This window comes from Lepisosteus platostomus, chromosome 7 (genome assembly GCF_059453375.1).
Source record: "Lepisosteus platostomus isolate fLepPlt1 chromosome 7, fLepPlt1.hap1, whole genome shotgun sequence".
Classification (NCBI taxonomy): Eukaryota; Metazoa; Chordata; class Actinopteri; order Semionotiformes; family Lepisosteidae; genus Lepisosteus; species Lepisosteus platostomus.
Genome location: NC_142617.1, coordinates 50,951,982 through 51,090,863, shown reverse-complemented (window position 1 = coordinate 51,090,863; position 138,882 = coordinate 50,951,982). Strand labels below are relative to the sequence as shown.

The window sequence follows — 138,882 nt, the reverse complement described above, 5'->3', positions numbered from 1 at the left end:
AATTTCCCATTGGCCCTTACCAATCATGGCCTCCTAATAATCCCCATCCTACATTACTCTGCTCTCCTCCCCACTGATAGCTGATGTGTGGTGAGCGCTATGGCTGCCGTCGCATCATCCAGGTAGATGCTGCACATTGGTGGTGGAGGAGAGTCCCCATTACCTGTAAAGCACTTTTGAGTGGAGTGTCCAGAAAAAGCACTATATAAGTGTAAGCAATTATTATTAATATGATTACTGTTTGCTGGGTTTTTACCAGAGCATCTCACGGTAAAGCTCCATAAGACAAAACCCAGGCAGGTCTGAGGCATTTGTCTCGCAGGGTCTCTCCGGAACGTTTCTAGGGCACACCTGATCTACACTTAAATGTTTTCTCCAACATCAAACTGCACCCTATCCAGCAGGCACCCCCAGGCTGTCAGCGTCCTCAACAGCAGGTTCAACTGTGCTGTGTAAGCAGTGCACTCCACCATCAGCTCCTTGCTGATCACAGAGAGTGCCCCGATGATTCACAGAGAAGATGTAGACACAGATGAGTGGCACAGCCGCCCCAGGGCAGAGCTGGGCAGGGGACGCTGGCTGTCTTTCCACTGACTCTCAAACAGAGCTTGCTGCTCTGGTGTTGATGCTCTTCTCCCGGTGCCACAGAGGCTGCCCTCATTGCACAAGGGCTTGACATTGTTCCTCCTGCCAGGGAGCTCCTCTGGAAACTGCCCACACTACACTTCATGCTCTGCTGCATACCAGGACTGCTGATTAAAGTTATCGCACACCCCCAGCCTGCAGACTCCATGCTGTCATGATGGTTGATGGGCTGATAGCACAGCCAGGGCTCTGCAACGATGCACTCATTCCCATTGTTCAAACACTGTATTTGAAACTCACACGCTCCCAAGCAAATGCATTCCCTTATCTCTTTGGTTCTCCCATGCTCTCGGCAATGTTGCGTCACTTTCGGTAAGGCTTGGCCCACAGCAAGATACGACTTCTCAACATTTAAATTCGGTTCCTCAGGTGTGGTGTGGCAGTTGCTGCGAGCAAAGCGAAAAAAAAAATCTCACAGTCAAAGAGGATGTGAACAGTGTGCACAGGAGTGTCTAAATTCCGGGAACGTGCTTTACATCACGGATAATTGCTTGCGATTCTACACAAACTTCAAAGCTGAGTGTTTGCAGTTTGGAGGTTAAAGGCTAGACACTGCCCACATGTCCTGCTGTTTCCTGTTTCTGTCTGGCTCGCCGCAGAGGGAGCAGAGTCTCTAGGGCAAAGGCTCAGTGCTGCACAAGGCTGACGATACAGACACACAGCTCACTCCCTCCTTCGGCTAGGCCCTGCCAGCTATCTCCGAGTCCCAGACAGAGCAATCATTATCACACTGTACGAGGCGTTTCAGGAAGGGTGACCAGGTGCTTTTGTTTGTGCCTAATTTCCGCGGAGCAGCTCCGAACCCGGAGTAAGAAGGGGAAAGGGTGATAGGATTGAAATACAGTCAAGACCAACCTGAAAGCAGCTACATACTGAGAGCGTCCACGCCAAGGTTAAGGGAAAATCTTAGCATGCTTTTACTTTAAAATGAATTTCCAATATGTTCTCACAGCAACGCGACATGGAAAGAAGTACATTTTGCAAGCTGAAAAAGTGTCTGACAAGATGACCTCAGTCTCACAAAACTGGCGAGTGTGCACACCAAAACTGATATTTCACCTGCCAATCCCCCTCATAACTGAAAACTGCAGGGGAGGAGAAACTTTTACAAATATGGAAGGTTTGCAAAGTGACAATAATAGCAGCACCCATGAAAAACACCTTGTGGTGAAAAGGGGGAAGGTGCACAAACGTTTTCCGCACAGGGAAGGGTCATGGTTTGGCAGAGAGAAAGGGGGACATTGCCCTTCTGCTTGGAGACCTGTTAGGGGAGACTTCCAGGGAACAACCTGAGTCTGTTTCACACCCTGACGTCTCCACTTACAGGTCTTGACAGCTCAGCTCAAATCTGCACTGCAACGCGTTGTTTCGCCCTCCCCTTTCATGAAGCACCTCCTCGCTCGCTCTGCAAGCAAAGTCCTCCTCCTGCTCAGCCACCCCTCTGTGTCGGACCCAGGTGGGGATGATTGCATTACGGGTTAAGGCAATGCTCTCGATGAAGCTCTGTGTCGCCAGGGTGTTCTTGCTCGAGACTGCTGACTGCCTGATGAACCACAGAGACTGGGCTGATTTCCTCTGGAGACAGCCGTGAAGGAGTCGGATCCATACCGAGGCAGAGGCTGTTGCTAACCCAATCTGCTGGGCCTTTTTTCGCTCTTGGCAGATGCCTGCGTCTATGCAAAGCATTTTAGGGTGCAGCAATTCCCAGTGATTTATTGTAAATTAAAAAGCTCGGAGCTCAGTTGCACTCTTTAATGCTCTATCTGTCTGGCGTTTTTCCACAGCGTCTGACCAAGATTCCATTTCCCCTTCTTGTCTGTGTTGCTGTGACCAGACAAATTATTTACACGGCACGCAAATACCCAGAGAGTCATCATTCTTTAGCGGGTACCGGCTGATCTTCTTTATTTACGGGGTGATTAAGGTACAACATTGGAAACATATGAAGCTGCAGGTAAAATCACTGTTCCATTTTTTATGCTTGAAATGTAATTCTTCACAAGGGAAACTTCCCTGGAGATGAAGGAATTTACAGTATTACTGCATCTCTCTGAAGCCTTATAAGCTTTGTCACACATCTGAGGGGGGGGCAAAATATTCACCGCTTCTAGCCCCTAGCCAGCTCCACACTGTTCTGTCCCATTATGACTAACCCCTTCCCACATATAAAAAGTGCTTCCCGTGATGTGTCTTCCATCATTGCTCCACGTTTCTACAGCCCAATCGGGGCAAATCAACATTCAGTCAAGAAAAAGGGACATCAGGTGTGAAAGCCAACCAAAATGTAGTCAGTGCCAGGGACTGATTTTTTCCTCTCCAGCAGTAGTTTAGTGTGTAAAAGCTCCATCTCATAACAATGAATAGCTATATTAATAATAGCACACAGGGGAAATGGAGGCATAAAACAATCAGATGAGGTTAGGTTGAGCCCAACAACCTCTTTCCTAAGCAGCCTTTGCTATCATTTCCAGTAAAAGCTGTGCAAGCAATGGGTCATTTGTTCACTCATGATGCACCGAGGAGACCACATCCCAGAAGAAACAACATGCACATTGCTGTGGTTCATGTGCCAGGCATGACTTGAAACACAGCAGAAAGCAGCTGAAAGTGTCTGTGAAGGAGTGTGAGCTAACTCGGAAAAAAAACAGCACTGTAAATGCTGGTTGGCAGACTTCAATAGGGGCAGCTCAGCCGTGAGCTTCCTCATCATCTCCCTGCACATTCCTGCCCTATCTGTGCAATAAACTGAATCTCCTTCTTTCTCTTATCAGCTTTCTGGCATTTTCAGAGGAAGGACTTCTTTTTCTCATGTTTTTTTTTTGGGTCTCCCTTTCAGTTGCTCTACTGTTGATACAGACCAGAATCCAACATGAAACAGTTAATGGTTATTAAGATAAGGAAGCTTGGAGACATCAAACGCCCTGGGGGACTCTGCTATAACCCAAACAGTCAGAGACTCCGTGTCAGCTACAGGGAGGTGCACATGCTGTCCCCATGCCTCCTGGGACCACACCACAGCCACCCCCTTGCAGAACTGCCCCCCCCCCCAGTCAGACACACAGCTCTACCGGCACAGGGCTTGACAGCCCAGCGTGACCCCCTGCACTGTCATTCCTGGCAGGACACGACCCCAGCGGGACCGACTGGACAGCGCAAGAGATTCCAGTTACAAACTGACGTAGACAACCACAGTCTGGTCATTAAATAACGTGGAGAACCGGGCTGTTTGTCTTAACTCAGTAATGACGTAATCCTTGCTTTTGGCATGGAGAGAACCATAGTTTGAAATAGTTACTGCCTCAGTGATTTTGTTGACTTTCTTGATTGTGCAAAGCACACTAGTTCCACTTCACTACATAACGATTTCTTCTTGTTTCCTTATTTCCACTACCTGCTACCTAAAATAATTGAAAAGCCCTTTCGGTTGTGCATTTTTTCAGATAATGTATGAGCTAACTCAAATAGCCATTGTGGCGCTCGGTCACTTCACTTGTGACGTCTGTGGCTGACAGCCCCCAGCATGCCTCCCGGTTACCCAATGGCATTGTGGGAGAGGAGCGATACCTGCAGCCCTCTACTCCCAGCTCTGGGCAGCCCTGTCCGCTGCCTGTGTGGGGCTGTTCTGTTTTGATTTGGGGCTGGAGGGGTGCTATCGTGGAATTCCTGTGGCTTCACACACTCCCTTAGCTCTGGGCCCTTCCCATAAAAATCACCGCAGTCTTTGGAGATTTTCCTGTATTTCCTGTTGGAGTTTTTTGAAAACCAGGCACAGCACTCCTTGACCACAGCCTTTTTCTGTTCAGCTAAAGTCTGAATTCATTTCCCAAAACTTGCATTCCTGGCTCAAGAATGTTCGATATGGGAGTACAATACCGTGTCCAGGAGTTTATTAATAAGAAAATAACAACAAGAAAAAATAAGGAATCAATCCATGTAAATGTCAAAACAGCTATTGTAAACCTGTTTTATTTTCTTCAGGAGTACTTACTAAATACCACCTAGCCTATTGAATTAGGGCACTTACAGACTTCCCAGATGCGTCAGGACAGCACTGTATGCCTGATGAGATCCACACCAGACCCTGGGGGGTACCACAAGCTGGATTTTACTCTGAAGAGTGTAAAAAGGCACCAACCCTGAATAAAATAAAATTTACTCTGTTTCTGCAGCTGGATGGTTGTCAAAGTATACTTAAAGAAGGAAACCTGGCTAATTTTTCATTCAAAAAGTAACCACATTGTAACCTTACACTACACAGCATTCGCAAAGTTGAATGTTGTATTTTTAGTAGAGCATTGATCTAAACCGCAGTTCTCTTCAGCAGCACATCTGCTCCTTTAAACGTGTAATTAACAAGACTGGACAAGCCTGTTCTCTGTGCATTAAGACAATCACAGAAATGCTATATTGGCGTGTTATAAACAGGGTTCTATAGTCTGACTTCCTCCCACAGAGAGGACAGAAACCAAAGAGATAAAATTGTGAGAAAAGTCAATTTACACTGTAGAACCTGAGGAAAAATAACATTAATTGCATGATGTTCTTATTCTTAGGGGATCTGTAACCCTCAGGATCTTCCCACAGTGACAGGTACCAGGACATGTCAGAAACTCTGTGGGACTCGGAAGGATTCACAGCACATATAAGCAAGGCCCTGCTGAGTAATGAAGGACACACAAATGAAGGACACTGGGGAAAGGAAAAGAAAGTGGCAATCATTGATTTTTTTGACAGTTTGATAAGATGTCTAGATTTATAACCCATAAGCAAAGGTTCCTTCCTGGACTCTACTAACTACAGTGGGGAGCACACACTGCTTTTCAGTAGCAGAGCCTCTACTTTCAGGTGCAGAACTGTGATGCGTGAGAAGATGCATTGATCGCATGGACTCCTACAGTCGTTTGACAACACTTGACGACTGCCCTGCACTACAACATTTTCCACTCTTCCTGGTGCTTTGCAGACACACAGCCATATGACAAGCAGAGATCTTTTCTGGTTGGAGACACCCGGTGGACTCCTTCTCAACTCATTCTTGAGTCCACTACCACAATGCAAACAGTCAGCAAGGAATGTAACCGAGAAGACACAAAGACAAGATTGCTGATTTGGATTCTCAGACAGCAACACGCTTGGGTTGGAAATGAAGAAAAAGGCCAGGAAATTTCACTTGGCAAGTTGATGTTTTTTACCTGCAATGTTTTTTTTTTATTGGATGTTTGTCTTGGGAGTGTAAAAAGGGTTTTAAGGGAAAGGAAAACGGAGTGTGCATCTATTTCCACACCTCCAGTCTCCTTCAGTCAGACCAGATTAAAGGCACCTGTGTCAATGTGACACTGGAATGGGAAGACTGGGGATCATGCAGGATTTGATCACTTGGCCTCTATAATTGATATGGACTGTGTCTCGGGAGTCTCCACCTATTAAGACATTTTTCTCCTGCCTCTGAGATTTATTATGCCTGCTTAATGCAAAAATATTACTCTCAACCACAAATACCTGTCCAGAAGACAGCCTCATTTCCTTGGGAAAAGAATGCATAGATCAGGCTATTAAGAATGTTTCCAAAATTAAAGGTACATTGGACTAAGTACCTAATTAATTACATTTACACACTGAAACTGCAGAACTGTGCTCCCTCTTGGGTAAAGAGGCATTGCTTTTAATCTACCAACAATGTTAGACTGCACAAATGTGTTGAACAGCTCAAAAAAAATATTTTCCATCTCTAAATGGAATCAGCAGAAATGACCTCCAAACCATGACTGTTTCATACTGTAGGTCTTGTACTAATTTGCGCCTTTCAACACTTCCAATAAGAATCGCAAAGAGAGCCGAAGGAAAGTGTTTAAAATGTCACAAACTCATCCCGGGTTCCAACAGTACCGATGAAAAATCTGTATCCTCTAAAGAAAATCAGGAGTAACCAGGTGAATGTGATGTGGTGGATTTGCTCTGTTGCTTCCAGGGGTACTTGTGGATCGCAGGGATGGTCGGGGAGGCAATGACAGAGCCCTGGGACAGAACAACACGAAACAGAGTTCCTGGTCAAAAACAGCTGCCCGGATCGCCGGCAGCATCTGGCTGCAGAACAGCTCGAATTGAACCCACTTCTTTTACAGCTCTGTTTATGTAGTTGCCACTATCGGAGAAAGGAAGAGGGAGACAAGTTTATTGCGAGACACTTTTTTCAAATTAAAAACCAAATTGTCCTTCCTGCCTTTAGCTTTCTCCGCCGAGCGACTTCGAAAGAAAAACGTCTTTGTTAATAACTGAGCTTACCTCATTTTTTTAGACCATGAGCCCAGCTGAATAATAAAAATGACTGCCAATATTCTAGCATGTAGATGGCAATGGGAGTTGGATTTGTTAGATCAGAGTTCAAGTTCAGAACCTCAGAGCTGCGGGTCCCTCTTTTTTTATTCTTACTGTAAAAGAGGGAAGCGGAGGCATGCGCAGAGAGTGCATTGTTTGGGCCTTAGTAATATCCGCGAGCAAGTCTGTAATTACACAGGGAGCAGTCAGAGCTCTGCACAAGCGCCTGCAGGACCAGCCTCAGCCACTCACTGACGCCGCAGAATTCCTGCAACTTCAAGACACAAACGCACATCTAGAGCACCTGCCACCCCCTGCAGCGTCCCCTGTCTGTCACTCAGGACGTTTTAGAAAACCCTCAATTTTAAGCGTGCACAGAGAGAATGCATCTTGCAAGAATCTGGTCATAGCACATAACCAGCTATGCCCAGAAAAAGATCATGTTTTAGACCTCTTAAAATGAACCAGTTTTCCCTTTGCTGGTGAATCAATCAAGGACAGACATTACTGTCATGCACGACTCTTGTATATTATCAGATGAGTTCATTTCCCAAAACATCCTGTTGTGTACGTTTTAGGGCATTCATGAATGTTGCAGAATGTTTCAGTTAAATACTCATGCTTTTATTAACATCTACAGTATACATGGGAAGAGAGTATGCATCTGTATTTCTAGGTGTGCCACATTACATAAAATCACATAAACGCTCTGCACATGACTGTAAAAGCCTATTTGTCTGTACAGTGAATGAGGATAAGCCAGTACCTGGCGGCAGTCTGCTCTACAGGGCTGTCTGCGAAAGCAAGCCACTTTGTCTATCGGTCTCCAGATTAAAAAGAATAACAAGGCACGCTAACGATCTAAGGCAGATAAAGCCAGCCTTCTCAAACAAGTCTCTTCCCTTTTCCTAATGCATTTCCAGCACACACGCAGGGGCTCCAGCCCACAGACAAAGCGCACAAGACAAAACACAAATGCACGCAAAGGAGATGCAAAGCACACACGCAAACACACGTCCTGCCTCTGGCCGTCTCATACACACACACTCACAGGCACACAGGCCCTGCAGAACGAGACTGGTTATCTTGCAATCAGTGTGGAGGCTGGCAGGCAGGACTCTTTGAAATGTGATCCAGAGCCCGCTGAAGAGCAGCCCTTTAACCCTAATTGGATGATTATATCCAGAACAACATTATTTTAACTCCGAGAAAGAAAAAAAATACTTTATTGCTCGGTCAACTCTTCTGGAGTTGCTATTTGTAACCGTGCCTCAGAATTACAGCCTTCAGGCTGCCTAATTTACACCAGATTGTGTGACTTCAGGTTATTAAGAAAAATAATACTAATACATTTTTAGATTTTCAAACAAGGTAACAGCAGCGCTAATTAGTTTAGACCAGGACTGGTCAGGGGCCATGTGCAGCACAACACTGCAGACTTCTGCTTTATCTCATCTTGAAACGGGCTTCCCCTGTGTGCATGTGCACTCCTGAAACCGAGCTGTGTTTCAGCGTTGCTCCTCCTGCGGTATTTTGTATGCAATGCAACATGTTGTTTCCAAAACAAAGTCATACTTCCCCATTTTTTAGGCACTTTTAGGCCGTTTTTTAGAGCATAGGAGACAGTAGGGGGGAGAGGGAGGCACGCACTGGCCAGGAAATCACAGAACCAGTTAAACTCGGAGCCGTCCAGACTGGGACACTCAACACTGGGCAGAACGGCCCCCACAGGGCAGCAAAGATTCTAGCTGCCCAAAGCAAGCAACAGTGCCTTTCTTTAACCCTTACAGGCCCGCGACGCCGCATACCGATCACCGATCAAGCGATTGTCAATTTACCGGCGGCTCCACTGATGGAGACAGCTCACGTTACAGCTCCAGATCCCCGCTGCTCCCCCTGTCATCATGGAGAGAGAGACTCACGGCCTCTCTGCACTTCGCTTCCTGACATCCTATCCTTAGAACAGCTAGTTCCAAGAGCGCAGCAGAGAGGCAGAGAAGAAGAAAAAAAAAACTGACTTCTGACCCTGACAGAAACTGTCCAGGAAAGCCCCCCTGAATGAAGAAAACTCGGAAAAAAAACGTTCTTCTCCTTAATCACGGAAGTCCTGCCTACCTAGTGACCCCCCCTTCCCAGTTCCTCTATGGTGCCCTCTGTCCGCTTTCTCAGATGTGCTCCAAAAAGGACTGAATGCTGGTGGCGCCTTTGTTTAAAAAAAAAAATACCAAGAGTGTGATGCCCACACAAAGCAAATAACTTAAAAAATCCACACTAGGTACAATTCCTACTTCTTCCAAATAACGGCAACACTTGAAGGAGTGCCAACGAGAAAACAACAAGGCAACCGGAATCAGAAAAGACTTCTGTCAAAGTCATTGGTGTGGACAGTGCAAACAGTGTGAGACGGAGGGCACTGTTTTGCAATGCGATATTCATAGCTTTGCTGAAACCGCTGAAATGTTATGTTATTTAGGTTAAATGTGCTTTGTCTTTGTAACATAAAAAGCCTTGTTAGCGGTCAGCGAGGACGTCACACTGTATCTTCTCTTGGCAGAAGCAACTGCAAATTGGTGGTTTAGCTCCAAACTCAGAACAAAAAGAGGGAGCAGCCCAGGCCTGGAACGTGGAGCGAGAAAATTCAAGTGGTCATCTGGGATTCTGGGTAAAAAAATAATAAAAGAAAAAATATAAAATCCGAAAAACTCAAAATATTTGTTTTGAACTCTCCATGCCCCATAATCATGTTCACTATACAGCGACTCCCGTAACTATTTCAGTACCACATCCAGTGGCCTGGGTGTGCCTAATCGGATGAAGGGCTTTGTAGGACATGCAGAGTTTAGGAGAAAAGCATCTCTTCGAATTGACATTTACAATAACACGAAATCTTTCATTCCTTACTAAGCAGTTCCTACCTACTGTAACTGTTATTTCATAGTCTTGGATTTACAAATTATGTTACAAGAGATTTGTTAAAGCTACTATGTAAGTTACTTAAGATATAAACAACTGTTTTTGTAACACGGTGTTCTCGTTCTTCCTGCTAATTTGGCTTTAAAGTAGGAATCCCCTTGATTTAATCTTTAACCTCCTTTAGAGATATGTTTATTATTTCAAAGTCACATCCATGAATGTCTAGTAAAGATGTCTTTGAAAAAACGGCTGGATCTGAGGAGATGATTGTGGCCAGTACTCCTACTCACCTGTAGAAAAGGTTGAAGTGTGTGGATGCTTCTGCTTTGCTCCCTTTAAAACTTTCATACTCTGCACTGCTTTTGTTGATTATAATCACATTAAGCGCGGGAATTCGGCAACAAAATTTCTATCAGAGTTGCTGGCGAACATGCTCTTTTGCAAGTGGAGAAGTGTGGAATGTTACAAAGCACGCAGAGGTGAGATTACAGTGATACAATACAGAGAGGTTATAGTTTTAACCCCCTCTAAAACGACCATTTTTGGCTGCTGTCGGAGGATTAAGAGATTCAGACCGGTCGGGAGGAGTTAAAACTGCTCCAATCCCAGAGGAGAGGGGGCGGAGGTGTGTGTGTGTGTGGGGGGGGGTGTTTGGGAAGCTGTTATAAACTGCCACCAGACTCCCTTGTGCAGTAAGCAGTGCTGTTGGCCTTTGTATATTTTCCTTGGGCTTGCAGCGAAACAGCAGGAAATTAAGACCTTGATTGCTGTCTCTGAGAAATAGCATAACCCTACAACCACCACCAGAGCGTCAGCTACAGTCCGTTAGGAGAAGCAGGGGAAACAGACCCGCTTTCAAGAACAAACACTTTCTGTGGGCAAAATGTTTTGGTGAGATGCCTAGCAGGGCTCTCCATAGTGTTTGTGTTCCTATAAATCAGCACCTACCGATCTTGTAATTAGTGTACAAACTGCTGGCGGCTCGGAGCGCATTCGTATGAAAGCTCTGCGATTTCATCTTAAAGGGCTGGTAATGAAAGACAGCTGATACTCCGACCGCTGGGGTTCTGCGCAGCCCAACTCCACAGCATCACGGCTGCAGACCTTTTGTGTGTTAATTAGTCCAAACGATAATGAAATGAAGCAGCAGTGCCATCCAAAAAAAAAAACCTTCAAAGCAGCTCTTGTGAAATACAGGCACACTCTTGGAGCACAGATGGGACTGTGGAGCTTCCCCACCACCCCCCCGCATCTATTTCCAAAGCTGGGTCATGGAAAGTGTGTGCTCTGTAAGGGAGAATATTGGTGCTGTATGTTTGCTTTCTGACAGCAGCCCTGACTTCTTCAAAGGGACAAATCTCCACATCATTTCTCAAAAAGCAACAGGAGGACCTGTAAAAACCCTTTCCAAATTCACCCCAGTTCTATTCCTGCCACACAAGCGCAGACTTTCACGAATTCGCTTAAGTAAATACACGCAACTACTCATATGACAAGCACAATTGCAATTTAAGCTCCCTCAAACGGCACAAATGGAGTGGAAAGCTTTCAGTTGCCAACTACAGAGTATATGGAATTTGTGAACATCTTCATATACCGAAAACCACTTCGTGCTTTTGTTAAAATATGTTCTTGGCCCATCGCTGCCTCGTACTGTGAGTCAGAATAAATTAAGAGTAACACATAGAGACCAGAATTACAAAACCGCGGCTATGAACCTTTCTCCACTCACACATGTACTGCATGTATCGGACCCCATCAGGGGTACTGTAATGAGCAATGCTGAGAAAAAGTATTATGTTACTTTATTTGTTAAGAAAACGGCCTCCCCTTTCGCACAGGCAGCAATCACACGTAAGTTCCAATGAGCTTTGTTTAAAAAATGGCTGGAAAAGTCCAGAAGAGACAGAATTGAAATCTCCATGATCCTCCGCCTGTAACTCATTCAGTTCAAATTCTGTCAACACTGGGCCTTGGAATCCAAAGCAGCTTGTTGTGCTGTACGTAAACATAATTTTGTGGGCTTTATGAAGCTTTATTTATTTTGGTTTACGTTGAATCCTGCACTGTACAATCCGCTGTGCTGCGTAAAGTGTTCCATTCCTGAGACTTGGCATTGCTGTGTGTTAATCAATCAGTCCTGCGACCCGCCAGTCGGACAAGAACACATGGGCAGGGGCGACCCCACCCCCGCCGCTGCAGCAGGCCACATGAAGTATTGCAGTGTACAGCTTTTCTCGAGCCCCCTGGTCAGCCTGGGTACATGAGGCAGCAAAACAAATGAGGCGGAATAATGACAATAATGGCAGCACTTGGGAGTTTCGGCCTCCACTGTGCCGGTGTGGATGTTGTCACGGTCGTGGGGCTCAGCAGGTGAACAAGCACACCGGGCCCCAGCTCCAGGTGAAAGTGACACACATCCCGGGAACGCGGTCTGCCACGGGGAGGCGGGGAGCGGGCACGACGCCCCTCCCGAGCCGAGAGGCTCAGGGTGGAAAAAATGAGAAGCCTTTTGGTAAGCTGTTCTTTCCTTCCCCGCGCGACTTTTCCATGAGACGTCTTTCGCATTGCTGGAATATTTAAATAGGCGCATGCGGAAGGCGGGCGGAGCGCTTTCATGTCTTGTTCAAAGCTCGGGAACAGCTTGAAACAAATAATAAAGGGAGAACGAATTCATGAAATTCCTCCTTGTTGACATTTTCAGACCTCTGGCCTGGTTACATGACAAGGGCGCCCTCCTCTCACCCCAACGTCCCAGCAAGGGCGGATGAGCTCAACCCTCCCAGACCTTCAAACCACTTTTATATGAACCTGAGCCTCCTGCTTGAACACGTGAGCGAGGACTGCAAGATGCGCAGGTACAACTGGCTTGACATTAGGCTTGTGATCTTCTGTCCTTGACACAGAGGCTGTTCATTTTAACTGGACTGGGCCCTGCTCCTTTTGGACCAGTGTGGGCTCAGATTGTAGTCCTGCAGGGACTCCATGTGGGGGCAGCGCTGTGTAGTGAGTTAAGTCTCTGGACTCGTGGCTGATGGGCTGTGGGTTCGAATCCCTGCTGCATACACTGCTGTTGCTCCCTGGGTGAGGGACTCTACCCCAGCTGCTCCAGTCCAGCCAGCTGTATGAATGGGGACCTGCATTCAGTGGGGGGCAGGTTCTGCTAAAGTTTTGGTGTTTGCTTAATGCTGTGAAAACCAAGACAAGCTCTGGCCTGATAAACTGTTGTGCCTTGAATACAGGAATTAGCTACCGACCCTACAGGATCTGTGAGGCTTCATTTTCCCCAGAGTGGAAAATGAAACTCAATTTTTCAGAAGGAGGTCAGTGGGAGGGGACACATAGGGGTGTTAGCAGCACCAGCGTAAATGGACACATCTGGTGTGCTGTATTACAACTCTGCTGATGTGTTAATATTCACTGAGGTTTGGACCTGAATGACAAGCCTTTGGAAAATCCATTCTATTGGCTGCCGAGTGGCATCAGGCCTCCAAGTAGCTGACTTTTTGTCTTTTCTGCAACACTGTGCCACCGGTGCCCCCATTACCATCTTGCAAGAGTCTGGCACTGCTACACAGTCATGCGCATGATCACGCCAACCTGGCCTGCTGTGGTCTCACTCACAGCAGTATGGCACCAATGTCTTCAGCACCTTGGAAAAACACTGAGCAAAGGATCCAGTGCCAAGCTTCTTTTTGCATTTCCGTATTGGTTAGGGCTCACTAAGCGGCATGTGAGGACATACCTGTCTCACATCGGCACCAAAATCAACAGCATGGTTTGCTGTTCCTGACGTATGCATAAGTCACCAGTGTTGTGTGAGCAGATATCACTGATGCATACTGCATGATTAAAGTCAGGCACAGCCTCTGCAGTGTACGGACATAAGAAAGGTTGCAGAAAGGAGGCCATTCGTCCCATTTAGCTCATAGATTTGGCTAATAGATCCAAGGGTCTCATCCGGCTGTTTCTTGAAAGAAGCCAGAGTATCAGTTTCAACTATATGGCTGGGTATCTTGTTCCTTACTCCCACAATCCTTTGGGTAAAGAAGTGCCATCTGTTCTTGAGATTACTAGTTTCACACTTTCCTCTTGTGTCCTCAGACTCTTATGTCACTGCTCGAGGAGAGAACAAGCAGAAAATCTCAAATGAATTAGAAGACAACTGAATTTAGAAAAGTGAGAGCAGACCTGTTACTAATTACCTAAAATCACTGCGCTGTCAATGAGATACATGAATCGGTCGCAACAAATTTAATTCCAGGAGAAATTGCCTTGGCTCGCTGAAAGCGATGGCTCACAAACTCAGAAATTGCTCAGAAGCTACTTGATTGAGTGAGTGAAAGGACTGGAAATAAACAAACAATTAAATATGATATACTGCACTTCAACAAAAACCCCCCTCAAGGAATAACCTCCACCTCCTGATGAGAGTTGTGTTCAAACAGGCACTGTTTTCAGCTTCCACTCCTCTTCCAAGCGCTGCCTGTCAATCACTGCTCACAGCAGGGCAGGTACTTGCGGGCTCCTTAGCTCAGCCTGTCACCCACAATGCACCTGGCCAGGTGCCAGGGCTGCTGTTAATTCCGAGTCCTTATTAACTTAAACGTTGCGCAAGTGGCTGTGCAGGAGCTAATGAGGAGTGGGAATCAGGCGGACACGGCTGGAATGCAATCAAGCTTCAGAGCTCCTGTCCCAGCGATTATAAAAATTACAGTGTGGAAAATGAGTTTGATGCCACGGACCGTTTAATTAAAATATCAAGGGTCGGCCTTTGATCGGAGAGCCTCCTGGCCATCAGAGAGTGGTGCTGCTCCACTAATGGTTTGCACAGCATTCCTCTGTGCTCACAAGCTGGCACTCTGCTTGAGGTTCGCTTCCCTTAACAGCATCTCCTGTTGCACTCCAGTATCACTGCACACAAAACGTCCATGGCATCCCCTACAGCTCAAAGACTACAGTGGATCACACCGCTGACTTTTAAAGGGTTACAGGAGTCCCAGTGGTGCTCTTTAACGGACTGCTCTTGTGTTTGTGTGGATTGCCCCATGCATGCAAGTTATCACAAAGCTCTCAGTGTGGCCTGTACAGAAACTACACAAAACCCATACAAATACAATGAAGGCCAAAGGTATCAAAAACTATGAATTTGTCTTTCATAATATGAAAAGCAATGTAGCTCCCAGTGTGGTGAAACTTCTGAAGCTTCTGAATTCACTCCAAGGAATTCCTTCCATGTTACTGTACTTCCCCTGTTTTCTGAAGGAAACAGAGGCAAAATAAACTGCAAACCTAATTGGTTTCTGCACTAATGCAGTGAAAAAGTTCTGAGGTCTGTCCATGAAATGCCTTCGTGTGAGCCCCCATTGCCCTGTGCGCTGTGTGTTTGTGTGAGATGCTATCAGTGTCGCTTTGGGTGGCTCGTGTCTCTGCAGGAAGGCTGAATTGGGAAGATACACTCCATATAGGAAAGGAGAGCTCGGATTCACCTAAGCCCACAAGCAAACATGCTGTTCCACAGTGCCTGTAGTGGTTAGGAGTGTAATACTGCTGAGGGAGCTTAATTTCTTTCCTAGAAATAGCATGATTACAACATGAAGAGACAGAGGGTAACCTTGTAGTATAAGGGAGCTTCATCTTTTCAACTGCTCTCAGACTGTAGCCTGAGATCTCTTTTGTTCAGCTGAGATCCCAAGCTACAATCTGCCCGTGTCACTGCATAGCTGAGGTCCCAGGCTTGAGTTTGCCTATTTCACTGCATAGCTGAGATCTGAGGCTACAATCTGCGCCACTGAGATCCCAGACTACAACTTGCCCATGTCACTGCACAGCTCAGATCTCTGGCTTCTGTGTGCACAGCTGAGATCCCAGACAGGGCATCTCAAGAAACAGGACTTAGTTTATCACACAGTTTTACATGGGCAACTGATGAACATAGAGTAGATGAAATCATCAGGATCCAGCAACTGGAAGACGAGGGGAGGTGGATGAAAGAGTCAGCTTACCTTCTCTTTCAGGTTCATGGGCTGTAATTGAGTCCATTTCCCAAGCATTTCCACTGCTACTGCATGGCAGCGGTGAGCTGCTTCCTGTCACAGCATTGTTTTCCACAGTGCCTGTGTGACTTGAAGCACTTAGCTAGTGTTTACAGCCACACAGGTTCAAAGAGGGGCCAGTGGTTTAATACACAGCCCAGCAACCCTGGAGCAGAGATGGGACAGCGATCGCTCCGTGGGAAATACCGGTGAAGGAGTGAACAAAAGAACAGAAAAATCAGAACAAAGCCAAGTGTAATGAGGATGTAGGAAATATGCGCCACGCTTGCTTCTATAAAAACATTTTGACAACAGTCAGCTGAAGGTTGTTAACAAAAAGCACTTGACAGGATAATGGATCTATTAGGAAAAAGAAACTTCAAGTTATTTTCGACACGCTTTTCACAACAATGACTTCACTGTTTCTTATTCCTCAGTCCATTTCATTCTTGTTTTTGGAGCAGAGCCCTCTGTTTCATTCAGATACTGTTCTCACATGCTTGAAAGCAGGCCTGAAGCCCAGATATTGTGTCCAGGCATCTGCAGAACTGAAAACAGCAGAGCAGTTCTACAGTGAGATACAGCCACTTCCCACAGTGCTGAGAGTGGACGGGGAGAAGCAGTGGCCTGCTACACGTCTGAAACACCACAGTGTCATATCCTCCCCGCACTGCTGGAGAAGCAGTGACCTGCTACATGTCTGAAACACCACAGTGCCATAACCTCCCCGCACTGCTGGAGAAGCAGTGACCTGCTGCACATCTCAAACACCACAGTGCCATAACCTCCCCGCACTGCTGGAGAAGTAGTGACCTGCTGCACCTCTGAGACACCACAGTGCCATAACCTCCCCGCACTGTTGGAGAAGCAGTGACCTGCTGCACAACCTGCTGCACATCTGGCCAGCAGCCATATCACCCTGCAACTCACAACTGGCAACCCACTGAAGCTAAGCAGGTGTGAGCCTGGTCAGTACCTGGATGGGAGACCTCCTGGGAAAAAGGTTGCTGCTGGAAGAGGTGTTAGTGGGGCCAGCAGGGGGCGCTCACCCTGCGGTCCATGTGGGTCCTAATGCCCCAGTATAGTGACGGGGACACTATACTGTAAACAGGCGCCGTCCTTCGGATGAGACGTAAAACCGAGGTCCTGACTCTCTGTGGTCATTAAAAATCCCAGGGCGCTTCTCGAAAAGAGTAGGGGTGTAACCCCGGTGTCCTGGCCAAATTTCCAATTGGCCCTTACTAATCATGGCCTCCTAATAATCCCCCTCTATGAATTGGCTACATTACTCTGCTCTCCTCCCCACTGATAGCTGATGTGTGGTGAGCGTTCTGGCGCACTATGGCTGCCGTCGCATCATCCAGGTGGATGCTGCACATTGGTGGAGGGGAGTCCCCATTACCTGTAAAGCGCTTTGAGTGGAGTGTCCAGATAAGTGTAAGCAATTATTAATTATTATTATTATCTGAAACACCACAGTGCCATAACCTCCCCACACTGCTGGAGAAGCAGTGACCTGCTGCACGTCTGAGACACCACAATGCCATAACCTCCCCGCACTGCTGGAGAAGCAGTGACCTGCTGCACCTCTGAGACACCACAGTGCCATAACCTCCCCACACTGCTGGCGAAGCAGTGACCTGCTGCACGTCTGAGACACCACAGTGCCATAACCTCCCCACACTGCTGGCGAAGCAGTGACCTGCTGCACGTCTGAGACACCACAGTGCCATAACCTCCCCGCACTGCTGGAGAAGCAGTGACCTGCTGCACGTCTGAGACACCACAGTGCCATAACCTCCCCGCACTGCTGGAGAAGCAGTGACCTGCTGCACGTCTGAGACACCACAGTGCCATAACCTCCCCGCACTGCTGGAGAAGCAGTGACCTGCTGCACGTCTGAGACACCAAAGTGCCATCTCCTCTCTTCACTTCTTAGCCCAGTGCAACACTAACAATGTTAATGTTCAAAAGCCAGTTATGTCTAGTTCAGGCCAGGCCCAGGCAGCTCAAGAAACTCCTAGAAGGAGACGTGCGAAGGTCCTTTCAACCTCTTTATGAAAGAGAATGCAACAAGAAGGACACAGTCTCTCGAGGTGGCATGCAAAATATTAAAAATAAAGGCGTAATTTTCTTTAAAATCTCAGGCTTTTCCTGAATCGTACTACAGACACGACAGCATATTTCACTGGCTCAAATTCAATTGCCCGGAACCTTCAGGTGCTTTTCCTCCAAAAGTGGGTTACCTCTCTTTCTGCGGGGGGTGTGATATCTCATGTGAGCCATGCCATCAATGTCAGCATATGACATTAAGATACAGGCATTATCGCCTCATAACTGATTTCTAAATAACTCTTAATAATTATTCTAATTTTATGCAGACATGTCACTACGTCATACCCTGGCAAGGGACACCCAGGGACGACCTGTCTCTGCCTCTTTTACAAAAGAGCCAGTGTGGTCTGTGTGAGCCTGTCTCTGCTTAAAGCTGATTCAGAGCAGCTCCTCCTTTGTGACCTATGACTACAGCACTATACTGTATGTACACCTGACTCCTCGCCTGTAACCTTGCTGTGCTGTACAAAACACAGTAGCTGTCACACCACCCCTGCTGCCTTTTCTTTCATTTATTACCTACTTTGCAGATGCCATTATCCTGAGTGACTGACAGTACAATGTGTTGGCTGAGGTCTTTAGGTTCTGCATCCCCTCGCTTCATCTCCCCTGGTCCCCAGCTGACCCTCACCTTGTCACCATCACAAAGCACGCACAACAATGGGAAAGACTGTATATAAACCAGACTCTATAAATAGCATTTCATTGAGCGCGGGGATGCTTGAATGGAAGGCATTGTGGTCAGAGGCTGTGGGAGAGCAAGGCAAGGAGGAAGTGCTCTCCATAATTACTGGATTGGGGCTGCAGTCATTCTGCGCTGTGTGGAACCTGGGGTTAGGGTGAGGTTGAAGGCAAGTGTTAGGTTTAGAGTTGGATTTGAGGTTTAGGTTAGTGCAGGATGCTGGACTTGATCTAGGGCTGGGTTAGGCCTACAGGTACACTGAAGGCTAGGGTGAAGAATAAGGTCCGATTTTGGACCTATAGTGAAGTGAAGACTGAGATAAGGGTGGAGTTAAAAGTTAAGGTTTAAGGCTATTAAGGATGTAGGCTTGAGGGTTACTGATGCCAGACAGGCATCAGACGGTTGTATATTGCATGTGCACATACTCAAGAGAGCATGAGCTCTCCTTTAGAGCACACGAGTTGCATGAAATCCTTCAGAAGACCTGTGGCTGAAACTGCTCCACGTCTATGTGCACTAATTCAGTAACATGCAAAGCATGACCTTCTTCTTCCTTCGCAACTTCTCAGTGCTTCTCAGTTCCCTCTGAGAGAGGCGCACTTCCTCCACAACAGCCTCTTTCCTCACAACCTCCAAACTCTTTCACACACATGAGACATGATGTTTGTGGGGGGGGGGAGTGAGTGCATTTGCCATGAACCTTTTCCAAGAGAAATCTGTATATCTTCAGGTATCTACACATGTCTACATCCCCATCCCTATATCCAAACCCAAGGCTAGCCCTAATAATAACCCAGGTGTAATACGGCACCTCCAGATCTTAGGCTTATTCTGAGAATTCTGGGGAAGTTTTATACTGCCTGCTGAAAGGCTATGCAGTCCCCTGAAGGGACAGTAGACTGCTTGATTTCAGAGTATATAAAATGCTGACTCCTGCTGGATGTTGCATTCATTGTATTTGAATGAATCTGGATGGACAGAGGTGGTGATAGCGTTTTTGTTCATCTCCTTGACCAGCATGGTTTTTGAAGAGATCTCAAATGAATCAGGCTTCTCCCTAGCCAGAGATAAGGGAAGTACAAGCATGATCAGGTCCTTTCTTCAAAGAGAAACTTCAGATGTATTGGCAAATTGTCACTGGGCATAACGTACCTTCCTGGGACATCCCAAGGTTTTCTTTTTCCTTCTTATGGGGTGGCTTGTACTGCCATGGACAAGATCTTTTACCACCAAAAGCAATTAGAGGGCATGCCAGTTCACCGCTAACAACTGGGTTACCTGATCATAACGCCATGACCAATTACAGAACTAGAGAAGTTGTTTTATTTGTCCTCCTAAAGGTGCTAAACTTAGCCGATTCCCTCATACTCATGCTGAAATGTCATCCAACAAATAAATAAAATCGCCCCACTGAGAGAGAAAGAGCAATATTGAGGCCTGAGTGAAAGACCGTCTCTCTTTGCCCTGCAGGAACCCCTGGGGGACCCTACGTCATCGGGGGGATCCTGCCAGCTTTGCTCTCTCCCTCTCTCCATCTCCACGGCCCCGCGCTTCAGAGGAGAAACTGCAGCACATTCCTTCGGGCTGAAATAACCTCTTTTTTTATACGTTCATAAAATGATCAAGGTGGTTCTGTGCGCGTGTGCGGCGTTCATTTTTTTTGTGTGAAATGTCACAAAGGATGATGAACGGCACCTCTGGAACATGATCTCAGACAGTCGGGGTGTTAACGGCCCAATCTCAGCCTTAGGGCAGACAGGACGGCGGGAGGTAGGCGGTAAAGGGAGGTGGGGGGGGTGGGGGGCATGCCTCCTGTTCCAGATGCAGAAACTAAATTCGTAGTCCTGCGACGACTCCTCTCCGCTCTGCGAAACTCTCCCCAGCCCCTACTCGTCAACCCTCCAAACCACGTTTTCACGCCCGCGTGAGGGGCATGAAGAAGGGGTGTGTGTTTCGCGCCCACTGGGTAAACAGACCTCCATAACAACCTCTTCCTGAGCGACTCGGGGCGCAGCCCCACTGACGACGTCGCTGTCCTGCCCGCGGAGAGAAGCGGGCATGGACGGAATAAAGACCCAGCTATGCGCAAAGTCAACTTTTCCGGCCAGGAAAACCCCAACATATATTTTTAAACGAATCCCACGAGTTATATTTTAAACAGAAAGTTGTTTTGCTCCAGTGCGGGGAGATGACGGAAGAAAAGGGCTTTCTAAAACCCCATGGCACCTATTCACTGCAGCAATCCTCCGTACTGTTTATATAAATATCCAAGATGGGCCAAATGGCCTTCTCTCATTCGTAACCTAAATACTATACGCACAATTACTGTCTTGTACCAGCATAATCCTCTTTAAAGTATCATGAATGTGTTATACATGGAGAATTAGGGTGAAGGAGTGGTTAGGGTTGTGGACTCAGCAACAGGGGGATTGTGGGTTCGGTTCCTGGATAGGACACTGTACTGGTACTCTTGAACAAGATACTTCAGTTAGGTTGCTCCCCTAAAAGGCCCAGCCACATACACAGGCTCAATGTAAGTCGCTCTGGGTAAAACTGCCAACCAGCTAAAATAATTACAACACTAATAAGAGTTAAACATTTACGAGTAGTCTGTTGTAACCTCTAAATTACTTTCACCTCACCACAAAAATGACATACAGATACAAAAGTCATCATCCCCTCAGAAAAAAACATTTCAGAGCTGTAGACTTAAAACAAATATTACGCCATTTAATTGCAGAGGAAAAGAAATGTAAATCCTTCCGACAATGATCCACTCTGAATGACTTATGTTCCTCCCTTGCACAATTTTCAGTTTTCCAGCACTGGAGAGACAATTCCTGTCTTCCATGAACTCTCCCAGCATTCCTGTTTCAGTCAGTCATGTTTAATGTTAATCAAAAAAAACCTAAGGCAAGATCTTGACAGAAGGAATTGAAAAGATGGAATAAGTTAAAGCTATCAAGTACATGCACTGATGGCTCTGCAGATGAAGGGTTAGTTTAATAAAGTCTTGCTGTGATTCAGAGACTGAGGTGAGAGGGGCAGGGGACGAGTGACATTTTCTGTCAATGTACAGTGCGGGCTCCCATCAATTAAAGTTTATTTCTGTTCTTTTAGCTAGCCTTTAAGACTCTTCCTAGCATGGTTAATCCACAATGCCTAGAGTACAGACATCTGAGGTTGCCCAGACAAGCTTATTTCCAGCACTGTGTTTGTTAATCAGATCCGACAGTTTTGCTGAGGATACTGTCATCGCCGAATGTTGTCTGCTTTCAGAAAATGGGGAAATGATGTCGAAAGGGTCAGTGGGATTGGATAATGGAGAACAGGAGAGGGAATGGCTGAGGGAATATTTCTTATACTGGAACACTAGTGTCTACTGCCGCCATATCATACACTTTTGAGAGCTTGTGAGGAAATGTAGTTCTGTCTCTTTAAGACTTTACCGATCAGAAGGGGAACACGGCTGAAATCAGAAGGATTTACAACATCCGCTTATCAAAGAGTGCTGCCAGGGGCCCTCTGCTGTAGGTCAATAGCCCTCTTTACTGGCAATTTATCACAGGAGAGCTGGGAGAAGGTCTGGAGTGAGACAGCCGGCGAGGAAGACACAGCACTGAAAGCCAGCCACATAAAACACTTCACACATTACAGGCCAGGTTACAGGCTACACGGAACACTGCCCTTTAGTGCAGTGCCCTCCATCACCTCTGGGGGCGCAGTTTCTCATGCAGCTCAAAAAACGGCCCTCATCAAATCCGACAACACAGTCCAGCCGAGATCACAGTGATGTTCAGTTACAGTGAAATCACAGCCAAACATAGAGGCCTGCCATTGATCACTGTGGGAAAACAGAGTAAAGGCAGGTTAATACATGGAATAGGTCTGAGAGGAGAATTACCACCCCAATGTAGCACAATGGGGTTTGTATGAGAGGTGAACCCTCAAGTTTTCCTCACAGTGAAACACCTCAGGTTTCACTGAGGCACCATCTGAAGAAAAGTGAAAATGCACTAATCACCCTGCAACTCACAACTGACAACCCACTGAAGCTCAGCAGGTGTGAGCCTGGTCAGTACCTGGATAGGAGACCTCCTGGGAGAGCTGAGGTTTCTGCTGGAAGAGGTGTTAGTGTGGCCAGAAGGGGGTGCTCACCCTGTGGTCTGTGTGGGTCCTAATGCCCAGGTATAGTGACACTACACTGTAGAAAGACTGCCATCCTTTGGATGAGACGTAAAACCGAGGTCCTGACTCCCTGTGGTCATTAAAAATCCCAGAGTATTTCTTGAAAAGAGTAGGGGTGTTACTCCGGCATCCTGGCCAAATTTCCCACTGGCCTTTACCAATCATGGTGTCTATGAATTGGCTTCATCACTCTGATCTCCTCCCCACTCATAGCTGATGTTTGTGAGTATACTGGCACATCATCCAGGTGGGGCTACACATCGGTGGCGGTGGTGGAGGGGAGTCCCCATTACCTGTAAAGTGCTTTAAATGGAGTGTCCAGAAGAGTGCTATATAAGTGTAAGGAACTATTATTATTTGATAATGAAGTAGACAGCAGAGAAAATGTTTATTACCAGATTGTTGGGACAAAAAAGGGCTTATGTAGGACAGGGTCTGCCCCTCAGCTCACAGAGACTGGACACTCTTCCTGGTGACTGTGCCTAATTTAAACAAAAGTCAGTGGGGAAAATAAACTGGCCAGCAGAGAGCCGAGATGCATATTCATCAGAATGTAACATGATCTAAACCAGGAATTACTTAGAACCTAATTGAACTAATTATTTAAGTCAATCAATCTGTTTTGTAGGTGTTAATCAGTTAATAATTGAGAAATAGTTCTGAAATCTGCAAGACTCCAGCGGTAAAGAACCCTGTCTACCCACCCTGATCATTATAGCACAGATGTACAATGTAAGTCATCCATTAACCTGTCCCAATACAACATGCTAGAATCTGTTTACTGTGCGAAAATATTTTACTTTAGATGAAAAAAAAACCAATGCGATGGCCAGGAATCGAACCCGGGTCAACTGCTTGGAAGGCAGCTATGCTCACCACTATACCACCATCGCTCAGTGGACTACATCTCTCACAGCCATGCAGCAGTTTGCTGCCTGCTGTCATGATGCCACAGGAATGCATTTAGCAGTGCAGTGATGTTATCCTAGACAACCTGTGGCAGCGTTCTCTCTCTCAGTTATTCTCTCAGATCAAACCTTGTTACATTTCTTCAGATTTCTTGTAACATGTGTGCACTCTTTATTATGTTCTATGAGTAAGCTGTAAATAAGACAAGATTTATAAGAGAAAATAATGTCTTATGTGTTCTATCATCCAGCGTTATAGTTCTGTCAAAATATTAGAGGGTCCATTTGCTTTGTCGGTTAACTTTTTTATCTTTCTCCAGCAGTCAAATTTGTGTAAAGATGCCTTTAGTGTACAATGTTAAAGGGGAGTGCAACGCTATCTTTATATTTTGGGGTTAAAAAAGAATGAACATTAATGAGTGCATTTCAAACCACAATAAAAGTAAAATGTACACATCACTTGCGTACAACTTCTGACTTACAACACAAAATAGACTAAACGTCCAGGTATATGAAGCACCATATTCTGTGATTCAGAACAAGGGTGGCCTTACATTGTAAACAAGCAGGCTTGGGAATACATCTCCTTTAATCCAATAGAAATATTGCTCTCAACTTCAAGACGGTTTTGCTGATAAATGGAACATACTTGCTAACTCTGCATGGAGATCATGTTGGAACATTTTTGTAGTGAAATATCTGCCGCACAACCTGTAAATCGTACATTGCATTACATTAGTCATTACTGTGACTAGTGAGCAGGAAGGGCTGCTTCACATCACAGATTGTGGGAAATTGAATGTGAGTTTGCGAAACTATCAAGAAAATCCCTTTAATCTCTTTTACTAGACAGATCTCCAATGAAATATGTAGTAATCTGAACATGTGTGATTCAATGTTGTGGTTTAGGAAGAATATTTAGTTTAGGTTTCATTCTCAGCTGAGGGCTAAACAAAATGATCAATCCCCTTCTCTTCTGAGGCACTAGTGATGTGCAAGGCAGTTATGGAAACGTGATCAAATTTAAAGTAAATGTACTGCACTAGAGAGGCAGCCCATCCTAATCCTGGAAAACCACGATCCTGCAGGATCAACAGGGGCACCAACTCCTGAACCTGTGGTCGTCTCGTGCAGCGATAGTTGTGCCCTGCTCAACACCTGCTGGTTTATGCTTTGATTCATTTCATTGAGTCGATAATTGATCTAATAGTAGAATCAGCCTTTGCTGTAAATAATTAAGTTGCTGATAAAGCAGTTGTAGCACACAAACATACTTTAACATACTTTAAAAAGACTCTTTAAACTCATCAAGAATAAAGAAATACGATTTCCGAATAATAGGTTTCATTTGAACACTTCTTAAATTGTGTTCAGTTTCAAAACATGTAGGAAACCACCTTTTAGCCATTATTTATTAAAAGTAACTTAAGATCTGCAATCTCTGACCAAAAAAAAGCTTCCGACCAATCAGCTTGTTGGTTTGGTTAAGGACTCGTTTAAGTAAAGAGCTCAGCTGCAATCCAAACCACCAGGTGACCCTTAAATCAGCCATTTCTTCTCAGGTGAAACAATTTCACTCTGGCCGCCTAAGCAGCGGCTTTATTCAATTAAGTTCAGAGATCTCAAATTAATATGCCAGCACTTTATTGCAGCCTAGGACAAGAGTTGGACATTCTCGATTTAACTGATGAATTTACTAAATTGAGCGGGAAAAAATGTTGCATATATTCCAGTCAACTTCCTTCATTCCATTGGGTTGGAATGAAAACCAGCTGCTGTATGGATTCCAGCACCAGGAGCCTCAGGAGTAGGGTATGACATGCTGTAAGTCAGGGGGGTCAAACTCATTGCCCAGCATATTCTGGTTTTTGATCCAACCTGTGATTTCAATTAAGCATCACATCATTTTCACTTTCAGTAACCTTGTCTAGTACAGAGTCACAGAGGAGCTGGAGCCTGTCCAGGGAAGCACTGGGCACAAGGTAGGGTACACACTGGAGGGGACACCAGTTTATTACACAGGCCCATTTTTCCAGGAGCTAATTAACCCATCAGTACATCTTTGGGCTGTGGCAGGAAACCTGGACCACCTGGAGGAAGCCCATCCAAACACAGGGAGAAACTCCATGCAGACAGCACCCCAGGAACTGAACCCACAACCCCAGTGCTGCAAGGCAGCAATGCCAGCCACCGTGCCACCCAATGTCAATTTAACAATGAGCCTAATTATTTTCTTACTTTGATCATCATATAGGTCTCATCTCATATCGCCGACCACCTAATCTGCGTAACCTCCTTGTTCACAGCTCCCTTGACCGCCCTCAACAATCATCCACACCGGGCGCTTTCCCTTGCAACAGAGCTCGCTGTATCACCTGCAATTACACATCCACCACCACACTCATTCAAGGCCCCTCAGGACAATTCCAGATCACCCAGACAGCATCTTGTACCTCCAGCAACCTTATTTACTGTATCTCTTGCAGTAAATGCCCAGCCATCTACATTGGAGAAACAGGAAGGAGACTCGGAGACCGCTTCAGAGAACACGTCAGGGCTGTGAAGATTAAAGATCTCTCCAAGCCCACTGTTTCTCATTTCACCTCTGACGGCCACGACCACTCTAATCTCTCCGTCTGTGTTCTCAATGACGGTTTTCCGAACTCTTACTGTACATCAGAAAGACCACCGAAACTAAAATTATTCTGCAGCTAGGATCACACATTCTCCCTTCTCTTAACGACAGACTACTGTTCTTTTAAATTTTCTCCATTCATTGGAAGTTTCATTTCACACCTCTCTGCACCCATTCTGACTTCACACCTCTTGATTGGCCTCTCTTTCTGTCCCCTACTCCCGCCTCTCACTCCTCCTCCCTCCCAACCTTTGTTCTCCCGCTACTTTACCTTTGCCTACTGCCCTGTCTCTCTCACACCTGAAGAAGGCTCCACGGCCGAAACGTTGTGTTCTCTTTCTTCTTTTTGTTCAGCATGGAATAAACCTATTACTTGTTCCTTTGCAGCCTACGCATGCTGACGCAGCTACCCACCTGAACTATCATATAGGTTATTTCTTAAGGTCTCTTAAAGATGACGAAACATTCACAAACATTCAAACACTTTGGATCCAGGTTAGAAATATTACAATTAGGCAGTTAATTAAATGATCAGACCCAGACCCTCGGTTGGAACAAAGATGAGACGAGACCGGAGCACCCAGGAGCAAAGCTAAACACCACTGACATCAGCAGTAACATTCCTGAGCACAGGGTGGCCAGCCCTGGTGCTGGAGGGCTGGTCAGTGTGTCTGCAGTTGGTCCTGGTCTCTTCAAAGCAGCGGCACCCATTAGTCTAATACTGAGCTGATTGAGCTCGTTAAGAGCTTGGGTGGAATGGAAACCTGGCCCCGCAGGTCCAGCATTACCCATGCCTGGTCTTGTTACCAACAAAGCTCATCTTGACATCGAGCTATAAGCATCATCCATGAACAGGTGTTCATTATTAAAAAAAACATCTTGAATTGGTATTGCAGATTGAGATACTGCATTAATTGAAAAACAAATTCCTCATACCTTACATTGTCACCCTACATTATTAATAACGATTATGCTGCATGAGGTCTTGAAAATTCTGAGTGGTGTAAAATACCTTTATGCTAGAAAGAAGACCGGTATGTGTGTCGCTCTGCTCACGCACACTCTCACCTGCAGTGTCTTCCCGTCTGCCGAGGTCCTGAAGCCGGTCCTGCAGTCCTATTGAACCTGAGCGCCAGACTTCCCTCGGCGCGTGCGGACAGTGGATTTCCTCGAGGCTATGCGCACAACAGGTCAGCGCCTTGAACAGCGGTTGCAACGATCATGCAAAACAATGTGACCTTGGCTTTGAACCTGGGCCCGTGCTCAGCTCTACGTGCAGCGTCACACGAGTTCAGATTTCTAGATCTGATGCGATACCATGACTGAAATCTCTATATTTTCGGCCTTGAACCTCTGCTGCATGTAAATAAATGCATGTGCGGTGTTCTCAACATTTATTAATGCGTGCTTTTTGCTACGATTCACAACTTTTTCTTTTTTTTCCCCCCAATACTAAAGCACACTTTCCCACAAAGCACGGTGTCTGTGACCTCGCTGATTGGACGGGAGCAGTGTGGACTTATATTTTCAAGAACAAAATTAAATGTTATGAGTTCAGCACACCCGAAGCTTGGCCGGTCAGGTCTTCTCATCAGTGAGCTGCACGCAAAGACACGCAGAACGGATCACCGCGCTCTGGCAAACAGCGCGCTCTGCCGGGGATGGCGTGCCTCAGAGGAGAAGGGTTTCTCTTAAGGTTACTCGGACGACTATCTGCGAGACGAGCACGTTTCTTTGGCATTCTTTCATGTTAATCGTGTTAAACATGTGACTAATGTGAAATATTTAGGTAAGAAAACAAGTATATAAAATAAAAATCCCCCCCCCCCCGCTGCATCTCAAATGTGTACGTTTAAGCCTCTTTCCACAAACTCTGGTGTTCAAACCTTATCCTCCTCGGTATTTAAATCGAGTTAAACATTTTTTTTTAAATAAAAGGAGACTAACAGTATTTCCGCAAAAAATTACATACCAAAATAACAGAAAGGTCATTGTTTCCGAGGTTCCTTGGGAGACTGTTAATTGCTCTGACTCTGTGTCCAGTGAATCCAGGATTTGCACGTCACTCTTTCAATGTTAGAACAAACCGACTGTTCAGAGATGTGACATTGGATTGAAGTTATCAGTGCATACAAAGTTGAATAGAAACGAGTGCAATAAAACAGGCCGTTAATCAGTACATTGCAAACAAGTGGTAAAAAAAAAAGTTTACAAGTCGCTAAAAATAAAAAAATAAAACAGACACCTTGTAAACAGATGTTGTGCCACCGTGCGTTGAGCCCAGACGAAAACTTCCACCAGAGAAAACGAGTTATTTCATTCATTAATCACGGCTTGCCGTCGCTAAGATTTAAAAAGTCATAAATATTTATGTAACTGAAAGATGTAAAACTGTTCTACCGTGTGGAGCCGGCTTTTTCTGGCTGTGATAGCTCTTGGCTGCCGGGAGCTGTCTGTCATGAATTACAAGATCACTGCCATTTTTGGTTCTGCATTGCAGTGTCAGGAGGAAATAAGACAAGTGCGTCTGTGGCGTGAGAGGCGAAGTGCTGTTGTTCCAGAGACGCGGAACTAAAGTTGATCAGTCAGCGTGATTACAGCGCCGAGGGGAAAAAACACCCCAGCCGATCCTACTCACTGATGTTTTCAATCCTTAAGGTTTGGCGGGGGGGGGGCGTTGGCGATGGTTAAAAAAGAGGCTAACACATACCCTGAGGTTTAATTTCCGTTTTTGGGTGCTTTGGCAAAATTGTCATTTAACTCCCAAGCCCCGCCAGAGCTACAGCTGTCCTGCTTTGTTCAAGGAGCTGACTTTTCCACACCAGGAGCTGAGTTGCAAATGGCCCCTCCAGCAGAATGCCAAACGCTTCCACCTACTGTGTAATACACCGCTCCTCCTGTTTTGGAGAAGTTTCTCCAAAACGGAGAGGAGGCAAGGACGACTCTCCATGGCGTCGCAGAACAAAGAGTTGGACCCCTGCTTGCGTCCAGCACGGAGACAGCCTGCGCCCCACAAGACTTTGGAGCATTCCCAGCCCACTCCCAATCTAGCCTCCTACCAGGACAGCCTTCTGCTGCAGCTGTGATGAGGGAGATGGTGCTCTTGATCAAACTGCACGCTCCACCAGATCCACCGATTTTTCAGGGGGATGGAAATGTTGGATGTGCTCTGCTCAGGGAAGGTGGCCGGAGCTCTGCTGAGTGTCTGCTGAGAAAGGCTATTCATCTGACCGAGGGATTCCTAATGTTTTGGCCAGTGAGCGTACGGTATGTAGTGGAACAGCCGAACAACTCTCAGTGCATTGCCACCTCAAGCGTCGTTTATAAAACCTGTCATTTCTAGTTCATCGGCAGGAAAGCAGAAATTGAGCTGAAACTCTTTTAAATTACAGATTTCAACAGGGTTGACAACTCAACGAAATGTGTAAGGCCATAAATCATTTTAAAAAATGAGAAGGGGGCATTAGCACCAAGATGGAGCTGTTAATTTTTAACAGTTAAATACAGCTTACTGGAAACTCTTTTAATAACACACACAAACTCGCCTTTTCCCCCCTTAACAAAATACGTACTGTAGATGACTTTTGCTTCATAAAGTGGGTTGTTGTTCCTGTACGTATGACACCCCACTTTCATATTTCAGCAATTCCATAACGCTGCTGCTCCTTAAAGAATTTGCACTTTTTTTTCAGACTTCCTTTCCATTACGCGCCAACATTTCCCTTCATTTTTTTTAAATGTAATAAAACAAGAGAGAGAAAAAAACAACTCCCAGCCCCGCATTCAGCAATGGCAGCTGTGGCCTCCGTGTGCAGGCAGGCCTATGAGGCCTCAGTCTGGAGTGACAGGCCGAGCCACCTCACATCAAAGGCCTGGGGAAGCTGGGAGGAGGCCTGGCTGGTAACTTGCGCTGGTGCTCCCAGGCTGCGTCAGCTGCACCTCTAAGCCCTGCTGGGGTGACAAAGCAGCTAATAGCCCCTCATTATTATAACCGTAATAAAAACAATAATAAGTCCGTGCCAAGAATTCCCTGTCAAGTCGTATTTTACGATTGGATTTGTTCCTGTCAAGCCAAGTGTTTTGAAAAAGCTGACCGACGAAGGCAATGCTGGTGTTGTTGCTCATTTGTTCGTGTTTTTTTTTGTCGTCCTGAGCATGAGAAGTGGATCGGCCCTCAGAGAATCATGGCTGACTCTCAGAAGCAGTCTACAGTCTGCCCCCAGACTGTGCTTCAGAATATCTGGATATCCATTACATTTTTGTCTCTCCTTACCTTTCTTTAGACAGATACATCCCTTATCTTTAAAAAAAAAGTGCTGGCTGCAAACTTGTAATTTAGCTGTAATGAAATCAGCAGGTGTACCAAAGCTCTTGATGAAATACAGTATTTACAGTAGAACTCCAAGAGCTCCATGTGAACTGTGTCTAAGGATTAATGCCTTTACCACCATGCCTGTGTTTCTGCGGCACAGAGTCTGTACCTGGGCGTAGTGGCCCATCAGACAGGGGCTTGACTGAGCTTCTGCAGGTGAACAAGAGCCTGTGACTCTTCCTTGAAGGGACATCACAGTGTTACCGCTCAGCGATGCTGTTACTATTGCTAAAATATCAGGCTGACAGTCCTATCTAAAGCAATCTGCACCAATTTATACAGCTGGGTATTTTACTGGAGCAATTCAGGTGATGTGCCTCACTCATGGATACAACATCTGGGATTTGAGCCCACAACTTTGCAATTAGAAGTCCAGAGCTGTGATCACTATCCTGTAGTTTCTTACAAAGGGCCAAGGTATGAATATCCATCCCTTCAGCTTCATACCTCTTTATCCAACACAGGGTCGCTGGGAAGCCGAAGCCTATCCCAGCAAGCAACGGGCGCAGGGCAGGATACATTCAGGATGAGATGCCAGTTCATCACATGGGTCCGAAATGTATTTTGTTTTATACCCTTTAAATGTTTACTGTGGTAAATTTACGTTTTCCCCTTTACTTTTTCACTTGTCCGTTATCAGAAAGCTGATTATCCTGGACGGTCCATCCCAGAAGCACAGTTCGCAAACCCACCCTCCTCCACTTTTCCTTGGGATTTGCTTTGCTGTCCTGCTGCTCGTCTCGTGTTCCAGCAGGGTCTTCACTCTGCATGATGGGGAGCCGCGGTGCTTCCGCAAGACTCACATCAACGGCAATGTCAGTCTGCTCTGTACCTCTCCTGAGCACGCGCCACAGAAATTCTTCAAATACTGATCCCTGGTCAATGCTGACCGTGGGGATCCTGAAACAAATTGTACGTGCATGCACGAAACCAGATCAGAGTTGCTTAGAAAACACTAATCAGCCATGAAGTCTGAGGTAAGAGGTCTTATTTGCTTTAATGATTGAAGGTACTGTAATAGCCCAAACCTGGGCAGAGGCTCCAACAATGACATCATTTTACACAATCAGAGACTCAGCCCCGTATCAAGAGTCAGCTGCACCCCAGGGAATAAGATATTTCATACCCTGGCAGTCTGCGGGGCCAACAATAACACATCCGCACTGAAAGGAAATTCCTTTACCTCTCGCACTTCTTGGTACAGCAATACACAGTTCTGTTAATCCTGCTTCTTGTAATGAGGTAATTTGACAATGTAATTTGTAGCTTTTTTTATTTTGACAAATTGATCTAGGCCGTTGTCTTAGTTACGGGAACAAAAACACTAAAATTGATCTGGAGCATAAAAAAGCATTATTCTTTTTTTCAACTTTTCTTTATAGAGAAATATTCTCAAGTTACCCAGCACCAGATCCCAAGTTCCGAAAAGCAATTTTCCTCTTAAGAGGCAGCTCTGAGAGCCTTAATTTTCCGAAATTAAGAGAGAGGACAGGGGGCATTGTGGGGGAGGAGGGGATGTAATGAAAAAGACAGGGGTGTTGTTGAAAAAAATGAGCCCCTCCCCAAAAGAAAAACAGACTCAAACCAGTGGGGTTTGAAAGCACCAGAGTAGCAGCTTCCAGAGAGCCTTGCTTTGAGTGGAGGTGACAGTGTGTCTGTGAGACACATTACAAGTCAGAGGAAATTGGAGATAAACTGATAGAAAAAGCAATCTCTGCTGGAAGTGGCAGGGTATAAAGGGCAGGAAATAAACCTGTATTTAAGCTGATTAACCAAGCAGAGTCCTCGGCCCTTTCAGCAGCTCCCGCTGCACACAAGAACTGCTGTTAATTAGAGATTTGCAAGGGAAAAAAGGCCCCCTTGTCAGAGCTGCAGGAGTGTTAGTGATGGCTGGCTGGAGGGAGACGTGCCGGGCCCATAATTGGGTCTGTGTGCTGTATCGGTGGCAGGCCAGAGTGCTTGTGATAATTGCACTGCGCAGGTGGCCGGGGGGTGTCATCTCTGTGCAGGCAAGCACTGGCCAGCCTTGTCTGTTCCTGTCAGGACCCGGAACACTGAGCAGACAGCTCTCAGCTTAACGGTCATCATTATCCAAACCTGGCCTGCCCGTCTCCTAGCAACCAATATTCTTGGTGGCCCAGGCATTCTGGAAAACAGACTTTGTTGCTCTTTTGCCAAGACTTCTCAGCTGCGCAGGAGAACCCTTTTTCAAAAAATGTTTTATTGTATACCCTATGAAAGTTTACCGTAACAAATTGATATTTTCTCTTTCCCACTCGTCCATTACAGAGCTGTTGATCCAGGTGATGCAGTCGATCCCAGGAGCAGTGGGTGCAAAGTGGAACTGAGAGCACATCGCTGAGTCCACTCGGAAAGGGACCATTTAGAAAAGCTCATCCAGCATAGCCAGCCAGCATTTGGGGGAAACTGGAGTGTGCAGTGAAAAGAGAGAGAACACGCAGACTCCACACAGATGGATGCTGAAGGCAGGGAGTCAAACCCACTACCACTGAGAGGCAGCAGTGCTTACTGCCACACCACTATGCCAACCTCCGATATGTTTACTTTGGATGTACTTTGCTTTCACAATGCTCTCTCATGTTCCAGCACATTTATATCATACATGAAGAGGAGTCCCAGTGCTTTAACTGCATTTTACTGCTTTCCAGTGTTCAGTTGCCCGAATCTACAGTGGCGGACTGTTGTATGAGTTACATCAATTGTAACATCAGTCCTTATTTAAGCAAACTGGATGACAGCATGCTGAATGCCAACACAAATAACTCCATCAAACTCTTTGCCATCCTTTGACTATTAACTTCAGAGGAAGTTAGCAGCGCTTATGCTGAGGAAATCTACACACAAAGGAAATATGTACTCAATGCCTGCAGTTAAGGGATGGGAATATTTGTATTTTAAAAGAAACAGAAAAATGCTACATGCCTAAGCTACAGTACAGGGCCTTGTGTATGTCTGAATCCAGCATCCAGACTCTAAAATAACAAAGCTTAAAATCACAAAGGGAGAATTTTAAATTTAACTTCAGAAAGAGCGCTCCTCCAAAGCAATTCTGTGCTGACATGTGCTTTTCAATATCCAGCCTAGCTCTTTTTCTTAAGTGCTTTTGTAGTGGTTATAGTCAGTTTTTCTCTTTGCGAAGCTCACGCTTCCAGACTTGTCATGACTGGAAGGCATACAGTATGACATGTACGACTGAGATCTCCCTGATAACCATCCAGAAACAGCTTGTCGAACACACAGACAGGAGTTGTTAAGATCTTTAAAGCGTTCTCAAGGAACACGCTGCTGTCTTTCTGGCATGAATCACAAATAATACAAGACAACGCCTGTGAGGAAAACTAGTTTTCTTAGTGCAGCTTGGGATCGTCTTAAAAAGGACTTTCAGAAACAGCATGGGAAAAAATAACAAGGAACAGAAGTAAACCAGTAGCCATAAAAGAAAAAGAAGAATAATGTATTTAATTCTCTGTCATAGATTGGCTTAAAAAATACTATCAGTCCCTTAGAAGAGTGAGACTGAATAACACAAGAAAAGACATGTCTTAATCTGTGACTTCTCATTTCCATCTGTGAACGTTTTAATTTTTTATTGCAAATCAAGTTGTATAATCACAGAATCTTACTTACTCTACTGTCACAGTTGTGAAATTTGCTTTGTGGGCAGGTAAAGACACAACACATTAGACAATACATTTAACACAACATGAACCCATTAATAAATAAGAGACATATATGTACTGTATGATGAGAAAGAAAATAAATAAACATAAAGCAAAATATACAGTCAATTGTCCAAAATGAACAAGAAAATAGCTATAGGACTCTGCTCTCTTGCTCCTGAATCTAGGCTGTGCAAGGGTGGTCATAACAATGACTATGTTGGCTTGGATTGTATTGAACCAAATACTTTTTGTCCCAGGATGAACAGACTAAGCCCTTAGCTGGACTGGATCACAGAGCTCTGAGCGATCCCCAAAATTCCGTAACAAAATAGAAAATTTACAGGACAGTTTAATCACAGCCTGTTCTTGAAATTTGCATGAAGGTAAGCTAGTCATGATGTTTTGCTCCCTGTTTTTACAGAAAAGTATACAGCAAATGGCTGGCAAAGAGCTCCCATTATAACATTAAAGCCCCAGGTTGCTGGATGGTCAGTTCTGGGCACTGCTAGGACATTGGCTTCAAGAATATAACATTATTATTATTATTATTATTATTATTATTATTATTATTATTATTATTATTGTTGTTGTTGTTGTTGTTGTTGTTGTTGTTGTTGTTGTTGTTGTTAATCATCATAATATACACTCTCACGAATGCACTGCAGACAAGACGGTCAGCGCCCTAAAAGAAATGAAAATGAAAACAGCACAAATACTCCATTTCTCAACGTGCTCTCAGGCCCCTGGAATGTCTAGGTTTACGGACACAGAATATCAGACAAGATATTTCTGTGTTGCTTTAGCTAAAGCCCGCCCGCCTGCCGTGCGATCAAAGCCCGCAGGCCCGGCGCGCCCCTGTTCGCACCGAGCCGCGTCTCCGCAGGGACTCGCTTGGTCGCGGGGTGCAAGCCCTCGCGCTGGACGTGCCTGTGAAGGACTGGCTTTGTCAGCTGACCGATACATTCCTGAGCCTGGGCCTGCCCCGGCCAGCGACGCGGCCCCTGCTCTCTGAGCCCGGGGAGGATGTGGCCGCGCACGCGTGGCCGGGAGGCCAAAACAAATCAGGACGACTTTCGCAGCTGCTTGCTGCGCTGCCAAAACACCTTCTCTTCTTCTGACTCAACTTCTGCTGATTTTCCAAGACCAGGCTGCTCCGCTTTCCACACCTCCACTGTCTATTGGCCCGATGTCAGCTGTTCCGCAGTGAGAAAATGAGCAAAAAAGGTCTTACAGTCACCCTGATCTATTACCATGATATCTTATAAGAAGTGTTAGTTGAGAAACTTTTACTCTAATAGCACCTAAAAAACTCACCCTAACCCTAACCCACTATAGCATATTGTCAGCAGAACAGGCTTCATTTCGCATGACGTTTTTAGTTGCATGATTCTGTTTTCTTATGTGCAATGGGGAGTAGGCCAGGCTGGATAGAGTGAAGGGCTTTCTGAAGAAAGAAAAGAGACAGATTAGGCCTTGCTGAAATCCAGGAGAGCAGAGCACCCTCCCTCTCTCCCTCTCTCTCTCTCTCTCTCAGGAATGCAAAGAATGTCCCTGCCCTTTCTCAGCCAATATTTGTTTTAGATGAAATGATAGGGAGCAGCTCAGCCCTCTGTACTCCAGAGATGAGAGACCTGGGCCACTGACTCACCCACACACACATAAACACTCTCCCAGAAACACATGCACGTCGATACACCCACATCACATACAAGCCCGTGCACACAGTCTTACACTCTACTACTATATTTTGGAAAGAACATCCCAGGTCTAAGGACAGTGATTCAGCTATATTTATTAATGATTTTCTTACTCATGTTTAGATGCTACTATTAAGTGAGGAATGCGAAAGACTTTTGCTTTAGGAAGGACTAGTTATCTCCCAAAACGTCTCTTCCTACATGACCTTGGTGCCAGAGATATATATATATATGAGTATTCCACCAGAGCATCTGTGTCAGGCCCTGCATACCTAGATACTGTGTTGGTGCCGCTTTGTGTTTTCAGTCATCACAGTGAATTCAGGAGCAGACTGTGGATGCTATCCTGGAGCCTAGAAGATCGACACCGTTCAGCTCCTCCCACACACATGCAGGGACAGTACTTCATCACCACTCCAACTTCCCCCCTTGGGGAACGTGGGAAATCGCTCAAGACACTAACGAAGTCGTTCTTTTTCGTTTGTGGAAGCACTTCATGTACGTGTGTAAGTATGTATTGTCCTGCTTTTTTCCTAAGACTGTGATTTTAATGCGGAATTAATGTATCACTGAGCTTGTAGATAGTATTACAAGAAGGGGCCGTTATATTCATTAAAAGAGCGCAACCTCGTGCAAGTCGAGGTCAACGTGACGCAGAAGAGCAAAATCATAAAAACCACAACGTTTAGGCTTCGCTGTGAGGCTGCTTCAGGCGTGTGAAGGAGAAAGAGAGAGCATCAGTAGGAGGGACGGAGGTGGGGAAAATGAAAGAAAGAGGAGGTGAGACTAAGCAGGGGGTATGTGAAAGGGGAAGAAGAGCTGGAAATGTCTTTATGGGAAATGTTCTAGGGGGAGAAGTGGAAGGCAGCTATCTGTCAACATGTTTCCGTTACCTAGTTTAAATGTGTATGACCTCGGTGTGCTCTTTGACCCTTCCCCCTGAATGCAAGCCTGGGGCACAAGTTCAGGTTGGATACACATTTTATGACAGAGGGGTATAATATATTATATATACTGTAGAAACATGGAAAGGGCCTTTTCAGAAGTCTTTCAACAGTGGCACATTCCTGTTTGAGTTAAAATTAACAGAAGAGGGTGGAAACCCCATTTAACCATTAAAGAAAAAAAAACCACAGTAGAAGAAAATTCCTTTTCATTTGCCTGACACGACCAGATTGTCCATAACAGCCCCGGTGCTCAGTCCAAACGAGCGGGTGTAAAAGGTGTGTAAATAGATTGGGAAAAGGGCCCAGGTGGGCGAGAATGAACGTGTAATTAATCACCTCAGAGCCCTGTGCTGTGGGAGGGGGAGGGGGGGCTGAGCGAGGGGGAGCTCATTCCGTTTCTCGCGGGGGGGAGGAACAGGAATGCAGCACATGGGTGGTCAAATTTCTGGCCAACCCGTTCTTGGAGTTGGACTATACGAGCTCCCTCTTCCTGTCTTTTCAAACCGAATCATGTCAACGGCAATGGAGACGCAGAATAAGGCCCCTACATGGTGATCCAAAGCATCCCCCAGCTCCTTCTTGTTACTGAAATACAAGAAATGTGTGCTAAATATCCCAGCCTACAGGGGGAAGGGCAGCCATATTCTCCTAACTCACATAAAGCCTTCTGACCACTCTTCCTCGGGATGTGCTGATGCAGGCTTGGTTCACTGTCTACCTTAGTTCCTTAGTTCTGACAGACCTTGACTGCTTCAGACAGCCAAAAACGGAAGTCAGCTTGTAGAACTTTATGGAGCCACAAGGGGCAGTCAAGTCAACAAGTGCTCTGAGCTGCAATGGATGAGAATGACTGCTGCCCTCTTCTCTGAGACATGCGCACCGGGTAACATATTATGTTATACAAGGCCACATGTGGCCAAGGCATCAGTTTAAAAGGCTGTGCTCTATGCCCCCCTCTTTCCTGCTGTATGATACCAGCAACATTTTCTTATTATCCAATATGCGTCCACTCAGGGTGTCCAGCAGGGAGGGCAAATCAGTAATCAGGATCAGGAGAGGGGCTTCAAAGGAGTCTCAAAGGACTAGCCCAGCACCCCAAAATTCCAGGCTGCGGCCCCAGAGACTTAGTGTTTAAAAAACAGTTTTAAAAAGGTAAACCACAATGACCTGTTTATCTCAAAGGGAATCAGTTTTCACAGGTGATGAAATGTCTGGGTAAAGAATAAGGATTTCATGAGGATAACAGGCTGATACCAATTATATAGCACCGTGGAGCACTGTTAGATATTTGTGGTCACCTTTGTGTTCTGTAGCTTTCTTTGATCAGATTGATTATTTTAAAGCCACTGTACTCTCATCACACACTGCAACCTGCACTTTATTTTTTTTAAATCCTGTAGTACCAGGTGAGATTTAGCTTGTCTATAAATCACAAACATAAGCATAACAATAAAAACACGCTGCATTTCTATTTTCCAAACTAACAAGGGGAAGATGAAAGTACAACTGTGCAGAATCACAAACATAGAGATCAAAGACTGCTCCTGAACAGCCAAACGGCACATTCCTCACACATGCGCCAGAGAATGCTTTACAGGTTTTATTCAGGACAAATTATAGCACTTTATCATCAATTATCAGCCTTTAGCTGATCTTGAATTCATAATAAATTGAATACCTGTGGTAGAGAGATATTTGGGATGTTCATCGGGGATGACCATTTTGCCAAAAAGAAATGGATCCAAACTACTCAATATTGTTAATATATCATAACAACTATAGTAAAATACTTCCACGTAAAGCAAGTGTCCTTAATGGGACCAAGAAATGTATTAAAAGAATCTTGTAGTTTTTGGGACATTAAGAAACTAACCACCTACACCCATATTGCCAGTCAGCTGAAGGGCAGGCTGGGTTTATATTGCCAGTCAGCTGAAGGGCAGGCAAGATCAACTTTTCTTTTAAGTGTAAAGAGGAATTACTGCAAAGGGGGAAAATAAGTGGACTATTTTCTCAACTGAGAGAAAAAAACAACACCATTTTCTCCACAATGGAGAACAAGCCCTGTGTGCGTGGGATGATGGAGTAGGAAAAGGTGAAGTCAGTGGCAGAGCCAAGGAAACAGAGGTCCCGCAGTCCCCAGACGAATCAGCTCCCTTCCCTCTTGGAGACTTGAGGCTATTTCTGCACTGCCTGTTGAAGGGGGAAGATGGCATGTTCACTCTACCCTCCTCAGCCTGTGAAACAACACATGTGGTCCCCAGCCCACACTGAGCGTGCACTCTAACCCCCCCAGGCTCTGAAGCAACGGCACGGAGTTTCAGTTGTGCTACTGGACTTCTTCACTGGATCTTTTTTTCTTTCCGGGAGAGCTGATTCATTTCAGTCCCCAAGGAACCCTTTTAAAGAACCTGCTTATTATAATACGCACATTATGTGTTTATCTTCGCCTGTGATTGCTGGAGCCCCTCACTTATCTACCAAAAGAAAGCGGAGCCAGGCCTGACTGCAGGATATCACGCACGCTCCGTCTGATAGCGCAGTCTGGAGTCTGGGCCTGTCCGCTCTGCAGTGGCCTCTCTTGGCTCTGAGTGAAAATTGAGTCATCGCTTCCTGACGGCACAGTCCAGAGGTCAGGCCCTCCAGCCTCCCCTGCGCCCTCTCCCTGCCTCTCCTTTCCAGCCGGCCCCTTCACAAACACACCCAGCTCCGCATTCCTCAGCCCGAACACCTTCAAGCAAAGCACATTTCACAGCAGCTACTGCTGAGAGAAGTACAGCCTTGCTCCGCTTCTCCCCTGCTGCTTCCCTCATCCTAATAAAGCAGTAACGGAGCAAAGAAAAAAAATCAGAAGAGCATCCTAACCCCAGTGGCGACAAGGGGAAGGCAGCTAGGGAATATGCCTGCAGACATAAATCTCCTGTACATGTGTTTCTGTGCTGCCGTGAAAGGCTTTGTGCTAAGCCCCATGGTGCTCCACCCTGGTCCCACTGTAATGCCTGTGTTAGAGATCACAGCCCTGTCTGGGACACCAGGATCAGGGGATTCCCCTCTGACCCTCCAGAGTCTGCTGCACGGTGGGCTCCCCCCTATGGAGGGTGATCCAAGGAGCTAGAGTTTCAGTCTATTTCAGACCCCCTCCGCGCACCATGAACAAGAGCCCAGGTCTCCAGGCCCCGGTCACAGGCTCAGCTTTCAGCTGGAGACAGCAGGACTTTCTCCCAGTGAGGCAGCAGGGAAAGTACGATGACGGGAGGTGTGCATTCCTGGAGCCCGGGATCGTCTGTGCAGGCTGTCACAGCAAGCGACCGAGACACAGCTCTGACCGCTCCCTGCCAGGGTCCTGAACACTGTCATTGGTCACTAAGGTCAGCCACCTTCCAGTCTGTGTGGAAGACATGTTGCTTTGCATATCCACCTGGGAACCGTTGTTGATTTCGAGACCAGTTTCTCCCCTTTCCATACACTCTATGCCTGTTGGTGTGACTTTTACTGTGCTTATCCAAAGCACAAAAAGGCATTGTATAAAAACCACTGGTTGATTGAATTTGGAAGTTGCTGCTTTGTCCGTGAAAGTACAGCAAGGACAGGAACACTGATTAATCAGGAGAAGAACTGAGCTCCAATTGCCTCTACAAGGACAGTATGTGTGCTGATAACACTGTATTACTCAGAAGCATCTAGATTGCTTTGACTCCCAAACAGTTTCCATCTCCTTCAAATGGGCAGTGTGACACACTATCTATGGGCAGAACTAATTCCTAGCAGAATGGGAGCTACAGCCTTTGTGTATCCCTAATGTCTGAGTGGGAGCCCAGCACTGACTATGAAACAGCTGTGTATGTCGACACAACTGAATTTCTGTCCCTGTGGTGTGCTCTCTCAGGAGTCCGCCTTTATGCACACTGATAGAGGCCCATCCCTTTTAACAGACTGCAAGAACAGAGGTAGAGCTGAAGCACAAAATACACAAATTCTTAATATCAACAAAGCTAAATGGAAACGGAAATACAGGCAAACACATTTTTCTCAGGTTTAGTGCAAAGTGCTGGTATAACAGAGTTTATAAAGAAAATGCAAAAAAAAAGTTACTGCTGTATTGATCTCTAAAATTTTCAATCAGAATAAAAATGTAATCAGTCTAGTAGATGCTAGAAGTACAGATCTAATACATGAAGCTGTTTTTTAAAAGTGGAATGAATGATGAGTAGGCAAGAGCTGCTTACATACAAAACAGCAAAGCTGTTTCTTCTTGGCTATATCTTACAGGAGAACAGCATCCATGTTCACGAAATAGATGTTATTAAATCTAGTGGAGTGAACAGGATCTCTAACGAGTGGAGCTCTCGGTATTTACTGAATCCTACGTTAAGAGCTCCCCCATCACCATAGGCACTCATCCTGTCTTAATGCTCCACATACAGTACTGCTCATCTCAACTTCTAGGTCTTTGTATTTCCATCATCTGGAGGAGCTACATTGATCAGGATGATGATGATGATGATGATGATGATGATGATGATGAAGGCCTGACTGACCTCTGAGTGGAAGGTATAGTTCAGAGCTCTCAGTTCTCACCATCCCCACCATTGTCCTCCACATATCCCTCTGCCCCTGGCAGCTCATATGCCCACCTACCCTTTGCGAAGCTGGTGAGGGTCTGTTGTATGTTACTCTTGCCTTTCCTAAGGCCTTACTGGGCTATGGCCGCGTTATTTGCTCTGGACCACAGCAACGCTGTTATCTTCCCAGCACGTGAGCTGGAACCAGAAGTAAAGGGGGTTACAGAGTGTGAAGAAGGACCAGTGTCCCCTGGGATCCCCTGTGTGTGTCAATACAGGGAATGGCCTGTAGTAACATAGTAACACCTCCTGTGATCAATCACGCTATTAACATAATCTACCCTGGTAACACAACACGACAAAAGCCTGTGAAGCCACCACAGTGTTGTCCCCATACACAACAGCATACAACACATTCCTCAACTCATATTTAAATCTTTGTTCATAATCTTTGTTAATAAAATTGTGTTTATTAGGCATTAGAAACCTGGTTAATTGTGACCTGATCCTTGCTCCATTTTCTCTCCACAGCATCAATCAATTCAGAGAACGTCACTGTTTTTCGTGTGTATGTGTGACGGGGTAAGGGGGGGGGGGAGGACTGCGTTTTGTAACAGCATATGCTTTTAGGAGTCAACGTCTTAATTTCTGTCAGCTGTCAGGGAGTCTGAGCGCTCACAGCTGTGCTCCGTGAAAAGGAGCTTTCTGCACAGGAGGACTGTAATCTGTCTCCCTGCACTGACCCAGCCACAGTCCCGAGGTTACAGCCGAGCCCTGGACTGCCACCCTGCACTTTGCCAGCTCGGAAACCAGCCGGGGATCGCGTGCATGTGAAGGCATTGCCCCCTCGCTCAGGAACTTGAGATGGTACGCAACGACAAGAGATAAGACCACGGCAGACTTCCGCGATCGCCCCTTTGCCAGTTCTCTCGTACGCACGCACCCTGCGAGTGAAAGACAGCTCGTCTCTGGACAGGCAGGGGAAACACACCCCTGTCCAGCCTCCTAGAAAGATGCAAAACTCAAATAACATATTTAATCTTTGCGCTTTACGGGTCTCGAAGGGCAAAACTCCTGTTCTGAAACACTAATGCGCAAGACAGCAAAATCAAAGGCAAGCTACATTGTCTTGAACATCACCTTGAAGAGGCTAAGGAAGGATTGGAGTGTAAAAGAAAGATTTATATACTGCCACTCTGTGGATGAGACAGACACTGCAGTTTTGATTTTTTCCAATACATTTGCCGTAACGAGAATAACGTTATGAACAACATGAGAAAATGAGTAAGGTTACAAGTGGCTCATCCAACCCATTTTGTATTTATTGGCTAATGGCCTTATCCTGCAGTTTCTTGCAAGAAGCCAGGTCATCGGCAACTTGGTAGTTTGCTCCATACACCCACAACTCTCAGAAGTGCCTCCTGTTCTCAGTTTTAAATGCACTTCTGGCTTGTTTAAGGAGCCTGATCGGCTAGCCAAAATAAAACACACAGGAATACAACCAAAGTAGATACTGATCGCATTTACAGTGACGCATATGAGAACGAACCAACACTCCAGAGACAGATGAAAAAAAAACAGTGGGTGTTTTGGGCATTTCCAATTGAAATAGAGAGAATAGGGCTGATTTTAGGATTGAAATCAGGAAGCAGCTCTTTACAAAAAGGGTTATAGGAGTCTGGAACAAACTCACCGGCCGTGTTGTGGGAGCTGATTACCTTGAATCTCCCTGGAACATCTGGGCATAGACATACAGCATAGCAGCCAAATGAGTAAGATGATCTAAATGACCACACTCATGTCAGCCTCTGACATCCTTATGAAGTGCCATGTGCTATGGTGAATAGTCTGAATTCTGCTCAGTCCAGAGTGGCAGGGGAAATACATGAGGAAGCTGAAATACTTTATTTGAACCAGAGAAGTCAGAGAAGAACAAATTCTCATCAGGTCAGGAGGCCGGCACCACTGACCCAAGTGTGGTGAACTGTATGTGGTTGTGTGGACTGCTCATGAAGGCCGAGAGAGATGCAGGAGTCTGGTGGCAAGAGAACACTGTGTAGTGGCCTCAGAGATGCCTGGACCTGCAATGCAACAGAGAGGGGATGATTAAGGAGCTCGTGTGAGAGTTATGACAGGTTTAGTGCTAATTTCTGCCGGAGAGGAATTTAGGAGTAGTTTGGAGGCTGTAAACAGCGTCTTTGTGCAAAGTGTCACATTTTCCCCTTCACTGTGGAGAGCCGATGTGCGGTTGTATAAATCACATTCCTGCGGGCCGGCCTGGGCAGAAGAGGGTCCCACACACACGTAATCCCTCCGAGAGCTGGCTGGGTCAGGGGGGAGGAAGGAAATGGCTTCCACACACCGTAAATAAAGAATTACGGTCCTGCTGACCTGCTCTGTGCCCCATGGACAAGCCACACACCAGGGACATCAGCGCAAAGATAAACACCCTGCGTCAGCCTTTCAGTCTCCCTTCGGTGATAAAGAGATTCAGACAGTGCTCCTTATTTCTTTCTCAGCTTCACAGGCAAGAATTTTCCCATGGGCGCTGAACATCCCAAAGCATAAGTCCGTAGCTTGAAAGGAACTTCAAAGTGTACTATACGGCTTTAAATATCTCCAAAAAGTAACTTAAGATAATGACGTTTAATGAAGAAGTCCACTGCCCTGTTTGGGAAAGAATATAATTCGCTTTCTCACAAAACTGTGAATATGCTTCTTAGACAGCACCATTTTCTGTCACAGTGAGTTCTTTTCACTGGGAATGATTCTCATGAGGAACGGAATAATCTATTTAAAGTTCTGCTCATAGCACATAGGTCATAGCTGGCTTAATTATGAACGTTTCATGTGTATTTCCAACAGTAACCTTACAAACACTCACTTGTCAAAATATTAAGAACCCCATTGCAAACAAACACACTCTCCTACCACTTCAATAGAACTCGGTTCCACTCAGAGAAAAACTGTGAGAGAAATTCTGGCCCCAGTACTCTAGAATCACTAACTCTGGCATTCCTTCAGTTCAGAAAGGAAACTGTGTCACGGCCTCTCTGCATTTACCGAAGACTGAAGTCAACCTTAACGTCAGCATTTCAAAAGCACAGAAAATGAAAATGAACATAACTTTTAGAAAAATCTTATAATATTATTATAAGACTGGCACGCATCAAAGGTGTCTGAAAGTCCTTCAGGAAGTTCAGTTCTGTGACAGGTACCAGTTGCCTGACTGTGCTTGGTGACATCACCAAGCCCTGCTCATGTTGTGTAATTACCCATGTCAGCATCTGGATTCATTTAGGAAAGGAATCCAATAAAATCCTTAATTGGCTCTTCAACCATTTTAAGCGACTGATTAAGAACAGTTTCAGATCTGGTTTGTATTAATGAATTCTTTTTCTGCCTCATTATAATGTTTCAATAGTTTGTTCTTTCCAGAGAATTACAAAATAAAGTGACACATTTGATATCTTGTCTCGTATACAGTACTCTGCCCCAGACGATTAGAGAATACTGTACTGATCTCAGAAAGAAAGACTCCGACAAGAAAATGAATCTCTCATTTTTCAGCCCTGTATCATCAGAGCATGATAAGACTTCTAGATAATATTCTAATCTTAAAGTGCATATACCATGTATACCATGTGCTGCTTTGTGGAATACATGTTCTGTTGTAGCCTTTCCAATCACACGCTAAAAGAGGGACGTGGAGTTCAGAGAGAAGACCTGCATCATGGACTGCACATCCTGCCGCAATGAGACTGACACCTGCTAGTTCAAAAAGCAGGTGAAGACAGGGGGTGTGAGGGTGGTGAGCCTGTACTACCACAGGGATCGCAATAACAAAAGTCAGAGTCACCTTTAGTGCCAAACCAACGCTTCGGGGTGTTGAGACGTTTTTGTAGTACAGTAAGACAGAGAGACGAAAAAGAGAAAGAAAAAGAATAACACACATATTGTATACAGTAAGAATACAGTGCAGTGCTACATTACAGCGCCGTTAGAAATCCAGGAATTCTAGTGCAGAATCCTACCCTAGCTGTCTGGAATGTCGTAATGTCCATGTGCAAAACTACCAATGCACACTTGTATATTAATGTTGAGATAAAAGACTGAATATCCTCAGCATAGGAACTCTTCCAAAACCCGTCTGTTCTAAATTTCATACATCGTCACCAGCTGGGCCAGATGGTGACCGATTAAACCAGCCAAGGCTCTGAGCTCACAGCTACACTGAACCTCATAGTTCACTAAGCAGGCCGGTACAGTATCTCATATGCTTAATAATAATAATAATAATAATAATAATAATAATAATAATAATAATAATAATAATATCACTTTATTAACCCTTTACAATTTCTTGCATTAGGGATTGTCTTTTCGCATACCCCAGCTTGCTCTCCATGAGACACACAGACACACAGACAGGGAGAGAGCCTGGGGTCAGAGCACAGGGTCTGCCATTGTACAGCACCCCTGGAGCAGTTGGGGTTAAGGGCCTTGCTCAGGGGCCCAACGGAGTAGGATTCCTCTGCCAGCTGCGGGATTTGAACCGGCAACTTTCCAGCCACAGGCGCAGATCCTGAGCCACAGAGCCACCGCTTATAGCCCAACATGTGAACAAATTGGCTCACTGTCACTTTGCCATGTAAAACCACAGTTTTGTTGGTCAATAACGTCTAGCAGGAAACCATCTTTCTGACTGGGGGGAGTTTTATGTGTGTACATGCACACATACAGCATGTACAGTATGTGTATCACTGACAAAATGAACCAAGGTATTAAAATATAGTCAGCCTGCTTTTAAGAAAAAATCCCATTGGTACGTATCACATTATTTGTAAAGATGTCACAAATGGTGTACACCAGGACTACTCAGCTGGCAGTCTTTCAATGCGGGTTAAATCAAAGTACTGTGGCACAAGTTGGCTCCACTCCTACCCATATTGTGCAGGTTTTATATAGCTCACCTTTATCAATTTCTAAAGACCAGGAAGAATCAGTTCAGTTAAATCAGTTAAAACAAGGTGTTTTCTAAATTAAGTAATGCAGAGAGAATGAAGAAAATCAATTACAATTCTTCAGCCCTCAATGACCAGAATTCCCTTATTTGAACAAACTTCTTGCTTAATGGGTCAGTAATGTAAAAAAAAACATTAATTAAAAAACAGGTGATTCAAGGTGACCTGTAAGACTAACGTGATTAGGGTTCACCAGGACCAGTGCTGGAGACCTGCTGTGCTGTACATGAATTGAACTCTCTTGGACTGACGGACTTGATAACGTGACAACCCACTTTCCTGCTGATACCAGTTTCAGCCACCAGGTGTCAGACCTGCATCCGATTTTTTTGTCTTGAAGACGTTAAAACTGTCCTCTAGGTGGCTACTAGATAAAATACAGTGCGAGCAGATCCTACTTCTCCTGCGCGGTTTAGCCAGTGTCCGTTAGTGTGTTTACCCTTTACTGTACAGTGTCTTTTTAGCGTTCACTATCAGGGTCTGTCTGTGCATTGAGCAGTAACTTAAAATGCGAAGACTGAAGGAATAATCTCTGTTAAAACTATGGTACCGCAGTCAGATAAGTGTTTCTTGAATTCTGTGCATTACTGACAGGGGCCTTGCTTGTGGTGAACGATCTGCTGCTGTTCAGAGGTAAGGAATGCTTTTAAAAAGATATTTCAAAACCGGTACGAAAACTCATACCCTGCTGGCGCGGACACTACGCCTTCTGACACTGAACCATTATTACGATAAAGCGTTTTTATTGTAGCACGATGATCCACTTTCCTGACGGTGTGAATTGTTAAATTGATCCATTTTGCCGAGATAACTTGAGAATTGTTTATCTCTCGGGTCTGCGTGAAGCTCCGCCTGCATTAGCTAACGTGTGCTGAGACTCGGAGCGAGTGTGGTGGACTACGCACATCGTGCGCCGTGACGCAGCTCTGTTAAAGGGGCAGGCCGTCATCGCGCAATTCCTTAAAAATCGAATAATGGCTTGTAATCAACATTAAAAAGCACTAGAAATTCGGTCTTTACCATTTCCATTTTGGGGGCCAGACTCCCAAAAAGCAGTTAGCAGTGTAAGGTGGGCAGAGATCCCGTGTAGAAATTGGCTCCATCCCACCCGCCATGGTTAGAAAGCCCCTGTTTAGTGTTAGGATGAGGGTCCGTTCAATGCGGATCCTGACCCGGGTGCGTCAGGCGCAGTGCGGGGTGGGACAGCGGTCTACAGCAGGGCGCGCACACAGTTACAGCTTGAAGGCACTGCTCGGCGTTATTTCGTTATTTTAGTTTCGGCCACAGACGGGATCCCGAAGAACACTCAACCATGCATGTTTTCAGAGTGCCCTCGGCTCCTGGCAGAAATAATGCCAATCTTGATTCACTAGGAATAACAACGCCAAAAAATGAAGTGTACTGAAAGGATTATGGAGTATTTCATGAAAATTTGCAGAGTGGGGAGTGACCAAGGCGACCAAAACAGTATTTATAGTGTTTTAGGAGTGGAAATGACATCAGGAGTGATTGCTAATCACTGACAGCCGAGTCTGAGTGAACTTGGCAGTCGTCATCCCTCCCGAAAGTTCGTTACTAGCTCCAGTTGTGAAGGAGGGCAGTTGTTTCAGTGGGACGCGAGGTGCAGGTCAGGCTGTGTCCTCCACACTGCAGTGGGCAGGGGCGGAGGGCTGCCGTTTCTCCCTCTCTGTGTGAAGAACGCAGATCTTGCCTGTGTGCAGGGATGTGACCATGCTGAGCCGTCTGCAGGAGCTGAAGAAGGAGGAGGAGACGCTGCTGAAGGTCAAGGCCATGCTGCAGGACCAGCTCACCAGGCTGAAGGTCAGAGACTTGTGCCCCCTGTCGGACACACTGCCCCCAGGGCACAGGTGTTCACTTCTGTCCAGTTTTCCTCCGAATGCCGTGTGGGGCTTGTACTCTTTCTTAAGCAATGGGCATGATTAACCTAGTCCACATAAGCAGCCAACCTGGCTCTGTGTCCGGTGCCCTCTCTCTGTGTCCGGCGCCCTCTCTCTGTGTCCGGCGCCCTCTGTGTCCAGCGCTCTGTGTGTCCAGGGTTTGAGTGAGCAACAGGCGCAGTGACCAGAGTGAGTGAAGCTTGTTTGCTTTTGCAGGTGGAGGAGCTGACCTTAAGGTCTATGATCAGCACTGACAGAGAGGGCTGCTCTGCTCAGCTTGCCTGCACTGAGGTATGAGGATACACACGCTGTACTGTGAGGATATCGCCTCCTCCCCATCACTGCTAAAATCAGTCAGTCTGATGGAGCAAAAAATTATGTGGCTGTTTTTTTTATCTCTAACACTGTAAAACATCACATGCTTTTTCAGAATAGTGTTAGGTGTTTTACATGGTGTTTAACTGTCCTTGTAGTTTGTGGTTTAGTACTGCTTATGGGTGCCTAATCTGCCGAATAGATGCTACCATGTGTCCACGTGCCTAAACCTAACACTAGTGATAAGTTGTGAAATGTACAGGTGACCAGTGCTCTGTGACCATGACTTTGTGTCCAGGGCCCTGCGCAGCTGGACAACGAGAGCCAGATCAATCAGACGGAGCTGCGGCTGACCGCCACAATTGATCAGGAGATGGAGGAGGATGAAGAGGAAGAGGAAGAGGACTGAGCTCTTCCCGCTGCTTCCCAGATAGATGGCCGAACCCCAGCTGGAATGCACTGTACTATCCTTTGCTGTACTGAATGCGATACTTGAAATTATCATTTGTTCGCCTATTTTGGGGGTTTGCACCTGCTGTTTCTGGACATTTATCCTGTTTTTTCACCACGCCTCTTCTGGAGGGCAAGCTCTCGCTGGGCTGACACAGACGACACGGATGCTCACCCCTGCGTCTCCTCTCTGTTCCCCAGCTTCTGACTTCCCCATCTGGGGCCATTCTGCATTTTTCTTTTAGGTTTGCACATTTCACTCTGAGCTTGGAAAAATGTGTGTTTATACTGTTTTCTTGAAGTTAACTGAAAGAATTTCCACCCTCTGCGCTCTTCTGCCTGGCCAGGAGCAGCGTGGAAAGAGTGGTGCAGCACAGGCTAAGCCAGTCCTGTGGCTGCTGTTAATCATTCCCCCTGAGCTCCCAGTAAATGAACTGATGTACAGTGCTACCCTCCTATAATGTGATCTGTTATAGAGCTTCCGTTTCCCGGTTTGGCCTGAACTGCTTTTATTCTACATGTGAAAACAAACTCTCAGTGTAGCAAAACAAGTCCAGAGTGTTGCCGTGTATAAACGTCCTAGGATCTGGCGTTCTTTCTAGTTCATAACTGTTATTATTCCATGATCCAATTTCAGTTTGCAGTGCAGATGAAACTGGAGGATGGTGGTTTCTGTTATTTATATTGTAGGTATATAATGTACAAAACAACACTCTCTCCCACTTATGGACCCCAGCACCCACATCATAAAGCTACAGTAATGTGCTTAATCAGAGGCTTTTAATTGTTTTCAGCTGTATTGTAAGTATAACTTGGTCTGGCTGACCAAATGGAGGTGTCATCTGGGTAACTGAGAGCTGTGCTGGAATGAAAACCAGAAGCCACACGTTTCATCCGAGACCAGTGCTGGAAACTCCTTTCCCTGCCGTGTGCTGTATAATTGAGCTGAGCCATGGCGTGCCAGGATTCTTTGATGGCTTGGCAGGAGAGTGTGTGAATTCTGTGCTTTTAGCGCTGTAAATAAATACGAGATCTTGGGGGAAAAAAAACGTTTTTCTTAAAAGCCTTTTATTACGAAAAGCGCCCCGGGACTGCAGTGTGCGTGTGACTGAGTTCTTCGCTGGAGGGCTGGCCGTCTCTCAGCTGAAGCAGATCTTGCGGATGGAGCCCACGGTGCTGTTCTGCCCACCCCAGTCCGAGTAGTTGTTGAAGTCTTTCTTCTCCAGCACGTAGTGAGGGCCTCTGTAGTTGGGTTCCTGGTATACCACCCAGCTGCCAGACACAAGGGGCCGAGTGTTACTCATACCGCGCGCTGCACGGCACTGCACCATCGCCACCATGCACAGAGGCATTTTCACTTTGCTTCACAGCAAGATCTGTTGTAATGGAGTTTTGCCAAACATTCGGGAGTAGGCCAAACCCTAGTCTCGCCCACTTCGACCTGCCTAGATATAAATATCAAACTTCACTTCTACATCATTTCATGTCTGTATCCCTCCCTCCATTCCATCTTCTCCCTGTCTCGTTCCTCATGTAAAAAGGAAGCAGGTGATTCCAACAGGCACGTACTCATGGAACAGGTGATCTTCGCCCACAGTCAGGTGAGTTACCCCTAATAAAGTTCACTGGATCACACCTCTTCTCCACCTTGATTAGGGTACAGTATGACCAGACTACTGCATCTGGTTTGTGAAAGTATGGAAATGGCCAAGATTGCAGATGCACATCTGTACACTGCAACAGAGGTATGGAAAGGCTAGAGATCTAAGCTAAGCAGATTTGGTGTTGGACAACATAAACAATTTAAAAAGTTGAGTACCTTTTTTGAATGGATGTTCTTACATTTTATGCATTTTATTTATGAAGTGATGAAAAGGTTCATATTCAAGAGTTGACTGATTTGTTTTTAATTTTGGTGCCCTTAAAAAAGAACACCTCTGTGAAAGGCACATCGGCAGACGCAACTGTAATCTTATACCTACAACTGTTCAAAAGTAAGCTACTGAGCCCTGCCGTTGAAAATGAACTCCCCTGACAATGGCCAAACAGTCAGGGTTTAGCTAAACACGTCCACGCCCAATGCATAAAAATCGCGATTCAACATGAAAGTCTGCACCAGGCTTTGTGTGGTGCACAGTGCCAAAAAAGTCAACTCATTGTTAAACACAGTAGTGTGTCTGTCGCCTCCCTGGGTGCTTGATGGTTTGTCCCAGTTCTAGGTTGATTTTTTCATTTTAACGAGGGGCTTCTGTATTACCTGGTCCTACTTCATTCATATCATGCTAAGCACAGGAACAGACAGGACAGCGGGCTCACCCTCCTCCGAGGACGCGGATGGATGCCGCGCGGTTGATGCCGTAGCGGCTCATCAGGTTGGGAATGTCGTCCTGCAGCTCCGTCTTCCTCCCGGAGAACCCAGCCCTCTCGAACAGCTGCACCCTGGGGGGAGAGGTGTCCTGTGTGGGGGGAGGAAGCAGAGAGCCTCATTGGTTCATCCTGGTTCATGTTTGCTTTAGCTTGGGACTGTGATATAATATTTACGGGCCGCGTGCTTCCTGTTGTCACCCCAGAGAAGGTGAGGAAGTAGCTCATTTAGTGATTCAATTAAAGCTTCTGACAAGGCAACAGCCATATGACCTGTCAGGTCCATCATTTCAGGACATTAACAATTGCATTGAAGGAGAACTAAGTCACAGTGATTATACGTGTAGAAGAGACCTGTGGAAAGGTTAACGTGAAACAGGCTGCCCACGTCTCACCTGTCTGACAGAGCGCACAGAGGAAATGTGGTCCATTGATGCACACCACTTGTCACAGCTGTTATACTCCCCCCGGTCTGACAGGTCCCACAGGTACTGCCGGCCTCGGAAATTCTCGTACTCGTACCCTACCCATCTGAGCGAGAGACAGAAGAGAGAGATGAGCAGCACATTCCCGACAGCTCCGATCAGGACAGGCAGCAAGCCAAGAACGTGGCGGATCAATGAAAAGGAAATAATGACAAAATGCTCCAACTCGGGCGCAGGCAGCCCTGGCACTTTCATTGCCTGAAAAAGTTAAAGTTTCAGTGGGGGACAAAAACACTTGGCTGGCTTGGGGGTGTTCCAAGGCTGCCGGCGGCCCCGGCCAGTCAGTAATGGGGTGCCCAGGCCGTACGTACGCTCCACTCTCCACTTGCACAGAGTTGCATCTCTCCGGGAAGTTCTTGTCGCTCAGTTTCTGACAGTCGGCGGTCAGGTCCAGTCGGCGCCCTGTGAAGTTCCGCTGCTCGTACAGGGTCACCTGGGGGTCACAAAGGTCACGCAGGAGTCACTGTGGCTGTCCCTGCCTTAGGATTCCTGCTTTGTTGGTATTTTGAACTGGGAAAAAGATTATACGGATTTTCATTTCTGTAAATCTCTGGATTTATGTCAAAATTTGCCTATATATAAGAAAATAAATGAATTATTCTCAAAACCCAGTGATACAACACACCAGTGTTCAGGAACACCTTGGTGGGTTTAAACAAACCAATTATACAGAGTTTACTCCTGCATGCATGATTAACAGAAACCTGTAGAAAATCACAATCCAGAAGGATTTTCAAAGGATTGTTTAAGAATAAAAGTTTATTTCCTTATCTTGAAAAGGAGTGCATGTAGCAAAAATATATATATTCTTTGCATTTTAAGTTGATTTACAAATCCAAGCTGAAGTGTACAGTTGTGATAGAGAAAAGAGGACAGCATTGTACACAGAGCTTCAACATGAAAACAGCATGGACACCGGGACTCACCCGTCCACTGGACGCGTAGAAGGAACGTTGGAGCACGGACCCCAGCTTGCTGTGGAGCGACACAGACCGACTGCTTGAGAGTGCACACACATGCTATCTTCAGCAGTCAGTGGCTTTGAACATGTTCTTTGGAATATTTATATATGGTGGTCTACAATTGTGAGTAAACCTTTTTTTCTGTGCCGATCTTTAACTCTGTACCCCAGTGCTTAGAAATGACATGCGTTTAGTTAAAAAGGTTGTTTTTTTAGCTGCAGATGTCATACAGAATGCATATTGTGACTTATTCTTTATGAGATTTTGTTTTTAGGAACAGACTACTTGAGATCCAAGACAAACAGTTTGGTGAATTACATATTCCTCACAGATCGCAAGTTGTAAATGTCATTTCATTGCTGTATCTGCGGACCAATTTTTAACCTGCCCGCCCTGAGAAGAATCATCAGGGTATGAGAGCTGTAGTCCCTCTTTGCTGTCAAGGGCGTATCGGTGATCGTGAATTCTAATTGTCACTGTGCTGTAGACAGCTGACCGCTACCCTTAGCAGGGAACAACTTAGCCTGGCACATCTGAGAAAAATATGCATCAGGTTTTTAACTTGCACTGCTTTGGGGACATACTGTACAAGGGGGTCAGGCCAGAAGGTAAAAAGGTAAGGTGATTGCTTCACGGAATTCATCAATCTGTTCTGAGCACGGCACTCCACACATACCTGGTTTGATGGGCTAATCCTGGAACCTTAGTAAAGATGTTCATTTCAGCTCTGTGAGGCCAGGAAAAAGCCCCTTAAATACGTCAGGTAAGTTCAATGGAGGAGTACTAGAACATGCAAAGCTCTTCTGTCCCTCTCTCAGAGCCCTCTCTGCATTGATATGCTAAACCCAGGCAGCACACATGCTGCATTCTTCTGCGACCCAGGCATGTGCTTGTGCTCTGTGCACCGGAGTGCCGTGCAAACAGTTTCCCTCCAACAATTCAGCATTTTTTTTACAAAACAGCTTCCAACAATAGGACACCTAATAATAATAACCGCATTCATGCTTGGAACAGGGACAGATCTGGGGACTACATGCATTTGAAAGGGCGTTTGAGCTCACAATGAGCATGCACTCAATAGATACCTCTCCTTCTGGATAATTTTACCTGTTTTTTCTCTGTTCGGTGAGCTACAGCTCATATGGATAGCTATGATTTCTATTTTTACAATCCTGTGGTGAAAATGAAAATGTTATCAAGTTAAATAGATCTCTGATCAGATCATGTGAAATTCTAATCTGGTCTATCATTATATATTTTTTATATTAGATTTAGTTTCACATTGTAGAGAACAATGAGAGTACAGTACAAACCCTGTTCAGTGGTACTCAAGAATATACCCCTAGATCTGAACTATGGTAGCACTCTTTGGTTGTTCAGTGACAACTCTCAAACTAAAAGGAAAAACAATCAATGCTGATGTTCGCAATGGCTGTGGCCTAAAAAATATTCTTAAAGAATGGAAATCTGTCGTTTCAAGAGCTGGCTCAATGAGGTGATATGTTGTGTGCATATCCCTGATTGTTTTACACATTCAATGAATCTGTGATTACTTTCACCATAGATTTCGATTCTTTTCTTATTTCAACAAGAAAACTGTAAAAAGGCAAGAACAAGTTTGAGCTGTTTTTCTTTGTCTGGTTTTTCTTTATTTTTGTTTTTTTCTGGGGGGGAGGGAAGGAGTTTTTCTATATATTTGTGTTGTTTTTTAAGTTTCTTTTGTTAGTCTTGCTAAAAAGATTTTTCTTAATTTTGCAGGTAAAATATATGCATACCAAATGGAATTTTTTCAAAGGCTTAGTTTTTAATATGCAAATACCCTTGATAATACCATTATCATACAGCAGTAGCTGTAGCCATACAAAAAGAATGCACATTAGAAATGCCCATGAGGTATAGATCCCAAACAACCTTGTGTTTAGAACATGCATCTCCATATTTCGAATGCAAGACAAAACCTGTTCTCTTTCATCGAACTGCTTGATGAGCAGTCAGCGAGACCTCGGCCTTCAGCTCTCCTGTGACGGAGCTTCAGTTGCCTTTGTCAACTCGAACACAAGTGGATAAACTGACCAAAGTTAACTTTGCTTACTGAGTGAAACCCCCTTTTCTAAGAGATCTGTGTGTCCCAGCAAAATGTATTCACACTCCATTGAGCTGTAATGGAGGGGGGATTTAGGACTCTGTTCGGGTCATGAGTTGTGTGAATAGAGCCAGCCTGCTGGGTGGCTGGGCAGTGCGAGGGGGACAGCAGTGTTCTCACTGCGGGGGCACGTAGGTGTATCGAGAAGGTGAACTCATTCTGGAGACCGGAGGTGACTTTCTTGTATTCTAGGCTCAGTTTCCAACCAGGACATATGAAGATCGTGTAACAGGTAGGAGGAAAGAGCAGAAGGGGAGGTTTTATGACAACACTGTCCGTTTGGTTGTTGTTTAGATCGCTAGACTGCAGAGAGGATGGCATTTTCTGATACGTTATCCACCACAGCGTTTTTCTACACATACTTGTTTTATTATAAACCCTTTGTTCCGAGTGGTCGTGTTTAGAGGGTGAGCGGTGTTATTTGACCTTAAAAATCTAAAAATGTTTTCTCTGAACATTTTAGGTAGCAAAGAGGAGCCTTTCTGTGCAAATAATAACAATAATAATTGACAAAGCAGCTTTCCAAACCCCAGGATGCTGTTCAGAATGATAATGTATGTTAGAAAGACAAACTAAACAAGCACATGCAAGTCAAGCTGTCTGACACTCAGACACTGGCCATAGTAAAATGATTAGTTTTAAGGTTAGATTTAAAAACAGCCAAAGAATCTGCTTCTCGAAGAGTCAGAGAAAGGGTATTCCATAAACATGGAGCAGCAACAGAAAAAACACAGTCAACAACAGTCTGAAACTGAGTCCTGGGTACAGTGAGCAAAGGACCACCCTCAACTGAACGGAGCCTAAGGGAAGGAGTGTACACATTTGGATTATCAAGAGCCTCACAAGTCAATAACAAGATCTTCTATTGACTGTGTGTGACTTTATAGGCAAGCAATGAAGAGATCTGAGAGTAGGAGTGATAATGTAGCCTGGGTCTAGTGTGCGTCAGAAGTCTAGCTGCAGAGGGTTGGATAAATTGCAACTTCCTGAGAAGGGTGTTGCGTGGCCCATAGAGCAAAGAGTTGCATCAATCAGGCCTTTTGGTAGTACACTGACTTCCATTTCTGATTCCTGACTTACAGATACAATACATGCGTAGAACAGATTCCAGGGAGGCAACCCTTGAAGTTATCCTTTCATTTGTTCACTTTTACCATTTGTGCTGAACTTGAAAAAATGTGCTGCCAGCAATCTAGCATCCTGACTGGTTGATCAAGACCTCTATAAGGACAGTTCAATCCCATTAAAGTGTTGACTCTCACTGCATTCCTGCAGCCACAAGGAAAGAAGAAAGAAGACTTTTGCTTGATTTCAAGTGCCGGTTTACAAGGAATGCTGAGCAAAGTGGTGAGTTTGGTTTCGACCGACTGGGATTCTTGACCTGGGGTGACCAGAGCTGAAGATTACTGGGTGGCCCACTGTCCCTGCAGCCAGACCCTCTGGAAACCCAGTAGTCTTCAGTCACTGCAGCAGGGCTTCGGAATGTGTAGTTTGTTATTTAACATTAAAGTAATTTTCACATCTGCATAGTCCATTTCTAATACAAGAGTAGTTACAATGCAAGCTTTTCCTAAGAGACACGGAAGCCACAAACATGTTCTTGACCCATTTGGACGGGGCAGAAAATAAATCTTGTAAAGATTTGTGGCACTGAATGTAGCTCTAGTGTACACCCTTGCTCCTCCCGGTCTAGAGACACTTCTGCTTTCCAAAACAAACTGAGCGAATTGCCTGGCCGGTTCATCGGATATCTCAGCTGACACACAGTCTCCAGGTTTGAAAGAGTGGGGGATGATGATAAGAGACTGGATAACAGGCTTCTGGCCTGCTGCTCTCCAGGAGCTGAAACGGGGCCATCCAGCATGCTGCTAGACCTTCAGAGAGACCCCGAGTTCACGCCTGGCGGCGATGAGGCGTGCCTGTTGGCCAGAGCCGAGGGGCTTTGCCGGGGCTAGGCCATGTGACAGTGTGACAGTGTGACAGTGCCCGTGCTCCCCCTGTGCAGGTGTGACCAAACCCTGGACACCATGCTGTCACGCTGCGCGCTCGGGGCGAGCCATGTGCTTGTGCTGGTGCTGTGTCTGTCTGCGGCTGAGGACTTCGACTGGACAAAGAACGACCGCGGCTCTTTCTATTATGGAATTTTTCCAACTGGTAAGGCTCCTTGGAAACTCACGCAACCACCTGCAACCACGACCAGTTCATACAACTGCAGGTGCTTATTGCACAGCCCCTTGCCTGGAGACAGTATACGTTCCTGTTCACCTCCTGCGTGCACCAGTGGTCCATTTGTTGTTGAAGGTGCGGAAGTGCAATTCGTACTGAATGCGAGCTTACTATACAAGATGTGCTGTCCTGAAACCAGTTGTTTCAAGGTCAGATCTCTGTGTGGCTTTGTTCCTGACAAGCTGTAAGAGTGAGATTAAATGAAACACAGACCACGCATGCAGCTTTTTGATGTCTGCAAGACTGACTTTGCCAGAACTGTAAGCTTGAAAGTTATCATCAAGGTGAGCAGTGAACTCACCTAAACTCACCCAATAACTACAATGGTGTTTGCACAGCCCCCAACGCCTCTCCAAAAATAAATCAATTATACACTACCAAGCATGTCTGGTATATGGGTCACAGCATACTGAGGTGTGTAGGTGGTGAATGACTATGCCATTGGTTTTGGAGCAGGCTAAAATTAACACAGTAAGGTCAATAAGGCTTGAGCAGCAGCTCTGTATTGTTATACTAATCCAGGTTTGATGCAATAGTCGTTTTAAGGCTGTGCTGGCTAGGATCGGGCACTATGTAAAACATGTTTGAATATATTCACTGTCACCTAGACTACTCACATGCAAGTGAGACATTAGCATAAACAATAGAGATTGCTCTCTGCACACGTCATCGCTCTCCAAGTGATCAGTTCGCTATGGAGCCGGGTGGGGCTGTGTGAGGAGCCCCACTGATACTGGGCTCTGCTCTGTGTTTGCCCCCCCCGTATCCCCAGGTTTTTCGTGGGGTTCCGGCAGTTCAGCCTATCAGACAGAAGGAGCCTGGGATAAGGATGGCAAAGGAATGAGCATCTGGGACGTCTTCTCCCACAAGAAGGGCAAAGTGCTCCACAACGAGACGGGAGACTCCTCCTGCGATGGCTACTACAAGGTCAAGGTAAGGGACCGGGAGAGCGGCCCACTGCTCCCCACCGGCGGCAGCTGCCCCCGGGTACCCCTCAGCGCATGCGACACAGGGCGAACCAGCAAAGGGACAGAAAGACCTCAGCTGCAATCTGTCCGTCCCTCTAATCCCCCCTCCGCCTCCAGACGACTGTGGCTCTGTGTAGCTCTAGGACCGGAGCCCCTGCTGTGATCCGAGGAGCTGTAAAGCCTGCCGTCTTCCACTTCCTCTTTCTGCCTGTCTCCCCCAGGAGGACATTGGGCTCATGAAGGAGCTGAAATTAAACCACTACCGCTTTTCCATCTCTTGGCCTAGAATCATGCCAACAGGAATCAAATGTAAGTAAGAAACATACGTCGGTATTTCATCGTCTTATTGGGGAAAAAAAAAGCTATTCAGCACCAGAGCAGGAAAAGTGAACTTAATGTTTTTTTTCAGTACTGACACACCTTGTAACGATCAGGAGCAATAACAGTTTTCCCCCACACCAACCGTTCTGGCCACAAGCTGCTGTCCCTCCTTCGCTCTGGCAGGCAGTACTGCACCATTAAAGCACGGACCACTAGGCTTAAGAACGACTTCTACCCGCCTGCAGTGCACATCCTTAACAGCTAACTGTGCAGTTCCTCAGAGCTCAATTCACCTCTTCTCTGTGTGCTTTTGACATGGGCTACCATGTATTTATTGTTCTGGTTAGCTTGCAACTGTACATACTATCACTATTTATTACTTACCACTTTGCAATGCACTGTCTACATGGTATTGGTATTGTCTGTCACACTGTCGTCTGCTGTACCGTGTCCTAACAGATCAGTGTGAATAAGAATTGCAATGCACATGTACACATGACAATAAACTCTTCTACTCTACAGAGAATGCACTACAGTTTTCAGTGGGGTCTTCATTAACGATTTAAAGGTTTTACAGAAAGCAGTGTAAGCAAGAACGTTTTACATCATAAAAGCGGGATTACAATTTTATTGCAGCACACTGGCAGTAAACTGTGCTCATGAGCCACTGTGCTTAGGAAGGGGTAGAAAATGACACTTCTGTGAGCGAGATGGACAACGTCAAAGACGTGCTAAGAGCCAGCTTTTCAGGCCAGTGTGCATTTTCTCTCTAGCCGACCACGTGAACGAGAAAGGGATAAAGTACTACGACGACCTGATTAATCTTCTTCTGGAGAACCAGATCACCCCCATCGTCACCCTGTACCACTGGGACCTCCCTCAGGTGGGTGGAGAGCTGGAGAGCTGGAGAGGGGGTGGGGCAGCCATGGCTCTCCTGGTCAATTACATAGGGAGCCTTTCTTGCAGGCGCTCAGCAGCTGGGTCAAGCGAGTACTTCAGAGTGCCTGCGAGGAGTGAAATACTGTTTGGATCAAGCAGGGTGGACAGGAATTAGCAAGGCTGCCTGCTAGTGCAGAAATCCCTGCTGACAGAACTCCCCAGGTCTACCTCAGGTCTTGTCTGGACCTGGGCTTTTCTTCCTGAGATGAGGTCTCATTCAAGAGGAATGAGTGGATGGCCGCTGCTCGGGACGCGAAGACCCCACCGTCTCAAGACAGCGCAGTGCTGTTGACACGAAGACCCTATATTCCAGCATACATCTGGAAAGAAATGAGCAGTCGCATCTGCTCACTAACATGGGGAAATGAAAGTTCTGCACTTCAAAATAACCTGCTGAAGCACTCCATTTTGTTCGGCCTTTTCACAGGTCTTACAAGAGAAATACGGTGGGTGGCAGAATGTAAGCATGGTCAACTACTTTAATGACTACGCCAACCTGTGTTTTGAGAGGTTTGGAAACCGAGTGAAATACTGGATCACATTCAACAATCCATGGGTATGTCAAACACCAAACTCTGAAAATATGGTTTGAATGCACAGGCTTGAAATACCTGAGTGTGCCCCTTTCTTTCTGAGTAAGTTGTATTATGTGGATCCTTTTTTCTTTGCAGTCTATAGCCGTGGAGGGCTACGAAACAGGGGAACACGCACCTGGGCTGAGGTTAAGAGGCACTGGCCCTTACAGAGCAGCTCATCACATTATAAAGGTGAGGTCTGGTGATAGCAGCAACTTGCTGTCAAACCAAGCTACCTTCCAAATCATTCAATCATAATGTGTGCACAGCTCTGCAGGAAATAAATACAGTAAGAATCATTGATACTTTCTGTAGTTTATGACAGCTTGCCCCTTGCGAGTTTTCAAATGAAATAATCCCTAATTTATACTTTTAGTCTCCTCTTCTAATTTCAGGCACACGCAAAGGTTTGGCACACGTATGATATGCAGTGGCGGAGCAAACAGAAAGGTATGCTGTTTCAGGACGGTATTCCCCACATGTTTCTGGTCATTTTTGGGTCAATGGTACTGCAGGAAAAACTGGAGACAGTATCAGGACACCTGCCTTGTTGTACCTATGTGCCCAACAGTAAATGCTCCAGATCACATCCTTAAACCAAAACCACTCACATTCTGTGCAAAACTGTCAAGCACCACAACCACAGCCCTCTGTAGGATAGGAGGAGTGCTCTGGAATGCTCTGGCTGAGTCCTGTCTTTTCTTCCAGGCCTTGTGGGAATCTCTCTGGCCGCGGACTGGGGAGAACCAGTCGACATCACCAACCGGAAAGACATCGAGGCGGCCGAGAGATACGTCCAGTTCTATCTCGGATGGTTTGCCACTCCTATTTTTAACGGCGACTACCCTCAAGTGATGAAAGACTATGTTGGTAAGTTACAGTGCTGTAGATCAAGCGATAAGCTAGACTGATGCGGATTTGTTCGATTTTGTCTACATCATTTTAAGCCTTTTCTGGCGATGGTACCTTAAGCACATTTTTGGACAAATGAGCTTTGTGTCTATAGCCTCATCTGTTAATGATGAATAATTTAGATGCTGACTGAATTATCTTCTCAGGTATGAGCAATACAAGCACTGCAACAGACACTGCTGTCTGAGACCAGTGGAACATTATCCGTGCTTGATGAGCTGCCTGGATCAGTGTTCTAATTATTTACCAAGTTAGTGAACTACCAAGGTGCGTCGAACGGCCTCTTCTCGGGGGTGACTTTATCGTTTCCTGCAGGGAGGAAAAGTGCACAGCAGGGCCTGGGGAGCTCCAGGCTGCCGGTCTTCTCATCCCAGGAGAAGAGTTACATCAAGGGCACCTGTGACTTCCTGGGCGTCGGGCACTTCACCACCCGCTACATCTCCCAGAAGAACTACATGTCCAGCGAAGGACCCAGCTACTTCACTGACCGAGACCTGGCCGAGCTGGTGGACCCCCGCTGGCCTGATCCTGGGTCCGAGTGGCTCTACTCCGTGCCCTGGGGCTTCCGGCGCCTGCTCAACTTCATCAAGGTAGCGCGCCCCCGCCACTGCCCCCTTCGGGCACCGATCACGCGCGGTCGAAGCCCACACCAAAGGGGCTGTGGTGAGAGGTTTCAGAATTCCTGTAGAAAACCTCTGGTCCCTGGTTGCTTGGCAGAGGGAATAAAGTTATTCTCAGTGCAGGTCACCATGCCATAAAGGTAAGGTGGACCTTTAACTACGTGTTGCCGTCACCAATAGATCATGTTGGAGTGGGTCCTCCACAGAGAACAGCTCTGGATAAGGACATCATGACAAAAAGTAAATGACTTATGATACGGAAGTTTATTAACGCCATGGAGAAAAAAAAGTTTGGAAAGCTGTGTCATTTCTACTTGTCACAGAAACGGTGAAAACAACATGCATTTAACCGGGAATGCTTACAGACACGGTGTTGTACTTCATGTATACAAGACAGAACACATGACACGTTTGTTTTCCAAAAAGAGGAGTGTGACGATATTCTACTGTAGTTCAAGTCAATGCCACAATGCAAGGGACAATATTATTGCATATACAACACAATACAATATACAGTATTAATATAGTAGGTAACATTGTTCACAAAGTATTGCCCCGGCGTCCTGGCCACATTTCCCATTGGCCTTTACCAATCATGGCATCCTAATAATCCCCCTCTCTGAACTGGCTTCATCACTCTGCTCTCCTCCCCACTGATAGCTGGTGTGTGGTGAGCGTTCTGGTGCACCATGGCTGTCGTCACATCATCAGGTGGGGCTGCACACTGGTGGTGGTGGAGGGGAGCCCCCATTAAGCGCTTTGAGTGAAATGTCTAGAAAAGCACTATATAAGTGTAAGGAGTTATTATTGTTGTTGTTGCATGTAAATGCAATATTTTCTTGTAGAAACGAGAAACTTTTCTTGTATAAATTCAATAATCTTCTTGTATAAATGCAATACTGTCTCGTATAAACAAGATAATTTTTCTCTCTGTGGTGCTAATAAGCTTCCGTATTATGCAAGTTAAAGCAATGTTTTGTTTTTGTCCTCATAGCACAACTAGTAATCTAGTCTTGGACAGCATTGAAAATTGTGGATGCATGTCAATCTGAGGGGATCATCAGATAAACTGTAGAGCAGAAAATGATTTTTGTAATGATTTAAATAGAACTTTCATTTTGATTGTGGGCATTTGGCTGCAATGAATTAAGTTTTGGGGGTGTTTTATGACTTTTTCAATATCACCCCAGCACTGACTGATCACTGAGAATAACTATGGATAAGGACATCGTTACAAAAAGTAAATAACTTACAGTACATGTCAATCTGAGGGGTTCATTAGACATAAAGCAGAAAATGATTTAGTAACGATTTAAATAACGCTTTGATTGTGGGATTGTGGGCATCAGGCTGTAACGAATCATGTTTTTGGGGGTGTTTTATGACATTTTCAATATCACCTCAGCGCTGACCGTTTCTTGTTCAGACTCAGTATGGGAATCCTATGGTCTACGTGACAGAGAATGGAGTGTCAGAAAAGATGATGTGTACAGACCTCTGCGATTACTGGAGAATACAGTACTATAAGGATTACATTAATGAGATGCTGAAAGGTATGCAAAAACCAATCTCCCGCCTGGCAACATGTACAGTATATACACAGTAAATAACATCTCAGCCTGGAAGTTCGGGTGGCTGGGAGAATCATCTGATAACGGGCTTCGCCAGCCCAAGTCCTATTTTTAGTCCACAGGCATTTAGATTTTTTTAAAAACAGTCTCTCCATAAAAAAGATTCAGGAAGAGCTACAGCTCCCACCTGTCTGTCTGTCCCTCCTGCGGTCAGCCATCAAGGACGGCGCGAACGTGAAGGGGTACACGGCCTGGTCGCTGCTGGACAAGTTCGAGTGGGACGAGGGCTATTCCGAGAGGTTCGGCCTGTACTACGTGGACTTCAGAAACAAGAACAAGCCGCGCTACCCCAAGGCCTCCGTCCAGTACTACAAAAGGATCATCAGCTCCAATGGATTCCCCAACCAGAGGGAGGTAAGAGCCGCAGGCGCTGCATTGGGGCAAAAGAGGCACACTTCCCGTTTGTACCCACATTCCCAGGAGACGGATCTCGGCTCAGACCCCATTCTTACAATTCTGAAGCACTTAAGTTAATAATTAGGCAAAGGACATCGACTACTAATTCCTTACGCCAGCAGCCATATTACCCTGCAACTCACAACTGGCAGCCCACTGAAGCTCAGCAGGTGTGAGCCTGGTCAGTACCTGGATGGGAGACCTCCTGGAAAAGCTAAGGTTGCTGCTGGAAGAGGTGTTAAGTGGGGCCAGCAGGGGGCGCTCACCCTGTGGTCTATGTGGGTCCTATAGTGACAGGGACACTATACTGTAAAAAGGCACCGTTCTTCGGATGAGACGTAAAACCGAGGTCCTGACTCTCTGTGGTCATTAAAAATCCCACAGATCTCACACAGAGTAAGGGTGTAACCCTGGCGTCCTGGCCAAATTTTCCCCTGGCCCTCACCAATCATGGCCTCATTATAATCCCCATCTATGATGTGGCTTTATCACTCTGCTCTCCTCCCCACTGATAGCTGATGTGTGGTGATCGTTCTGGTGCACTATGGCTGCCATAGTCGCATCATCCAGGTGGGGCTGCATATTGGTGGTGGTTGAGGAGAGTCCCCATTACCTGTAAAGCGCTTTGAGTGGATTGTCCAGAAAAGCGCTATATAAGTGTAAGCAATTATTAGTTATTATTATTACTAATTCCTTTTTTAATTATTTTAAAACAACAACAAAACAGCACAGAACAAATTGCATTTTATTACACTTCAAAAATACAAGACAAGAAGTAAAAGTGAGCGCTGTGAGAAACTCATTAAGTTTGAGTGTTCACCCTAGAAAATTAAATGAGTCTGGATAGTAATTTGTAAAAATACAAGCAGCCTTGATGTGGGGAGGGCTGTCGCTGTCCTGTTGCCCGCCTTGCGCTGCACAGCCTGTTCTTACTTCTGTTTCCCCATAACTGATCGCATTGGTGAAGCAGAGAGACACATCCAGGATATCTGTGCTGTGCTCGTTGGAGTAAGTGCTCTGTGTTTCTGTTGGTTGCCTGGGATTCCTAACGAACACAGGCATTTCAGTTTCGTGCTTGGAAAGACCTGCAAATTGTTCGCAAGAGAAGCTGCATATTTTCCCCCCAGTCTTAGTAAAAACATGCATATCCACGAAGGTGACTCACTGCTGGGCGGTTTTATATAGTGTTACCATAGGGAATGACCTGGAACAAAAAAAAAAGGCAACATCAGTCTTTTCGTAATTGGCCTTGGGCATGGAGAGAGCGGTATGACCCTTCGGGGGTGAAGAGACCCCTCCATGCCACTGCTGTTCCATGCTGCGCAGTCAATAGAGCTCTTGATCACGACAGGTGGAGAACTGGAAGCGGAAGGCCACAGAGACGTGCTCAACCAGCAACCAGCTTCTAGCCGCAGGTCAGTAAATAAAACTCCACTTGTTTAAGCTGAAGCACAAAAACAGAGGGGCGAGGATAGATGATGAGTGAAACTAGCTGGGGCAAACAAAAGAAATATTCTGCCTCCCAGCGGGAGGGGCTAGCATGTTAATTAACACCAGTCTTCCTGATGCTCTTACAGGACTTACACTGCACTGTACTTTAGATTCTCCACATGGTAACTTTTATCCAAATCAGAGATGTAAAAACTAGAGTGCAAAACATCTGTAACATCTGATGTTACTAGCAAGAAAACAAGGAAACAAACAAGTTGGGTACATTTATACAAAGCTGTTAATTTAGTACACATGTGTTTTCCATCCCCACCTTTGAGCTTTAGTCAATGCAAATTGGTCATTGAGATTCCCCCCCCCCCATCATCTGCATTTGTGTATCACGATCATCGCTTCCTAAAAAATATGCTCAATTTCATGATCATCCACGAGGCACCAACAATGAGCCCTAAAACTGAGGCTAAAACAATGGACGCGGTCCTAGACATCTAACAGGATTTTTCTTTGTTTGCCCCTCCAGCTAGAAGAAAATCCAAGGAAAATCAGGAAAATGCAGAAATGCCAAAGGTTTGGCCAGTGCATGACGAAGTTTAGGTACTAGGGATCAAATGACAATCGGTTCCTTGTTTTAGTTTTTCACTTTGGCGATATGAAACATACAGCATGCTGGCATGTTGTTTTGTTTGCACCCTAACCTAGTTTGAAAATTCTAGCCAGAATTGGGCTTGCAATCCATCAAATCTTTGATGAAAAACACGCAGATCATTTTATGAAGGGCACAAAACAACATTGCTGCCATATGCCAGTCTCGTATTTGTGGTTCCACTCTTCAGTGTGCTGTGTCTTTTGTTTTGTTTTTTTACGAGCGTTATTTCACTACATCTTAAATGAAATGTTGAAACAAGCTCACTGGTTTGTTTTAACATCAAACTCTTTGAGGGCTTTCTAATCAACCCTTCCTGGTTAAAAACATCCAGATGCTTATTTCAATCTCTCAAGCCAGACCATTCCTAGAATTCCAAGCTTTCTATATTCCAATTACTACTGAGGCCCTGCAGAGGACCCTGTGAATTTTATAGTAGAGTGCTGTTCCCTGCCTGTTACACATGAATTGCACTGTCATTTTTAAAAGTGTACTTCATGCGTTACAATTAGTTGTTCTTTTACAGTCCAAAACAGTTCCAAAATATGTTGCCTACAAATGAAAGATTAATCATCTCTCATCTTCCAAGCACTTGAAATTAGTTGAATCCAAATTGTTTAAATTCATTAGCTGGAAGGACTGCTCTCAGTCACTTATTTAATTGGCTTGTTCTTCCATGCAAAATATGTGTGGAGAGTGGAGAAGTGTGAAGTCTTTTTGGTAATCATTCTTCAGTCATGTGTCTAAATGTTGCCTCTGGGGACTGATGGGAACATGAACTGTGCAATAAGAGTCACAGGTGCTTAGTTGATAATGCCTTGAAATGAGAGGGCCCTTCAGTAGGGATCATATCACTTACAATCAGCATATTTCCCATTGATCTCCATCACTGTCTGCAGGCTGGCTAGTCAAAATGAGCAGCCTTTTCTCCTCAGGCGATTTCTACACCAATTAGCCATCACAGTCCTCAAAGGGTTAATGTGCTCCAAACTGACCTTCCCAGTAATTCCTTTTTTCCTTTATCAGAGGAACAGCGGACTACTGCTGCCAATATTCTAAGACTAATTCATGGTAAGCATGCACTCACACGCTAATGTATAATTAACCCTTTGAGAGCTGGATAGCATCGTGTGTGTTAAATGCGTTAGTCTTCAGGAAGACACAGTGAACAAAGGCAGATGCAAAAAGCCTTACGTGATAAGTCTCATAGTGATGAAGTGAAAAGAAGAACGAACGAAAGCCGAAACATCACAGATTTAAAAAATCCTGTTTCTGTAGTTGTAGGGTGTATGAAATGTGTTCTGCATGAAAAGACGTCTTGAGGCCCTCTGTCAAATGTATGGCTGGCTGCTGTGTTTCAGATCCCCTGATCAGCCACATGGAAATGGTGACAGAGATCGTCGTCCCCACTGTGTGTACCCTCTGTATCCTGCTCAGTGCCGTGTTCCTCATGTTTCTTCTCCGCAGACGCAACTAGATGACTGCTACACCAGGGTCACTGTCAGGTGGCCAACTGCATACAAAACCCAGCGGGAAAGTCTCCAATTCACAGTAAAAAAACAGACACACTAAAACTCTTCTGACATTTGTGTAATAATGTAAGAAAAAAAAATAACCAGCAATATAGTCTGGATATATATATATATGCAAGTGGTGATGCTTCTCGATATTGCTTTTCTTTAGGGTACTTTTCATGAGTAGCATTCCTGAAAGTCCCAGTGTGATGCGTTTTTTCCTATTTTTTTTTAACTAAACAATGCAGAGGCAAATTTGCCAAAATATTCTGATTCCAACAAGAGTGACTACAGGTTTGGTGTCTGATGTGAGGTAAATCAAATTGGTTTCTTTAGAAAACAGATCTTGCTTTAGCTGAGACAACTGAACACAGAACAGTTTTTTTTTTAAATGACAATAACCATTGCATGTCAAGCTATTCCAAAGCTAAAATGTTTCTGTATACTGTACATGTATATCTCAGAGGAACAAGAAGTGGTGAAAACAACTGTTTTAAATTAGAAAACTATGTTCCCTGTATATTATGCTGCATTACAGTGTTATTTAATAAAAAACAACACTTATTCATCATTGGAATTAAATTATACTTAACATACCTTTGAAATCAAGTAAAGCTGACTTGGCTACAGCTGATGACTGTGGTGAAATACATAGGCTCTTCATTTTCTCCATTTACAGTGACTTCAAAGGGGACATCTGCAACACAATCAAGGATTACCGGTCAGGTCGAACGCATTGAACCCCACAGTTCACCTACTGCTGTGGTGGGTATGCTGCAGCTAGTGGTGGACTGTGCTGCAGTGTGATCAATGGCCAAACCCAAGTGCGGGTTTCGGTGCGCAGCTTAAGATGGCACAGAAACACTGCTGGGTGGCAGGATCAGGAAGTACAAGTGGGAGTTGATACAGGCAGGATAAGTGGACAGTTCACGAGGAGCTTTCTTCAAAACAAACCAGGCTAATAAAGAGGGGAGGCTGGTGAGCCAACGCTGAAATACAGATTTCCAGAAAAGGGGGAAAAAAGTACAAAGAAAAAAAGGGGAACAGTGGTACAAAGAAAAAGGGAAAAACCGGAAGAAAATGGGGCAAAGAAAAAAATGGTCAAAATAAGAAAGGAAAAAGCAAAAAGGGGAAAAAGGGAATCGCTGTATCACAGCGCAGAGAAGCAGGGAAGTGTTGAAGAACTTTTGTTAAGAGAGAGAAACAACTGCTCGCGCAGAGGAAGAGGCTCTGATGACAGAGCAACAATACAGTGGTTCGAAATAATTAAATATGGAGTCTAATTAAAGGGATTGGGAACTAGATCAGGAGCCTGACTGACAAAGCTTCATTGAACAGCTGTTGCCCGGGTCACCAGCAGGAAGCAAGTTGGTCCCGGCCCGTGTATTCCAATTCAGCAACATGACTGGAAAACAAGAATGGCCACGTGCAAAAAGACGTGATCCCTGCTGCTAAAATGTTATGTTCCAGAAAAAAAAAAGTTTCTTCTAGACTTAAATTGATATTAAAACATGGCTTGTGTTCCATATGCATCGCCCTCAGTGCCCACAATGGAATTAGTCACAGTAAAACCCTCACTGAAATACAGCCATCAGGGAGTGAAGCTCTGCTGTGTCTTGGGACATGTGCCCCCTGGCCTGTTACCTGCCATGTTGAAGGCCACGTGGTCCACTGGGGGCTTGTCGCTGAGCTGCCATGTGGTCTTCACCTCCTGTGGCCCGTGGCCACTGGACACCTCCACTCTCCAGGTCTGAGGGTGCTCCCTGAGAACAGGACAGGAGAGAGACCCACTCAGCAGCACCCAGCACGAATGCAACCTCGGTCTGACCCCAGGCGACCAGAACGTGCAACTGTGGCTGGACGCATGTCAGATGTTTTATTTATTCAGTGTATATAGGAAACATCTACAACGAAAGAATCTGAACCCAAACCTCACAGTAAATAATTCATGAAACAAAAGATTAAAGCTCTGGTATCAAAGGCCTCATCTCCAGACCATGCACTCAGATCATTAGTCACCACCTCTGTATGAAGACGTGACTGGCATGTTCTGGCACTGGTGTAGTACTCTGTTCTATGCTTTTACAGTTACCAGCTTCTCTAACCCAAAAGTCCCCATATAACAGATCTCTTACTTCTGATAGAAGCTGCTGATCACTGTGGGTCTGATCTGCAACTGAAACGAGTGGTCTTCGTCATATGGGTGTGTTTTGTAAAACTGCAAGCAGGACCTTAAAAAAAAAGAAAAGGCTTATGCATTTGAATGTCCACCCGCAGCTCACTACCTGAAGCTGGATTTATTAAGGCCTGACACTGAGAGACAGGTGAATGCTGTGCCATGCTAGTGAGAGGGAGCACTTTAGAAGTCCTCACTGTGTCAGAGGGAAGAGGTGTTGGTGTGAGAGGCTCAGGAAGGTACTGCAGTTCACCACGATCTCCAGCAGATGATGCAGTTTCTTCAATCGCTCCACCTGCTCCTGAAGATCCACTTCTGAGCTGAGATAATAACTCTGGAAGGAAAAACAAGAGCTCCATCAACAATGCTGTTCTGAAACCTACATTATTCAATTAATATACATCAGATTCCAAATCTTTCAAATTACAAGACTTACCAGGTAGTTTAATGTTGAAAGTTCTTGCCCTGAAATAAAAAAAAGAAATTCAGTTAACAACATCTGTTCTATTTTCACTCTGCTCCTGCTTTTGTATTCTTTATTATTGATAAAGTTGAGGCACAGTGATTTATGATGTTTGTCACAGCCATAATGAGGCACGCTATGTAGGAAATCAGTGTATAACAATAGTCGTATGTATACCAGTGGCAGTCAAAAACTGAAGTAAGAAGCCCCTATTGCCCAGCATTTTGCAAGGTTAAACTTTAATTTTCAGATTCATAAAAAATAAAGCATTCTGTACATAGCATCGACCTACATACTGTATAATAATATGCAGCATGCAAAACCTGAAATGGTTCAGACTGCAAAAAGATAGGCCTGCATCCCACAGACACTTTACCTATGAAGTAGTTGATGTAGTCCTTCCTCATCTTGTCCAGGCCCACCTCCAGCAGCATGTGGACTGGAGTCAGTCCAGTGAGAGAGACAGAGCCCATTTGCCCATGGTAGGACTGCAGGACGAGCTTACTGAGGGAGCTGCTGCTGCCCCTGTGAATCTAACAAGGATTAACACATCACACACAGCTCTGACAATACGGCTGTGCAACTCAAGTCACAAGGACATGAAGCGTTACAGCGAGAAAAGAACATTCAGCCCATTAGAGCATGTGAATTTCTGCATGTAAAGAGCTATATAAGACCCTGCGTGTAATCAAATCCATAAAAAGTTTACACTTCTTTACATTAGCCACTAACAGCGGCCTCTCATTGGAACCCTCAATATCGCAGGACGAGGTGTTTATACATACCCAAGGCTGAATGTCACCAAATTTCAAGGCCTGGATTACCAATGTTAGGCAGTCCACAATGTCCTGATAAGATGTAACGCCTGTGAGAGAAAAAGAAAACTATAACTTGACATGGCATTGAGTTGTTTTATAGAAAGTAGCAGCTGTGCAATGTTTTAGAATGCTGTGACATAGGAATGCTCTTAAGTACTGTTTCACCTTCACAAGTCCATGCTGACCCCTTTCACCCACTTCTTAGTTATCATTCCACTCCTTGAAGGCTACAATACAACACAGCTTTATAATCACCATTAGAACAGAAAGGTTCAAAGGAAAAGAGGCCATTCGACCCATCTTGCTAGTTAACTAATCCCAAAATTTCATTCAGGCGTTTCTTTAAGGAAGTCAGGGTATCGGCTTCAACAATGTGGCTGGGTGGCTTGTTCCAGACACCCACAGCCCAACCCATCAATTAAGTAATTCAGGGAGCAAACACTTCAACAAAAACCCAGTCCCTTTGTTTTGCATTATCAGCTTAACACCTTGAGTCCCTAAGGCCAAATGCCACAGTTCCTGTTTTAATATAGGTGACATACTCTTCCTCATTTTTGACCACAGCTGCTCTACGAAATCCAGATCTCCCCGCTCCGTGAGGAAAGCGATCCGGATTGAGCCGTCCATAGTGTTCGAATCATTCATCTCTTTCTTTGGCTGTTACAAAACATGACAGTGTTGCATGAGTACTCAGACCTGTAGTCAGACCTAAGAAGAAAAGCATCATTTGATTCTTTCTTAGACTTACCTCTTTCTCTTTCGCTGATTGGTTCTGAACGGACTTCACTTTATTCCTTAGATCTACAACATTCAGCAGAGTATTAAAGATATTGAAAAAGACAACATTTATTTTACTGGAGCTCCAGTCCACCCAGCTATACCAGAGGGGACCAGCATGTCTGGGGGTGATCCCTGTGGTGGAGTGGTGTCCTGTCTAGGGGGGAGTCACTTGCTCTCTAGTTCTCTTAACCCAGCAGAACCCAGGATGAGCTCTGGCCTGATGAGCTGCTGTGGCTCGGGTATAGACGTACGTTAAGACTTCACCTATCACAACTTACAATGGCCTCTTGAAGAAATCCATTTATACAGCAGTGCATTTACTGGGGCAAGTTTAATTGACATTCCACAAGAGATGTGAACCCACAACCCACTTTTTGGAGCCCTAAAGAGTATTCCTTACAAGTCGTGCAAAAAGCACTCAGGAATAACTCCGTACAACGCAAAAGCCCTCACTTCCAGACCTTTGTGGCCATTTAATTACCCTCTATAAGAGCCTTGGTGAGCTCCACAGCTGGATTGGTTTCAAGCGGTTCAGGCCACTCTGTTACGCCTGTTCTCAAGCCTTCAGCTAAAACCTGCCATTGGCGATAAAGAGGAAAAAACAAGCACAGCAATTAATTTTAGTGTAAATTAATAATTAGCAAAACAAATTAGTCAATATATGTATAAGAAGTGAAATGTAAATACCTCTAGTATGTAATTCCCTTTGATCCACATTTAAATAAACCTCAGTACATTTTAGATTAATTATTTTCACCAGTTTGAAAGATGCACATTTCTATAACCATTACATAAAAATACTTCTGACATCAGGGACGATAAATATGTAGCGCAGGCTGTTTAGTCTGAGAGGGGCTTTGAAAAAGATGCAGGTTGTCTCTGAACACGCTTGTTTTCTACGTACTTGGATGAACTCCAGCTCCTTGTACAGCTGATACACAGGGCTCCGCATGTCTCCACTTGTCACCTTGATGTTCTGCATAAAAACAAGAACGTAAATGCAGCTTCTACTCTTCTTGGCCCCAGCTGAAAGCTTCTGGCATGAAAAGTGCTAAGGAAATGCAAGTTATTATTAATACAGTGCAAGAGTCCTTACTGAAGTGCCTCTGTGATTCGAATCCACTATTTTCAATTTTTCCCCACTCAGGATTTCCACTAAAACTTACATTCAAACCACCTTTAGAATACCAGGAAAATAATCATTGGTTTGTACGGAAAATAGAGGAAATGGCTGACCAGGGTGGCGGTGGAGGTGAGTGGGGGTGTCTGCAGGATGCTCTCGACACTGTTCCAGGTGAAGTCCACGGTCACGCTGCTCTGGGACTCGATCACGGTGTTCTCCACCACGGTGGAGCCAAACAGGTCGTACTGCGCACAGCCCCTGGTCGCCACCTGCAGGCCAGGCAGAACAGCACGCTCTTTAACAACCCTGCCTTTCTGGAACCAACGCCAAACTGCAACTTAATCCTGAGGATTTCATTCGATTGCTCTGACTGAAATGAGTATAACAACAAGTGATGAAAGGATTTACAGTAGATGCGTGGTGTCTGCTCTTGTGAGCCTGTTTCAGTTCATCCAGGGTAATCAAAGTTTCTTTTCTCATGGCTGGACCTGTGGAAAGAAGACTGAGAGTAAGTACTTTGAAGTGAACTTATTTGGCCATTTTGATGACACACAGCAAAGCGCAAAAACAGAACAACCAGAAGAACATACCCATTCTTTAATTACTTAACTTCATTCTAAACCATTTTCTAACCCACTTTATCCAGCACAGCCAGAACTCACAGGAGAAAAAGGAAGAAGGCAGGACACACCCTGGAGGGGACATCAGTCCATCGCAGGGCAGACACACACACAGACAAACACTCACACCAGACCAATTAACCCATGAGGATGATTTTGCACTGTGGGAGGAAAAACGAAGCACCCTGATGAAAATCAAAGCAAGCAGAGGGAGAACATACAAACTCAATGCTTTTAACAAATCTTTTTACTCAGCTCTGTGCAAGTGCGCCACTCAGAGGCCTCTGCCGATGGAGCGCCAGCTCGGGTGCTGCCATCAACAGCCCCCAGGTGTAGCGCGTGACCATACCTTTGCAGGTGACGGTGTGCAGGTTGACAGCAGTGACTTTGCTGCCACTCCTGATTGCGTCCGCGCCCAGCCAGCAGGTGCCCTCGGGGTCAGACATGTCGCAGCGCACCAACAGGGGGTACAGGGCTGCACCCGGCTCCCCTGCGCCCGCCAGCTGCGGCACGTTGGGGTTCTGAGACAGTACGTACCGCGAAATCACCTGCCTGCAAAAACAACAGCAGGACACAGATCCAGGCTTCCCTTTCAAGAGCTGCTGAATCTCCATTCTTGCATTTACATTATTGAAGAAGCACTATGAGGCTGTGCCACAAGAGGACGTAACAGCAATAATAACTCTAATAAGAAGTGAGAAATGATCTTCAAAATGAAGAAAGTCTATCACACTAGTGCACTTCGGCAGCGGGGTAAGTCACTAGCTCACGAGATTGTTGCTCGCCCTGATAATCCCATTTACGGGTTGTTACTGTAAATTGCAAAAACAGTTAAGCAAAGCTTATTGTATAAAAACAGGTTAAAAAAAATATAAAGCATGCAAAATGCTCAGGACCTGGCTTTGAGAACAGAGAGGGGAAGGGGTGTCACTTCTTCATCTGTCATAAGCAAGGACGCATTGGGAACACAATCTCCTGCATTCTCACCTTCAGAGGCAGGAGTTGGAACCTCCAAACAAAAAAAAACAATCTCAGATTAGAATCTCTCAGTATTTTACCTTTTTTCCCCCCACAACTTGTTTATTGTGCAATATATCTATACTGTGCAATACATCTTCTTTGTGCGCTGTACATTCTGTTTTATTTTTGTATATTCTGTATTATTACGCTGTACTGTGCTGTCTTTGCCTGGCTGCTGTTGCACTGCAATTTCCCTCACGGGATCAACAGAGTATCTATCTACTCCGAAAAAAAGGACAATCTCGCAGACTCCAACGTGTCATAAAGAGGACCAATTAAAGCAAGTTTCAGCACGCGTGGCCTGAACAGGGCAAACCAGTCAGGTGCCCAGGAAGCCGGCAGTAGTACGCACCGCTCTCTCACAGATGAACGCGGGCTGGTTCCCGCTCCAGAAGCTGCGCAGCGGGCTTCTGCTTCCTTGGCCTGTGATCTGGATCTGGAGCTCATCCTGGCAATTAAATACGGTGTGTGGAAAAAAAAACAGGAAAATATTCAGTCAATCAATGAATGAATCAATGAACTGAAAAGGGCCGACGGTGCAGGACTCAGAGTGGCCAACGGAAGAGGAGATATTGCTATGAGACAACACAAGAACCCAAACGAGGATAAATAAGACATTAAATACATACAGAGCAAAAACAGAAGCAACACGTGGCACAGAAACCATGCTAAACCATGCTACCTATAGGTATGTTATACACCACTTGAGCTGTAGGATTATTAATAATGTCTGCTATTTCAATAATGTTACGAATGTAACTAATGTCGCTGTCCCGGCCATTATTGAAGGACATATTGCTTGAAATCCTATAAATGGGTCAAGCTCGATAGTTCAATACATGGGTTGTGTGTGGCTCTCCGTAATATATTCTGAATTAGCTACGAGAGCCATTTCCAAACACAAGGGTTTTACCTCATAGAAGACAGGATCTACTGAGTCCTTCCATTCCTCTTGATAACCCCTTAAATGAAAAAAAACCCAACAAATTCATTGCATTTAATTAATTAAAACATGGTCATACCCGTGAATTCAACAAGTCAGTATCAGTTGGAAATCTGCACAACCTAAGTACAAATGAATTTACGTGAAGTCTGAAATCTGAGCTGTGAACCCCTAACAGTTCCTGAGGACAACAGTGTCGTGGTTAACACCTCTAACATACATACAGCTCCAGGGTCCCGGGTTCCATTCTGGCCTGGGGTGCCCATGTGAACGGAGGTCTGGTTTTATCCCTTTTCCCAAAAACACACAGGTTAGGAGCCGGGCTGATCGGTTCCTCTATACCGACCTTTCCTGAGGGTGAGGGATTATTCTGTTGATGCTTTTAAATCTCACCTTAAAAACATGTTTTCACTGGCCTAAATTACTCATCTATTTCTTTCTTGAATTTCTCATTTCTACATGGATTTATTGTGTTGTCTGTGCCTGTACATTTCAGATGTATCATTTATGTAAAGGAGAATACTCTGGACTGAAAGGCACTAAACAAGAGTAACACTAACTGATTGGTGGGGTTTGTTCCACGTACATCCAGGACTGGCTATTGGACTACAGAGAAGCTGAACCAGAGGCACTTGATGGTATAATTGTTATACTCTCACACCCTTTTCAGTCCTGGGAAAATAGTGCTTTCAGAAGTCAACAACATTTTAAGCAAGTATGACACAAACACCTAACTCACAACCAGGTAAAACCTGTAGTCGTAGAATCCAAAATCACATCAACAGAACTACGACAGCCATTTTACAGTTAAACTGCGCTTCAGTGGGTTGTCAGCGCGTTTTAAACTGGGTCGGGTGGGTAGTAAATCTCAGGTAATGTACAACCGAGATGATTACAAATAATGCAAGTATCATCGTCGAATTAAATCTAAATACAACTTAATTTTGAAATATTTTATGTCACTTTTATTAACGGCTGTACAGATAAAAGCTTTTTAGAGACAGAATGATATTTTTATTACATGTTCTCTAGTTCCAGCCGGACATTTACTGGAGCAGTTTGAGTGAATTACTTGTCTCAAGGCTGTAAGAGAACCTTCCTATTTGATCCCACGACACTGCGTAAGCACTCAATATATTAAGACACAACAAAGGAATCTGGCTTTTAGAAAATAAAACTTTTTTGGCGATTCGACTTTCATTCACAGCAAAGCACTGGAAACATTCAATTAGCAAGGTATCAATATCGCAACGAGTCCAGGATGATATACAACATCAATATTAAAGGAAAGGTTTACAGGTATAGCTTCCGGGTATGGAATTTATACAATTGAACACTATAACTTACATGACACTTTCTACAAGAAGATTTGTTTTCAAAACTATGACATACAGAAATAGATGCTCTAAGCAACACATAATAACAACTCACAAAAGAAACTGAGCGAACTTCTTCGTTTCGGTGATTATCTTCATTACCATCTTTACTGTCTTTCAAATACAGTAATCTTTGCAATATTTTATTGTATATACAAAATAACTGAACAAACTAAACTACAGCCACAGCCCAGAACACTACCTGCCTGATCCAAACAGCGCGGGCAACAACGTCATACGTACGTCACCAGCCCGACATCGAAACTAAGAAAATAGTTTTTCTTAAATATTTATTAGATTTATTCAGTGTATTTCCAGAATAATTTGATGTAAAAATCAAAATAATAAAATACATTTAGAGCGAACAAATATTTATTTGAAAGTAGTTCGGATTTCCGGAATTGTTCCTACGCCAGGAGAGTGCCCTGAGAAATAAAATAGTCCATGCTTTCCCGGAAAGCTCTTTTCTCACCACATGAAAACAAAAAAGGAATAGGTTATCGTGTTTAAAAAAATAAGTCTAAACCGTTCGCGGCTTTAATTGTGATAAAGAATGTGATTATAGGAACGTAGGTGGCAGAAAGTGGTCTTGTCGGAAGTCCGTCAGTGTCGGATGTATATACTGTCAGAGAAGTGCTTTCCTCTTCCTTTTCTCCTGTGGCCGCCATCGTGTGAGGAGTGTGGTTCCCGGCGAGCCGAGATAGTCGCTAATCAAAAATGGTCAGTAATGTGTAAAATATCTTTTGGAATGCAGCCATATCGGTTTAGCTTCTGTGTAGTGAATCCTAAAAATTGATATCGCGACGTTATTTAGTACAAAGCTGGCGTTTCGACTCTCCCTGTGAGGGAAGGAGCCATTTTAAAACGTTGCTGCATGGACATGTGTCTGGCCGAGACGGCGTGGGGGAGGGGGGTGACACGCTTTATCACGGTTGTTTGGTTTAAAACTTTCATTCCAAAATCACGTACTTTTATAGAATGCCGTGTTGGAGTCCTCAAATAATACGCTTTCGCGAATATAATATTAATCTCCCAAAACATAACATAGCCGACTGCTTCATCCCTTTTCGTATGGGGGGGGGTGTTCACTACAAGTGAAGTTTTAAAGAACTTTTAAGAACTCGTTTTTCTGTTTTGTGTTGCTTCGCATTTTGATTTGTTGTGAAAACCCTAGCCTTCCTCCTAGGCTGCTGCGTGTTAACAGTACTCTACTGAACTCCCGGAGTTTGTACAATGTACTGGCGCCTAGGTCTCAGAAAAGCAGCAGCACCCGAAGAGCTGTGGGAAGCTGTCAGATAGGTCCAGTTAAACCAATAAGAGCTGTATTAACATGAAAATCTCCAGGAAGTCTTTTGGACAGCCCTGGAACATCGTATTCATGTTCTGTTTCTCCTCCTGTGGAAGTTGAGAACGTTTTGTGGCACCCAAGCTGAGCTGCAGTTGATCTTACATAGATCTTACAAGAATAACCAGCTGGTGTGTTTTTTTTTTGTTTAAAGGGTAACACAAGTGTACTTTGCAGTGATGGCGTAATTTGCGTCTGACCCTGAGCCCAGCGACAGTTTGCCTGCTGTCACCATGCTGGCTCAGAGGGCTGACGAATACCGAGTCTGAGCAAGTTCACTGTGTATTGCTGCATGTGAAGTCATTTTAGTACTTTTTTGTTGGGACATCAGGCTTTCTACCTACCGTTAGTTTTCAGTATCAAAGCTGCACTTTTGGCAACGGTTTATAACGCAGAAGACCAAAGGTTTTGGCATTGTTGGTCAGGGCTGCGTGTTGTAATCTTAGTTTTTTTTATGACAATGTCTTAACAGCCCAGTTAAAATGTGGTACCCTGTGTCTACAGGCTTGCGCCAGACCGTTGATTTCGGTCTACTCCGAGAAAGGAGAGGCCTCGGGCAAGAATGTTGTCATGCCTGCCATCTTCAAGGCTCCCATCCGCCCGGACATTGTGAACTTCGTTCACACCAACATGCGCAAGAACAACCGCCAGCCCTACGCTGTCAGTGAACTGGCAGGTGAGTAGGGCGGAGACAGGTGTTGGGCATTGGAGGCTTCGTCCTAGTAACACCAGTCTGTTCAAAGAGACAACTCGCCCATCCTTGGGACCAAAAAAAACCAAACAAATGCTTGCCATTGGTATTCTTTCAAATAAAGCACCACATTTTGGGGTGGTGCGGTGGGCCTGTGGCTGGAAGGTTGCCGGTTTGTATCCTGTGGCCGGCAGAGGGAATCCATTGGCCCTTAACCCTTAGCCTTATAAATGGCTGACCCTGCGCTCTGACCCCAAGCTTCTCTTCCTGTCTGTGTGTCTCATTTAGAGCAAGTTGGGGTATGCGAAAAGACAAATTCCTAATTAAATTGAATATGGCCAATAAAGTGATCTTATCTTATTTTTCCAACATAACCTCACTGTGGTAAGTGGTTTCTGCCCTTGTCTCTTGTACTGTTTCTATGGGTGTACGATACTGTTGCCACATGATTAAAATATTTGATGGGCCTCGGTTGGATCCCTCCCAGAAGGAAAAGCTTTGCTGATGAGACTCCACTTCATTGGTCCGTGTTTTTGAAACCCGTGATAACAGTGGAAGTTCTGATGGGCTTTACCCTTCAGGCCACACTTTCCTCTTAACTGTAGCGGTGCACCAGTTAGAGCAGCCTCCTACTCCTGCTAGCCTGTAGGAAACCTGCAGGATTCAGCTTTCTCTCTATCAAAGTCTGCTTGACTCAGGTGTGATGCTACGACCAAAGTGTGCCTCAGTAGTCACTTAGATTAATTGATCGGTCATTTCCGCAGCCTCTTATGGGCTTGTCTGGTGATTATTTTCATGTCTTTCAACTGTGTGAGATTAAAGGCAAAAACTGGAGTGTGATGTACAATTTGCCAAAATTCTGATGCTAATTCAACATAAGGCTTGCTTTTCGTATTACAAAAATAAGGATTGAGGTTTCCCAACTGGTTCCTTCACATTCTGTATGTCAGATAGTAAGAGCCCTGTTTTAAGCTGTGGTTGTAGCTTGATTCTCTTGGTTTGTTGCAGGTCACCAGACCAGCGCTGAATCCTGGGGTACCGGCAGAGCTGTGGCTCGAATTCCCCGCGTGCGCGGCGGCGGCACGCACCGTTCCGGCCAGGGAGCCTTCGGCAATGTATCCTTGCTCGCCATCACTTCGGTGCACTTTACTGCAAGCTGGAAAGGGCATAAATGTGTTTAAATAGCTCTGTTCTGGTAAAAATGTGGGCCTGTGATAGGTAAACTAGGAAGGCTAATCTAACAGAAGCCCAATGGATGTGGAGAAGCTATATTGAAAACATGTCTGCAGTCAGGTGGCTGGGATAGGAGCTAGACGTGGCAGGTGCAAGATACAGCCAGCAGTGAGGGAATTTATAGGTTCTTCACATCAGGGAAAGTGTCAAGGAGTTCAAAAACGCCAGCAGCCATATCACCCTGAAACTCACAACTGGCAACCCACTGAAGCTAAGCAGGTGTGAGCCTGGTCAGTACCTGGTTGGGAGACCTCCTGGGAAAAACTAAGGTTGCTGCTGGAAGAGGTGTTAGTGGGGCCAGCAGGGAGCGCTCACCCTGCGGTCCATGTGGGTCCTAATGCCCCAGTATAGTGATGGGGACACTATACTGTAAACGGGCGCCGTCCTTTGGATGAGACGTAAAACCGAGGTCCTGACTCTCTGTGGTCATTAAAAATCCCAGGGCGTTTCTCGAAAGGAGTAGGGGTGTAACCCCGGCATCCTGGCCAAATTTCCCATTGGCCCTTAACAATCATGGCTTCCTTACAATCCACCTCTGTGAATTGGCTACATTACTCTGCTCTCCACCCCACTGATAGCTGATGTGTGGTGAGCGTTCTGGCGCACTATGGCTGCCGTCGCATCATCCAGGTGGATGCTACACATTGGTGGTGGTGGAGGGGATCCCCATTACCTGTAAAGTGCTTTGAGTGGAGTGTCTAGTAAAGTGCTATATAAGTGTAAGCAATTATTAATTATCAAAAATGACTTCTTCCTTTTAGGGAGAGGAGAGGCTTGCAATGATGGTGTAATTTGCGTCTTACCCTGAGCCCAGCGACAGTTTGCCTGCTGTCACCGTGCTGGCTCAGAGGGCTGACGAATATCGAGTCTGAGCAAAGTCTACAGTGTAGGACAGTATTGCTGTATTTATTAAGGAGACCACATAGGGTACATGCCCTGCCTGTTCTATCTCGCTGTACTCTTTAATGCCCAGTGAGTGCACATGGGGCGAGATCATGTGCCCAGAGGCTTGCCACACGAACGCTGTGTGTGTTGCTCCTTGACTCTGGCGCAGATGTGCCGCGGAGGACGCATGTTTGCCCCCACCAAGACTTGGCGCCGCTGGCACCGCAGGATCAACGTTACCCAGAAGCGTTATGCCATTTGCTCTGCTCTGGCAGCCTCTGCTCTACCTGCTCTGGTCATGTCCAAAGGTGAGTCCCTGCAGGTGACCCTCTGTGCATTTTACAGTAACGAACAGATCTCAGTGCAGAATTGCTTTGTGTAATTCCATTCACTTTTTCATCGATAGATCGTTGTGTACAAGACAGAACAACAAATGCCAACTTTGGAGAAATGTACCATGCTGGATTTTACCCCATTGCTTTTCAAGACTGTTTTTGCACATAAACAGTTAACACATTTCCCAAATTTGCTAAAAAAAATCCCACTAAGCAGGGTTAAATCAGTTGTATGCTTAGTCTGGTGTATCTGCGTTGTGCAGGAGAGTTTTATATATATACCTTGACTGTGTGTGCAAGTTGTTAGTTCTCTTGCTGTGATGGTGTAATTTGCGTCATACCTTGTGAACAGCGACAGTTGCCTGCTGTCACCATGCTGGCACAGGAGGTTGATGACACTTCATTCTGAGCAAGATATACTTGATAATTAAAACTGATAGCAGTTTGAATCTTGGCTGCATTTAAGAAGGCACCTTTGCTGTTATGTGGACTTAACTAAATCTATAAGTAATTCTGACTAGTTTCTCTTGGTTAATTAGCGCAGGATGGGAATTCGAACTGTGTGGCTACATAGTATGCTCATAAGCTAGTTCTTATAGCTAGAGTTGCGACATGAGTCGCATACAGTGGGTTGTACTGCTTTCTTCAATGTGCTTTTTACCAATGTCTATTCTTGGTTACTCAAATCAAGCAATATTTGAACTGAAAACAGGTGATTAAGGGTGACTGTTATCTTAATACGTTAGCATCCTGATACACGTGTGGGATATTTCCTAATCCCAGATTGTTGGCGTGTGTGATCCATGCACAGAGCACTGCAGAGTGTACCATCGGTATGTGAGCCCTGTCTGCCTCTGCAGGTCATCGCATCGAGGAGATCCCTGAAGTGCCCCTGGTGGTGGATGACAAGGTTGAGAGCTACAAGAAGACCAAGGAGGCTGTGCTGCTGCTGAAAAAATTAAAGGCCTGGAACGACATCAAAAAGGTCAGCCGCTGCTTATTGTGGTATCTGAACAGTTAGGGATGTTTTCTTATAAAATTTAGGTAGGAAGCAAGGTCTTGTTCTCTTTTACATTCACTTGTAATTAGATTGTAGTTCTGTCCTGTGCTGGCCAGAATCAAGGATATTTTGTACGTGTAGTGTTCCTCAAAAGGTAATGGGAGAAGCCTACAGCATTTAACAGCAATTAAAACCTGTGTGATTCAGAAAAAGTTGCAAAAGGTGCATTTGACCCAATTCAGCTATGTACTATGATGCCGCTTTTCTCTGTGTTGCGTGATTGTGGTCAGTGGTCGTACTGTGAAGTACAGGTTGCTCCTCGACAGACATGACCCTGGTGTTATGCTTTCTTCAGGTGTATGCCTCCCAGCGGATGCGTGCAGGAAAGGGAAAAATGAGGAACCGCCGGCGTATCCAGCGCAAGGGGCCCTGCATCGTGTACAATGAGGACAACGGAGTCACCAAGGCCTTCAGAAATATCCCTGGTGTGTTCACTTAGACCACTGTATTGACCCCTGTGGATTGACAGGACTAAAGGTGTACTGTTTTGCAACATTGTCAGAGTCTAACTCGTGCATTACCAGTCTCGGCGCTTGTACTGAACAAGTCCTAAACCTCAACCTATGTTGTGATGCTACACTAGAAGGAATGTTCCTAGTTGCCAGGAAGTTATTGAAATCCCAGGCTGTTCTTGGTGTGTTCTCTTTCAAAGAGCTGCAGCTGTGATGAGTTCCCACTTCATGGTCCGTGTTTCTGAAACCCATGATTTCAGTGGAAGTTCTGAGCACTTTCGTCTCCAATCCCGGCACTGCCGTAGGAATATAAAGGTTACAAATGAGAAGAGGTCATTTCTACTTCTACTGAAGTGGTGACCAGGCCTAGCCTTGCTTGGTGTCTTGAGATTTGCGGAGATTGAGTAAGAAGGTGCTAACATGGCCATCCCTTAGTCAAAACTGTTGTTGTGATGTTTTTTTTTACGGTGTACCATCTGGGCATTAGATAATGGTCTCAGTAGCTGAGAAGGGAATCTTTTCATGTTTTGCTCAAAGCTTTAAGAAGAGTGCATTGCTGTTTGTTGAACTGTTTAGTTTTGTTCTACAGCTGCCTGTATTCCTCCCAATACAGACCTTGCACTTTGCAGGTAATGAGGGTTTAATAACTTCATATGTTGCATTTGTTTCCCAGGCATCACCCTGCAGAACGTCAACCGGCTGAACCTGCTGCGCCTGGCCCCCGGTGGCCATGTGGGCCGCTTCTGCATTTGGACAGAGAGCGCGTTCCGCAAGCTGGACGAGCTGTACGGCACCTGGCGCAAAGCTGCCTCTCTCAAGGTCGACTACAAGTGAGTGTGTGCAGGCGTAGGGTTTGGGGAGGGGTTGAGGTGGAGCTGGCCATTGACTGCAGGGCACTAGCAGAAGAAGTTGTCTCTCATCAGCGTTCTTCTCTGGTTCTTGTAGTTTAGTCATAGGACATTTTATTTTATATAGTCATAGGACATAGGCAATTTATTTTCTGCTTTGTTGTTTACAGGCAGAATTGTTTCCTCCACTCTGGAAGGGGTGATGACATTTCCAGTTTTATGCTAATTTAAAACGTGCTTGGCTTTTTATATTAATAGTTCCTTTCATCTGTGCTTCAGATTTAAAACCAACCTTCTCTGGTGTTTATATTGCCACAAAAACTGTGATGAGTTTCCACTTCATGGTCCGTGTTTCTGAAACCCATGATTTCAGTGGAAGTTCTGAGCTTTTATTTTCGTGTTGGTGTCTCCAGATGTCTGAGGTTATCTCCACTGTGATTTCTTTGTAGTTTTAAACTACTTTTTAGGTAGTAATGGCAGAGGAATGGGGCTTTGGTTTCCCATTTTCTACATCTTTTTTGGCTTTTGCTTATAAGTGTTTTAACATTGCTTTCTAGCCTGCCAATGCACAAGATGACCAACACAGACCTGAGCCGAATCTTGAAGAGCCCAGAGATCCAGAAGGCCCTTCGTCCTCCCAGGTAAGAGTTGTTTTGTATGTTTAGGTCTTCAAGTTGCAAACCCCGACATGGCGCACAAGCTTTCAATGGAATGCAATGGTTACTCTTACCAGCAAAGCTGATGGTCTAGCAGCTGTGCAGCAGAAGCGCATCCCTGCTTACCTGGTGCCAGCTGGCGGGAGTGTTCACCTCCTGTTAAGAGGCTGTGATGAGTTTCCACTTCATGGTCCGTGTTTCTGAAACCTGTGATTTCAGTGGAAGTTCTGAGCCCTGTATTCCATCTCCTTACCGGCAGCTTCATAATGGAATGAATTACCTTAGGTATTATTTTATTCTGACTTTCTCTAGTAGTCAAAATTGTGCGCTTCTGCCTTGTGCCTTGCATGAAAGATCTGAAGTGCACTGAGAAAACATTGTCCGGCCTGTGGTTTTGTGAGCGCATATGTATTTAATGTTGAAATGAGTTACATATTGCCTCCTTTGTGGTCTTCGTGAGTTTTGCCAGTTTATCTAAAAGCATTTTAACTTTTTCCTGCAGCAAGAAGATTCACCGTAGGGTGCTGAAGAAGAATCCTCTGAAGAACCTGAGAGTGATGGTGAAGTTGAACCCTTACGCCCAGACAGCAAAGCGCCACGCTATCTTGCGTCGTGACCCCACCGTGAGTATACTCGTTATTGATTTAGAATTAAAACGGTACAGCATCTGGACTCAGCCTTGTTTCTCTCTGCATCATTTCAATGGTTTTTATTCCTTGTTTGCTGAAACTAAGTTTTAAAGTGCCTTGAAAAACTTTCTGTAAAACGGCAATATCTTGGTTCCTCTGCAGATCAAAGCCAAAATGCTGAAACCCAAGAAGGCAAAGAAGACTGCGAAGACAGAGAAAACTAAACCTGCAGCCAAGTAAAGTCCAGTTTATACAGACAGTGAGAGGCAGCATTTCCATCAATAAACTATTGGAAGAAAAACTTTGTAAACTTTGGCTCTTTTTTTAAGTCACTTTAAAAAAGTGAAAAGAAGTATGTAAAATACCAGTTTAAAGTCTGCTGGAAGTCCTTAGTTGAAATACAAAGATGCTGCTGGAAGCTGGTGTTGAGTCTTGAGTATAGAGTTTGTACTACACAAGCCAAGAGACTTCAACAGATAAACCTTCAGTTTATTTGATCACATTAAATGTTTAAAATATTTGCGTGACTCTTCTTAAAATAGCAAAAAAAACAATGGGAGTCTTGTACACTTAAGACACTATACACAATTGTTTTACAATATATTCTCATCTGCGTCTTTTTTTTTAAAAGGAAATGGGTCTGTCATTGTCATCTGTAGGTGGGAGAGGCGAAAGCAGAACAGTGCCTTGATTTGGGGGATTTTGAATCTAGGCTACAGATTGACATGCCTGAGGAAGAGAGCAGACCTGATCAATATGGTCAGAAATATGGCTTGTGTAAGATGCTCAAGAAAAGGAGAGGCAGCGAATAGCTATAGCGACCAATCTGACAGACCCTTTTCCTTTAAAAGACTGAAATACATTAATAAGCGGGAGGTTGGGGGGGCATTTATTTGAAGCACACATGCAGCGATGGGTGGCATAGCCCCCTTTTCCTCTTACACCCCTCCGGTGTGGGTGGGGGTACTGGGCTGGTTCAGGCCAATCGTGCTGCAGAGCCACCCTGCAAAATCCACCTCCTCTGCCTCCGCCCGCTTGATGAAAGCATGCACCTAGGAAGTCAAGGCACACAGTGGTGAGAACTTCCTTAGAAAGTGGTTAGTGTGAGTAAATACCTTTCCCACTTGGACTTTAAAGGGGAACTGCAACTTTGTATATTTTGGGGTTTGAATGAGCATTGATAAGTGTATTTCAACCTGCAGTAAAAGTAAAATGTACACATTAACATGTTAAACCTCCATTTCACATAAATAAGAATTTTCAGCCATCTATTGCACAATATTCTGACAAAACCTCCGGTGACGTGGGGCCCCTACGACATCTCTTCTAATCAGATATTGCTTTTGATTTCAATATGGTTTCACCAACAAATACTGTTAATTCTACATGTAAATCACTGGAACATTTCTGTGGTGAAATGTCTGCTGCACAACCTGTACGTTAGTCATTATGGTGACTAATGAGCAGGAAGGGCAGCATCATGTTGCAGTTTATGGGAACTCAAATGCAAGTCTGTGACATGGAGATTTACAGTACTTTCCCAAAGTTCATGATTTTGTGCTCAGTGTGGAACTTTTATTTTGTCACTGAGGTTTAATAACCAGTCTCAGAAATCTTTAATGCTTGGTTTTTAGCATTTCTGGAGAGGTCTTGATTTGATGGCCCACTTGATCTTGATCCACTTGAAGATGAAACTTCTGTCTTCAATCTCAATACCACTTGTTTTGGGGAAGACAAAACGTCTCATTTTTATCCCCATGTCAAATGATAGAACCAGTTGGAAGTTTTTAACTTTAACCTATAATTAGAAGTGGGGGGCATGTTTTCCCAGAACCCCTTCATTTCAAACAAGGGGAACATGGTGCACATGTGATTAAATGTATTATAAGCACTGTATGACACAGAATCAGGATGTGCTTTATTAACATATTACAGAACCCCTATTCCAAGTCTGTTAACCCTCTTGCAGAAGTTAAATCTGAAATGCTACAGCACTGATGCACTGAATATTGCCATTGCAAAGCAACATGGAGTGTTTCCTTAAACTGCACTCAATACAAGAAATCTCTCTGCATGCACCACAGCTGCTGCAGAAATGCTTTTAAGTAGTGTCTCTATTGCAAATAGTGAATAGCATTGTAAATAGGAAACATTTGAGTGTAAAGCCCATTGTCCTAAATCATTCAATGATGGCCAGTTCAGGATGAAATAAATGCTTACCATGAGCTGTTTTAAATCTGCTCTTTCTGCTGGATTCTTGACCAAGCTGAAAAAGAACCAAGCCTTTACAATTGACAGTATAAAAATGACATGATCCCCTCTTTGTTTCAATTCTCAAAGTCCAAACTATTAATCATTCTGTGTGCCTGTTTCTACAGGCATTGCATGTTTTCTGGAAAATGCTGATATTCCCACGGTTTGTTACAAAACGGATTCTGGAATTGCTTTGCGTTTCCAATGCCCTTTGGCTTTTTTAAATCCTGATCCATTTTTCATGTCCAGGTTATCAGGGGTATATAATTATGCACAATCAAAATTTTCCAAAACATGCACAGTTTGGAAACCCTTAACTGCTTTAAGTTATTTTTGGAAAACGCCAACACTGCTTATGGTTTCTTGGAAACTTGCAATTAAGAGTGTGCAAATGAGAGGACTTCCTCTCCACACTGTCAGCATTGTTGAGTTTGTTATTGGACCACTAGGGGGAAGAGTATCATGCATTCTATGAAGTAGTTTTGATCTTAAGTTCAGGAACTGGAGTGTGATTTACCCAGCAATGGGAGACAGTGAGTGAGTCAGGGGCCGTTTTCCCTATCTGAGAAGACTATGGTGTATTCTGAAGCTCCAAATGACTTATGCCATTGAGTTAAAAATGTTTACAAACTTTCGAAGAAGTGACAGTTCTTGTACTTACCACTTGTTAACAAAGTCTTGAAACTCTGAACCAAATATACTTGGCAGCTTTGGAGGTGGCTGTAAAAAAAGAATGACCCAAGAACAAGAGAAAACGGGACAGTTACATCTATTCCATGTAAAATATTTTTGATAATTACAGCGCTGTCCCATAAAACTCCTGTTTTGAGGTACAGAATGTATAAAATTACAGTATATGAGAATAATATAGAAAATAATAATATATATATAAGTATGAACAGACTACTAAAGGGTTTTTAGAATTTCTGGCCAATCTACCTGTACCCACACTTTAAATTCAGGCAGGAAGCTACACACCTCATTCACAATATAGTCCAGCAGCTCGAAAATCGCCATGGGGGGTCTGCTGTCCGGGCCGTATGCTGGAAGGAAAGCGAGGAAGGTGGTGTTTAATGTCAGGGAATTTTCCTGCTGAATCAATCAATAACACAGCTGCCACACCTTAAAATGCCAATGCTTTCTGTCACAAAGTTCATCTTGTGGGGTTGTATCGCTTCTGACCGAGGGTGGACTCAGGACGGCAACTGAGCAGGAGCTGAGAAAAAGGGGGGTGCAGGATGAGGGTTGGGGGAGACTTACAGCTGACAGGGCGGCCAGGAGGTCTGGGTTTGGGGAAAGCCTCGCTGGAGGGCAGGTCGCCCCCTACAGGGCAACCGAAGATCTGCTCCAGCTCCTTGGCGTCAGGCGGGGGGATAGGGTAGCGGCCGATTGCCATCTCCACCAGGGACAGTCCCATACTCCAGATATCGGACTGCACTGAGTAATGGGTACCCTGGAGCCGCTCCGGCTGGACAGGCAGAAAACAATGGGAGCGATGGTTAGGGAAAGATGGGAAGAGCGAACAACAGGAAGGAAGGATTGACAGTGGACAGCAGGGAGGAATAAAGGAGAGGGAGAATGGGAATTGTCGGAGATGCTGGAGTTAGAACATAAAACAGTTACTGCATTCCAGGTGTAGCAGAATCACAGACTACAGCTGTTCTCCAACGAATTTATGCAACCTGACTGCCGAGAAAACGGACCACTTAGATCTCAATGTAAAACAAAACAGGCAGGTTTGGTATAATTTACGGCATTCTCTTGCTAATGAGCTCTTTGTTTTACAAATCATTACCACCAGTGAAATCCAAAATAACGGTACTGTTCAAATATTTGGCAGATGCTTTGATCCAAAGCTCACATGGGATTTAACCCACAATCTTCCAGTTTCACATCCAGACACCTGACTGCTGCTCCACACTGTGGCTTGCTCCAGTGGGACAGCTAGTGCATACGTTTCCTATAGCATATCTAGTAAGATAAAATCTATCCGGGCTGCTCTATACAAATCCTGTCTTGGGACGTGTCCTATTTGCACTAGAAATTACACAGACCATACATCACTTCCTGAAATAAACGGACTGTAAATAGCATAGTGAGCCTTTCTCTTTTCCTTGAATGTATCTCACCCGTGCCCCCCATCTCTGCCTGTGCACCTTGGTCTCTCCTCTCTCTGCATCGGGGGGGCGGGGGGTTCTGTCTCCCTCTTATGCCTTAATTCCTCAATCAACATTCCTAACTGCAGTTTCCTATTGGGAAATTGTTATTGGACATGACAATTGATTTGGAAAAACAAATCTCGGCAATCCACTGTGTAGCATGAAGTGCTCAAGGACACAGTTTTTACCATGTATACTTTCTAGAGCCAAATACAAATACACTTGCACCAGTGACAGACCTTACAGGAAGGACAAAGCCAGACAGCTACTCTTTTTATGTGTTTAGCACTTTGTACTTGATTGTTTGATACAGGTGTATTATTTCCATGTGAAAACTGTTCATTTTACTACTTACTGGAAGGCTCTTTACACAAAATAGACTTACATCCTTTTAAGGGATGGCAGGGCTTTAATGGAGGCAAATCTATGAACAGCAGGAGAGATTACAGGCCACAGTCATCGTCCCTGTCAGGCAGTCTCTGTTGATTATCACACACATCCAATGTTATATAATTGCAATGCATATGCATGAGGCTGCACTTGTGTGTAAAGAGCCCTTCGGTGCGTCAGTCAGCTTGGCTGTCATGGTTATAGAGAGCAGTTCCTGTCAGCCGCTGAATGGAAGTAAAAAAACAATCCATTACTCTGCTTTAGCTGGCATCCATCATGTACAGAAGCCCGAAAAAGGCAGCCTGTAATGGAAGTAAGAGAATTAAATCCTACAGCTCCCACTGTGCAATACTATTAACCCAAAACTGTCACGAAGTCTAGTACTTCCACAATATGAACCACGAGGGAAGAGGAGAGGGAAAGACGGTAACTCACAGACATATAGGACCGCGTGCCCACAAAAGAGTTGGCCATGGAGTCTATGAGCTGGCCACTGACGCCAAAGTCGCACAGCTTGATCTCTCCGCGCGAGTTCACCAGGATGTTGGATGGCTTCACATCTGGAACGCAGAGAGAGGCTCAGAAGCCAGGGGACAGATACAGGATTCACAGCTCTCAGGCGTGCGTCGGCCCCATTCTGTGCAGTATTATCTTTATGTCACACGGTGGGTGACACCCAGCTGTAGAAGCCCCTGATGTAAAGGGCTGCCATGGCTGTGTGGCAACGGCTTAGCATTTCCAGCAGCCAAAAGGGAATCACGATCAGTCACACTGGTGTCCTACCCCACTCCCCCACGAGAAGTGTGAGCTATAAGGAACGAGAGCTGCTGGTCAGCGGGAGTGATGGGCCGTGTTTTTACTCACAGGTCTGTGCGGAGACGGACAGGTCCCACGGCAGCAACTCCTCCCGTGCGCTCAAGAGCACAACGGTCCCCGTGGTTACCAGGCAACCGACAGGCAGGCCTGCTCTGAGCCCGTGCTCCTGTTCTCTAGTGCCTTTTGATCACTTCTTTTTATCTAGCGCATGTGAAGTGCCAGGAGCACTCCTCCTGACTCTGTGCCTTTCTGTAGCCATTGTAAACACACACACGACACTGTGAGGCGAGTGGGAGTTGAGACAGATGGAGAATGTCAGCTGATACTATGAGACACTTGCTGTGAGGGCAGTGTGCTGTACGGCAGGGTGGCGGGGGGGCATAGCCTTGTGTCAAACAGCAGGGCTGCCTCTTACACACTACAGTCGCAGCGCCCAGCTCTCTCTGTCATCTGACTGCACTGTACAGTGTGCCTGTAGGCACTGGCCCAGGTGCAACACACGACCTTCTGTTCCATAGTGTACAAGTTAGCTACAGACGAGAGCAGGCCATTCAGCCTATCTAACCCCTTTGGCTATTGGATAGCAATTTGATTTGATGGATGGCATCCAGCCGTTTCTACAAAGAGACTATAGTCTTCATATTCTGGGTAAAGGATATTAAGGGTTTAGCGGTAAGAAACATTCACTGACCCCTTCCCTACCTTCCCCCACAGGACAGATGTCTTACACACAGGGCTGGGTCACACCATTGCAGCTGATGCTAAGGCCATGGCTGGGCTTCCTTACTGGTTCCAGGAAAATGAGAAGTGTCAGCAATTGTAACGATGAGACGTGTAACCCGGCTGTTACAATCCTGGCTGTGGAAGACCAAGCTTGGCACTGCAAATGGACTCAGAGTGTACCTACAAACTGCCAGTGGTGCACGACCTCCCTTCAGAGTACCTATTATGAGAATTCCTCTTATTCAAATACACACATACTATGGGGAAGAGACATCTCGCGCCTCAAGACCTGCGGCCACTCTGGAACAGACTAGGCTGAGACCTCGATCACCCCAGCGAGGCAGCTCCGCTCTCCTGAAGCTCTGTACTCTCGAGGGGAGCGGTGTTGATCCTGGGAAATACTATCTCTTACTGTCTGCAGCCGGGTGATGCTGGTGAATGGCCTCTGACAATACGATAACTCTGAATTTAATACTTAAACAATGTGTGCTTTGTTGATTTGTATTTGTAAGGCTGTGTTGTCTTGGTTCACAATTAGCTACCACCTGTAAGTTCAAATACATCAACCCTAGTAATAAATCAAAACCCTTAAAATAGTGTAGCTTAAAAAAGGGATTATTGACTATTTCTCTTTTATTGTTGTCATGGCAATACAGGCTTCCCCTGAATCTGCTTGGGGATCTTCCCTGCCTCCTTCAGCACCTGAGCCAGGACTCTCCCATCCTGCAGGTCAGAGGTCAGGAAGCCATCACACACCTCCCAACGGGGCTGCTTTAGGACACCGCAGTTACAGTAGGTATCCCCATCATCCACACTGACTCACCCCTGTGCATGATCTTGTGTTTCTCTCTCAGGTACGTCAGTCCTTTGATCACCTGGAAACACAGCAGACAGATCAACTGCAGATCTGCTTCCCAGCAGCCCCTCTCCGTATCAATTCACAACTGATAACCACTGGACCGCTGGACAGGCAGGGAGGGGAGAGAGAAGGAGGGGGCTCATGACTCGTGTTCGAGTCCTCATACATGAGCTTACTCAAATGTGCAGCAGAGCTGGCTGGACTCAGTGGATAAGTCTCCACACACAGCTGCCCTGTCTTGTCCGCACATACAAGTGCACTGACTGCAGTTATGCTTTGTGAAGCAGAAACAGCTGTCACAGAACTCCACGCACGTGCCAGAAGCACATGGAGAGCAATGCCTGGGATACTGCTGCCATGCAAACTGCAGTCCGTCCTGTCAGTTTCTGACAGGCATTCTTGTCACAGCATGGGACAGGCAGGCCCACTGCCCAGGGTTTAAGGGCTGCGACCTTAACACTACAAAAATAGTGACAGGGCTGCCACATCAGCACATCTGCTAGAGCATCACCATGCAAGAGCTCAAGCTATGATTGTACATGCTTTAGGGACTTGATTTAATTTCATTTTGCGTAGGATGCCACAGGAAATGGCCTCTGTGGGTGTTGAAAAAAATCCCAGCACTATAGCTTTCCATCTGGTGCCTATTTCCACCTGATATAGGATCACATCTATCTAAATTCCCGGGAAATGCCCTATAGCCCCATCCCAGCCTGAACCACTCACTGCAATGCTGACTTTCCCCAGGATCTGCTCAGGGATCTTCCCTGCTTTCTTCAGCACCTGGTCCAGGGAGCCCCCGTCCTGCGGGACAGATGGAAGAATATTTATGGCTCTTCCTACACTCTTATACTACTGTGTCATTATGTCAGAGTGTCTTCACTGCGCTGGATGGCACCTAGTTCTCTTGGGAGCTCTGCATGCACACACAGTGTCAGGAAAGACTGGAGTAGCACTGTCCCAGGATGCTACTCATTCCCTTACATATAGCAGAGCATCAGAGCAATCCCACCAAGAGAGGAGAAGAGAAGAAACGATCTGAAAGAGGGAGAGAAAACTGAAAGAGAGAGAAAGTGAGGAAACTGCAACGTCCCTGACACACTGCTGTGGTTTCATCATGTCTCCTAGTGTACAAGGAGACTTTATTGTACCAGCCTTAGCCCTTGATAGTGACCGTGAATACAGGTGTCTGTCAAATCAACATAAACTTTTCCCACCACAGACATTCAGAAGAAGAGCTGCCCAGATGCCCTGTCTGTTCTGGCTAACCAGTGAGGGCCATACCAAGGCCTGAGCTCAGGAGGGGTGGACACTGGCCCTACCATGTGCTCCATGCAGATGCTGATCTCGCCGTCGCTGTAGAAGGCACCATAGAAGCCCACGATGTAGGGGGAGTTACACTCATGCAGGACCTGCAGCTCCCGGATGATCTGGTTCCTAATGGCAGGCTTGATCTCCAGGTGGATGAGCTGGAACAGAAAGCACAGGCACACTCACTGCACGACGGCTCATGCGTGACATGTATTCGCTCACCATTCACTGACCTCTGGTCATGTTATCGGACAGAATTTCTCAACGGAGCAAAATGTGCTGATTTTAAAAAAACTTCAACAAAACAAAAAATCTTTCCTTCTCTGCCACCTTCCTGATTCTTTGTAAAACAGAAAGCCAGAGATGAGTATCTGGCTTTAAACACAGATAATGTACCAAAAAAAATCAATTTCCTTTGCAACAGTGCATTTGCAAAGAACATACCGTCTCAGGAGAAAGGCTTTTAATGAAGAGTAAGAGAGACGGTGAAGGGTAATTCCTCTGTCCAGGTTCTTAAGGAGAACCAGGTTTGCTGTTGATAGTCAAGTAGAGTACAAGGGGAGGGAGAGTCTGCATTACAGGAATGGGGGTGAAGATCACTGCATATGTATGTGTCACAGGGCTCAGCCCACTGAGCCAGTTCAAGAGCTGACATTACCCCTCTGAAAGCCAGGCAGTGCCAAACTCTGCTGGGGCACAGAACCGATCTGTGGACACAAAGTGATCCGCTGTCTAAGGAGTGGCGCCGCGCATGCTGGGAGCAGGTATCCCGGCAGGAGCAGGGAGAACTGCACTCATCACACATGGCAATAAAAAGTGATGTCATTACGGGGCAAAAAACTCGGGGGCTCTGTGGGTAAGGATCTGTACCTGTGGCTGGAAGGTTGCCAGTTCAAATCCCTCTGTTGGGCTCCTGAGCAAGGCCCTTAACCCCAACTGCTCCAGGGGCGCCATATAAATGGCTGACCCTGCGCTCTGACCCCAAGCTCCTCTCCCTGTCTGTGTGTCTCGTGGATCATGCAAGCTGGGGTATGCGAAAAGACAAATTCCTAATGCAAGAAATTGTGTATGGCCAATGAAGGGATCTCATCTCATCTCTTATCTTACGTGAGGCAGGAAGTTCTAAATGACAGCGCCTTTAGGGCGGTGTGGGACTGGCAGTGACACCACAGGGGCTCGTACCTTTCTGGCCATTATGAGGCCGGAGGGGCGGTGCGACACCTTGAAGACCACGCCCCCGTTTCCGGCGCCCAGCTCGCAGATCTTCTCAAAGTCGTCGTCCTTCAGCTCCCCCACCTTCTGCTTCTGGGTGAGGAACGCCTCCAGACGCTTCCTCTGCTGCTCGTCCAGCTCCAGCTCCTCCAGCTTCTTCTGCAGGGCCTCCAGATTCGTCCTGCGGGAGACGGAGGTGGAGGGGCCTCTTGAGTTTCTGTAATGGTTGGTAACTCATTCGTGCACACTCTCGAAGTAAATCACATGTTGAAACAGGGCCTGAGCAGCAAGAGGACATTGCAACAGATATCAAACCCTTGCGCAGAGGAAATGGTAACAAAACCACTTCCAGATGATGCAAAGGAAGGACTTTTTGGCCCAGTGCAAACCTCACTCCACTTTTACAATCCCCAAATGAACACCCACTGGCTCCAAAAGCCTCCATCCATTCATTTTCTAACCGTTTCTTCAAGTTCAGGATATTGGAAGTCTATCCTGGCAAACAACGGGTGCAAACTGGTCCTACTCCAAAAGTACAGTAGGTTCTTGTTTATTTACTTATATCTAAATTCTCTAAATATCTCATATAATTTTGTGTGGCATGACGGTTAGCACTGATGTCTCACAGCTCTATGGTCCTGGGTTCAACTCTGGACCGGAGTGCCTTCTGTGTGGAGTCTGCATGTTCTTCTAGTGTTCACCTTTGCTTTTTTTTTTCCTCTAAGTGCTCAAGTTTCCTCTCCTCTTCCAAGGCTGGATGGGTTAATTGGCAACTCTAAATGGGCCTGTGTGTTTTACCCAGGAGTAAACAGGACTAGAGTCCTGTCCAGGGCGTAGTCTTGCCTTGCGCCCTGCACCTGCTGGGACAGCCTCTGGCTCAACACGAGCCTCCGCAGCGGCTACGGAAATAAAAAACGTTGATAAAGGAATGATAAACTCAGTGCAATAAACATACCTGCACATACATGTTGTTCAATCCTATAAGTGTTTGCTGGCCTATTCAAACGACTGCATTGTGAAAACTACTGAGTTTATTGGGCTTTGGTCTCATGTGCATGTGAAGCAAGTCCCATTTCTCCACACTGCACTGCCACCCTGTGACCATCGGAGTGACCTCTGGTGTACATCTCCCTTGTGCAAGACACGTTCCCCATAATCCAATCCTCGTGTCTCTCGCATTGCATTGCGGTCCCGCGAAAGTTCAACATCCTTCTTCAGAAAATCGGAAACAAATTTTGATCCGGCGCAGTGATCTCTGAAAACCCCTCTTCGAGTCCCCAGTGAATGGAAGAGCAGGATTCCACACCGCTGTGGTCACCCAGCAGCATGTTTCACAATGCCATGCCTGGGATTCCTGGAGCCAATGCGATTCAGAGTAAGGCATCTGAGTACTGGTTTGTCGGGTGCCTCTACACTGCTGGTCAGTGGGAAGGGGAGGAGCGAAGCACAAACACAGATGCCCACTGTGGACAGAAAGGCCAATCCTGCCCTCGCCTCACGTCAGCGCAGTGACTCGCGCTGTGCAGGACACTGTTAATTCTGCTGCATGGTGTCCGTGGCCTCTGTTGTCATGGACACAAATTTCCTCAGTGACCGCTATGGAGCAGTGCATTATGGGTTCCCAGAGTGTGACCTCCCCTGACCTTTGCTCCAGTAAAAAGCTATACAAGCGCACAACGCTGGCATAAATGGAAACCAATATCTTGGTCAGGAGTTGTTGTAAAAATTGCGAAACGGTTGTTTAAAAATCCCAAGAATTATTTGGAATTGGAATGAATGAGACTGAAAGGTTTTTTTGTTTAAACGTCAGTCTTTGGCTACAATTCTCTTTATGTCTGTAGTTAACGGAGTGCCTCGATGGACATGAAGACCTTCCTGACTTCCCCATTCCCCTCTTCCCCTCCCTCCGCTCTGCTGTCCCAGCACAGCGCTGGGGAAATGGAAGGAAAGGGAATCTTGGCAGGACCCCCAGCTCTATATATAACTGAGCGGGTGGCCGTGGAGGACTGCTGGAGATGTGAGATGCGTGAGAACAGCAGCCTTTGAATCGCCTCCAACAGGAGCAACAGGAGGAAATGGGGGAAAAAAAACGGCAACTCGTTTTGGTCGGGTTGGGAGGAGCCTTCACCTTCCAGAGTCAGGAGGAAGACAGCTCAGCAAGCACAGGACTGAGGACTAGCCTGGATTCAGACAAACGACAGTTACATCACAGCAGGGAACATACTTATGAAGGCTATCAGCTGTGTACGGGCGAAGCCCGGGCGGTCATTAATTGAAATTCCAAAGACTGCTATGAAATATCCAGTCCGGAGGGAGGCTTCAGAAGTTTGAATGTGGAAATGAAGGAGTATCCTGCTGTGCTGGTTCCCAGGGCTGAAATCTGTCTGTCACAGGAGGTGATGTTTACTTCCACAAGACACGCGACAAGAGTGCGACGTGTGACGGTGCCACTCCAGCCCTCCGCAACCCTCCCTCTGTCTAAGCAACGAATTGCCAGGATCTGCTCATTAACATCACAATGGGATCTGGAAGCACTGAAGAAGTGTGTGCTCTACATGTACATGAGGGGGAGGGAGGGTGACTGACTGCAGCAGTCACAGTGAGCTGACGCTCCAGCAGGCTCTATTAAACAGGCAAAATCAGGGTGCAGGAAAGGGTCAATACTTTTTTTAAAAGAAGAAATGTGTTGTGTCCTGATAGCCTGTTTCCCAAAATGCCCCACCGGAAAGGATGAGAGATTATTCTGGTTTACAATCCAAAAATCACAGAGGAAACTAGAACACACACGTACAAGTACTCAGCCACTCCAAGGAATAATCAACCTCTCGGCAACCTCTCCCCCGTCATCACCCACGCAGTCGTTCTTGTGGGGTTTCCATTTCGTTCCCCTAGTTCGTTCCTCTGCGCCTCCCTGCCTCGCCAGCGCTTGAAGGGTTATGGCTGCCTCTCGACAGCAGCTCGGCGAAGCCATGGCAACCGCGGGCGAGCGCGCCAGCGAGAGGCTCGGGGGTGGCGTGGATCGTGCTGGGACCAGGGGCTCGGGGCGCCGCGTGGTGAAGTGGGGTGTGATACACACACTTCAGCGCGCGCGTGGGAGGAGAGGCGGAGGGCCAGCTCTGTGGGGTAAGCGGGGAGCATGTCCACCTGGAATCCACAGTGCACTCAGGCAGCCATGCCTTGGCGCTCGTACAGCTACAGGGGAGGCGACAGGCAGGGCTTCAGCACGGCCTTGAGATGAAGGAGGTGAGCCCCCAGATAGAAGCCCCGAATTTAATTCAGAGTAAGCAATGGCCTTACCGTGCATAACCTGTTTTTTTAATTTGCTTTGCCAGAATTTTCAAAAGTTCAACAAGTCTGTTTCATGCTTTACCCCAACATTATTGTACTATTGTTCCAAATGGGTTTTATACAGCACGGGCCCTAAACTTGGTGTCATGGTGGTGCAGTGGTTTCCATTGCTGTCTTGCAATCCAGGGGCCCTGGGTTCAATTCCGGAGCTGGAGAGCTGTCTGTGTGGAGTTTGCGTGTTCTCCTTGTGGTCGTGAGGGTTTCCTCCTGGTGCTTCAGTTGCCTCCCACAGTCCAGAGACATACCGGTAATACTGGTAGGTTAAATGGCTTCTGGGAAAAACTGTCCCTAGTGTGACTTTTTGTGTGCTTGTGTCTGTGTGCACTGCAATGAACTGGTTTCCTACCTAGGGTGAATTCTTCCTTGTGCCTGATGCTTGCTGGTACTGGATAAAGTACATGGAAACGGTTCCTATTCTTTGCTTTGGCCCTTGCCCACCATGGTAAGGTCTTCTGACTACTGCACTACCCTAACAAGGTTGTGGAGTAGGGTGCAATAAGGGTGTGTTCACACTTATATCCTCTCTCACGACCCAACTCTTTTATTCGTTCAGTACAATTCGAGATAACCCTGAGACAGGTGGGGCTGTGCTGTTACACGCATGTAGGCATATACAAATCCTGCAGGTGTGCTTGTCTCAGGGCAGAACGGGCCACACAGTGTACAATGCAAACAGCATTCCTGCTCCTGCTAATTATTAACCCAGATTGCAGATCCTGAACTCCTTCCTGCTAGGAAATGTATGAGGGTCAGCCAGGAGACTGCTGGTTAGAATCTCAACACAAACTGCTCAGAGGAGGCTGTCTGGCCTGTTCGGTAGCTCACAGCTAATTGATCCTAGGATCTCCTCCAGCCTTTTCTTAAGCACAACCTGGGGACCAGCTTCATCAAGAAATACACGGGTATGACTGTGCCAATGCTTGGGGGGATTTTGAATACTCTTCTTGGATACCCTTATCGTCTTCTCTTCTCTGTTCATGCCTATAACATAATGGAGCAGGTGACCGGCTGTGCGCAGCACCAGTCCTGATCTGTAAAAGGTGGACCACTTTTCTCTCTACAGACTTGTCTGCTGGCTAAACCACAGTAATAATAATTCCTTACACTTATATATCACTTTTCTGGACACTCCACTCAAAGCGCTTTACAGGTAATGGGGACTCCCCTCCACCACCACCAATGTGCAGCCCCACCTGGATGATGCGACAATGGCAGCCATAGTGAGCCACTATGCTCACCACACATCAGCTATTAGTGGGGAGGAGAGCAGAGTAATGAAGCCAATTCAAAGATGGGGATTATTAGGAGGCCATGACTGGTAAAAGCCAATGGGAAATTTGGCCAGGGTGCCAGGGTAACACCCCTACTCTTTTTGAGAAACCACTGGGATTTTTAATGACCACAGAGAGTCAGGACCTCGGTTTTGAGTCTCATCTGTAGGACGGTGCCTTTTTACAGTATAGTATCCCCGTCACTATACTGGGGCATTAGGACCCACACAGACCACAGGGTGGCGCGTCCTGCTGGCCCCACTAACACTCCTTCCAGCAGCAGCCTTAGCTTTCCCAGGAGGCTTCCCATCCAGGTACTGACCAGGCTCACACTGCTGAGCTTCAGTGGGCTGCCAGCTGTGAGTTGCAGGGTGATATGCTGCGGTCATCTTATACCCTAAGAAGACACTATCATTCAGTATCATCTTAGGGCATAATAAACATATGGCAAAAACACACGAGTTGGAATTAAATCACTCTAATGATCAGTGGATGCCTCTTAACCTTAAAACACGTGGGAACTCTTGAGAACAGGCTGGCTTCCACCTCTTTTTAAATTAAATAGACTTGTCTAAGCAAAGAACTCCTGCTTAAAGATCATCCTACTGTAAGGCACTGTATCTCCTCTGGAACCAATGAGCAAAAAAAATAACAAAATCCTCCACAATCCTAATGAACCATCCAGACCCTGAAGGATTATGCTGGCTTGTTATATAGACACTTGACACCACTCCCACATGGACGGAGTGTGTATAGAGAGAGGCTACACACAATGCAGAGGAGCCAAGACAGCTGAAATCACATGCTAGACTCCGCCAGTCCTCAGGAACAGTGATGCCAGCTGGAAGGGAACTGTTTTGCTAGGTGAGATTTAATTAGAAAGATTGGCCTAATCAGTTGCCAGGGAGAGAAAGCAGTCACTGCCAGGTTATCGTTCCAGCTCTTTCCTGCACACAGCTGGACAGGTGCTGCCTTGCTGTAAAAGGGCCAGTGCATAAAATCCCTCTGTGCAGTTTTTAGAATGCAGCCAGAGGGGGTTATTTTCCTGGGTAGCAAAATACAGGTGATTTTGTTGGAGCTGGAGCCGTCTCCAACACATGACAGCAGCCACAGAGTCTTAGCATCAATTCACGCCTCACCTTGCTAAAAATTCCCAACAGCCCTGAATATATTTAGAATGTACCGTAAAATCAGAAATAGATGGGCAAAGGCCTCTTTGAATTTAAAGCACACGGAAAAGAATTGTGCTATTTAAAACCAACTCTGGAGCATTAAGAAAAGTCTTTTTGGACATGTAATGTTTTTTTATGTCATGCTCTGGCTTCCTCTGGCTAGTGCTGTGGGTCTAAGGGCAGGGCAGCGTGCCCCAGCCCAGCTGTGAGACTGTTCCGGGGATCAGTCCCGCTTTCCTGACACACAGGCAGCAACAGACTTGCAGCATTCCTCATGTCAGAAGCAGGAATTCTATTAAGCCCCTGTTCCGAGTTCCAGAGCTCCAAACTCCGGCCTGCACTCTGTACCAACATTCCGGAGGCGCTGCACGCAGCAACCTGCCCCAGCAATGTGGGAGGAATGCGTGAGCGCAGCTCCGCTGTCGTGAGTCACAGGGGGAGGAAATTAAGGCATTGAGCTGGTATGTGAGATACACAACACCCCGATTGTTTTTACACACGCAGATGAAGGCAGAAGATGTCATTTTCATATTCCTGTGACTCTCCTGAACATTTTAAATTCTTGTTGGCTGGTTAATTCAGGATTTCACCCCTTAAGAGCTTCCTGGCAACCGCCCACACCAAGACTATAAAATGGTCACAACAAAAAGAATGGGGTTATCCATTAGTCCACGGTTTGCATGTGCACTTTGTCCATGTTTGAAATGCAAGTTTCATGACACACAAATATGCAAAGTCATCTCTTTCTCAGTGTGCCTCGGGAACACGTTCACAATAGATGCAACTCGGCTTACTGTGGCATACTGTACCCTCTTCACTCAAAACCTGGTCCCTGTACTGCCAGGCGCAAAACTGACAACCGAAGGTCTCACATTTAATACAGAGCTGAACCTTATAATGAGAAGCATCTATAAGCAGCAAACGCAGCAAACTGCAGCCTTGCAATTCAACCCCAGGCAATAATCTAATGGTGTAAAAACAGGGCTCCCTGCTTCAGACCTGCATGGTCTATGACAGTCTCAATAAAATCACAGGGAGTGATCTTCATGGCTGGCTCCTGGCCCAGACGCTCCAGTCTGAGAGACTGAGCAAAACACATCCGCAGCACCTGTGGACTGTGGAGCGGAGGAGACTGTATCTTCTTCTTCCTCACGGGTGCAAACCAGGGCTGAGCTGAACTGTTTACCTACTGTTTCCGTTCAGAACTCTGCCATACTAAAGCACATAGTCTTCATCCAAAGACAACACGGCCATTCAAAAACACCAAGCACAAACAGGAGCAGACACTAACACCACGCTATCCTGTGCAGGATATGGAATAGTCTGCTCCACCACAAAACAAGGGAACCCATTACAATAAGCGCTGCACACACAGGCTGCCTTTTCATCCTGTCGCATATTTTCTTGGACTTTTGTCCTTGGGGGAGCAGAGGGCTCCAGAACTTCAGAAACATGATAAACATCTGTGGGTCGTTCCAAGCGGAGAGCGATGCTTTCTGCACAGAGCGCTGTAGATTGAAGACAGACAAGCACTGCCCTTCGATAAGGCCTGCTTAATTCATGGTACAATGTCAGCCCAGCACTCAAAGCTGTAGGCCCAGTTGAACAACAGATTACTGGCCTCTGCGCACCCTTAGTGGCCAGTGAAACATGGGACCCAGGAAAGCCACGCAGCACAAGAGCCTTTATGCCCCATGTGCAGGGTGTGAGCCCTGCTCGGCCACAATGGCTGATCTCACAGAGAGGGAGGGTGCGGAGAGTGGAGGCTGTAAATTTCGCCCCGTTCATCAACTTTCCAGAGGGCACCTTTTTACCCCCTGTTTTGCCCAAGCGAAAAGCTGGAAAGAGAAATGGAGGGGTACTGGGCATCGCAACTCTGCTGTGAGCAGGCCAGCTGCTGGACACCTGACCTAGGGGACACATCCAGGCTGTCTGTGACCAGTGCTCCTCAGCATCTCCCAGTACTAACAAATCCTTCAGACAGATTCTGTGCCAGGGGTGAGCTACAATCCCACAGGCCATGGTTGCTGTATCATTCACAAACAGAACAAGTGCCAAACTTACCACACAACACTACCCCCCACTCATATACTGTACCTATTCACTGCAGCTACGTCTGGCTCTATTACAGAGAGGTGTTTTGTGTCCTTAACAGATACGGACATAGATGCAAAAATGTTTTAGCACAGATTACTGACTTGACATTAATGGAAGTGTATACACACACACACAGTCACACACACAACAAAAAGACGTACACACCATCAGAGAAAACAAAGTGGATCAATAAGTTGTAGGCGTTGCAAGCAGGTATTGAGGATTTGCATCAACAACATTAATAGTAACGACAGTTTAAAAATACTCAGCGGGAGAAGGAGGGCAGGAAAACATCCAGTAACATGTACACACGCAGGAAACACACAGATCCAAAGGGGCCATGGACTAGTTAAACCTCAGTGAAACCAGCAGGAACCCCAGGACAGCCTTTAGCATTCCACTCTGTAACTCCTATTAAAATTCCTGGGAATGGAGCGGTTCAGCGGAACCACTCCTGATGTCACGACACCACTGGGGTCCTCGTAAGATACTCCTCTTTATTTTCGGGGGTGAGGTGGGGGGGTCACCCATGTAACAGCACAGACCCATGTCATATGTATTCATTTAAAAAAAAAACAAGAAGAAATTACAAAATAGAGCCTCGCAATGAAAACAACAAAAAAAAAAAACCCAAGCAGGATATTTAGATATACGGCGCTAGTGAGCAGAGAGCAGAGCCACACAGATCACCCGATTCCGAAACAAGGAGGAAAACGTCATTGTAGCTTTTAAAAGATTAGAACTTACTCCGTGGCGCTGGTACCGTTGACAGTGTTGCCATCAGGAGCTGGGTTGAGCTGAATCGGCTCCGGCTTCCTCCTCTTTTGCATTTTTTAGAAAATCAGCGACAAATTACCCGACTACAGGAACCCCTGAATAAATCACGAACTGGCGAGTTACAGGCGCTGGGAGGGGGGGTATCTACTAGTGCAAGACTCCCAGACAAGAGTTAATAATGCAATGATATTTCAAAGAAATAGTGCCGCTATCCTACCCAAGAGTGCAGCCTGTTACACAGTAAAGCCTGCTATCGCTAAAAAAAGCTGTAAGCGGCGGATGAAGACTCGCCTTCCTCCTTCCACTGATACCCAGAATTTCTCTATGGGTGGATAGTCTCTTTATGTTTCAGTAACATTTTTTCTCCCTATTTGCTGACAGCCAATGACTGTGAAGGTGTACGTCACGAAAATATTTACATTAGTCTTCCTGCGAGCTTGGGGACGGCGTCTTTGGGGAGAGCTCCCCCTCCCGGCGAGTTTTGGCTCGACAGTTTTGAATGAACTGTACTGTAGTACGGGATAAAGAACCGTGAGAACATAAAAAAGGATTACAAACGAAACCAGACAGTCATTCGGCACGTCTGACCCGTTTGGTCTTCAGTACCTTAACACTCCAAGCATCTCACCCAGTCGTTTCTAGGAGGAAGCCAGGGTATCGGCTTCACCAGATGGCTGGGTAGCTTGTTCCACACCCCCACAGCCCTTTTTGTAAAGACGTCCCTGTACCCGTTCTCGGTTCTAAAATGAACCACGTCTGGTTCGTGTTTCACCTCTTGACGAGGGCCACTGTGTTTGTCAATGCCTTTGAGGATGTTAAATTCTTGGATCATCGGGTCTTCTGGTATCTTCTTCTTTTCTAGTATCAGTTCTGGCTGTACGATCCGTGTGCAGCGTGTGAAGTTGGCAGGATGTCACACTGTACTGCCTATTTTCTTTCTTTCTTGTTGCATGAATGAATGAATGAATTAAAGATCACGCTGTCAAAATAAACCTTCTAGCTCAAAACAAAGATATTACACCGAATTAAGCGCAACACGTGATAATTAATGGAGAGCAAGCTGGGGTGCGCGAAAAGACAAATTCCTAATGCAAGAAATTGTGCATGGCTAATAAAGTGATCTTAAGGCGGATTATTTGAGTGTAACGTAATTGATAGAATCATTGCAGCTTTTATGTGCAGAACCTCACCCACGTTAAGGAAAGTCACCAATCAAATCTGCTCACAGAGAATAAACGATTGGGTAACTACGTCACTTATTTAGACAAGCAAAACTGAACATTGCTCCAGATTTGGAAGACTGTAAAAAGTCAACAACCAGAAAGATGGAAAAAGTTCGAAAATGTTGCTGCGTCAGCATTTGTAGGCTGCGAGGGAACAGGTAAAGGTTTATTTCATGCTGAATATTCCTGAAGGCTCCACAGCCGAAACGTTGTGTCTCTTTTCTTCTCCTTTCGGCCTGCACGGAATAAACCTTCGCCCGTTCCACCTACAGCAGGAACATTTTATAACACTGATCGAAAAAAAACAGAGCCCTGCATTTGCATGGAAGCCCAGCCCCCTCAAAATAGGAAGCGCTGATTGGATAGAACGGACTCGTGGTCGCCCTGTAGAGAGATCTAATTGGTCAGTGTGGTTCTAAGATGTGATTGGCTGTTGGTTGCAGAACCGGCGGGGAGAAGAGACCCGCTTGGATAAAAGCGGACAGTCCTCTTCTTACCACTGTTGTAGATGAATACTTGATTTATCGAACAATAATAATAGGCCAGTGAGCGTCTTCTTTTACGTTATCTGCTCGTTGATTTATTGTTTCCGTCGCCGTTTTTCGCGGAGTTTCTCCTTTATTTCGAGTTCACGAGCGCAGTCGGCCTTGCTGTGTTGTTGTGGTCCGGTAAGTTAAGTCGCTTTCTTGTGTATATATAACGCACGGTGTTGTGTAGCGATAGTTTTATAAAGTAACAAAACACAAATGTGTTGGGTTTTCTGTTGTCCACTGCTGCGATTCAATAATTGTGCAGAAAGCGTGAGGTCGCTTTTGTGTGTAAGAAGGCACTTTGCCATTGTGTTTTTGGGCACTGTCAACAGATCCAGTACGTCTATTTTCAATTTTTGTTAAAGTCTAAACTCGTTTCGTGATTTCTGTGGGCCGTACATATTTACCTAGTGCTATCACAGTTTTTACGTCAGTACGCCTACAGACAAACGTCTACAAAGCTTCTTCGGCGTCGGCCTGCACACTTTCTTGCCGTTTGGAAAGTTGGTTTGACTTTTTTTGGGAAGATTGAAGAGGTTCTTGCTACAGAACGTGAATGGCCGTGTAGTTTTTACCCAGCCTGTGTCGAATCTGCGGTGGACAATGATAGGCATGGATGCCTGTGTAAATGCACCTTGAATTGAATCTACCATCCATTTTCAACCGCTTCATCTAATACAGGGTTGCAGGGGAGCCGGGGCTATCCCGGCAAGCAACGGGCTCTAGGCAGGGTATTCGCAGGACAGGACACCAGTCCATTACAGTTCACGGGGCCAGTTTCCCCTGAAGCCAGCATGTCTTTGGACGGTGGAAACTCGTGTGAACACAGGGAGAACATGCAAACTCCATCCATACAGCACCCCCGATCTGAAATTGAACCCAGGGCCCCAGCGCTGCGAGGCAGCAATGCTCACCATTGTACCACCTTATTGACCCTCTTGAAGAAAATGATGCACTGCTCAAGGTTAGATCCGTGTCAGTTAATACATTTATAACCCAACGAGTTAGTTTAACGGACTCTAGTTTCTGGCTTTTGTTTTTACGGGATGTTGGCGTCTCTGAACGCTAAGTGCATCCTTCCTTCTCTCCGGCATGTTTAGTTGTGGCTGAAATGGAAAAGACGGGCAATAATCAGATAAAGCCCCGAGCCACGAGGAGATGGTAGATTTCCTGAACCTTTTGGCTCTTCAAGGGCGTTACACCGTTCGGCCAGAACAAAAGAAATCGCTATTTCTCTATCGTGGAGAGACCCCAGTCTGACATTTTACACGTAACCAGTAACTCATTTTCTGAAGACCTGGCTGGAATAATTTAACTGTTATTAGTTTTTCTCTTTCTCTAAAGCTTAAAGAAAAAAGAGCTGAGAACTACCCAGACCTTAACCCGAGTTCTCCCAACTGAACAAATGTGCTTAACTGATAAGTGACTCACAAACCTTCATAACGGGTGATTTTAAGGTGACTAAGTGGATTGGGGCTCTTCAGATTCGGGGTTGGAGATACCCGCTCTGAACCTAGTTATAACGCTACTATGTTTAACGAGCCCTCTTTCTTGTTACCAGGCCTGAAATTCACACGCCAAACTCCCCACGCCGCGCTTTTCAGCGGGACTCGAAGGGGAGCAGTGTCGCTCCTCGCTGTGCGCATGTGCGAGACCCGGGCAGTTTCCGGGCTTTGCGGAAGGGGCGTGTCTGCGACCAGCTGCAGATTTGTGATTGAACGCGCGCTGTTAGTTTCGCTAACATCTTTGTCACTTGTCGATCGTTATCCAGCCGCGTCGTGAGCGCACGGAATCCTTGCTTGTGGACAAGCTGAGCCCCCCGGATTAGTGCGGGAGGATTGTTCTGAACATGCGCTCTGATTTCGAAGAGTTGCCAGTCTTGATAACCAGGCTTTTCACTCTCCCCACGGGGAAGTATTTTCTAAAATGAGCTGTGCAGTCATGTGACCGTCTTATTTCATTGTTGGTACTGAAGAGCGTATTGCGCTGGACGCGTTTTGCGTCCATGTTCTACTAGTCCCAGGCAATAAAGCAGTTGTAGTTCCTATATAAAACACACGTGAGAGTGGTTTCACGTGTACGTTTTATCGGTCGCTGTGCATCGACGGAACATGTACCAGCCACGTGTTGGACAGACTGAATCAACGTGGTTTGAAAGAACAGAACTGTTGGAAGGTGATATTTTGAAATAAGATCACTTTATTGGCCATATACAATTTCTTGCACTGGGAATTCTTTGCATACCCCAGCGTGCTCTCCATGTTGCACGCGGATGGGGAAAATGGCAAAATATGTAAAAGACTCAAGTCTTGCAAAAGATGCTGACTACATTCAGTGCTTGTCCGTATGGAAACAGAAAGGTAATTACGATATTCACTCCTGGAAGCTCCTCTGATAATGTTAGTGTTGGCTACATATGACTTCGAGAGGAATATGTGATGGCTTCCATGGAAGGCCAAAGTAAAGGAGCTGCTTTTCTCAATTTAATCATCCCTGTAATAACCGCTTTATCCAATACGGGCTCGGAGCCTATCCTGGCAAGTAATGGACACTAACCAGAGTACACCCTGGACACGGCACCAGTCCATCGCACATCGCAGGGCAAACGCGCTCCCACGTCGGGGCCGGTTTTCTCAGAAGCCAACTAACCCATCGGTATGTCTTTGGACTGTGAAGGAAACCCAGGCTGAGCATACAGAGAGCACCCCGGGAGCTGGACCCAGGGTCCCCGCGCTGCGAGGCAGCAAGGCTGTCCGCTGCGCCACTGTGCCTCTCCTTACCATCTCTGATAATCTGGAAAAACTGTGGTCAAGCAGGGTCTCCGAGTATCCGACACCAGGCCTCTGGTCTTGGCCGAGACCTACCGCGGGCACGTTGTCCGTTTTAAGCTGCAGGGTCCTCCTGTGCCGGGCCTCTCGCGCAGCGGGGACGGGCGGCCCGGCTGTGGGAATGCCGTCAGGAGTGACCCTTGTCTTGTGTCCCCCCCAGGGTGCGCCGGGCGTGCTGCACCATGATCGACCCGCTGGAGAACAGCCTGTTTGACCTTCCCGACTACGAGAACACCGAGGACGAGGCCTTTCCTCCGCTGCCGCCCCCGCTGTCCCCGGGCAGGGAGGGGTCCGGCGGGGACGGCGATGACCTTCCCAATGGTGAGAGCCCCGCGCCGCGGTCTGGGCTGACCCGGCAGGGGCCACAGCGGCCCCCGGCGGTCTCTGGCACTTCCCCGAGGTTAACCGAGGAAATCAAGCTCCTGCTTAGCCTTCCTCATGCAGGGGTTCGGCTTTGGAGACGTGCATTAGCAGAAATAATGGACCAGAGACTGGCTGAAGGCCTTTTATATGTTGGAGGCTGTCAGTGTGTTTAATGAATTAAACCGTATAGTTCACCTTAAATGGCATGTTCTGTGTATTTCGCAGAGGCTACAATGATCTATAACATCAAATAGAACCAGATCTGTAGGAGGTAAAATGTTGTTGATGGGATGTGGGATTTCAAGAATATTGCTCATGTGTAAAGCAATACTTAAGATGCTAAAGATCATTATAGGAACAGGTAAAGGTTTTATTCTGTGTTGAAAGGAAAATGGTTCTTTTGCCTGTGGAGCCCTCTTTTGGTGTGTAAAGAGCTAACACGCCTGAAGAAGGCTCCAAACAGTTTCTTGTCTTTTGCTTTCAGCATGGAATCAACCTTTACCTGTTCCTTTGCAGCCTACGCATGCTGACACGGCAGCCTTCTCGGATTTCTTCAGAGATGATTATAGCAAATAGGCACTGTACCTCGTATCTTTCCAAGTGTGCGTGAAAGATTGCCGATCGGCTCTGATGTGGGAGATCCACTTACAAAGTCTGCCAGGAGCTGCAGGTCCATGAGGCTGGCTATAGCCTGCTGCGGAAGACTTCTCATGTCCAGTGTGGTGGACCTGACCTCTTTTGTGTTTCAAGGGGAGGACGCGGGAGAGACGTCCAGGTTAGATGAAGCCCCCATTGCCAAGAGGAGGGCTGTGAAGAGACCTCAGCCAAAGCTTGATTCCCAAAGGTATGTGGTGAGCGCGCCAACAGAACTGGCTCTTTGAAAAGGTTCGTCGGGTCTCTCGGCTAATAAATGGCCTTTATTACAAACAGAGTCTTTTGCTTGGAATCTAAATTCTGAGTTCTTATAGCTGTACCCATTTAATAAGGAGAACAATTGAATATGATGGCCACACATTTGATCGAGTTCCTTCCTTTTCCTGTGGGCTGTTTTCTTGAGCTGCTTGCTTGTTTCAGCAGCTGATTCAGGCACGTACTGTAGGTTTGACGTGTTCTGTTTTTTGCCGGAGTGCAACACGGATACAGATTGCGGCCGCGGCTGTAGTTCTGTTCATTAATAAATGAAGTATGCCGACGGAGAACATCCCCTTTGTACGTGCGCTGTGTACGTGCTGTGCATTAATGTTGAGTGTGGGGTTTTTTAGGCTAGTGTCTGAAAGAGGACTTCCAGCTCTGCGCACCTTATTCGACAATGTAAGATTCAAAGGCAAAGGACACGAGGTGAGAGCTCTGCTGCGTGCATCACTTTCTACCCAAGTCTGTTTCCCAGGCGCCGCCGCCATGACCACAGCTCTGCATCTCGTTCATTAATGTGCTTGTGACATGAGCCACTGTGGAGCATCCCTGCATTCATGAGCATCTGTAGCAGTGTAGCTCTGTTGGGAAAGTGTTTGTGTTGGGGGGGGGGGGGGATTCTGAAAAGGTGTTTTTTTTTAAGTAGTACAGATGTACTTCAAGGAGTTCTTTCAAGTTCCTAGAACTGATCTGGTGCAGGAAAGCTGTGAAGGTCTTTGACCACTGATGTCAATTCCTTTCTCAAGTGAAGCAGGGTTCAATTGGGGGGGAAAGTATCTGTGCTGGTTGTGTTGGGTCAAGTGGTTCCTCTTTTACTAACTTTCCTTACAGTTTGTGTACTATGAACAGCTGATAAAATGCGAGGCTTTTTAAATGCACAGATGTATTCTTCTGTGTAAAATGGGTATTCAATAGGTGTTTTGATTTTTGTTCAGTTTGTTACAAGAGAGCTGTGTTGTTGCCCCCTGGTGGTAGCAGTAACAAATGCCTTCCCTTGTGTGTTTCACAGGCTGAAGACCTGAAGCTGTTGATCCAGAAAATGGAGAACTGGGCCCACAGACTATATCCGAAACTACAGTTTGACGACTTCATTGACAAGCTGGAGTCTCTGGGAAGTAAGAAAGAAGTCCAGGTGAGACTGGAGCGCTGCAGTAGAGGAAGCTGATGCTTTTTTTAGATGTAAAATGGCTCCAGTTCTGTTCCCAAGACTGCAGAAATCTGATCAGTAACAGGTGACTTCTTGTGTTTCTTTTATAGACTTGCCTAAAACGAATACGATTAGACATGCCCTTGACGCATGAAGACTTTGTTGGTAAAGACGGTAAGCTGGAATTCTCTTGTAAATTGGACACCGCCGAAGTAAAGCTTTTTAGTTCTGGAATGCTTACAGAATATTAAATACTGGGAGACGAATGTACAGTATAGTTTTAAACAGAAGCTTCCTTGCATTGTAAGGTGAATGACTTGTAGTTAAACTGGTAGAATATTTGACATTGTGTGGTGTTTCAGATACACGGGCAAATCTCCTTACTAGTGCCTTGGCCACTAAGGAGACTAGATTTTATAAAGCATATTGTGTATAAAAAAACAAACTCAAAGCACTGTACTGTAAGCTTCTGAGGGAGGAAAAACAAACCTAAACAAGAATTTTTATCTAAAGCCTTCTGAGAATCTAATCAAACCAGTATGTCATAGTTTGTTTGTAGCCATTCCTGCTGTTGATTGCTCACGAAGGTCTTAGGAGTTTAGTTAAGCAAGGCCTGGCTCATGTTGCCATAGAGATAATCCTCTAGTTCTAATAATGTTTTCCATAACCTTGCATGTAAGAGAAACCGGATCCGTCAGTCTAAAGTTACATGATCCAGTGAATTCGCCTCTTTGATGGATCAGCACCACATTAGCAGGTTTCCAGTGATATTTTCCCTGTCTCCAGAGACTGCTGGAGTTTTTAATGGTCTATTAATAACCTTTGTTTCCTTCTGTACAATTGGCAGAAATAGGACCTTGGAGATCTAAGAGCTCCTAGTACCTTTCAATACTTTTGCCACTTCTATGCTAGTTCTATGAAACGCATTCTAAGGAAAGAACAGACATGCCTCAGGCTGAGGACAATTTTACCTGAGTAAAATAGTCTCTTAATACTCCAGCCATTCTGAGCCATCTAAAAGATTTCCAGCTTTATCTCTGAAACCCTTTATTTCATCCTTGACTGTTCTTCTGCTCCTATAATACTGTGGGGGGGAATAAAACTTTTGCAGTTTTAGACTCCCTCCCACGATTCCTTCACATGTCTTGCTCATCCTTTCTCATATCTGTTTTAACCTGTGCTTGCAGCTTATACTCCTTTTTGTAAAGTCTTGTTTTTTTTTTTTAAATCCTTCACAACATGCCTTCTTCTTGTATCCTTGCTCTCCTTATTTAACCTTTTGGGATTCTCTTTCTTGTGAGAGAAACCCTGCTCTGTGCCTCAAGCAGAATCCCTCTACACTGTTGCCATGTGGTCTCCACCGAGTCCAGGCTTAGCCTGTGGCCTTGTAGTTCTCCCAAGCTCTGTCCCGTTCCTTCACATACGTGCATGAAGAAGCAGCTCTGTGAAGTCCTAACAAATTCCACAGGAAGCCAGTGTGGGGTTGTCAGATCCCCAGCTCCTGAGCAGTCTAATATGTGGGGTAGGGGCAGTATGTGGCCGTTCCTCCGATGACTGCAGTGCGGAGGAGTGTGCTGCAGTCCAGGACGCCACAGACAGCAAAGCTGGTTCCTGCCGACAGGGCCTGTCGAGTCATCGGGCTGCCTGTGCGATGGTTCCACACACGCATGCCTGAAGCGCACATCCCTGGATCCTGGGGCTCAAGTCTTTGTATCGCCAGTAATTAGATGTAATTGAATATATCCTGTTTTTGCTTATGGGTTAAGAGCAGTTTCAATCAAAAGAAACAAGATGGTATTGCTTTTGATCAGGCAGTGGTCTTATCCATTTTAAAGTGCAAGGATGGGAATTGGAAGTACAATCCACTTTTCTGGGGTAAAAACCCTCTTGCCAGATGAAGCGGAGGAGGAGGAGAGAGCGGTCAGGGAGAGCAGCATGCTGGACGACCCTGACCCCTTCCTGGACAGCAGCGGGGGTGTGGGCCCGGTCCAGTCCACGCCCGCTGCCGTGGCGCTGACGGAGGAGCAGCGGCGCAGGATGGAGCTGAACAAGCAGCTGGCCCTGGAGAGGCGGCTGGCCAGGCTGCAGGAGAGCAGCGAAGGTGAGGCGGGCAGAACCCAACCCAACCCAGCCTGGATTACTGGCTCCTGGGACCTTTCTGTTTCCCCCCCCCCAACTATCCCTTTTTTATTAGGGAGAAGCATAAATATACATGCGATTTGTTCTCAAAGTTGGCTGGGGTAATAGCTGAGGAATAATGCGGAGAAGAAACTGAGTTGTCCTCCTAATTCAAGATATTATTTGCAGATAGCTGCACCTGCTCTGCTCTGTTCGTATAAATCCCCCTGGAGCAGAGGTGATGAGCGGTAATGACTTGTTGGAATTGTCCCCTTTGTAGATGCATTGCAGTCCGAGTCTCAGTCTCAGCTTGCTGCTGCTGCTACAGAGGACCTGTCCGAAGCGCCCGGGGCCCTCCCTGTTCTGAACCATGAAGACTCCGATGCTGGATCTCGGAGTCTGGATCAGGCGCTGACTGACCACGCTGGCCAAGCCCACCACCCCACAGGGCCGCAAGAGGGGGTGACGGGACTGGCGGCTGCGGAGGCCTCAGCACAGCGTGCGAGTCGGAGATTCGATAGCCCCTCTCCCCGTCAGGCTGAGCCTGAAAAGGTGGATGAGCAGGAAGCCGATAGTGATTGACCGGTTCCTCGTTGTGCCAGTGCGGGGAAACATTGAACTGCTTTTGTCACTCGGGTGGCAATTACTGGCCACCTTTTGTATTTAATAATGGTAATGTAATAAATCTATTTTGAGGTTTTTTTTTATCTTGAGTATAAATATTCTAGAATTATCCCTTTAATGACCTTTGTGTGTGTACATATGTTGGAATACACACCACACCTGCGGCAGGGCTTCACCAGTGTTGACTTGGTGTCCTGTTATCTGGGCTAGAACAGAAATGCCCGATTGCTTTCCTGCCACAGGTGTTTAAAAGTAAGTTAGTAACTCGGAATGGCACTTATAAGAATTGGGGTTGATGGTCCTTGAATGTCAGTCTGCTACAGGCCTTAATGGTCGAGTATTTCATTAAAAAGATGAGACGGACATGGGGTGCCTTCTGGCAGGGGAGCTGACCTCATTGCTCCAGTCTGGGAAGTGGTGCCAGAGCAGATCCTGGAGTAAAACTCCCAACCCATCGGCCTGGCCCTCCAGCAAGTGCACTTCTCTTCTTTTTGTACTGTAATGGGAAAATACCCTTGCCTACCTCCTACCCTGCCCTGAACTCACCCTTCCATAGGCACAGTAGTCAGCAATGGCTTTTTTTTTTTCCAGCTGAGCTCTCAGGATGCTCCAGGACCTTCTCAGGACTTGCACAGATTTTCTGAAACATAAACTGCTGTGATAAGAACAGCACAGTTAACAGTATTCAGGTCTTTCAAGAGGACCTCCATCTCATCAGCCTCATGTAATAGTTGCTGGGGCAGGTGGGACCAGTTCATGACTACAGGACATTTTACAAAACTGTCATTTTGTTCTTCTGTCGGTGGTGTTAAAGAGATGCTGTAAAATAAACTTATGAAAAGTCTTGTGGCCCACTTGGAAGTTTTCTCTTTTAAATCTGTTACACAGGGCAATGCAAAAACATTTCCTAATTGCAGCCAGTACCTTAATCTAAACTGAAATCTGTATTTGAAGAAAGTGTGTAACAGTTCTGTGATTTTGTTTAAATGAACTCTTCTTTTTCAGGAGCTAGCATTTCAATTCCTTTATTTAGCGCTGTAACTAAACTAAGAACATAATCTCACTTGCAGTGGTGAGGCTTCCTGCAGCAAGGTGAGCTCCACTGTGCTGCCCAAGGGCCCAACCTTTCCTCCAGCAGACTCAGACCTTCACCCTAGCCTCTCTCTTCCAGCCCCTGCGCAGGAGGGAGCTCGGAGGAACTGGGTTTATATAAGCAGGGAATACAGTACAGTATTTGTGGAAAAACAGACACCGCTTCTGTTACAAGTCTATATTTGTCCACTTTATTACAGTTTGAGCTGCCATTTTCATTTAAAACAGTGTTACAGCTTTCCCATATTTGGTGAAGAATAAAACATGCTGTACGTTATAAGACTCTTAAAACCATGCTCTTTCCACCCAAAGCTGAACTGTAGGCATTTTAAATACATCAGAAGTTTACAAAAATATACAATGACTTAAAAAAAAAGGATTACAATCTAAACTTGTTCCCTGGCATAAAAAAAGCATCAGTGCTACCACGTCAGTAAATTTCAGTGCTTTTAAAATATCCCCTGAGGAAATGGTGGCTGTCTTAGTTCAGTGCACTCCACTAAGCTATACCTTCAAAAAACAGAGCTAGAGAATACTTTGTACAAATGACAGAAATGGTTGTGCAAAGATGAAACAAAAGCCCACTCGTAGAGCCTTCTCCCTCTTATGGCTAGGAGGAGTTAAGCGTATTAAAATTTTGTCCAAACGTTTTGCGATAGGAAATGTTTTGCAACTCTTCCAAGTTGCAGGGAGAGACTCTTCACTTTTACTTTCCCCCCTTTTAGAAATGTTTCAAAATGGGTGGAAGATTGAATCGGGACAATGCAATCTTGTCCAGACCAGAAACTTATTTTTCCCCTATGAAACCTTTAAGCAAAGGATCTCACTATTCTGGGTTGACTGGCTACTTTGGGACAGTGGTCTGATTAGGCCAATTATGCGTTAATGTAGATCATTAAGAGCTCCCCTGTAGTAGAAATCTGTAGCCAGGACAGGAACCCCCAAAACTGAACAAGCCCGTGTTAATTGTGGGCCAGCGGGGGTTAACCGCAGAGGCACGCGGGCACCTGCAGGGGAGTTGGGTGGATCCGCTCACTGCTGGCAGGCAGACAGGTCCAGCAGTGCCAGCTCTCGGATCTCTTGCAGAAGGGAGTACAGCGTGATGCCACTGCTCTGCTGGAACTCCTGCTCCTCCCCCTGCAGCGCGGGCGCTCTGCCCTGCTCCTCTGCCAGCTGGGACGCCTCCTCCGCCCAGCGAACCACCTCCTGCACCAGCTCCGCCTTGCCCGCTGCCGCCCGCTGCCCCGCCCGCGCCTCCGTCCCGCCGCTCTCGTGCGGCCTGTTGCTGACCACCTCCAGGCACAGGCTGTCCGCGTGGCACCGCGACGGCCGCACGGAGATCCGCACCTGCGCGGGAGAGCGGCGGCCGTGAGGAGGGGGCGGGGCGAGGGGCGACGCGTGCCCGGGAGGCAGAGGACGAGACCGCGGGGATACTCACGGAGACGTGGTCGAACAGGCTGAAGGTGTGAGTGCCCTCGGCGGTGCTGGTGCAAATCCGGTCCGGGAATCTCTGCAGCGAGCCCGGCTGCCACTCGCAGCTCCCATCATGCCTCAGGCTCAGCACCTGGCCCTCCCGGCTCCTCAGGTACGCCGCAGCTCTCACCCCGTACCTGCAGACGCGCACCAGGAAGGCCCGACACACTAAGTCAACCCATAACTCCAACCTGGGAAAACCTTAGCTTCTTCAAATTGTTGTGCCAAACCGAGGGGGCAGTTATGCAATTAGCTTATTTTCTTAAGATGCATATAGAATTTTTTTTGAGGTTTTTACAGTGCTTTAATCAAGACGGTTGGCTATGAAAGTCCCTGGAGCCTAATTAGATCTCGGCTACAGTTCTAGAAAGAAGAAGTGTGGGCAGACTCCTTCGACTGGCCCACCTTTGAGCCGCTCGTCTTTAAAAGCGTCGCAGGCGGCACAGCCCCGTGCTGCAGGAGAGGAGTGCCTCTCAGGGACTGCGCTGCACCCAAGACGCCAGAAGGGGGCGCTGTGTTGCCAAGCACTGATAGAGCTGACTCTACCACCCCACCCTTGGTGGCCATGCTCAGCCGCTTGCTTGGGGGGTCTCAGTCGGCTAACGGCTCGAACCCGTGATCACAGAGCCCAACCCGCACTAAAAGAGAGAGCCCTGACCAGCTGTGCTACCTGCTACCTGTGGGACACTGTTTCAAAATCAAGCATGACTGGACAGCTGCAAATTGCTGTCCCATCAGCAGACCTGGGAACAAACACCAGAACGCCATTGGCCCGGATGGCGTAGATCACTCCATCGGCTGTGCAGCCCTCGTCCGTCAGCGGGTCCTTGTCTCTGAAGTACAGGCACTGGAACAGCTCTGTGGACTGCTTCTGCGCATGCTGGGCCGCCTGCAGGCACAGGACACTACTGTGAGTGCATGCTGGAGGAGAGGCAGTGCTACACTGCTGGGATTCAGCTCTGGTTCAGTCTCCTTCTGAACTGTGCAATACAGGTGAAACACATTATAACCACGGGAAAGGGCCTAGTTCAGAGCTGCTCAAGCTGTCCTGCATTAACCTGCAGCATCCCAGACAAAACATTGTGGAGTACTCAGGTGCTCATTACTTGGGATTGAATCAAGACTGTCTGAAGTCTGTGTTTTATTTACTGATCAAGAGGATAAGCCTGCTGTGGCTCGTTTATGAGATACTTTTGGAGAGGTGGGTGTTATCTACAGCCTTTGGTGGTGTCTCAGAACAAATGTTCCCCTAGCTTGCCATAGACTGTAGTCACCATAGTGACTTCTGATCAAGCATGCTCCATTAGCCCTGCTGCCCTCTACCCATCAATTCCTAATCCCTGCCCTGTCCCAGCCTATACCATGCCCCACCCCTTCCCCCTCCCGGCCCCACCCACCCGTCATGTCCCACCCCTTCCCATTCCCATTTCCTGCCTCACCCCTTCCCCACCATGCCCCACCCCTTCCCCCTCCATCTGCCAGCCCCACACTTCCCCATCCTGACTCCACCCACCCATGTCATGACCCACCCTATATCTGCCAACCCCACCCCTTCCCCATCCTGATTCCACCCACCCCTGTCATGCCCCACCCCTTCCCATTCCCTGCCTCACCCCTTCTCCTTCCCTGCCCCGCCCTCGCCTCAGCCATGCCCCACCCCTTCCCACCCTGTTCCGGTTATTGATGTGCTGGGCCAGCTCCTGCAGCTCCTTGTTACTGCAGGGGGACTCGGACACCTCACGCCCCTGCTCCTTCTGGATGGCGGCCGTGAGGAGGCGGTGCACGATGACGTCAGCGTAGCGGCGGATCGGCGAGGTGAAGTGGGTGTAGTGCTCCAGAGCCAGACCTGTCACAGACACACAGTCGCACCTGGCTAGACATTCAGACCAGCGTTCTGCCCACACCCTCTTACTCAGCGTACCGTCCCTGCACAGCTGCCAGGTTCCAAAAGCACAGACGTCGCCCTTGTTTTAACATACCAGAGAAACAAGTAACAAAGGAAAGGCCATAATAATTGGCGACTTTGACTTCCCAAAAGATGTGAAAACCCAGATATCTGAAACTTACTGGAAGAGAGGGAAATCAAGTTCTTTCTAACCGTCTGTCAAAATAAGGAGAAGTTTATATCGACCTGGACTTTCCAAGCAGCCCTGACAGATGGATAAAAACGGCACTGAGAGGGGAACACTCTGCCTGTCTGGGGAGCGTCATGCTGCAGCTCACACTCTCACACAGGAGTGAACGTGAGAAACTGAAACAGGGTGAGACAGGCGTGGAGTCTGCTGCAGGGATGGAGTGATGAGACAGAGGGACGAGGTGTGTTACGACAGAGGGCGAATTCCTAATCCTGGAAATCTCTGAAAGACCACAGCTCGCACTCTCCCTTCAGACACGCCACAGCTCCCCTGCCTGGTCTCAGGGCTCGCCTGACAGTTGGGTCTGATCAGGCCTGAGCTACTCTGACACACACACAGTTAAACTTCCTTTTTCGGCAAGCTAAATATTCCCGAAGAAGGGAAGGGAAGCCTGTCCTGAGACTGGGCACGAGGGGGCGTGGTGCTCTCACCGTAGTGGTAGTGCTGGTCCCGCGGGCAGGCGCCGGTGCAGAAGTACTGCGCGTTGGCCATGGCCTGAGTGGCCATCATGCGCAGCAGCTTGTTGACCAGGGGGTCGCGGGGGTCCTGCGCCCGGTCCAGGGAGGCGGCCAGGGCCTTGTTCGACCTGCGACGGCAAAGTCACACACTGAGCCCCCCCCGCGGACTGCGGCTGGCGTTCTCCGGGGGAGGGGGGAGGCGGCCGGGCCGAGGGGCCTTACTGTGTGTCGATGGTGAAGCCCCGGGCCCTGGCGCACTCCCTGAGCTCCGCGAAGTACTCCTGGCGCGGGGGTGGGTGGTGGCGCAGCAGGGCCTCGTGCGGGAAGCTCTCGTGGATCTTCTTGGCCGCCCAGTGGTTGGCGAAGATCATGCACTCGGCCACGGTCTCGTGCACCTCCAGGGGCTGGCGCGGCACCAGCGCCGTGATGTTCTTCTCCTCGTCCAGCTGCGCCTGCACCTCCACTCCCTCCAGCTCCAGAGCGCCCCCCCTGTCCCGCTGGGCCCGCAGGTGCCGGGCCACGTGGGTCAGGGTCTCCAGCGCCCGGCGCAGCTCTCCCAGACGCTCCTCCCTCTCCGGCGGCCCCAGCCCGCCCAGCTCGGGCAGCTCCTCCGCCGCGCCCCCGTCCAGCAGGCTCTGGGCCAGCTCGTAGTGCAGCTGGTAGGAGGAGCGGATCACCGTGCGCCCCAGCCACACCCGGCGCACCGCCAGGGTCTGCCCGTCCAGCTCCCACAGCATGCTCATCGCGTACCTGCAGCACAGCGCACGCAGACAGGGCCGTCACGAGCCGTCACGGCTCACACGAGCGACTTTACACAGCGGGTCTTCGTCTACTTTCCTTCAGAAACATTCTGTAAAAATCCCTTACGAAGACAGGACTCGCGCTGAATTTCTGTGAGCTGCACAGAAACCTTGAGGATGAATACTATGGGCAGTCTATATTATTCCAGGAGCCTGCCACAAATGGAGTTCCACTAGTAGTGGTACAGGCCTGGCGTTCCGCTCTCTGCGCATTGAGATTTACTCCCCTGCCACAGCTCTAGGGGCCCACCTGCAGCTTGAGCGGAGCGCTCACTCACCTGTCCACTCCGCCCAGAAGAGAGCACAGGTCCGCACTGAGGACAGCAGGCAGCATGTCGTAGCGCCGGTCAGCCAGGTAGTAGGTGGTGGCCCTGAGGCAGGAGCGAGAAAAGACGGCTTCATTACGTCTCCACCCTCGCTGTATTCCGGCCAGTTATGCCAGCTGTATCAGAAAAGTCCGAAATTTCACAGGTCCAGGCAGAATTCACGCTCTTCAGTAGTCTAACTGGGAGGGTCTTTCTTGTTCTTCTCACTGTCTTCCCTCTCCCTCTTACTCCATCGTCCACTCTACCTCTCTCCTCTTTCAATTCAAGGCTTTATTACTCTCCCTGACTCCTTCTTACTCACTCCCTCAGTACTGTCTCACCCTCTCTCTTACTCTCTCCCTCAGGGCTGTCTCACCCCCTCTCTCTCTCTCTCAGGACTGTCTCACCCCCTGTCTCTCTCCCTCAGTGCGGTCTCACCCCCTCTTTCTCTCCCTCCATGCTGTCTCACCCTCTCTCTCCTTGCTGTCTCACCCCCCCCCCCTCCATCTGTGCTGTCTCACCCTCTCTCTCTCCCTCATTGCTGTCTCACCCCCCCTCTCTCTCCCTCAGTGCTGTCTCACCCCCCTCTCTGTCCCTCAGTGCTGTCTCACTCCCCCCCTCTCTGTCCCTCAGTGCTGTCTCACTCCCCCCCTCTCTCTCCCTCAGTGCTGTCTCACCCCCCCTCTCTCTCCCTCAGTGCTGTCTCACTCCCCCCCTCTCTCTCCCTCAGTGCTGTCTCACCCCCCCTCTCTCTCCCTCAGTGCTGTCTCACCCCCCCCTCTCTCTCCTTCAGTGCTGTCTCACCCCCTCTCTCTCTCCCTCAGTGCTGTCTCACCCTCTCTCTCTCTCCCTCAGTGCTGTCTCACTCCCCCTCTCTCTCCCTCAGTGCTGTCTCACCCCCCCTCTCTCTCCCTCAGTGCTGTCTCACCCCCTCTCTCTCCCTCAGTGCTGTCTCACCCTCTCTCTCTCTCCCTCAGTGCTGTCTCACCCCCCCTCTCTCTCCCTCAGTGCTGTCTCACCCTCTCTCTCTCTCCCTCAGTGCTGTCTCACCCTCTCTCTCTCTCCCTCAGTGCTGTCTCACCCTCTCTCTCTCTCCCTCAGTGCTGTCTCACCCCCCTCTCTCTCCCTCAGTGCTGTCTCACCCTCTCTCTCTCTCCCTCAGTGCTGTCTCACCCTCTCTCTCCCTCAGTGCTGTCTCACTCCCCCTCTCTCTCTCTCCCTCAGTGCTGTCTCACCCTCTCTCTCTCTCCCTCAGTGCTGTCTCACCCTCCCTCTCTCTCCCTCAGTGCTGTCTCACCCTCTCTCTCTCTCCTTCAGTGCTGTCTCACCCCCCCTCTCTCTCCCTCAGTGCTGTCTCACCCTCCCTCTCTCTCCCTCAGTGCTGTCTCACTCACCCTCTCTCTCCCTCAGTGCTGTCTCACCCTCTCTCTCTCTCCCTCAGTGCTGTCTCACCCCCCCCTCTCTCCCTCAGTGCTGTCTCACCCTCCATCTCTCTCCCTCAGTGCTGTCTCACCCTCTCTCTCTCTCCCTCAGTGCTGTCTCACCCTCTCTCTCCCTCAGTGCTGTCTCACTCCCCCTCTCTCTCCCTCAGTGCTGTCTCACTCCCCCTCTCTCTCCCTCAGTGCTGTCTCACTCCCCCTCTCTCTCTCTCCCTCAGTGCTGTCTCACCCTCTCTCTCTCTCCCTCAGTGCTGTCTCACCCCCCCTCTCTCTCCCTCAGTGCTGTCTCACCCTCTCTCTCTCTCCCTCAGTGCTGTCTCACCCCCCCTCTCTCTCCCTCAGTGCTGTCTCACCCTCTCTCTCTCTCCCTCAGTGCTGTCTCACCCCCCCCCTCTCTCCCTCAGTGCTGTCTCACCCTCTCTCTCTCTCCCTCAGTGCTGTCTCACCCTCTCTCTACCTCAGTGCTGTCTCACCCTCTCTCTCTCTCCTTCAGTGCTGTCTCACCCCCCCTCTCTCTCCCTCAGTGCTGTCTCACCCTCTCTTTCTCTCCTTCAGTGCTGTCTCACCCCCTCTCTCTCTCCCTCAGTGCTGTCTCACCCTCTCTCTCTCTCCCTCAGTGCTGTCTCACCCTCTCTCTCCCTCAGTGCTGTCTCACCCTCCCTCTCTCTCCCTCAGTGCTGTCTCACCCCCCCTCTCTCTCCCTCAGTGCTGTCTCACCCTCTCTCTCTCTCCCTCAGTGCTGTCTCACCCTCTCTCTCTCTCCCTCAGTGCTGTCTCACTCCCCCTCTCTCTCCCTCAGTGCTGTCTCACCCTCTCTCTCTGTCCCTCAGTGCTGTCTCACCCTCTCTCTCTCTCCCTCAGTGCTGTCTCACCCCCCCCTCTCTCTCAGTGCTGTCTCACCCTCTCTCTCTCTCCCTCAGTGCTGTCTCACCCCCCCTCTCTCTCCCTCAGTGCTGTCTCACCCTCTCTCTCCCTCAGTGCTGTCTCACCCCCCCTCTCTCTCCCTCAGTGCTGTCTCACCCCCCCTCTCTCTCCCTCAGTGCTGTCTCACCCTCTCTCTCTCTCCCTCAGTGCTGTCTCACCCCCCCTCTCTGTCCCTCAGTGCTGTCTCACCCCCCCTCTCTGTCCCTCAGTGCTGTCTCACCCTCTCTCTCTCTCCCTCAGTGCTGTCTCACCCCCCCTCTCTCTCCCTCAGTGCTGTCTCACCCTCTCTCTCTCTCCCTCAGTGCTGTCTCACCCCCCTCTCTCTCCCTCAGTGCTGTCTCACCCCCCCTCTCTCTCCCTCAGTGCTGTCTCACCCTCTCTCTCTCTCCCTCAGTGCTGTCTCACCCTCTCTCTCTCTCCCTCAGTGCTGTCTCACCCTCTCTCTCTCTCCCTCAGTGCTGTCTCACCCCCCCTCTCTCTCCCTCAGTGCTGTCTCACCCCCCCTCTCTCTCCCTCAGTGCTGTCTCACCCCCTCTCTCTCTCCCTCAGTGCTGTCTCACCCCCCCTCTCTCTCCCTCAGTGCTGTCTCACCCTCTCTCTCTCTCCCTCAGTGCTGTCTCACCCTCTCTCTCTCTCCTTCAGTGCTGTCTCACCCCCTCTCTCTCTCCCTCAGTGCTGTCTCACCCCCCCTCTCTCTCCCTCAGTGCTGTCTCACCCCCTCTCTCTCCCTCAGTGCTGTCTCACCCTCTCTCTCTCTCCCTCAGTGCTGTCTCACCCTCTCTCTCTCTCCTTCAGTGCTGTCTCACCCCCTCTCAATTCAATTCAAGGTGCTTTATTAGCATGACCGATGGGTACAATCAGTGTTGCCAAAGCAAATAAAAATAATAAAATTAACATAGAACAAAACAAAAAACACCCCCTCTCTCTCTCCCTCAGTGCTGTCTCACCTGGATCTGGCCTCCAGGTCGGTGAGGGAGCCTTGCTTGACGAAGTGTGTGACATCAGCGATGTGCACCCCCAGCTCCAGGTGGCCCCCGGGCAGCGCCCTCACCGACAGGGTGTCGTCCACGTCCTCGCAGCCCTGAGGGTCCACACTGAACACCAGGTGGGTCTGTCGCAGGTCCCGGCGCCCCCGCACCTGCTCAGGCTCCACATCCCAGCGGCTGTCGGTGGGAATTACCGGCATCTCCCGCAGCTGATGGCCAGGACACAGCCCGCTCACTGCTGGCCCATGGCCCACGGCCGAGCCCCCGACCCCCGCGCTCGCGGGCGGACGGGCAGACGGCACTCACCTGCGCCTCGGAGAAAGGCGGCACCTGGATGCTGTTCTCCACCAGGATAGTGGCCACCTCGGTCTCCAGCTGGCCCACTCTGCCCAGGACCCGCACAAAGTGCCCATTCGGGTACAGAGAGGAGCTGTCCCACGAGTCCAGGCGCACCACCACGCGCTGGTCCTGAAAGGCGGAGCAGAACAGGAAACAAGGCGGAGGAAGGGGGAGAAGGGTTAGAGTGCCAGGAAGTGAATATGCAGACCTGGGCTTACTTCAAACAACGCCAGAAAGAGAGAACTACATTGTCTGACCGTCACTGTCACCATCAGCGCAACGCCAGTTCAACCACATTCCTGCCACTCCAACCTGAACTTCAGATTACTGCCACTACACCATACCGCTGCGAAGAAAGATGAGGCTGCTGCCCCAAATTCCACATGGGATGAGGGCACTAGACTCCAGCACAGGTGATAGTGGTACAGCAAAGGAGCCAGCTCACAGTCCTACAGATCCCTGATCTAGACAGCTTTCATTAGACCTGGCTTAGTATGGGTTGCTTGCGGCTGTTTGCTGTCTACAGTGAACCATTTCCACACCCGTTGTAAGACTGCATGCTTGCATCCCTGCAGGTTCTGTTGAAAGTGTTCAGTCCACGACAACAAGGCTGCACCTCTCTGCTGCAGGGGTCTGGGATCTAGAGACACAGGGCGATGATCACCTGCAGTGCTTCGGCCTGCTGTGTGCTGATCCTGATCTTGGGAATCCGGTAGTCCCAGGGCGTGACCAGGATCCGCTGGGAGTTGCGGCTCTGAGACTGGATCTCCTCGCGGGGGGGGAACGTCACCACGTAATCCCGCCAGTTCCTCTGCAGGATCCCCACCACCCGACCTGGAGGACCCGGAGACGGTGTGGAAGGGGAGGATGCGATGGGGAAAAGCAGGATGAGAAAATGGGAGTTACAGATAGAGGACAGACAGGAAAGAAGAGGCACATTTTCCCAATCTCTACCAACTCAGAGTGCCTGTAAACATACGAGAGTAACAGAGCCACAGGCTTTACAGCCAGACGAGGCGATGAGATTTGTAGTAGAGCTGGAATAACCACTTCCCTCAGCAGCGTTAACAGCGACAGATGGAGTGCCCTCTGCTGACCACAGCCGGAACTGCACAACAGTAAGTCCATGAGCGTTGCAGGGGCCTCCTGTTACTTTACGTTTTCGAAATACTCCGTACTGGAGGTCCTCTGTTAATTAATGGTTGATCGCCGTGAAAAGGTGGAGAAGCAGAGCTGCTGCACTGAGCGCGCGGGCCGTACCTGTTGGCATGGGCTGGCCCTGGGGCTCCTCCCCCTGCCTGTCCTCGCCCTCCCCGTCGCTCAGCGCCATCGTCCGCCCGCGCCACTCTGCACGGGACAGCAGCTCCACCGCCACCACGTCCCCATGGACCGCGCGGTTCCGGAGCTTCCCGCCGAACACCAGCACGTCGCTGTTGAGCTCTGCGCGGCAGGGAGACAGACTTCAGGGCGACAGGACATGGCTCAACAGGAGATGCCAAACAATCGCTCGCCTTTCTGGGAAAAGGGGTCGAGGGGCGGGCCGGCACGTGCGGACAGCAGACGGGCCCAGAAAAGAGATTTCACTTCCCCACCTTCTTGGACATGGTCTGGGGAAGCCAGCTGGGGGGTTGGCAGCAGGGAGGGGAAAGGGTGAAACCTGCTCACCTGCGTTCTTGTTGGAAGAGCCCTCTATCCGGACGAAGGCTTCGGCCTGGGCTCTGTGCTTGTTGACATTCAGGACGCCCTGCAACGCATCAGACACAAGGTGAGGCCCCGGGCCCGCACAGGCCGCTTCCACCGAGACTCCATCCAGCCGCTGCCTCACCAGTTTGGCAAAATACACAAGATGCAAGTCTTTCACTGGAAATACAGCCGAACATTGACTACATTCAGAACAGGCAAAAGAGCTGGTGATCCCCTTTTCTTAATGTAACATCCATCCATATTCTTATGGCTTTATCCAGTACAGGGTCATGACAGCCTGGAGCCTATCCCAGGAAGCAATGCGCACAAGGCAGGGTACGCCCTGGACAGGACACCAGTCCATCACAGGGCACACGCTGACACCCACACACCCACACACCCACACACCCACACACCCACACCAACAGGGCCAATTCTCCAGTATGTCTTTGGACTGTGGAAGGAAACCAAGGAAACCCACGCCAACACAAGTAAAACATACAAACCAGGTAGGATCCATTTCAGAAAATCCCCCCGGAGCGGCGGAGGCAGACCTGGATATATCTCCCGGATTTGATCCCGGCCTCCAGGATGTCAGAGGGGAGGTGCTCGGCGTATTCCCGCTCCCGGACCTCGCTCCCCTTCTCCCTCAGCGCCTGGGCGATGGAGGCGTACAGCTCGTGCCCAGCCTGCAGGTCTGGCCAGAAACTCTCCAGGTACTCCTGATGAGCAAGAGAAGACCGACCTGCTAGTATCACACTACAGCTCAATACACCAGGTAGCTCTGCACCAAGTTCTCTGCCTGTACACAGTGTGAACAACAATGCAAATACTCATGACTCTTGTGCTAGTATGAATAATATTTAAAGCAGATACAATTATAAGAGCAGATTACGTTCATAGATGATTTTTAAGAATCTACACCACTTCCTAATTTCTAGGAAGATAAATTTGCAGCTAGATATTGACACTGATAAGCCAGATTGGTAACAAAGAGCTACACACGCCCTACTGAAAAACCGGGGTACAAACAGTCCCCTCTCAGTCATTGAACAGCAACCACTTGGAACATGTTTCACTGCACCACCTTGCTCTCAGTTAATCACACATCAGTATGTATAAATGTTAATTAGGCCTCACACTGAAGAGTCACTGAACACTGAAGTACTACTGTTTTAGCAAAGCCATGTGACATGTTAAACAGTCAGTGTGCTGATACAAGGGCTTAGATTCAGTCAAACGCTGAACACATTTCCAGTCTAAGGTCTTTACTGTTCTAGAAGCTTTTTAGATTTGCACTCATGGCTTGTACCTGGGTGGAAATGACATACACCCCAGAGTTGAGGCTGCTGTACTCCTCGATGGCCTCACGGTCCTCTGTGATCATCACGATGGGTTTCAAGCCAGCCAGGTGGTTGTAGTACCACACAGCAGCATGGTACACTGACCTGCAGCAACATCACTCCAATTAATAACACTGAACGGCACCTGGGCACATCTGGAAAGACAGGCAACTGCAGGAGTCAGGTGCACAAATGCACACAGATACTATCTGGCAACAGATGTTGTCAGCAATACAGTACAACTTGTAAACACATCCATTTTATCTTTAGTGACTAAAATGCAAGGTATCCAGGTTATTTAAATTGTTTTTGCATACCTGCACTAATAAAACCTCATTTAGAATACTGCACACAATCTTGCCTGCTACATTACAGAAAAGATATGGCTGCTCTGGAGTCTGTCCAGAAAAGAGCCATCAGATACATTCCAGTGTCCTGCGCTGACTGGCTAAAACAGCTGAATCTTTTTACTTTTTAAAACAGAGAAGACAATGAGGCGACTTTATCTGAGCATCCATAATCCACAAAGGCACTGACAAAGTCAGCCCAGAGGACTTCTTCAGGATCAACAGTGAAACAGGTGGTACACAGGTGGAGTCTACTTGTTAGGGCATTGAAAACTAAGAACATGAGGCACTTCTTTACACAAAGGGGTGCGGGAGTTTGGAGCAAGGTACCCACCCATGTTGTGGCAGCCGATACCCAGGTTTCTGTCAAGAAATGACTGGATAAGGTCCTCGAATCAGTTAACTACTAACTAGCCAATAGACTGGAAGGGCCAAATGTTTTCCTCTCTGTTCTTCAAATATGTATCCATTTAAAGTAATTGGCATCTCCAATTTACCTTTCCAACTCCAGCCCAGAATCTAGCTTGCAAGGCAGGCTGGCGAGGGCGGCGGGGGCTCACCTGGTGTGCCATTTCTCCAGTGCCTCTCCTCTCTCCCGGGGGCAGTAGGAGTAGAGCTGGAACTCGTTGGAGAAGAGGACGCAGTCGTGGCGGGGGTCCTTCACCAGGCTGCGCAGACGGTTGTACAACCTGGGACAAACAGAGCGCACGGCATCCCTGTCAACAGTGGCCCCTCGTTCCTGCTTCAGCTCCACGGCCACCTGATACTAGCCACTGCTGTCGCCGGTAACAGCGGAGGTCGACGACCTGAACCCCGTGACAGCACAGCTACAGTACCCCGGCTTCCTGTTGCTCCAGGAAGTGATCTCAGAACACTGCTGCCTCCTCCCACCCACCTAGCTTATCCGAGCCCATCCCACAGGTGTGCGGGTGTATGAGTGCTACCCCCCTCCCTGATTGGGACGCCGGAGAGAGGGGATGATTTGGAATTGCCAATCAAACCTACACGGCCTTTCTCTGGGAGGTGGGAACACTTGACTCAGCTTGGCTCAAAAATGCGTGAGACAACATGCAAACTCCACGCAGACAGATGTGACCTTGAGAAATCGAACCCTGGACCCTGGAGTCGTGAAGGAGTGGAGCTAACCACTGCACCACCACCCCTGGGCTTGTGCTGCTTTTACACGTTTCTGCACGTACTCAATCGTGAGTGGAACTGCAACACTTCACCACAGGGCGGTGTCTAGTGTTATGTCTTTCACTGCTGATGCCGATGCTCATGCAATTGGGCTAAAAGGAGCATCACCTGTGCCACCTGCTGGCAGGGAAAACAGCGGTCGCTTCACTAATTTACAAAAAGGTAAATGTTCATGGAAGCTGAACATTATAACTTTCAACGGCTGTATTATGGAAGAGCTTTGATTCCAGTGTATCCAGAGATGCCAAGCTTGCCCTCTTCACAGTGCAGCTCCTCTGTATGTTTGCAAGTTAATACAATACTTGTACAGCTGCAGTAGTTCTTTAATTCACCAGTGAGCGGTATAAAGAGGGACTGATCCATCGGAAGCCTTTTACAGGTACAACTTAAAATCTTTCTTTTAAGCCACTGACTTCATCCTGAGGGGCTCTGAGTCAGTCAGCACCCTGCTGTTGTTTCTGGGAAACTTCAGAAACTATTACCATGCACAACACTAGAATTTCACCTTTGCTACAAATAAAAAGCACAGAGTCAAATTCATATGATATGCACGAAGCAGTTCAAGTAGCTCTTCAAACTCTTCACTGCCACAAAGCGACACATACTGCCCGTCTCCTAACAGAAAAAGAAATAATTACTGTAATTAAGTGTTATCCAAGAGGTAATGTAGCACATTTCCATTGTGTCTGCCTTTTATTCAATGACAAGTGGGGGAGAAGATAGAGGAAGTTGAAACTAGTATTTTTAACCTAATGAAAATAATTTTAAAACAAAAACAGAAAACTGTCTCAGCATAATCTTTTTTTGTGCAGAATAGAAGGCGGCTGTGACCACTTACCTGAATTAACTAACTCTCTGAGCTTCTGGTGGACGTCTGAAAATATCTTTTAGGCCCTTACAAGCATATCATGTGTGGAAACCTAGTCTGATGTCATTCATTTGCAAACCTGCACTATTCCTTAACTCCATGCCTGGTGCTTGTTCGTGCCTCAGAATGCTACTGCTAATAATAATCAGCCATTAAACGTAGCTACTTAAAATGCTTTACAGTAAAAAAACAAAAACAGGAGAGGAGACAACACAATTAGAACAATTAAAAACAATGGCTTCGAATGCAGTAGAGTAGACAATGCAAAATGGCAGACACAAACATCAATTAAATAAAAGCCTTTTTGAAGAAGGAGGTTTTGAACTGAATTTGGGGATAGAATTCCCCAGAGCTATGGGGCACAACAGGAGAAGAACTTGTCACCATTGAATGTGAGCTGGGGGTCAAACAGGAGATCAGAGTCAAACGAACGAAGCTTGCGATTTGGAGAGAAGGAACATACTGTAAGTCAGACAGGTATGAGACGCCAAGCCATGTAGAGCCCCATATGTGAGCTTGAAACCTGACTGGAAGCAAGTGCAAGGACTCCACGACAAGAGTAATGTTATTACTTGCACACAACCTGATCAGGATTCTGGCTGCTGAAATCTGGACATACTGAAGTTTGTTTAGTGTGGATTTAGATATCCCAGCAAGCAGGCCACTGCAGTAATCAATTCTAGAGTAAATGAATGCTGACTGGCTTTTCAGCTACAGTCAGAGACAACATAGGACATACTCTGGCAATATTTCTGAGATGGAAGAATGATGTCTTTAAAATATTTTGTCCACGGGGCTCAGAATAACGAAAATGCTCTTTGATATCGGCTGTACACATTGTAAAAATCCCTACCCAGGTTCCACCATGCACAGCAACAAACCCCAGTGAGAGGTTAATAGGTTTTACAGGACTTTTGGATTAAAGACAGATCCAATCTGACAGCTCACTAAAATAGTGCATCCCTCTTGCTCAGCAAACTCTGCCAATATTCCCTGCTACTCTGATGTGAGCAGTGGGGTAATTAACAGCCCAGCATGGACTGTGCTGCACCTTGTCAAGCATGTCTCCCTAACACAATGAAAATGAAGCCTTGCTGTATTAATGATGCAAAGATTAAAATGAGCTGCAGGCATAAATAAGAAAACAAAAATGCTACCGAAACCCTCGAGAGATTTATTTTTAATATGCATCCCGTTTATTAAGACCAAAACTCAAACTAATTAATAGTGCAGGAAAATGATGATGCACAGACTGAAAGCTGAGAAGGTGTGTGTGTGTGTGTGTGTGTGTGTGTGTGTGTGTGTGTGTGTAAAGGCATGAACCTCCCAGGCTCACTGACAGGACAGTCACGTTCTGCTGGCTCAGCACACAGCAGCTGAATGAGCCTGTGACAGCACTTCTGCCTGGACTGGACTCACTGCGTTAGGGGATGATTTCCTTCTGGCTTGAGTGAACAGCCTTCTTCCCCAGCACTGAGACCCAAGTTGTTATACTGACAGCACCGCTCCCACCTTGAGCTCGTCCGTTCACAGAAGCCAGGAGATGCTGAGACTACTCGGAACTGAGGGGGGGAGACCCCTAATGAAAATCCAGATGTTGCTGCTGCTGCAGGTGGGGTTGGTGAGCCTATAGGGGGCACTCTTCTCTCCAGAGCGCAACTTCCTTACACTTACAGATATATATTGCTTTTCTGGGCACTCCACTCAAAGCGCTTTACAGGTAATGGGGACTCCCCTCCACCACCACCAGTGTGCAGCCCCACCTGGATGATGCGACAGCAGCCATAGTGCGCCAGTACTCTCACCACACACCAGCTATCAGTGGGGAGGAGAGCAGAGTGATGAAGCCAGTTCAGAGATGGGGATTAATAGGAGGTCATGACTGATAAAGGCCAATGGGAAATTTGGCCAGGACACCGGGGTACACCCCTACTCTTTTCGAAAAACGCCCTGGGATTTTTAATGACCACAGAGAGTCAGGACCTCGGTTTTACGTCTCATCTGAAGGACAGTGCCATTTTACAGTATAGTGTCCCCATCACTATACTGGGGCATTAGGACCCACACAGACTGCAGGGTGAGCGCCCCCTGCTGGCCCCCACTAACACCTCTTCCAGCAGCAACTTTTAACATTTCCCAGCAGGTCTCTCATCCAGGTACTGACCAGGCTCACACTGCTGAGCTTCAGCGGGCTGCCAGTTGTGAGTTGCAGGGTGATATGCTGCTGTAGTAATGTGACAACAGACATCCAAACCAATAATGTGACAACAGACATCGCGCTAATAGAGGTACTAACCTTCGTGAAAGCAAAGTAATGTTAAACCAAGTTCCTAACAAATATATCAGCATTAAAGGGCCCGGGAAATCAATGGTAAGAATAGGATTGTTAACCCCCCATGCCCTGGCTAAATTCCACTCTAGGCTTGCACACTCTGACCTGCCTACTGTCAAATCTCCCACTCAGTCCAGTAGGTAGAGTAACTGCGCACTATTCTTTCAGCTGATCTGCTGAGCAGTGGGGCCGTGAGCACATGAGAACTGCTACACCAACCCAGGTGTGTCCCTCCTGCAAGTGAAAACGCTGTGGGATCCTCTGAGATGAAAAGTGATATATGCACAAATTATGAATGACATATTTCCCTGCAGAACGCCCTGGGCAACTACACAGGAGAGTGCCAAGGAACAAGTAAAGGTTTATCCCATGCTGAAAAGAGAAGAAAAGAAACACGGTGTTTCGGCTGTGGAGCCTTCTTCAGGCCCGTCACACACCTGAAGAAGGCACGGAATAAACCTTTACTTGTTCCTTTTTGCAGCCGAAGCATGGTGAACTCCCTGCTCGAGCTTATACCTTATACCTATGGCGAGCAGCTCGTTGGCATAATGGCTTCAGTGCCTGACTCGCATTCTGGAAGCTGGGGTTCGAATCCTGCTCACGGCATGAGTTCTCCTTTTCCCACGGGCCGGTAGAGGAATCCTACTCCATCGGGCCCCTGAGCAAGGCCCTTCACCCCAGCTGCTCCAGGGGACTGACCCTGCGCTCTGACCCCCAGCTGTACCTGCGCCCGCGGTGCTGCTGCACGGACTGGCAGGCCGTCTGCATGAACACGATCCCCCGCAGCTCCGCGAACTCCAGCACCTCCAGGAAGTCCTGCACCACTCCCACATCCGGCACCACGTAGTGGGTCACATCCCCGGGCAGCACCTTCCCTCCTGCTGGCAGACAGACACCAGGGCCGGTCAGCACCCGCGCTGTTCCCCCCCCGCCGCTGGCACTGCCTCTGGGGCTGCAGGTGTTCCCCCTGCCGCTGCAGCTGCTGGTCGTCATCATCATCATCATCATCATCATGGCTGCTGGTCATCACTGCTGCTTCCACTACACGGCTCTCTACAGCTTTAAGAGCCTGCCACAGGACTATATGTGGACCACTACGCTGTTTTTGGACCAAACATCTGTTTTTTTCTGTTTACAACTGTTTTTTTGTGCAATGTATTTTTATATTTATAATGTGCAATAAAAGTTTTTGTGTACTGTTCTGTTTTTTGTACATTCTGTACTGTGAGCAACTTTTTTGAGTGCACTTCTCACTGACTGTGTTGTATTGCTGTATTATTGTATTATTTCATTACACAGTTGCTGTGTTGACTGTGCTCAGCTGCTGTTGCACTGCAATTTCCCTTACAGGATCAATAAAGAATCTATCTGATCTAACGGTTTATAACTGAGAGGAAGGCAGGCAGGCAGGCACTGGGCCTTCATTCATCTTCAGAACACATGGTGAAAACAAGACCCAGAGAGAACAGGTGGAAATCAGGCGGACGTGCATTTACAACTGGGGACCGAGGCGCTTCTTCGCCCACAGTGTGGTGGGAGTGCGGAACAAGCTGTCCCACCAAGATCCTCAGATCAGCTAGTAAGCACCGAACTGCTCGGATGGGCCACACCGCCTCCTCTCGTTTGTAGCCTCTATGGTGTTCTTACGGGTGTGTTTATCTCCTTTTATTTTCAATAGCTAACTGATTTATCCTTTCAAATGTAATATGAATCTAATCGTGTGCTACATAAAGGCAAGGCAACGGAGATCACGTTAAACACACTGCGTTTTTAAAACGCGACGAGCAGCAACAAGTGGCTGTTTTTTAAAGAAGAAATGAGCTGCCTCCGAGCCTGCACACAGCGGGTTCGCCGGCCAGCGCGCTGCGGAGAGTAAGCCAGGGGATTTCTGTACCTGCACAGACTGCTATTTTTCATTTTACTTTCACATAACGCGTTAAGATTGTTTTACAGTTTCCTGGACGAGGGAAAAGAGGGAATACAGAGAGGCTGATCGCAAGCTTGCTTCGTGTTTTTCTCAGTACGCAAACGGCAGATCTACATATTTACAGGAGAGACAGCTTTTCGGAAACGATATGCTGGAAAGGGTGTTTTGTGTCCAGTTTTGTCTTCGTTTCATTTACAAATCGAGAAACAATAACGTTACCGTTGTCGCAGTCCGCCTGGCACAGAGAGCTGTAGCAAGGTACATATTCTCTCAAATAATGTTCCCGCACGACACGGACTTTTCGACCGCGGGAGCTCTTGAGGTGAAGGATCTTCTCTGTCTTCAGCATCTCGTATTCCGGGGATAGACAGTATATCGTGATGTCGCCACTACAGCTTGTTTTCCAAGTAATTTATTTGTAAACAACAAGCCCATTGAGAGACGCTGCATGACATACCCACACACTCATCGCTAGCTTCACGCTACTTCAAATAGCGCTACAACAGCCTTTGCGTGACCTGGAAGGACTGTTCGTGTGTTGTGCAGCGAGACCTCTTGCGTCACAGGAAATCACACATGAATAGAGAGTGGCTTGTTGGGGAACAGGGAAAATGAGAAAGCGTCTCTGCCCAAGTTGAAGGAAAGAGCGGGGAAGGGACGAGTGTTAAACGTCTCAGGCAGGGGCGTAGTGGGTGCTCCGGGCTCTAACTGGCTCCCAGCATAGGGACACCCCTCCAATTTACAATGCAATCCTCGAGCGCTATAATCAAACAGCAGAATTAGCGGAACCTTATGTTTATATACAGTGCCTTGCGAAAGTATTCGGCCCCCTTGAACTTTTCAACCTTTTGCCACATTTCAGGCTTCAAACATAAAGATATAAATTTTTTATTTTATGTGAAGAATCACCAACAAGTGGGACACAATTGTGAAGTGGAACGAAATCTATTGGATTTTTGAAACTTTTTTAACTAATAAAAAAATGAAAAGTGGAGCGTGCAAAATTATTCGGCCCCCTTGCGTTAATACTTTGTAGAGCCACCTTTTGCTGCGATTACAGCTGCAAGTCGCTTGGGGTATGTCTCTATCAGTTTTGCACATCGAGAGACTGAAATTCTTGCCCATTCTTCCTTGCAAAACAGCTCAAGCTCAGTGAGGTTGGATGGAGAGCGTTTGTGAACAGCAGTTTTCAGCTCTTTCCACAGATTCTCGATTGGATTCAGGTCTGGACTTTGACTTGGCCATTCAAACACCTGGATACGTTTATTTGTGAACCATTCCTTTGTAGATTTTGCTGTATGTTTGGGATCATTGTCTTGTTGGAAGATAAATCTCCGTCCCAGTTTCAGGTCTTTTGCAGACTCCAACAGGTTTTCATCCAGAATGGTCCTGTATTTGGCTGCATCCATCTTCCCCTCAATTTTAACCATCTTCCCTGTCCCTGCTGAAGAAAAGCAGGCCCAAACCATGATGCTGCCACCACCATGTTTGACAGTGGGGATGGTGTGTTGAGGGTGATGAGCTGTGTTGCTTTTACGCCAAACATATCGTTTTGCATTGTGGCCAAAAAGTTCGATTTTGGTTTCATCTGACCAGAGCACCTTCTTCCACATGTTTGGGGTGTCTCCCAGGTGGCTTGTGGCAAACTTTAGACGAGACTTTTTATGGATATCTTTGAGAAATGGCTTTCTTCTTGCCACTCTTCCATAAAGGCCAGATTTGTGCAGTGTAAGACTGATTGTTGTCCTATGGACAGACTCTCCCACCTCAGCTGTAGTTCTCTGCAGTTCATCCAGAGTGATCATGGGCCTCTTGGCTGCATCTCTGATCAGTCTTCTCCTTGTCTGAGCTGAAAGTTTAGAGGGACGGCCAGGTCTTGGTAGATTTCCAGTGGTCTGATACTCCTTCCATTTCAAGATGATCGCTTGCACAGTGCTCCTTGGGATGTTTGAAGCTTGGGAAATCTTTTTGTATCCAAATCCGGCTTTAAACTTCTCCACAACAGTATTACGGACCTGCCTGGTGTGTTCCTTGGTCTTCATGATGCTCTCTGCGCTTTCAACAGAACCTTGAGACTATCACAGAGCAGGTGCATTTATACAGAGACTTGATTACACACAGGTGGATTCTATTTATCACCATCAGTCATTTAGGACAACATTGGATCATTCAGAGATCCTCGCTGAACTTCTGGAGTGAGTTTGCTGCACTGAAAGTAAAGGGGCCGAATAATTTTGCACGCCCCACTTTTCATTTTTTTATTAGTTAAAAAAGTTTCAAAAATCCAATAGATTTCGTTCCACTTCACAATTGTGTCCCACTTGTTGGTGATTCTTCACATAAAATAAAAAATTTATATCTTTATGTTTGAAGCCTGAAATGTGGCAAAAGGTTGAAAAGTTCAAGGGGGCCGAATACTTTCGCAAGGCACTGTACATACGGTCAATTCAATTCAATTGAATTCAAGGTGCTTTATTAGCATGACCGATGGGTACAATCAGTGTTGCCAAGAGTTGTTGTGTTGTGAGAGAGAGAGAGACCGACAGTGTTGTCGGTCTCTCTCTCTCTCACAGACACACACAAGTTAAGCAACAATTACCTAGGCTGCCGAACGCCATTGTGCCACGGCGGATACACATAAAAACAAGCAGTGCCTACCTCTGTTGTGAGGTTTTGGCCTTCTAGACCAGACGTAGGCGTCGGGGCTGGGAATTGAATATGGCGATAATCTCGTCACTGTCTAGAGAGTCGGCAAATTCCCGTTTAAATGTCAGCTAGTTTGCAAAGGTCTCTCATATGAGGACCTTGTCTTTAGCTAAAGAAAAGCTGCAAGAGCTCATTTTCACTTGTTGCTTGTAACAGTTCTAAGTATTTCGAATGCCTAATTTTAGATTTCGGTAGTTTTACGAGTTACTCTGAAGTTAATATTTTATTACAAAATACAATGAACACACGCAAAACGCAAGATTCAAAATCCGTGTGAAATTTTGTATTTAAATGCCATGCAGGGTTTACTTTGTCATTATCCGTGTGTTTGTATTTACAGGGGTCTTATGTGCAAACATGAAGCGATGAGCTCACAGGCCTTTTATCTTTGTGTTTCTGGCCAGTCCTTGGTGTGGAATACAGCGTGAGGGCACACCTGCCCTCTGAAGACACAGTTATGGGTGCCTGTGTTAGATCCCCAGGTGAAGTCGAGTCTTCTGTAGTCTGCAATGTAATGACCCAGACAAGTTTGCTTGTCCTGCTCCATGAAGTTGCCCACCCGCCCGTCGAACAGCACAAACGACGAAACTCATCGCAATCGTGAGTGCTGCGTCTGTGTCTGTTTGTGTCGCTGTAGGTAGCGTTCGTGCTGCTTTCGTTTCCGAGATATAGCGCCTTGGTTTTTCGGGTAATCACGTGAATATCTACAAGGAAGTTTACAGGTACCAACAAACTCGGTACTTGAACTCCTGATTGTGATGAAAACAATGGGGGCAATTTGTTTTCCGAGTTTGTCTGGTCGGGTGGGGTGGATGTTTCAATTTATTTCAATAAAGCGCCTTCTTTTCCTGGTCGTGACGTCACTCGGTGACGTACAAAACAGCAAAACCACAACCACCAGATCTTTCATTTGTGATCTTTTGATCAGTTGACCCCAGACTTTGCAGCCTTAACACGAATAAACAGACTTACATTTAGGGAGGAGTTACTGCGTTAGTTCATTGGGTTAGGTGTTTTCTTTAAATTTTTAACCATGTTCTCGAAAATGTGTTGCTTGTGTACTCCTAATAATAATAATAATAATGTTTCTTTATTAGCCCTATACAATTTCTTGCATTAGGAATTCGTCTTTTCACATACCCCAGCTTTTCTCCATGGAGACACAGACAGGGAGAGAAGCTTGGGGTCAGAGTGCAGGGTCAGCCATTGTACGGCACCCCTGGAGCAGTTAGGGTTAAGGGCCTTGCTCAGGGGCCCAACGGAGTAGGATTCCTCTGCCGGCCACGGGATTTGAACCGGCCACCGCTCCGCCTCCTTTCATTGGTGAAGAGACACCAATTTCCAAATTACCGCTGGTACAACACAAGAGCCCATATTCACATTTTAGGTATTCGTTTCAGATCGATATAATTTAACAATAAAAAACAAAATTGAAAGCACGAGCATAATAATATAATTATCATAGACTTACAAAGCAGAAGGTGTTTCCCCTAAAATATACGATTAAAATTGTTCAAATACCATGTTTTCATTACAGAAAGCAGCGGAGACAGTTATATTGCAAATAAAAAATGTATTTATTTCGAAGAGTACGGGACATTGTGAATCAACAAAAAAAAATAAGCCGATGTAGTTATTTTGCAAATTTGTAAAGCATTTTAAAAATATATCCTCTGATTGGGTAAAGCGCCACAGCGGAAGTTCCGAGAACATGTAGATACACAGGTGATGGATGTTCTACTTGGTCCAAATACTGTAGCTCCGGTTAACCCGTGTGTGCTGTTTGAGCACGCTGGATATATAGTAACACATCCACTGGTTTCCAATTACTATCAATCTAAGAAAAGTCGCACTTAGATTAAAACTGAATAGCAGACAAAGAAGGTCATGGCATCCACAGCGCGTTCACGACTCCGATAGCATGTCACGATAGGAGTGCGCGCATCACGATCACATCGCAATACCTATTGCGACTGGCGCATCACTGTCATGGCGCCACTGTCACGACATTAAGTCTATATATAGTGTATGGCATATAATCCCCAATCTGATATTTCAAGTAGGGGGTCTAGAGTTTTTACTAAAGTGTAACTTTGACATTGGAAGAATCCCCTTGAAACTTGCCTGTTTTCATAAACAAGTACTTCTGACGTGGTCACTTATGTATAAACATAACTTTTCCCCACATTGATTTACTATCTGGAACAACAAATATATAAAAAATAGAAATAAAACCTTATTTTTTTAAAACTGGGTCAAGAATGATGTAATTTGGATTAAACAATTAATCAAGGCTGATGGTAAAATATATAGTTACACCGAGTTTGTTAATAGATACAATATTTCTATTACTTTGGATCAGTATTTTGCTGTAATTAATGCGATTTCTGGGGAAATATTAACTCTTTTAAGGAGTTGTAATAGTAGTCCTTTAGAAACATTGGAAGAATTTACAGCTCATATTAAACTACAAGGAAAGGATATTGTGAGTTGTGGATGTAATAACCAATTTTTTAGATCCCTGTTAAAAAATGATAATTTACTTGCGACTACAATATATTAGAATTCCGCATTTGGAAAGCGCATTGATTGGAGAAAAATTTGGATGATGCCCAATAAATATTGTATAACCAATAAAATTAAGGAGGTTTCATACAAAATAATTCATCGAATTTACCCAGTTAAAACTCTTGTTACCCAACGATTTAAAATTAATATAGATGACAAGTGTGTTTTTTGTGACAATAGCCCTGAAACTATTCAGCATTTGTTTTGGTTATGTTCCAAGGTAAAAATGTTCTGGACTAAGTTGCAGAATTATATTAAAAAAGAGACGAATATTGATATTTGTTTTGTTGAAAAAGATATTATGTTAAGTTTCAGCCCCAGTGAAAACAATATAAAAAATTATTTTGTAATAAATTTAATTATTATATTGGCACGTTATCATATACATAAAATGAAGTGGTCTGGGAGGTACCCTGTGTTTGAGCATTTTAAAATGGAAGTAAAGGGGAATTTGCAGACTATATCGAAATGCAAAAATAAATGAAAGCGGTGCGGACATTATTTTTATTTAATTTGTTTAATCTTTTTTCATAACTTGAATTAATGTAGTAGTATGTACCCCAGACGATATTTTGTTTGGAATTGTTACATGTACTCTTGTTTGTATTGTAATGTTTGTTCTTTTGTTAAGCATAAATAACAATTAAAAAAAAGTCTATATATCGCGATATCGCGATATGACATATCCTGACAAAACGCACCCACCCCCATGTCACAACATGGAGCCTGCATATCGCGACATAAACCCCGTATATCGCGATATGACATACCCCGACAAAATGTCCCGCCCCCATGTCGCAACATGGAGTCCATATATCGCGACACTTCCTATCTGGGTATAT

At 46.6% G+C, this 138,882-nt stretch overlaps 8 protein-coding genes and 9 non-coding genes across 29 annotated transcripts; 12 read left to right on the top strand and 5 right to left on the bottom strand.

Moving 5' to 3' along the window:
- Positions 1-23,714: 23,714 nt before the first annotated feature.
- trnag-ucc (transfer RNA glycine (anticodon UCC)) lies at positions 23,715-23,786 on the bottom strand. Its single transcript has one exon. It is a non-coding gene; the product is annotated as a tRNA-Gly (tRNA).
- Positions 23,787-47,075: 23,289 nt separating this feature from the next.
- Positions 47,076-50,433, top strand: snapc5 (small nuclear RNA activating complex, polypeptide 5). Of its 2 annotated transcripts, none has more exons than XM_088641069.1 (4): positions 47,076-47,354; positions 48,426-48,542; positions 48,836-48,910; positions 49,233-50,433. In XM_088641069.1, the coding sequence occupies exons 2-4, from the start codon at positions 48,453-48,455 to the stop codon at positions 49,341-49,343; spliced, it is 276 nt and encodes a 91-aa protein (XP_088497195.1). In that variant the 5' UTR covers positions 47,076-47,354; positions 48,426-48,452; the 3' UTR covers positions 49,344-50,433. The 2 variants fall into 2 exon arrangements, with proteins under 2 accessions (XP_088497195.1, XP_088497194.1); XM_088641068.1 differs by having other exon boundaries at positions 47,078-47,354; positions 48,443-48,542.
- A 2-nt stretch (positions 50,434-50,435) lies between these two features.
- Positions 50,436-53,973, bottom strand: crybgx (crystallin beta gamma X). 2 transcript variants are annotated; one of them, XM_088641067.1, is made up of 6 exons: positions 53,872-53,973; positions 53,160-53,208; positions 52,545-52,666; positions 52,144-52,279; positions 51,701-51,840; positions 50,436-50,656 (listed from the first exon to the last, which is right to left on the bottom strand). In XM_088641067.1, exons 1-6 carry the CDS (start codon positions 53,913-53,915, stop codon positions 50,524-50,526), a joined length of 624 nt encoding a protein of 207 aa, XP_088497193.1. In that variant the 5' UTR covers positions 53,916-53,973; the 3' UTR covers positions 50,436-50,523. The 2 variants fall into 2 exon arrangements, with proteins under 2 accessions (XP_088497193.1, XP_088497192.1); XM_088641066.1 differs by having other exon boundaries at positions 53,160-53,232; positions 53,872-53,930.
- Positions 53,974-55,393: 1,420 nt separating this feature from the next.
- On the top strand, positions 55,394-67,909 carry lctlb (lactase-like b). Of its 5 annotated transcripts, XM_088641077.1 has the most exons (17): positions 55,394-55,570; positions 56,614-56,685; positions 57,344-57,492; positions 58,337-58,497; positions 58,754-58,841; positions 59,627-59,736; positions 60,220-60,348; positions 60,464-60,559; positions 60,763-60,817; positions 61,076-61,237; positions 61,595-61,869; positions 63,326-63,452; positions 63,685-63,884; positions 65,278-65,341; positions 65,896-65,969; positions 67,045-67,089; positions 67,380-67,474. In XM_088641077.1, the coding sequence occupies exons 3-15, from the start codon at positions 57,366-57,368 to the stop codon at positions 65,967-65,969; spliced, it is 1,668 nt and encodes a 555-aa protein (XP_088497203.1). In that variant the 5' UTR covers positions 55,394-55,570; positions 56,614-56,685; positions 57,344-57,365; the 3' UTR covers positions 67,045-67,089; positions 67,380-67,474. The 5 variants fall into 5 exon arrangements, with proteins under 5 accessions (XP_088497203.1, XP_088497201.1, XP_088497204.1 ...); XM_088641075.1 differs by lacking the exon at positions 65,896-65,969 and having other exon boundaries at positions 67,380-67,909; XM_088641078.1 differs by lacking the exon at positions 67,045-67,089 and having other exon boundaries at positions 67,380-67,909.
- Positions 64,654-77,218, bottom strand: zwilch (zwilch kinetochore protein). Of its 2 annotated transcripts, none has more exons than XM_088641073.1 (19): positions 76,907-77,217; positions 75,446-75,494; positions 74,885-74,980; positions 74,409-74,521; positions 73,862-74,064; positions 73,301-73,380; positions 73,006-73,161; positions 72,674-72,745; positions 72,251-72,344; positions 71,738-71,790; positions 71,532-71,646; positions 70,957-71,036; positions 70,548-70,704; positions 70,145-70,173; positions 69,906-70,042; positions 69,668-69,763; positions 69,177-69,295; positions 68,130-68,229; positions 64,654-65,130 (listed from the first exon to the last, which is right to left on the bottom strand). In XM_088641073.1, the coding sequence occupies exons 1-18, from the start codon at positions 76,954-76,956 to the stop codon at positions 68,138-68,140; spliced, it is 1,791 nt and encodes a 596-aa protein (XP_088497199.1). In that variant the 5' UTR covers positions 76,957-77,217; the 3' UTR covers positions 64,654-65,130; positions 68,130-68,137. The 2 variants fall into 2 exon arrangements, with proteins under 2 accessions (XP_088497199.1, XP_088497200.1); XM_088641074.1 differs by lacking the exon at positions 64,654-65,130 and adding an exon at positions 65,137-65,370 and having other exon boundaries at positions 76,907-77,218.
- Positions 77,219-77,411: 193 nt separating this feature from the next.
- rpl4 (ribosomal protein L4) lies at positions 77,412-85,286 on the top strand. The gene is made up of 10 exons (XM_088641082.1): positions 77,412-77,571; positions 78,701-78,872; positions 79,896-80,002; positions 81,175-81,313; positions 82,201-82,325; positions 82,696-82,825; positions 83,526-83,682; positions 84,258-84,341; positions 84,859-84,979; positions 85,148-85,286. Exons 1-10 carry the CDS (start codon positions 77,569-77,571, stop codon positions 85,223-85,225), a joined length of 1,116 nt encoding a protein of 371 aa, XP_088497208.1. The 5' UTR covers positions 77,412-77,568; the 3' UTR covers positions 85,226-85,286.
- Positions 78,369-78,468, top strand: LOC148659137 (small nucleolar RNA SNORD16). The gene has a single exon (XR_015940659.1). It is a non-coding gene; the product is annotated as a small nucleolar RNA SNORD16 (small nucleolar RNA).
- On the top strand, positions 79,384-79,455 carry LOC148659136 (small nucleolar RNA SNORD18). The gene has a single exon (XR_015940657.1). It is a non-coding gene; the product is annotated as a small nucleolar RNA SNORD18 (small nucleolar RNA).
- On the top strand, positions 80,896-80,995 carry LOC148659135 (small nucleolar RNA SNORD16). Its single transcript, XR_015940658.1, has one exon. It is a non-coding gene; the product is annotated as a small nucleolar RNA SNORD16 (small nucleolar RNA).
- On the top strand, positions 81,654-81,752 carry LOC148659134 (small nucleolar RNA SNORD16). The gene has a single exon (XR_015940660.1). It is a non-coding gene; the product is annotated as a small nucleolar RNA SNORD16 (small nucleolar RNA).
- On the top strand, positions 83,058-83,128 carry LOC148659133 (small nucleolar RNA SNORD18). The gene has a single exon (XR_015940656.1). It is a non-coding gene; the product is annotated as a small nucleolar RNA SNORD18 (small nucleolar RNA).
- Positions 84,019-84,089, top strand: LOC148659132 (small nucleolar RNA SNORD18). Its single transcript, XR_015940653.1, has one exon. It is a non-coding gene; the product is annotated as a small nucleolar RNA SNORD18 (small nucleolar RNA).
- On the top strand, positions 84,521-84,591 carry LOC148659131 (small nucleolar RNA SNORD18). Its single transcript, XR_015940654.1, has one exon. It is a non-coding gene; the product is annotated as a small nucleolar RNA SNORD18 (small nucleolar RNA).
- Positions 85,287-85,453: 167 nt separating the features above from the next.
- On the bottom strand, positions 85,454-103,754 carry map2k1 (mitogen-activated protein kinase kinase 1). The gene is made up of 11 exons (XM_088641081.1): positions 103,344-103,754; positions 94,679-94,889; positions 93,508-93,654; positions 92,912-92,989; positions 92,150-92,201; positions 90,223-90,347; positions 88,499-88,706; positions 88,217-88,281; positions 87,900-87,958; positions 87,206-87,251; positions 85,454-86,037 (listed from the first exon to the last, which is right to left on the bottom strand). The coding sequence occupies exons 1-11, from the start codon at positions 103,424-103,426 to the stop codon at positions 85,924-85,926; spliced, it is 1,188 nt and encodes a 395-aa protein (XP_088497207.1). The 5' UTR covers positions 103,427-103,754; the 3' UTR covers positions 85,454-85,923.
- Positions 103,755-105,034: 1,280 nt separating this feature from the next.
- tipin (timeless interacting protein) lies at positions 105,035-113,962 on the top strand. 4 transcript variants are annotated; one of them, XM_088641084.1, is made up of 8 exons: positions 105,035-105,264; positions 108,115-108,275; positions 109,068-109,161; positions 109,580-109,655; positions 110,239-110,361; positions 110,487-110,550; positions 112,271-112,477; positions 112,775-113,962. In XM_088641084.1, the coding sequence occupies exons 2-8, from the start codon at positions 108,137-108,139 to the stop codon at positions 113,074-113,076; spliced, it is 1,005 nt and encodes a 334-aa protein (XP_088497210.1). In that variant the 5' UTR covers positions 105,035-105,264; positions 108,115-108,136; the 3' UTR covers positions 113,077-113,962. The 4 variants fall into 4 exon arrangements, with proteins under 4 accessions (XP_088497210.1, XP_088497211.1, XP_088497209.1 ...); XM_088641085.1 differs by lacking the exon at positions 105,035-105,264 and adding an exon at positions 106,796-107,301; XM_088641083.1 differs by lacking the exon at positions 105,035-105,264 and adding an exon at positions 107,320-107,486.
- On the top strand, positions 111,912-112,042 carry LOC148659128 (small Cajal body-specific RNA 14). Its single transcript, XR_015940664.1, has one exon.
- Positions 113,963-114,373: 411 nt separating the features above from the next.
- On the bottom strand, positions 114,374-133,311 carry dis3l (DIS3 like exosome 3'-5' exoribonuclease). 3 transcript variants are annotated; one of them, XM_088641070.1, is made up of 17 exons: positions 132,986-133,311; positions 131,564-131,720; positions 127,003-127,131; positions 126,065-126,200; positions 125,307-125,474; positions 124,735-124,813; positions 124,330-124,509; positions 123,734-123,903; positions 123,037-123,198; positions 122,692-122,939; positions 119,355-119,447; positions 118,499-119,026; positions 118,250-118,404; positions 117,351-117,529; positions 116,427-116,572; positions 115,649-115,820; positions 114,374-115,557 (listed from the first exon to the last, which is right to left on the bottom strand). In XM_088641070.1, the coding sequence occupies exons 1-17, from the start codon at positions 133,113-133,115 to the stop codon at positions 115,243-115,245; spliced, it is 3,147 nt and encodes a 1,048-aa protein (XP_088497196.1). In that variant the 5' UTR covers positions 133,116-133,311; the 3' UTR covers positions 114,374-115,242. The 3 variants fall into 3 exon arrangements, with proteins under 3 accessions (XP_088497196.1, XP_088497197.1, XP_088497198.1); XM_088641071.1 differs by having other exon boundaries at positions 131,564-131,717; XM_088641072.1 differs by lacking the exons at positions 131,564-131,720; positions 132,986-133,311 and having other exon boundaries at positions 126,065-126,250; positions 127,003-127,126.
- Positions 133,312-138,882: the final 5,571 nt, after the last annotated feature.

Bases quoted from the DNA above. Each gene is read 5' to 3' on its own strand.
- snapc5 (XM_088641069.1), top strand. From the start codon at position 48,453: ATGCTGAGCCGTCTGCAGGAGCTGAAGAAGGAGGAGGAGACGCTGCTG. The intron at 48,543-48,835 runs GTCAGAGACTTG...TTGCTTTTGCAG, and splicing joins ACCAGCTCACCAGGCTGAAG to GTGGAGGAGCTGACCTTAAG. The intron at 48,911-49,232 runs GTATGAGGATAC...CTTTGTGTCCAG, and splicing joins CTCAGCTTGCCTGCACTGAG to GGCCCTGCGCAGCTGGACAA.
- crybgx (XM_088641066.1), bottom strand. From the start codon at position 53,915: ATGAACATCTTTACTAAGGTTCCAGGATTAGCCCATCAAACCAG. The intron at 53,233-53,871 runs GTATGTGTGGAG...TGCACTCTCAAG, and splicing joins GGATTAGCCCATCAAACCAG to CAGTCGGTCTGTGTCGCTCC. The intron at 52,280-52,544 runs GTACGTACGGCC...TCTCTCGCTCAG, and splicing joins GTGCAAGTGGAGAGTGGAGC to ATGGGTAGGGTACGAGTACG.
- lctlb (XM_088641075.1), top strand. From the start codon at position 57,366: ATGCTGTCACGCTGCGCGCTCGGGGCGAGCCATGTGCTTGTGCTGGTG. The intron at 57,493-58,336 runs GTAAGGCTCCTT...CCGTATCCCCAG, and splicing joins TTATGGAATTTTTCCAACTG to GTTTTTCGTGGGGTTCCGGC. The intron at 65,342-67,044 runs GTCAGTAAATAA...TTCCTTTATCAG, and splicing joins CAACCAGCTTCTAGCCGCAG to AGGAACAGCGGACTACTGCT.
- zwilch (XM_088641074.1), bottom strand. From the start codon at position 76,956: ATGGTAATGAAGATAATCACCGAAACGAAGAAGTTCGCTCAGTTTCTT. The intron at 71,647-71,737 runs GTAAGTCTAAGA...GTTTTGTAACAG, and splicing joins AATCAGCGAAAGAGAAAGAG to CCAAAGAAAGAGATGAATGA. The intron at 70,174-70,547 runs GTAAAGTGTCTG...TTTTTATTTCAG, and splicing joins CTACATCAACTACTTCATAG to GGCAAGAACTTTCAACATTA.
- rpl4 (XM_088641082.1), top strand. The intron at 80,003-81,174 runs GTATCCTTGCTC...ACTCTGGCGCAG, and splicing joins GCCAGGGAGCCTTCGGCAAT to ATGTGCCGCGGAGGACGCAT. The intron at 84,342-84,858 runs GTAAGAGTTGTT...TTTTTCCTGCAG, and splicing joins AAGGCCCTTCGTCCTCCCAG to CAAGAAGATTCACCGTAGGG.
- map2k1 (XM_088641081.1), bottom strand. From the start codon at position 103,426: ATGCAAAAGAGGAGGAAGCCGGAGCCGATTCAGCTCAACCCAGCTCCT. The intron at 93,655-94,678 runs GTACGAGCCCCT...TTTCTGTTCCAG, and splicing joins GCCTCATAATGGCCAGAAAG to CTCATCCACCTGGAGATCAA. The intron at 86,038-87,205 runs GTAAGCATTTAT...TTGACTTCCTAG, and splicing joins CAGATTTAAAACAGCTCATG to GTGCATGCTTTCATCAAGCG.
- tipin (XM_088641083.1), top strand. The intron at 110,551-112,270 runs GTAAGCTGGAAT...CCCTCTTGCCAG, and splicing joins AGACTTTGTTGGTAAAGACG to ATGAAGCGGAGGAGGAGGAG. The intron at 112,478-112,774 runs GTGAGGCGGGCA...TCCCCTTTGTAG, and splicing joins GCTGCAGGAGAGCAGCGAAG to ATGCATTGCAGTCCGAGTCT.
- dis3l (XM_088641070.1), bottom strand. From the start codon at position 133,115: ATGCTGAAGACAGAGAAGATCCTTCACCTCAAGAGCTCCCGCGGTCGA. The intron at 131,721-132,985 runs GTAACGTTATTG...TCTGTCTGCCAG, and splicing joins CCAGGCGGACTGCGACAACG to CAGGAGGGAAGGTGCTGCCC. The intron at 115,558-115,648 runs GTGAGTATCCCC...TCTCCCGCGCAG, and splicing joins GCCTGTTCGACCACGTCTCC to GTGCGGATCTCCGTGCGGCC.